General features: G+C 45.6%; 3 protein-coding genes across 7 annotated transcripts; 2 read left to right on the forward strand and 1 right to left on the reverse strand.

Moving 5' to 3' along the window:
- Window positions 1-12,700: 12,700 nt before the first annotated feature.
- Window positions 12,701-23,230, forward strand: LOC141056259 (C3a anaphylatoxin chemotactic receptor-like). 2 transcript variants are annotated; one of them, XR_012221601.1, is made up of 3 exons: window positions 12,701-12,866; window positions 16,736-16,849; window positions 20,134-20,198. XR_012221601.1 is itself a non-coding variant. In XM_073552997.1 (3 exons), exon 3 carries the CDS (start codon window positions 20,869-20,871, stop codon window positions 21,955-21,957), a length of 1,089 nt encoding a protein of 362 aa, XP_073409098.1. In that variant the 5' UTR covers window positions 12,704-12,866; window positions 16,736-16,849; window positions 20,860-20,868; the 3' UTR covers window positions 21,958-23,230. The 2 variants fall into 2 exon arrangements, 1 of the variants encoding a protein (XP_073409098.1); XM_073552997.1 differs by lacking the exon at window positions 20,134-20,198 and adding an exon at window positions 20,860-23,230 and having other exon boundaries at window positions 12,704-12,866.
- A 9,184-nt stretch (window positions 23,231-32,414) lies between these two features.
- Window positions 32,415-66,368, forward strand: LOC141056260 (uncharacterized). 3 transcript variants are annotated; one of them, XM_073553000.1, is made up of 18 exons: window positions 32,415-32,799; window positions 34,691-34,837; window positions 36,286-36,342; window positions 37,496-37,554; window positions 37,631-37,796; window positions 39,163-39,269; window positions 41,419-42,948; window positions 44,365-44,509; window positions 44,592-44,738; window positions 44,831-45,061; window positions 45,920-46,062; window positions 46,152-46,279; window positions 47,648-47,781; window positions 48,726-54,299; window positions 63,103-63,252; window positions 63,332-63,418; window positions 63,786-63,839; window positions 63,918-66,368. In XM_073553000.1, the coding sequence occupies exons 2-18, from the start codon at window positions 34,724-34,726 to the stop codon at window positions 64,134-64,136; spliced, it is 9,045 nt and encodes a 3,014-aa protein (XP_073409101.1). In that variant the 5' UTR covers window positions 32,415-32,799; window positions 34,691-34,723; the 3' UTR covers window positions 64,137-66,368. The 3 variants fall into 3 exon arrangements, with proteins under 3 accessions (XP_073409101.1, XP_073409099.1, XP_073409100.1); XM_073552998.1 differs by lacking the exon at window positions 32,415-32,799 and adding an exon at window positions 32,805-32,918; XM_073552999.1 differs by lacking the exon at window positions 32,415-32,799 and adding an exon at window positions 32,942-33,026.
- A 92-nt stretch (window positions 66,369-66,460) lies between these two features.
- Window positions 66,461-92,342, reverse strand: FOXJ2 (forkhead box J2). 2 transcript variants are annotated; one of them, XM_073553002.1, is made up of 11 exons: window positions 92,166-92,342; window positions 75,059-75,377; window positions 74,835-74,909; window positions 72,932-73,012; window positions 72,484-72,615; window positions 71,586-71,715; window positions 70,917-71,126; window positions 70,741-70,842; window positions 70,224-70,448; window positions 69,854-69,964; window positions 66,461-69,206 (listed from the first exon to the last, which is right to left on the reverse strand). In XM_073553002.1, the coding sequence occupies exons 2-11, from the start codon at window positions 75,371-75,373 to the stop codon at window positions 69,100-69,102; spliced, it is 1,488 nt and encodes a 495-aa protein (XP_073409103.1). In that variant the 5' UTR covers window positions 75,374-75,377; window positions 92,166-92,342; the 3' UTR covers window positions 66,461-69,099. The 2 variants fall into 2 exon arrangements, with proteins under 2 accessions (XP_073409103.1, XP_073409102.1); XM_073553001.1 differs by having other exon boundaries at window positions 71,577-71,715.
- Window positions 92,343-116,129: the final 23,787 nt, after the last annotated feature.

The following is a 116,129-nucleotide window of genomic DNA, read 5'->3' on the forward strand; positions in this document are numbered from 1 at the left end:
ACCGGGACGCCGACCATGACATGTAATTGAAAGAAGGAAAATGAGTTGGAAGACGTGAGAAAGACAGCCGTCCTAGGTCAGGTCCCCAACACCACGGACACCCCTGAAGAAGGAAAGGCGGGCGCCGGCAATGATCTGGTAGGTGAGTGGCCTCGATCATGGCGTACCGGATAGTGAAAGGTAACAGTAGGGGAGAGTAGGGGAAAGATACACGCCGTAGAGAGAATACGGGTGTACCTTGCCCAATTTGAAAGACGTTGTCATGTGGCGTGCGCGCTGGTGAGTAGCAGTAGGCTGCTCAGAGCATAGTGCTCCCAGTATGGTTCGGCCCCCGCAGATAGTGGGTTTGGCTCAACTTCTGGTCCGACAACAGAATGTAGGTGTAGATTCAGAACGACGAAGGCAGGGATGACGATTGTCGAGGACGACAATGGACAAAGGAAGGGGGAGTGTAGGGAAGGTGACCGGACGGACGGACTAGTCAGAGTGAAGAAAGATAGGTTTGCACAGTGTAGGTAGGAGTCAGTGATTACAGTGGGGAAACAACTAGGAAAGTGTAGTGGACGTGCAGTACCTTGGGATGACCATTAGATGGCAGGGTGGAGTGTGAGCAAAGGACTTTACAGCAGCTTAGGGCTTTAGAAACCGTTGGTCATGGGGGGCGTGGTGACAGTTAGAGTGACAGTTTCAAGGAACCGGGGGAGTTATAAATACTGAGGGAGGGTTCCAGAAAGTTCCAGTCCCCAGGGGGAGCTCAAGTGACAGGAGGACTACGACAGTCTGTGCACTCTGAGGAGAATCCAGACCAGGGGGACTGAGGAGAGAGGACGTCAGGGGGGTGGTCCTGAAGGGAAAGGACCGCAGTTGAGACGAGGTACTGGGTGTAAGACACCGTATGTGACACGACGACTGAGCAGTAGAAGCGCTGTTGGTTAATGGGCCTAAGGCGGCCACAGTGACGGAACTGTCAGGAGCGTCGACAGTAAAGGAGGGGACGGTGTGTGCAGACACGTCTCCAGTGTACGGTGTGAGAAGCGGCTCTGGAAACGGAGGGCCGCGAGGTGTGCCGTCAGTCGGACGGCAAGTGAAGAAATAAACTTGGACCTGTTGCACCCAGAATCTGCCTCCATCGTGTCTCTGTTGTCATCTCTGCGCGGTATAAAAGTAGGACTACCCCCCCAGCTCGGCACCCCACCACCGACACTACACAGCTGCACATTTTATTATTTAAATTTGCCCTACTGTAGGCGGTGTATCCAGGGTCACGCATGTCATGCGTTCGCCTTGCGGTACTCGCTGCGTCCAGACACACGTGACCGTGACATTATCACCAACCCTACATTTTTTTTCTTTCTGGTCAGCCTTGGCCATGTGGAGACCTGTGAGTAATTGCTGCTGGACCTCACTGAGGTGTGTGAGAAGCTGCATGGTGTGAAGCAGTTCCAGCAGCAGTTATCAGGGTCTGGGGCCTTTCCTTGGGCTCAACCAGAAACTCAAATGGCGGCTGCAGTCTGGCAAAAAGCCCCTAGAGTCGCTGCTGGGGAGCGGGACTTGTTCATACAGGCGGACGTACCCAGACAGGTGGGTGGAGTTGATGATCCCCATGGTGCTGTCTGGGGTTCCCCGAGGTGAAGGGGTACGTGAGCAGACTGGTGTTATAGTCCATGGGGCTGACGCCAAATCTTCTATACCACCGAAGAGGCTGCCCCCTCCTGGTCGTTTGGAGGAAGGCGACCAGCGAGTGTATATTTCCTCCATATTCCTGTCCCCTTCTCCTCCAGGTGTGAGCGGCAGGTGTGCTGCGGGGGAGTGGGGACAAATCTCACCCCTCGCCATTAACCAACCCTGGGAGGCGCAGACCTCATGGTGAAAGGGTTGGAGGGTGGTGTCCCTTGGTGAATAGCGGGGGTGTGAGTTGGGTGACAGCAGGGGGACGCCTCTGTTGTCGAGTCCAGAATGAGTTCACCAAAATATGACAAACGAATGTGTGGCAATAAACGTTCAGGCCCGAACCTGTGTGTGAATGAGCATGTATGGGTGGCCACCAAAAAACATCTTGTGGAAGTGTGTTGTGGAGTCTGATCAGCTCATAGCAAACATACACATACATAAACTCGTTCCCCATGTCGGCGCTGTGGAGATGAGTGGTGCCTCCAGAACATGTATTGCCAATACCAGCGGTGCGTTTGTCGTAAACCTGAAGTTTCAGGTGGTGGTGGGGTGAACCCAGGATCTGGTCATCCCCGCTGTAGGTGTTTCCCTTATGAGGAGTGGTCTTGAGGGTCCAGAGGCCCCTCATTAAGGAGGGGGCACTGTCATGATCCAAGGTGGATCTGACAAGTAAATAGACAAAGTGAACTTTTTTTCCTTTGGCTTGGTGCCAAAGTGGGTTGATTGCCCCCGGTGGCCATTAGAATTATTACACGTGGTGTCGTTTGTTCTCAGTTGCCCCAGTGGTGGTGAGTGGTATTACACGTTAGTTTTAAGGTGCACGTATTACAAATCAGGTGTGAGGCTCTATAAAAGAGTTTCAGGTGTGTTTGATGATCGTTGGTGATATTGATAGTTCGTCATTTGGGAAGCGAGCCTGGGTGATGAAGGAGCTGAATGAGAGTCCTGGGCAGCCCAGCCAGAGCGGTTGAGTCAGCTATGGAGTCTGCAAGGAGTGCTGGCATGAATTGGTGGAGTTCAACGTTGGTGTCTGCAGGAAGGGCTGGCATGGCGTGGTGGAGTCGCAGTTTATGGTGTCAGCAGGAAGTGCTTGCATGGCTTGGTGGAGTGGCGACTATGGTGAGAGTTGCACTCAGCATGCTGGACTTGGTTGCTGAAAGCTGGACTCAAGCATGCTTTACTTCTTGGCAGAAAAGTTGGACTCGAGCTTGCTGGACTTTTTGGCAGAAGCTGGACTCATCTTTGGGACTCTGTTTACTGGGCAGCTGCTACTGGTGGTGGACTCTGCTCCAAGGCTGCACTAGGGTGATGGATCCGGTTATGGTGATGAATCCGGCTGGAGGAGAAGATGCACGCAGGTGGTGGGCTCTGTTGCTAGGAGCATACGCAGCAGAGCAAAGCTAAGTGGTGTTCCCCCTGTATTGTCATTTTCCCTTATGTCTGTTTAGTGCAGTGCTGGGATTAGTTTCCGCACCGACCAATTCCCTAGTGAGGGTTTAGGTGCAGGGCGAGTCAGGGTTTGAGGTACGCGTGCGTCGCCCGGTGCGGAACCGGCAAAGGGAACGTTAGGAGTACAGGGACACTGGCTCAGGGGAGTACAGGAGGTCTCCACTTCCCTATTCGCTATCGCAGGGCCCACCATTGTTATTGTTACCCAGGTTTCCCTTATTATTTAAATTCGCCTTACTGGAGGCGGGGTTTCCAGACTACTGTATATATAACGTGCATTACCTAAATTCGCCAGTTAGAGGCGGTGTATCCGGCTGCACGTTTAATTGTTTAAATTCGCCCTACTGGAGGCGGTGTATCCAGGGTCACGCGTGTCATGGGTTCGCCTTGCGGTACTCGCTGCGTCCAGACACACGTGACCGTGACAGTTGCATTAAAGGGCATGACGTACTATTCCATCCTTGGGACTTAGGTCCCAGGTCACATGGACGGAATAGTATGTCCATTGTAGGAATGGGGTTAAATAAAACTTTCTAATTTTTCTGATCTTCTAAAAAGAATAATTAAGAAATTGCTGTAAAAGTCTGAACGTTTCCATTCACTGAGAGCAAGCAGAGATCCTGAAGATGAAGCATGGAGGCCAGATGTTTATTAGAGAGTCGCAGACCTCACTGATTGTGACAGACATGGCGGACAGGTTGTCGCTATGGAAACGGGATCTCACTGGATGTGGGGGTTATGGGATCTCACTGGATGTGGGGGTTATGAGATCTCACTGGATGTGGGAGTTATGGAATCTCACTGGATGTGGGGGTTATGGGATCTCTCTTGGGGTTATGGGATCTCGCTGGATGTGGGGGTTATGGGATGTCTGGATGTGGGAGTTATGGGATCTCTTGGTGTGGGGGTTATGGCATCTCACTGGATGTCGGAGTTATGGGATCTCACTGGATGTGGGGGTTATGAGATTGAAGGAGGATGGGAAAATGCCAGAGGAGAGGGAGATATTAAAGATTGTAGTTAGGTGAGTTGTGACAACTGGAGAGAGAGACTGGAGGAGATGAGAGGGAATGGGGTCAGTAGTGCATGTAGTCGGACGAGAAGACAAGGGGAGCCTGGAGACTTCTTCCTCTGTGATGGGATCAAATGTGGAGAATGAGCCAGGGGAAATGCAGGGAGGGATGTGAGTCACAGCACTTGGTGGCTGGGAGCAGATTTCCTGACGGACATTATCTATTTTCTCTATAAAGTGGGAGGCCAGGTCATCAGCACAAATGTCTGTGATAGGGGCTTGTGCTTTCGGACTGAGGAGGGAGTGGAAGGTGTCAAAAAGTTTTTTAGGGTTGTTGGCTAGTGAGGAGATCAGGGTGGTGAAGTAGGTCTGTTTGGCGAGGTGAAGGGCAGCATTATAGGTTCTTAACATGAATTTGAAGTGGATGAAGTCTTCTGGGAGGCGAGTTTTCCTCCATAAGCGTTCAGCACTCCTAAAGCATTGCTGGAGAAGTTAAGTTTGCGGTGTGAGCCAGGGCTGTTTTACTCTTTGTTTGGAGGTTCTAAGGGGAGCTACTTGGTCAAGGGTGCTTCTGTCGTTGTAGTGGTGAACAGCCAGATCAGGACAGGAAAAAGAGGAGATTGGGGACATTGATGAGTGTAGGGAGTCTGAAAGTGTCTGAGGGTTAATGGCTTGTAGATTTCTGAATGTGTGGTAGGTAGGAGTGTGCTGGGGTGGGCAGGATTTGTTAGCGTGAAGAAGAGAATGTTGTGGTCAGAGAGGGGAAGCGGTGAGTCATCTAGATAGGAGATTGAACAGAATCGGGCAAAGACCAGGTCAAGGGTGTTAGCGTCTTTATGACTCAGAGGTTGAGAACTGTGAGAGGCCAAGAGAAGTGGTTAGTGGTAGGAGCTGGGATGCAGATGTGGAATTGGGGCTGTTAATGGGGATGTTGAAGTCTCCCAGGATAAGGGTTGGTAGCTCTGAGGACATGAAGTGATGCAGCCAGGCAAAAATGGTCAAGGAAGTGAGTGGGTGAACCTGGGGGCCGGTATATGACCGCTACTCTGAGGGAGAGGGGAAGGAAGAGCCTCATGGTGTGGACCTCAAAAGAAGGGAATGAGAGTGATGGAGCTGGGGGGATGACCTGGAAAGTGCATTGTGAGGACAGGAGTATGCCGACTCCACCACCAGGTCTGTTTGCAGGTCTCAGGGAATGGGAGAAATGTTAGCCGCCATGGGAAATGGCAGCAGGGGAGACAGTGTCAGAATCCTGAATCCAGGTTTCAGTGAGGGTCAACAGGTTAAGAGAGTTGTTTATACAGTAGTTGTGCAGGTGTAGTAGGGGGTTGGATTAGGGGGTGGTCCACTGCTTACCGCAATCAGACGACACAGACACGAGACGGAGGCAACTTTCAATCTACCGCCAGCGCTTCACCTGCCCAAGGTCGTTGTTCAATCGGTACCCCCGGGGCCTCGTCTGTCCTGCGGTCCGTTGTGTCAGGGCCACCCCCCTGACTGTCTCTTCCTGTCAGTCCCCTGGTCGAGCTCTTCCACCGCTCTCAGTCTTCTGTCCTGAGTCTTCTCCTCCTGAGCTCCTCCCGGGACTAGCCTAGCCTGGAACCCTAACCTGTCCTATTTATCTCCTCTCTCACTGGGAATTTCCCTCCTGGGTTCCTATCTCCCCGCCCCCCATGACTAAGCAGTTTCTATAGCCGTAAGCTGATGTCAAGTCCTGAACTACACTCCCCCCTGCCATCTTATGGTCAAATCCCGGTACTGCACTCCCTTTTCTGTCTTTCCCTGCTGTTACCTTTCTGTCATTGCCAATCTCCGTCTGTAGTGCACAAATCGTCCCCTCCTACTTCCAGTCAAGTCTGTCCATCAAGTCACCTTCCCCACACTCCCCCTTCCTTTGTCTATTGTCGTCCCGACAATCGTACTCCCTACCTACGTCGTCCTAAAGTTTGTCCACAGTCTGTTGTCGGACCGGTCGTTGGGCCAAACCCGCCGCCCACGGGGGCCGAACCAAACCGGGAGCACCATGCTCTGAGCAGCCTACTGCTACTCGCCGGCGCGCACGCCACGTGACAACTTCTTTCAGGTTGGCGAGGTCCACCCGGACTACTCTACGGCGTGTACCTCCCACTACTCTCCCCTACTACTTCCTTCAACTATCCGGAACGCCATGACCGAGGCCTTTCGCCTACCAGGTCATTGTTGGCGCCTGCTCTTCCTTTTGGGGTGTCCGTGGTGTCGGGGACCTGACTGACGGACCACTGTCTGGTGCGATATCTCTCGTCTCTTCGTCCTTCACTTAAAAAGAGTCATGGTCGGGGTCTTCGTCACATCTACCTCGTACCCGGGACCTGTTACACTTTTTTTTTTTTGTTACACACACTACTCATTAAACCAACCTTTTAGCATACCATTACCTCTACTTTATTAACAATAGGAGTTACTCAACCAGAGTAACCCCTTTTTCTTTGTTTTTTCGTTTTTTTTTTTTCGTTTTTTTTCCTTTTCTTTCAACATAACATTTTAAAACAGAACATAAATACTCCCCCTCCCTTTAACATGAGTACTTCCTCTCCCATATCCCCGCTATGTCAGGAGCAAACAATCAACAATAAAACATGTCCCTTATCTTGCACGCCGAACTGTCCTCTTGGGGCCTGCACAACGGTGCAGCGAAATCCCGGAAGTCCGGGCCGTCTCCTGACAGCCGATGTCTCATCAGTAGGAAGGGGCTCCACAGCCGTGGAGCTCTCGGGATGCAGAGAGTGTCTCTAGGGGTTCTTTTTACGGGGGGCTCGTGACCTTTGGGTTCAGCGATTACGGCTACCGCGTAGTAGCCGCAGGGACAGTACTCCTTGTAGTATGACACCAAGTCCCCCTCCCGCAAAGCCCGGCCGTGACAGATGGAGGTCACGTTGATATATACCTTCTGGCCGGTTGCGAGGTCCCGAATAAACCCGTATCCTTTGTCCAGATTGGTATACACGAGCCGCCCCGTAGATCGGTAAGCCGCCATGCCAGCCTCCCCTCTCTCGTGGAGCAGGTTCCAGACCTCCCGCTCCCTGGCCTTTTACTTCTGTATGACCTTCGCGACCCAAACGGAGGGTTGGTGTAGGCCTCGAAGTCCGGTGGGTGGGACGCGGCCAGGGTTGAGAGCGGGGCAGAGGCGGACGCAGATTCCGGCGGTGGGGCCGGGCGACGGGCAGGGGCAGCCGTGGTTCCCGGCGGGTAGGCCGCAGAGCTCGACAAGCAGGCCACAGCCGACCCCGGGGGTGATGCAGATGCGGCCGCGGGGCAGGCCGCAACCGGAATCGCCGCTGGGACCGGAGAGGCGGCAGGCTGCGGTGAATAGGCCGCCGCCGTCAGATGGAACGTAGCAGGGATGGCCACAGGTGGGTTCCGCACCGGCGACACTGGACGTGGCGCCGCCGGGCGGGGTGGCTCGGGAATGTGTGCAGAGGCATCGCTCAGCCCGGCGGAGGCCGCAGAGCCCTGCGCAGCCGGGCCCACAGGAACGCAGGAGGCCGCGCGGGGAGGCCGGGTGGTGGGGGCTGGTAGCGGAGCCGCCGGCCGAGCCGGGGGGCCTCTCACCTTCCCCGGCGCCCCAGCCTCCGACAGGCCACCCCACGTCTCCTCCTGGAGCCTCCGATCTTCACCCCACCGTCTGGCAGGGCTAGCCGCCAGGCTCGTGGGTCCCGTGGGGAGGCTCCCAGGCGATGTCTTCAGCGGCTGCTCCCACAGGGCCCGCAGTCGCTCCTCCTGTCCGCCCGATGTCTGGGGGGCTGTCAGTGGCTCCAGAAAACAGGTCTCCCAGCGAGGTTCGACCTCTTGACGCCACCGCCATTCCAGGCGTCCGAGGCCACGGCAGCGGCAGCATCACATCCCGTCCGGTGTACAGCAGTCAAATGGTGCCAAACAGCCGCAGTCGGTCTTCCCCCCCGGGCCACTCCCGCCCTCGGGTGGGGCGATGGTCGTTTTCTCCACCCATCTTCCCGGGTCCAGTATGGGGGGGGCGGCGGTCTCCAGTTATACACCGCTTCCCCCAGAGGTGAATTCGAGACAGCCCCAGTCCATCCAGAGCAGCGGCAAACACCTGGGCCTCTTCCTGATGTTGAAGTATCACAGCCATGTTGTCCGGCTTCTGGTACCGCCCCGGATCTTCTGAAGACAGCCCATGATCCGGAACCGAGTCTCAAATTTGTAATCCACAGGCGGGTAAATTTGTAATCCACAGGTGAGCAAATTTGTAATCCACAGGTGGGTAACCCAAGTCCTTTTGAGTTCTCCTGGCGCAGGCCTGCCGCGGAAGATGTAGTATTAGCGGTGGCGATCCTGCCGACTACGCCACATGTAGTAGGGGGCCGGATTGGGGGGTGGTCCACCGCTTACCGCAATCAGACGACACAGACACGAGACGGAGGCAGCTTTTAGTTGTAACAGGTCTGAGTTTATTGACCGTCCTCCTGACGACCGTAGCCATATACCGCAGCACGTTTACAGCTCTCTGTTTCCAGGCCTGAGTACCTTCACCTCTCCTTCAGTCGTGATGACGTCCCTCGCGGATCTTTCGCTGGGGCTGTCCTAGACCAATCTACCGCCAGCGCTTCACCTGCCCAAGGTAGTCATTCAATCGGTACCCCCGGGGCCTCGTCTGTCCTGCGGTCCGTTGTGTCAGGGCCACCCCCCTGACTATCTCTTCCTGTCAGTCCCCTGGTCGAGCTCTTCCACCGTTCTCAGTCTTCTGTCCTGAGTCTTCTCCTCCTGAAACTCCTCCTGGGACTAGCCTAGCCTGGAACCCTAACCTGTCCTATTTATCCCCTCTCTCACTGGGAATTTCCCTCCTGGGTTCCTATCTCCCCGCCCCCATGACTAAGCAGTTTCTATAGCCGTAAGCTGATGTCAAGTCCTGAGCTACACTCCCCCCTGCCATCTTGTGGTCAAATCCCGGTACTGCACTCCCTTTTCTGTCTTTCTCTGCTGTTACCTTTCTGTCATTGCCAATCTCCGTCTGTAGTGCACAAATCGTCCCCTCCTACTTCAAGTCAAGTCTGTCCATCAAGTCACCTTCCCCACACAGGAAAGGAAGTTTATTGCATATGGACAGTGGATTCCAGAGTGCACAATTAAAAAAGGGAGATAAAGGAGTACAACTAATGTTAATCAGGTTAGTTAGGTTTCGATGTGAGGTGGGGGAGGGGTTGAGGTTGGGGGATGGTGGACCAAGGTTGGGGGAGATATCCCTTAAAATCATTAGCAGTAGAAAGAGAAAGATCAAGTAGTTTTTAGAATTGTGACAATTTTTTTGTGTGATGTGTTTGGGCAAGACGCACTGAGGGTTTTTTGATGAAGTTAAGAAGTGCATGGGAGCAGTACATGGGAGAGAGAAGGAGAGAGGGGCGAATGTGGATGAGTGGTGATGGTGATGGAGGGGGATGAGGCGGAGAATGTGGATGGCAAGGGCACACAGGAGGATAGAAATAAAGCTCATTGCTAAAAGGGAGTACATAATATGGGTTACCTGTCTTCTGCCCAGACTAACTGCCATTGAATTAATTGCTGCTTCTGGATACTTCGCTACAGGGATACTTTGCTGAAGGGACATGTGCATGCACCCCACACGCGTGCACCCCTTATAATGCTTCTAAAGGTATAGGGCTCACTGGAGGGTCAGGTGAGAGGGATTGTGGGAGCTGGTTTAGGATAAATTAGCAGCTGCTCAACACACCAGGGGGTGGATAGTTGATCAAAGACACAAGGCCTGGCTCCATCTCTATCCTATGACACCTTTCACCAGATAATATCTACAGTGAGCCAGCCATGGATATACAGCAGTGAGTATTGAGTACAATGGGGGGGTATGGTCTGGGATCTGTATTTGCAGAATCTGGGTATTTGTTTACTGGTTTTAGTTTGGGGTCTGTGTTTGGAGGGTTAGGGTTTGTATTTTTTAGGGGGTCTGGTCTGGGGCCTGTGTTTGAAGAGTCAAGGTTACTATTTGATTAGGGGGCGGTGGTTTGGGGTATGTATTTAGAGGGTAAGGATTAGTATTTGCAGGCTCTGGGTTAGTCTTTGTTTATAGGGGCTGGTCTGGGGTCTGTATTTGGAGGATCTGGGTTTGTATTTGTTTAAGGAGGGGCTGATTTATATCATATTCTCTGTGGAGCCTATTAAAAAAAAATAAAAAAGAAAGTAAAAATATTTTTTAAATAAATATAAGTTCATACTCCTGCACCACCTTTTTACAAGCACATTAATAGCATTAAAAAAAGGGAAAAAAAAACAAACCTATCAGTTATGGTGACTGCAAAATTCAGGTAAAAAGGGATCAGAAAGTTTTATGGATTCCAAAATGGTGACCACAAAAACTATGGCTTTACCAGAAAATGCAAGACAGGACACAACTCTGCGGACCGTAAAATAAAGAAGTGATCGCTCTGAGAAGGTGAGGAGGAAAAGAGGAAAGAGAAAAAGAGCTCATTGGCACTCTGCCTGGACCAGGGCCGCCCCACAGGCCAGAAGTCTCCAAGACTTTCCAAAATTTCCTAATACAGTTCTGCCATATACGGGCAATGCCGCAAGATGAAAAGGGACCAAAAATGTAAGAAGATTTGTGCTGAGATGAGACGTTTCTTCTCGTTTTTCCCCAGAGATTTATCTCTGAATCGGCAGTTTCTACATTTGCATTAAATGTATTTTTAGATTTTGTCCTAAAATGTCGAAGAAAAGCAGAAGTTTAATGCGAGTTCTGGTTTGTCACATGGCGCCCGCTTCCCAAACAACGGCTTTGAGCTGCTACAATGATGGATACGATCTCCCACTGCATGGAAAAGGCAGAGAGAAAGCGCGAGTCTGTGCAGGAAGCTGCCGCGATGCAAAGAAGCCAAACTGAAGATTCTCTGCTGATTAACCAGGATCTTAGGCTACCGACTCCATATTGTGTGCAGGATCCTCTCCAGACCCCTATAAACAAATGCAAACCCAGACCCTCCAAATATAGACCCCCACAACCACCCCCTATAAACAAATACAAAACCCAGACCCTCCAAATATAGACCCGCAACCAGCCCCTATAAACAAATACAAAACCCAGACCCTCCAAATATAGACCCCGTAACCAGCCCCTATAAACAAATGCAAACCCAGACCCTCCAAATATAGACCCACAACCAGCCCCTATAAACATATAAAACCCAGACCCTCCAAATATAGACCCGCAACCAGCCCCTATAAACAAATACAAAACCCAGACTCTCCAAATATAGACCCGCAACCAGCCCCTATAAACAAATGCAAACCCAGACCCTCCAAATATAGACCCACAACCAGCCCCTATAAACAAATGCTAACCCAGACCCTCCAAATATAGACTCACAACCAGCCCCTATAAACATATAAAACCCAGACCCTCCAAAAATAGACCCCGAAGCAACCAGCCCCTATAAACAAATACAAACCCAGACCCTCCAAATGTAAACCCCGCAACCAGCCCCTATAAACAAATACAAACCCAGACCCTCCAAAAATAGACCCGCAACCACCCCCTATAAACAAATGCAAACCCAGACCCTCCAAATATAGACCCGCAACCAGCCCCTATAAACAAATACAAAACCCAGACCCTCCAAATATAGACCCCACAACTAGCCTCTATAAACAAACACAAAATTCAGACCCTCCAAATATTGACCCCACAGCTAGCCTCTATAAAGAAATACAAACACAGGCCCTCCAAATGTAAACCCCGCAACCAGCCACTATAAACAAATACAAACCCAGACCCTTCAAAAATAGACCCGCAACCAGCCCCTATAAACAAATACAAACCCAGACCCTCCAAATATAGACCCCGTAACCAGCCCCTATAAACAAATACAAAACCCAGACCCTCCAAATATTGACCCCACAGCTAGCCTCTATAAACAAATACAAACCCAGACCCCAGACCAGACCCCTAAACAAAAACTAAACTCAGACCCTTTAAACAAATACAAACACACTCTACAAACACAGACTCCAGACCAGACCCCTTAAAAAATACAAACCCAGACCCTCCAAATACAGACCCCAGAACAGTCACCTAAACAAATACAAACCCAAATTCTTCTCCAAACATGGACTCTTTAAATATGTGACTTAGATCAACCCCCTTAGTAAATAAAAACCCAGACCCTTCAAAAAGAGACCCCAAACACCCTAAATAAAGATTGCAGAACAGACCCCTATACAAATAGCAACCCAGACCAAACCCTTCAAGGAATGAAATCCCAAACCAGCCCCCTTAATAAGTGAAAACCCAGACATTCAAAGAACAGACGTAGATCATATAGAAACACAGATGTGTGAATGTGTTATACGGCCATAAGGTCTTCTATCAAACAGGTGTCATCTAAGGAGGGCAGGATGGCAGAAAGCAGCCCCCCCCCCCCCGGGACACCGATACAATACTGGTGGTGACTGTGGCTTCATAGAGGACAAAACTAAATCTAATAACCAAATACATTAAAATAACTCATCCAAAAATATATTCCCCACGTGAGACATTCGGATCCACAGCTTATAACACGAAAATTGTCATAATCAAGAAATCACATAGGGAGGAAGTTATGACTCATGAAGAGAAAGGACGGCGACTTCTTCACCAGACAGCGGAGGACTCGTAGTCATCATCGTAAGCTAGGCGAGGGACGACTATTATTAGAGGGAGAGAATACACCAGCGCCACAGTATTCATCCTCAGGTAAGAATACACTGAATATAAGTATATAAATCACTTTCCATTAATTGTTCTATTATTATTATTTTCTACATTTTTTAAAACATTTTTATTTAATGTTTTTTTTTCCTGTGTTTTAAACTATGAATCCTAAGCGAAAATGAACTATTTCAATTGTGGAAACTTTTTTTTAGTATTTATTAGAATTTTTTTTTCATGATGTTTTAGTGATGATGGAATCAGAAAAGCCAGCTCAGGAAAAGCATTTTTTGTTTTTTGCACCCATTTTACAGTTGCACCTTTCACATATTTATGTTAGTTCAGGGCATCGGGAAGGGATATTCGTTCATAATATGAGTGAAAAAAAAAAAATAGAAAAGCAGAGATAATATATTACCAAGAACAGATCTTTAAAAAAAAAAAAAAAGGGGTCACTAAACCAGGAGTGGAGCTAGAGCGACGGGGATCTAACAGGTAAAGGCTCAGTTCCCACGATTAGTATTTGGTAGGTTTTTTAATGTTGCAGATTTTCTGCACTCTTAGATTACTTGCACTTTTTTGGAAAATATGCAGCGTAAAAAAAAAATCACCAAAACTCATCGTGGGAACTTAGCTCAAGGAGTCTTGGACAACTAGAAAACCTGCCCCTAGGACTTGCACTGGATTGACTTGTTCCCGGGACTTTTAGCAATCCAGTCCCGAGAGATAGCAAATAAAAAGAGGTCTTCATATGAAACCAAGCTTCCAAAATCGCACCCCGTTTTTTTATCCACTTCGGTATCAACCCTAGAGCCATATAGTCCACATCTCACTACATGCAGATGCATTTTTTCTGTACCCATTGACTCCATATGGCGGCTTCTGTCGTGCGTATAAATACACCTCTGAACACTAATATACTGGCATGTGGAAGCTGTTCTACATCCACTACATGAACAGTAAAGAAGCCTGCCTGATCAGAGCATGAAAGGATTCTTTACTGTAAGAGCTGGGATGGAACTCTCTTTCGGTTCCGAGGATATTTGGGATTGATAGTTAATTCAATTAATTCAAAATGATTTAATATAAGGTAATTCAGCTCATTAATCATTATTCTGTTATATTATGTGAAGGGGAATCAGGCAAGCGATTTTTCCGCAGCGCCACCACGGGAGGAAAATACAGCATTACACAATACCTACCATAGGCAAACGGTTTCACAAACATGCTGGGTCCTTCAATGCGCACCCTGAATCCATTCTCCAAGGAAAATGCATTTTGAGTTGAAATATTTTTTTTTTATTCTAAAAAGAAGGCGAAACGTTCGGCACACCAACTTGTATAAAAATGAAAAACTTTATTCGGCTTTCAAGCCATATTTAAAATGCACAGAAAACCTGACGCTTTTTCTGGTGCGCTGAAAGCACCCTTAGGGCTTGTTCACACGGTGCGGTTTCTGCAGCGGATCATCAGGCATTGTCCAGTACAATGCAAATCAATGGAATTTTAAAACTGCAGTGCACGTGCTGCGGATTTTTCCCGCGCGGATTTGCTGCGGCTTTAAATCCACTTCTTTGTGCGGATTCCGCAGCGGTTTGACATCTGTTCCATTGTCCAGGTGTCAAACCGCAGGGGGAAAACCGCAGGTCACTTTAGGCTATGTGCACACGGTGCGAAATCTGCTGAGGAATTTTCCGCGCAGATTTGACTAAATCCACAGGTAAAATGACCTGCATTTTTCCTGCGGATACTATATATATTGGATTCTACACGCAGTGCAACAAATGCAATATTCTGCATACTGAGTGTCACAGTTTATAAAAGAAGCGATATTCTGAGAAAAACCGCTATATGAGAAAATTGACTCAGTTCCATCCATTACGTATATGCATACATTAAACCTAGTGCCTGCACACAAAAAAAAACAGGAGTGGTTAACCAAGAACTTGTGCTAGAATTTTGTGTGAAGAGGCTTGGTGAGAAATAATTAGCTATACTAGTGTCTCTACGCGCTACATACCGACAACCTTTTTGAATAATATTTTTTCATTTTTCATCTTGGTTTACCACAGGTAAATATTTTTTTTTTCTTTACAATTTCTCTAATTTTATTAAACTGAGGACTAAAGGGCGTGGAGAAAGTAACCGCTGAACTGTCAGTCGTTAAAAATGGTTTTTTAGAACATGAAAGATTGTTTTTGGTTTTTTTTTTAAGCCTTATGGAACGCTTCATTAATAGTGCAGTAATTACACCTTCTGTCATGTAACCTTTTGCTAATAATTTTGCTCCCCTTGAAAAAAATAGATTTTGATTTGAACATATCCACGTTGCTCAATTAAATTCCCCATATGGGATGGCTTTTATAGTATGTTGCGGATGACATCGTGTGGATAGTAGCAAAGAATTACCTGTGGTTTCTTTCCTAAAAATAGACGTGTGGACTTTCCCCGACTCAAAATCTCGCATCAAAAAAAATGTCCAAAAAGGGAATATTAGGACCAATGTGGCTAGTAGTGAATGTCAGATTTAAATTATTAGAATTCAAATAAGAATGAAAGAGACGCAAATCCGATACGGTACCTTGCCAAACAAAAATTAAATCGTCCACATACCTGCAAAACCAAAAAAAGTCATTAAAAAAAGGGTTTAAATCATGAAAAATAAATTGTTCCTCCCACCACACCATGTATAATATTGCGAGCGAAGGTGAAAAATTTAGTCCCATAGGGGTCCCAAAATTTGTAAAAAAAAAATTGTTTATTAAAAATAAAAAAATTGTGGTTTAGCAGGTATGTGGTCGATCTGATTATAAAAGCCTTCAGGTCACGAGAATAATTACTGTAATTATCCATATGATGGATTATCGCACGTATGGCAAGGGAATGGGGATAGAGGCATACAGATTAGTCATGTCATAAGTAAAAAAAAAACTGAATTCCTTGCGCCAAATAAAATTTTCAAATGTATGTACAACTGAGAAAGAATCTTTAAGGTATGCAGGAACACGGGTAGTTAATGGATTTTAAAAATTGGTCAACCCATACACTCAAATTCTCATTCAATGATCCTATGCTGGATATAATTGGACGAAGAGGTGGGGACGGAAAGTTTCCTTATGAGTTTTGGGCAACCCATGAAAGATGGGAATCTGTTATGAATAGGTCACCGAGGAGGATGGCAGGAATAGCTAGGCCACCAGGAAATGAGAAAGGTTGGTAACTTAGTGGATTGCAGACCCCTAATCCTAACAACACAACTAGCAGTAGCCGTGGGGCGTACCTACGATGCCCTAGACGCCTCGGCACAGCCGGAGAACTAACTAAGCATAAAGCAAGAAAGGTGAAATCTAAACTGCCCGAGAGCAGAACCCCAAAGGAATAGATAGCCCCCAAACATATATTGTCGGTGAGACAAGATGAGGCACATACACAGGCAGAAAATAGAGTAAGCAAATGTTGGGGCCCAAACTGTCTAGACAGAAAAGGACAGGAAAGACACTGTCTGCAATCATGCAAAAACCCTAAAAAATCCAAAACATCTGATGTACAAAAACAATGAGGTCTCACAACCTCTCCCCCGCTATATCAGCATTCTGGTGTGAACTGGCAGCAAAGCAAAATAGACTAATATAACAGGGGACTGGACAAACTGACACAAGCTGTAACATATGGAGTGGGGTCCAGCACTGCCCCAGCAGGGAGCACGCTGAACCCTCACAGCAAAGCAGAAAAAGGCAAAACCAGATCAGATGCAAAGGATTAGCAAATGAACAACTTAACTGAAAAACGCAGGATCAGGCAGGAGACAGCAGACCTCAAAATGCACAGGAAGAATCACCAGCAGCAACTGAGGGAAGCCTGCTCACTTAAATACTCCCAGTCAGTAACCCCTGACTTCCAATCATTGTCATCAGGTGGCAGACTTCTATCAACCTGGCCAGCTCCACTACCCGCAGCAACCACCAGAGGGAGCCCCGACTCAGAAGTCAGATCAAGAGAGTTCACAACAGGAATCACTGGATGGTCAGGTAAAAGCCTTTTGGCTATTTTAGAACTTAAAACTCCTAGACATAAACCATCTTGTACCAAATTAGATAATTCACATTTAGACAAGGCAGAAGGATCAAGTAAGAGGTGCATAAGAGCATGAATCATTAAGGATGTTATACACAGACTGAGCATACAAATCTGAATCTAGGATGACTGTACAACCACCCTTATCCGATTGTCTTATCAATATAATAGAATTGTCTTGTAATTCCTCGATAGCATGAGATTGAGTGGAAGTCAGATTGTGAACAAAAATCAGAATTGTGGATATCATTATCCAAATTTCTCAAATCTCCTTCAACCAAGGATTGGAATAGATCAAGACAAGGGACTCTAGATTGTAATGGGTAGTAAGATGCATCTTGAGGAATGTAGGTACGTGTGCCGACCTGGGGGTGGGTCCCTTTGTCGCCGCTAACAGACTGGAGACAGAAACCGGTGTGCGTTCAACAGGTCCTCTTTATTGGCCGTCCTCCCGACGACCACAGCAACATGACAGCTTCCGTACACACAGGCCCGGGTACCTTTTACCTTCCTACTTTCCTTTACAGTGACGTCCTTTGCGGTTCTATCGCTGTGGCTGCCCTAGGCCTACCACCAAAGCGCTTCGCCTGTCCGAGTCCATCCATCTGGTACCCCGGGCATCCTCTGTCCTGCGGCTATCCTGTCAGGGCCACCCACCGACTGTCTCTCCTTCCAGTCCCTTCCGGAGCTTCTCCTTCTTTCGTCTTCTCCTGAGCTGCACCAACTCCTCCCGGACTGGATTCTCCCTGGGCTCTCTCTCTCCCTCTCTTTTATCCCCTTTCCTGGGAATTCCCCTCACGAGCCCCCGTAACTCCGCCCACCACGACTCTGCGGTTTCTTAAGCATTAGCTGCTGTTAAGTCCTTTCCCTACTTTCTCTTGTCTCCCTCTAGTGGCCAAACCTTAGTACTGCACCGTCTCCTTCTTCTGTGTTCTTTGTCTCCCCCCTAGTGGCCAAAACCTGGTCCTACACCATCTCTTCCTAACTCCAGCTGCTTCCCCACTTGTATATGCAAATTCATGTACTGTCCATCTTACATTCACTGTTCCTCTTCAGACAGGTCCATAGGTCAGGCCGCTTCACTACAGGAACAACAGCCATTATCACAAATAAATTCAGAATTATTATGCGGATCCTGTAAGGTCGATAATGTGGCAATTGCAAATTGTTCCTTAATTGATAAAGAGGCCATATGTTCATCAGGCGTGGAAAAATCTTCATTACAGATGGTGTAGAAATTCAAATCTGAAAAAAAGTGTCTTTTAACTATAAGGAGCCTGGTAAATTTGTTTACATCTTTTATAGTTTGGAAAAGGTCAAACCTTTTAGTCGGAACAAAGTTTAAACCTTTTTGTAGAACCTCCACTTGTGGTTGGGACAAAATGATAGGAGTCAACGCTACAGTATTAGAGATACAGTTAGGTCCATATATATTTGGACAGAGACAACATTTTTCTAATTTTGGTTCTAGACATTACCACAATGAATTTTAAACAAAACAATTCAGATGCAGTTGAAGTTCAGACTTTCAGCTTTCATTTGAGGGTATCCACATTAAAATTGGATGAAGGGTTTAGGAGTTTCAGCGCCTTAACATGTGTCACTCTGTTTTTAAAGGGACCAGAAGTAATTGGACAATTGACCCCAAGGCTATTTCATGGACAGGTGTGGGCAATCCCTTCATTATGTCATTCTCAATTAAGCAGATAAAAGATCTGGAGTTGATCTGAGGTGTGCTGCTTGCATTTGGAAGGTTTTGCTGTGAAGGAAACATGCGGTCAAAGGAGCTCTCCATGCAGGTGAAACAAGTCATCTTTAAGCTGCAAAAACAGAAAAAAAACCATCTGAGAAATTGCTACAACATTAGGAGTGGCAAAATCTACAGTTTGGTACATCTTGAGAAAGAAGGAAAGCACTGGTGAACTCATCAATGCAAAAAGACTTGGGCGTCCACGGAAGACAACAGTGGTGGATGATCGCAGAATAATCTCCATGGTGAAGAGAAACCGCTTCACAACAGCCAACCAAGTGACCAACACTCTCCAGGAGGTCGGCGTATCAATATCCAAATCTACCATAAAGAGAAGACTGCATGACAGTAAATACAGAGGGGTCACTGCACGGTGCAAGCCACTCATAAGCATCAAGAATAAAAAGGATAGACTGGACTTTGCTAAAAAAACATCTAAAAAAGCCAGCACAGTTCTGGAAGAACATTCTTTGGACAGATGAAGCCAAGATCAAACTCTACCAGAATGATGGAAAGAGAAAAGTATGGCAAAGGCGTGGTACAGCTCATGATCCAAAGCATACCACATCATCTGTAAAACACGGCGGAGGCAGTATGATGGCTTGGGCATGCATGGCTGCCAGTGGCACTGGGTCACTAGTGTTTATTGATGATGTGACACAGGACAGAAGCAGCCAAATGAATTCTGAGCTATTCAGAGCTATACTGTGTGCTCAGATCCAGCCAAATGCAGCCAAACTGATTGGTCGTCGTTTCATACTACAGATGGACAATGACCCAAAACATAAAGCCAAAGCAACCCAGGAGTTTATTAAAGCAAAGAAGTGGAATATTCTTGAATGGCCAAGTCAGTCACCTGATCTCCACCCAATTGAGCATGCATTTCACTTGTTAAAGACTAAACTTCAGACAGAAAGGCCCACAAACAAACAGCAACTGAAAACCACCGCAGTGAAGGCCTGGCAGAGCATCAAAAAGGAGGAGACACAGCGTCTGGTGATGTCCATGAGTTCAAGACTTCAGGCAGTCATTGCCAACAAAGGGTTTTCAACCAAGTACTAGAAATGAACATTTTATTTACAATTATTTAATCTGTCCAATTACTTTTGGTCCCTTTAAAAACAGGGTGGCACATGTTAAGGAGCTGAAACTCCTAAACTCTTCATCCAATTTTAATGTGGATACCCTCAAATGAAAGCTGAAAGTCTGAACTTCAACTGCATCTGAATTGTTTCGTTTAAAATTCATTGTGGTAATGTCTAGAATCAAAATTAGAAAAATGTTGTCTTTGTCCAAATATATATGGACCTAACTGTAGATTCTAGAACACAGTTCTCTTGTTCCTTGTCTGGTAGCGTTTCAAATGCGTTTTTCTCTTCCTCCTACCTCCTCTCCTGCACCTCCAGGTTTTTTTTGCTGGTATATTGGAGATGTGGCGAGATTAATTTTGAATAGTGGAAGAACCACATGTTGAATTGTCCATTTCAGGATCAGAAGTATTATAATGAGAAGAAGAAGACCACACGGATCTGTTCCTTCCATAGTCAGAGGTACTTAACTTGAGATTAGATTTTTTTTTTTATTCTACAGTATCTTAATTTAATAATGACAAAGCGCTCTGGATTTTTTTTTTTTTAGAAGACAGAGGAGGATTATTACCACTTCTGTCTTCTCTTTCATTAACTACATCGTGATCAGTGCAAGGAGGAGAAGCATCAGCATCACCAGTGCTTCCATAGGACTTGAGGATCTCATGATATTGGGGGTCTCCGCTGGCAGAAACCTACACATAATACACGTTAGGTATCTGCACAACTGTAATAACCTGGAGAATTCATTCAACAGCATTTTTTTGGGTGAAACATGAAAGAGTAAGGAATATAAAAAAAAATGCTTAAAAAAATAGATAAATGACAGTAATTTATATGTAGAAGAGTGGTAAAAATATTACAATTCAAGCCTCATACAGCCCTGAAGAAAAAAAAAATCATTAAGGGGTTTAGAATTTTCATGTAATTTTTTTATGTAAATATTACATTATAAGGCAGTTTTCATATTTACCAGTAGATGTCAGTATTCCTGTCCAGGAAATCATGAAGATCTTAATTTACAGCTGCTGCAAAGATTATTGATCATTGCCTCTTTGTAGCAGTGAAAAAACAAACAAACAGATAATTAAATTAACTAAACCACAGAACCTTTATGTTTTTACAGATAGCCAGGATGTTCAATGGAAGTGATGAGAATATTGATTTTCCATACTCTCACACCCAGGATGCTGCTTTCACCACGGTGGTTTTTGTGGTCACCTTTCTGTTGGGTGTCCCTGGTAATATCCTGGTGCTTTGGGTCACTGGTTGGAAGATGAAGAAGACTGTGAACACAGTTTGGTTCTTGAATCTCGCCGTGGCCGACATCGCGTGCTGCCTGTCCCTTCCGTTCTCCACTGTCCAGTTATATTACCAGGAATGGTTGTTTGGTGCTGCACTCTGCAAGATAATCCCGGCCATGGTCATTCTTAACATGTTCGCCAGCGTCTTCACCTTGGTGGCCATCAGCGTTGACCGTTGCATCCAGGTAGTCCTGCCAGTGTGGGCCCAGAATCATCGCAGCCTACGAATGGCTTGCCTCATCTGCCTGGTTATTTGGGCATTATCCTTCATGATGTCATTACCCGCCTTTATCTACAGACAGATCTCTACAGACCACAACGTCACCATATGTGAGCATCAGTTCGGTGGCCATGATGACGTCAGTGATTATGATGGTAGCTTTGATTTAGATTATAAGGAACTTTTTAGCTTTAATGATGCTGACACTCCAGTCATGGGTCTTGACTACCACCACTTGGGTATACAACAGCAAGTCTCCAACCGCGAAGTCACCATCACTGTCCTTCGAATGTTGTTTGGGTTCCTGTTCCCTCTCTTGATCATCGCTGCCTGTTACATTCGTCTCACCCTTAAAGTTCAAAGCAGCAGATTCCTCAAGGTGGGTAGAAAAACCACCAAGGTGGTGTACGGTATCATCATAGCCTTCTGCATGACCTGGGCTCCCTACCACATTATCGGCATGGTCATGCTGTACGTCCAAAACCAAATAGTCAATAAACTCAATCACGTCTCGGTGGCCTTGGCTTTCTCCAACAGCTGCATCAACCCAATACTCTACGTCTTCATGGGCAAAGACTTCAAGACCAAGATGAGTCAGTCCTTACGGCAGCTCATGGAAAGCGCTTTCAGTGAAGAAGTGACCAAAACCACTGAACGTAGCCAGACTAAAAGCTCTGTCCAAAACAGTGTGAATGTCTAAGATTACAGGGCAGGGAGACGTTCATAGGTGGAGTTTACCTAATGAGGTTCCATGTAAGACCTAGTTCATGAACCCTTCAAGGATAAGAGTGTTTCCTTGCTGTTCTTACCGACGAGAAGGATGGTGTGATTTTCGAGCTTGTTCCTCTCTAATTTTTGGTAAAGTCTCTGTTCTTTGGAGGCTTTTTCATGGTTCACATCACCTACAGAAAGAGGACAGGACTTATCTGAGCTAAGCCTTCTTCTCCAAGGGTTCCATATCTTCCCCACTTTGACCTTGGAAGGAGTCTCATCTGAAGATGTTGAAAAAAAGCAAAATGATGCTACCTCAGTCCAATGTGGCGGGCTAACTTCAAGTTCTGTGCAGGGTTTAACCCAACAGAGGAAGTGGCAACCTGATTTCCTATGCTTTAGTGATATCTTAAAGGGGTTGTCCAGAATTTATCATTTGAAGACCTATCCTTTGGATCAGTGAAGATCTAACACCCTCACTGATCAATTGTAAGCAGATGCCATGGTGGAACCGGAACCGGAAAAGTCTAGCTCAATACAATACAATGTGTAGAGGTCGTTCTTCAGTACTGCAGTTCAGCTTCCATTAAAACGAATGAGATTTGAGCTGAACTTTTTTGTTTGCTTCTGGTTGTTGTGGGGTGTGCAAATCGCTGATTAGTGTTGGACCTCCACTGATCTGATATTGTTGATTCATTAAAAAATTACATTATCAATATTCAAGTCCTGGACATCCCCTTTCATTTCATCTTAAGCTTACATATCCTGTTATGAAGTGCTACTGGTCCTACTAAAGGTCTAAATACCATTACATCTACAAACAAAATCAGACATTGCAGAGTAAAAAACTAATTGCTAGAACATAGAGATGGACTGAGGACTCACAAGAGCTAACAATCTAAAAAGAAAAAGGAAATAGAGGCGACATAAAAAGTAAAAAGTGCTTGTGTTGTACAGAACGTAAGGTAGTCCATGTAAGGCTGTATGTAGGTGCCGATCACCAGCATATATGTGAGTATGTAAAGATATGATAAGTCCATGAGGGTGGAAGCCGTATGGAGCGAAAGTATTAAATGAAGGCATGAAGTGCAGAGGAATAACTGTGATGAAAAGACACAAGTCACTTTATGAACAGTAAAGACCAATCTAAAAAAAATGGTGTTTTCAGGGCAAACCTGAGTGGGAAAAACTATATCATAATCTTGTAGTTATGATATATTTTAATGGTTGACAAAAATAAAATAAATGATGTTACAAAGCAAGCTTTCAACACGTTTTTAAGTCTGATCTTCAGGCATGGTATCCTAAAACTGTAGATTTTGGAAATTAAATGGATTTTCCTGGGTAATGCATTCTAGAAAACTGGTGCAACACAAAAGAAATATGGATACTGGTAGAATATTTGGATTATGGAGAATGTTTGTCTTAGGTCATTAATAAACTGGAAAGCTGGGGTAGGGTGGTATACAGAGATGAGGAAGAGATGTAGGTCAGTGCAGCACTGTAGAGGGGACTGGTAGGGTGGTAGATAGAGATGAAGAAAAAATGTAGGGTGGTGATGCGCTGTAGAGAGGGCCGGTAGGGTGATAGACAAGATGAGGAGGAGATGTAGGGCAGTGCAGCACTGTAGAGAAGACGGGTAGGGTGGAAGACATGAAGAGGCGATGTAGGGTGGTGCAGCACTGTGAAGAGGACAGGTAGGGTGGTAGATTTAGAGGAACAGGAGATGTAGGGCGGTGAAGCCCTGTGGAGGGGACGGGTAGGTTGGTAGAGAAATATGAGGAGGAGATGTAGAGTGGTGCAGCACTGTGAAGAGGACACGTAGGGTGGTAGATAGAGATGAGGAGGAGATGTAGAGTGGTGCAGCACTGTGGAGGGGATGGGTAGGTTGGTAGAGAAATATGAGGAGGAGATGTAGAGTGGTGCAGCACAGTGGAGAGAACAAGTAGGGTGGTAGACAGAGATGAGGAGGAGATGTAGAGCAGTGCAGCACAGTGGAGAGAACAAGTAGGGTGGTAGACAGAGATGAGGAGGAGATGTAGAGTGGTGCAGCACAGTGGAGAGAACAAGTAGGGTGGTAGACAGAGATGAGGAGGAGATGTAGAGCAGTGCAGCACAGTGGAGAGAACAAGTAGGGTGGTAGACAGAGATGAGGAGGAGATGTAGAGCAGTGCAGCACAGTGGAGAGAACAAGTAGGGTGGTAGACAGAGATGAGGAGGAGATGTAGAGTGGTGCAGCACTGTGAAGAGGACACGTAGGGTGGTAGACAGAGATGAGGAGGAGATGTAGGGCGGTGAAGCACTGTGGAGGGGATGGGTAGGTTGGTAGAGAAATATGAGGAGGAGATGTAGAGTGGTGCAGCACAGTGGAGAGAACAAGTAGGGTGGTAGACAGAGATGAGGAGGAGATGTAGAGCAGTGCAGCACAGTGGAGAGAACAAGTAGGGTGGTAGACAGAGATGAGGAGGAGATGTAGAGTGGTGCAGCACAGTGGAGAGAACAAGTAGGGTGGTAGAGATGAGGAGGAGATGTAGAGCAGTGCAGCACAGTGGAGAGAACAAGTAGGGTGGTAGACAGAGATGAGGAGGAGATGTAGAGTGGTGCAGCACAGTGGAGAGAACAAGTAGGGTGGTAGACAGAGATGAGGAGGAGATGTAGAGTGGTGCAGCACAGTGGAGAGAACAAGTAGGGTGGTAGACAGAGATGAGGAGGAGATGTAGAGTGGTGCAGCACAGTGGAGAGAACAAGTAGGGTGGTAGAGATGAGGAGGAGATGTAGAGCAGTGCAGCACAGTGGAGAGAACAAGTAGGGTGGTAGACAGAGATGAGGAGGAGATGTAGAGTGGTGCAGCACAGTGGAGAGAACAAGTAGGGTGGTAGACAGAGATGAGGAGGAGATGTAGAGTGGTGCAGCACAGTGGAGAGAACAAGTAGGGTGGTAGACAGAGATGAGGAGGAGATGTAGAGTGGTGCAGCACTGTGAAGAGGACACGTACCGTGGTAGATAGAGATGAGGAGGAGATGTAGAGCAGTGCAGCACTGTGGAGAGGACAGGTAGAGTGATAGACAGAGATGAGGAGATGTAGGGCGGTGCAGCACTGTGTAGAGGTGAGTAACGATGTACAACAGAGCCAAACAGCGCAGAAATAATACAATCACACAGAGCATCAATATGTTATAGTCCCATCCTGTGGACATGTTTGTATTAATACCACATATAGGAATCACATCAGCTCCCATGGGTCCTTACAGAAGCCAAAGAGGTTCGCACAGAAGTCACTTACTGATATACAGACCAAGGCATGCTGGGAGTTTAGTTTACAGCAGCAGCAGACCTACAGGTTGAAAACCTTTATTTAAAAACCATAAATAGGACTGACTACACAATGGTGCCTCGGATTCATCAATCAGTGCATTTAGTTCCGCATTTGTTTCCGATATTTGCCCATTAGGACAGAAAGAGTCAGGCGGCGGACCACCGGCCAGGACATGGGGCGGCAGCTTCCTCTTTTGCAATTTTGCTTAACTTTGAATAAATGACTTCTGGTTTTTCCTTTCTAATTTTCGAAGGCCTTTCCATTTCGAGTAAGTGTGTGAAAATTGATACAATCCTTATCGGCAATGACTTGGGTTCATAAATAGGATGAAGGGGTTAATTTGTGCCTATTTTGACATTAATGCTGCCACTATTTTATTCTTTTTTACAGATGCACACGAGGAGCATTAATTTTTAGAATTTTTATGCGCGGACCGGCCAAGCGTGCATGAGTTTTCAGGAAGGAGAGGAGAATAGGCCTCTGCCAGGCAGCGTTGGTGGTGGCTAATCTCCTCTGAGAACAAAACGATTGGCACTCTGAAACCCAAGAGTCAGGACATCCTCCACACATTAGGTGGTCCTGGTCCCCCCAAAATTCTATGGACAGTCTTAGTATTGTTGCCTTTGCTAGACACTTTGTAGGGAAACCAAAGTAGACACAAAAGATTCCCCCTTGCTCTGACAAACTGCTTAGGTGCTACGGCTGCTGTTGACCGCGACATCTAAGGGATTTTATACATTTAGAAAACTAGACTCTAACCCCCCCCAAAAAACAAACAAAACAAAACTAGTACTCGCCCTCTGTCAGTCCTGTGCCGGCTCTCTGCCGCTGCTACGGTCTCTGAGATTTGGCTCCAATGGTGACATGACTCCAGCATCCATCACCGCTGCAGCCGATCGCTGGGCTTAGCAACTCCTGTGGTCAACAACACAGAGACCGGAGCAGTGGCCCTGAGCTGGGGGTAGACGATTGGAGGGAGAGTTTTGTGAACTATCTGTGTTAGTTTTTTTTTAATCTCTGATTGGTTGGGGTCCATTTTTCTAAAAGTGGAAAACCCCTTTAAGCTGCAGGAACAGTTATCTACAATCCTGTTAGTTGTAGAGGGAACAGTGTGTGCCATGAACATTTTACCGAAGCTTGAGGTCAGCCCATGTCACCCATAGGAGGAGGCTATACAATGACCCAAATATATTCACTTGAGGACTAACAATGAGAAGCTCGATTTTTTTTTATTGCATTTTTTTTTTCTTTTTAGCAAAGTTATGAATTCCTGGTGGAGCTTCTGCTTTTTGCCCAGGAGCCAATCAGACAAAAATGAGCTTCAGCACATACTGTATTGTCACATTGAAAAATGGCAGATGGTTGAGGGTCACAGGAGTCAATCTTTTACAAGCTTTTAACAGGTAAAAACCTTTTTTGCTTTTACATTTACGACCTGTCATTTGGAATGAGAGGATTTGACCTCAAGGACCCTCAAATCTACAGATAACAAGAGGCTATGAGATCTCAGCCTATTGGTCTGGACTGTACCTTGGGTAACTGCCTGAGCATAATGGCTCGTCCATAGTGGTGCGTCAACTTGCTAAATGGGTCTGTGTTACAATCCTTCATTTTCAATACCTCTGCGTGCAGTCAGTGAATAGAAAGATTCTTGTTTTCAGCTTGAGGCTGAAAACCATGAAATAACACTTGACAACACAGGATGAGTGTACTCAGAATTAATGGCAGGCCGCAGCTCCAAGCGCAAAACCAAGGACACCTCTGAGCACCATTTATCGGCTGTTAACTGGGCTGGCCAACAAGAACGCACAGAAAGACCCCCAGGGCTGTCAGACCATGTGTCTTGGTTAAGTATGTCCTAACAATTGGTTATGTACCGACAATTAAAAAAAAAACAAAAAAACCCTATATAGGAGTTTATGTAAAAAAAAGACCAAAAGTAACAAAAAAAGGGAAAAAAAGGGAAAAAAACTACACAAAAAAACTCCAAAACAAAACTTTGACCCCAATGGAGGAAGCCAGATAGGAGAAACGGTGCTGTCGGGGTCGTGGCTGTGGTAAGTTGGCTGTCGGGGTCGTGGCTGTGGCAATGTTGGCTGTCGGGGTGGTGGCTGTGGTACGTTGGCTGTCGGGGTCGTGGCTGTGGTAAGTTGGCTGTCGGGGTCGTGGCTGTGGCATGTTGGCTGTCGGGGTGGTGGCTGTGGTACGTTGGCTGTTGGGGTGGTGGCTGTGGTTCGTTGGCTGTCGGGGTGGTGGCTGTGGTTTGTTGGCTGTCGGGGTGGTGGCTGTGGTAAGTTGGCTGTCGGGGTCGTGGCTGTGGTATGTTGGCTGTCGGGGTGGTGGCTGTGGTACGTTGGCTGTTGGGGTGGTGGCTGTGGTTCGTTGGCTGTCGGGTGGTGGCTGTGGTTTGTTGGCTGTCGGGGTGGTGGCTGTGGTAAGTTGGCTGTCGGGGTCGTGGCTGTGGTAAGTTGGTTGTCGGGGTGGTGGCTGTGGTATGTTGGCTGTCGGGGTCATGGCTGTGGTATGTTGGCTGTCGGGGTGGTGGCTGTGGTATGTTGGCTGTCGGGGTCATGGCTGTGGTAAGTTGGCTGTCGGGGTCGTGGCTGTGGTTCGTTGGCTGTCGGGGTGGTGGCTGTGGTATGTTGGCTGTCGGGGTGGTGGCTGTGGTATGTTGGCTGTCAGGGTGGTGGCTGTGGTATGTTGGCTGTCGGGGTGGTGGCTGTGGTAAGTTGGCTGTCGGGGTGGTGGCTGTGGTATGTTGGCTGTCGGGGTGGTGGCTGTGGTTCGTTGGCTGTCGGGGTGGTGGTTGTGGTAAGTTGGCTGTCGGGGTGGTGGCTGTGGTTCGTTGGCTGTCGGGGTGGTTCGTTGGCTGTTGGGGTGGTGGCTGTGATTCGTTGGCTGTCGGGGTGGTGGTTGTGGTAAGTTGGCTCGGGGTGGTGGCTGTGGTTCGTTGGCTGTCGGGGTGGTGGTTGTGGTAAGTTGGCTGTCGGGGTGTGGCTGTGGTTCGTTGGCTGTCGGGGTGGTGGCTGTGGTTCGTTGGCTGTCGGGGTGGTGGCTGTGGTTCGTTGGCTGTCGGGGTGGTGGCTGTGGTGCATTGGCTGTTGGGGTGGTGGCTGTGGTTCGTTGGCTGTCGGGGTGGTGGCTGTGGTAAGTTGGCTGTCGGGGTGGTGGCTGTGGTATGTTGGCTGTCGGGGTGGTGGCTGTGGTACGTTGGCTGTTGGGGATGGTGGCTGTGGTTCGTTGTTTGTCGGGGTGGTGGCTGTGGTTTGTTGGCTGTCGGGGTGGTGGCTGTGGTAAGTTGGCTGTCGGGGTCGTGGCTGTGGTAAGTTGGCTGTCGGGGTGGTGGCTGTGGTATGTTGGCTGTCGGGGTGGTGGCTGTGGTATGTTGGCTGTCAGGGTGGTGGCTGTGGTATGTTGGCTGTCGGGGTGGTGGCTGTGGTAAGTTGGCTGTCGGGGTGGTGGCTGTGGTATGTTGGCTGTCGGGGTGGTGGCTGTGGTTCGTTGGCTGTCGGGGTGGTGGTTGTGGTAAGTTGGCTGTCGGGGTGGTGGCTGTGGTTCGTTGGCTGTCGGGGTGGTTCGTTGGCTGTTGGGGTGGTGGCTGTGATTCGTTGGCTGTCGGGGTGGTGGTTGTGGTAAGTTGGCTCGGGGTGGTGGCTGTGGTTCGTTGGCTGTCGGGGTGGTGGTTGTGGTAAGTTGGCTGTCGGGGTGTGGCTGTGGTTCGTTGGCTGTCGGGGTGGTGGCTGTGGTTCGTTGGCTGTCGGGGTGGTGGCTGTGGTTCGTTGGCTGTCGGGGTGGTGGCTGTGGTGCATTGGCTGTTGGGGTGGTGGCTGTGGTTCGTTGGCTGTCGGGGTGGTGGCTGTGGTAAGTTGGCTGTCGGGGTGGTGGCTGTGGTATGTTGGCTGTCGGGGTGGTGGCTGTGGTACGTTGGCTGTTGGGGATGGTGGCTGTGGTTCGTTGTTTGTCGGGGTGGTGGCTGTGGTTTGTTGGCTGTCGGGGTGGTGGCTGTGGTAAGTTGGCTGTCGGGGTCGTGGCTGTGGTAAGTTGGCTGTCGGGGTGGTGGCTGTGGTATGTTGGCTGTCGGGGTCGTGGCTGTGGTATGTTGGCTGTCGGGGTGGTGGCTGTGGTATGTTGGCTGTCGGGGTCGTGGCTGTGGTAAGTTGGCTGTCGGGGTCGTGGCTGTGGTTCGTTGGCTGTCGGGGTGGTGGCTGTGGTATGTTGGCTGTCGGGGTGGTGGCTGTGGTACGTTGGATGTCGGGGTGGTGGTTGTGGTAAGTTGGCTGTCGGGGTGGTGGCTGTGGTTCGTTGGCTGTCGGGGTGGTGGTTGTGGTAAGTTGGCTGTCGGGGTGGTGGCTGTGGTTCGTTGGCTGTCGGGGTGGTGGCTGTGGTTCGTTGGCTGTCGGGGTCGTGGCTGTGGTTCGTTGGCTGTCGGGGTGGTGGCTGTGGTATGTTGGCTGTCGGGGTAGTGGCTGTGGTATGTTGGCTGTCGGGGTGGTGGCTGTGGTATGTTGGCTGTCGGGGTGGTGGCTGTGGTAAGTTGGCTGTCGGGGTGGTGGCTGTGCTAAGTTGGCTGTCGGGGTCGTGGCTGTGGTTCGTTGGCTGTCGGGGTGGTGGCTGTGGTTAGTTGGCTGTCGGGGTGGTGGCTGTGGTAAGTTGGCTGTCGGGGTGGTGGCTGTGGTATGTTGGCTGTCAGGGTGGTGGCTGTGGTTATTTGGCTGTCGGGGTGGTGGCTGTGGTATGTTGGCTGTCGGGGTGGTGGCTGTGGTATGTTGGCTGTCGGGGTCGTGGCTGTGGTAAGTTGGCTGTCGGGGTCGTGGCTGTGGTTCGTTGGCTGTCGGGGTGGTGGCTGTGGTATGTTGGCTGTCGGGGTGGTGGCTGTGGTATGTTGGCTGTCGGGGTGGTGGTTGTGGTAAGTTGGCTGTCGGGGTGGTGGCTGTGGTTCGTTGGCTGTCGGGGTGGTGGTTGTGGTAAGTTGGCTGTCGGGGTGGTGGCTGTGGTTCGTTGGCTGTCGGGGTGGTGGCTGTGGTATGTTGGCTGTCGGGGTGGTGGCTGTGGTATGTTGGATGTCGGGGTGGTGGTTGTGGTAAGTTGGCTGTCGGGGTGGTGGCTGTGGTTCGTTGGCTGTCGGGGTGGTGGTTGTGGTAAGTTGGCTGTCGGGGTGGTGGCTGTGGTTCGTTGGCTGTCGGGGTGGTGGCTGTGGTTCGTTGGCTGTCGGGGTCGTGGCTGTGGTTCGTTGGCTGTCGGGGTGGTGGCTGTGGTATGTTGGCTGTCGGGGTAGTGGCTGTGGTATGTTGGCTTTCGGGGTGGTGGCTGTGGTATGTTGGCTGTCGGGGTGGTGGCTGTGGTAAGTTGGCTGTCGGGGTGGTGGCTGTGCTAAGTTGGCTGTCGGGGTCGTGGCTGTGGTTCGTTGGCTGTCGGGGTGGTGGCTGTGGTTAGTTGGCTGTCGGGGTGGTGGCTGTGGTAAGTTGGCTGTCGGGGTGGTGGCTGTGGTTCGTTGGCTGTCGGGGTCGTGGCTGTGGTATGTTGGCTGTCGGGGTCGTGGCTGTGGTTCGTTGGCTGTCGGGGTGGTGGCTGTGGTTAGTTGGCTGTCGGGGTGGTGGCTGTGGTAAGTTGGCTGTCGGGGTGGTGGCTGTGGTATGTTGGCTGTCAGGGTGGTGGCTGTGGTAAGTTGGCTGTCGGGGTGGTGGCTGTGGTATGTTGGCTGTCGGGGTGGTGGCTGTGGTATGTTGGCTGTCGGGGTGGTGGCTGTGATTCGTTGGCTGTCGGGGTGGTGGTTGTGGTAAGTTGGCTATCGGGGTGGTGGCTGTGGTATGTTGGCTGTCGGGGTGGTGGCTGTGGTATGTTGGCTGTCGGGGTGGTGGCTGTGGTATGTTGGCTGTCGGGGTGGTGGCTGTGGTTAGTTGGCTGTCGGGGTGGTGGCTGTGGTATGTTGGCTGTCGGGGTGGTGGCTGTGGTATGTTGGCTGTCGGGGTGGTGGCTGTGGTTAGTTGGCTGTCGGGGTGGTGGCTGTGGTTAGTTGGCTGTCGGGGTGGTGGCTGTGGTTAGTTGGCTGTCGGGGTGGTGGCTGTGGTTAGTTGGCTGTCGGGGTGGTGGCTGTGGTTAGTTGGCTGTCGGGGTGGTGGCTGTGGTTAGTTGGCTGTCGGGGTGGTGGCTGTGGTTAGTTGGCTGTCGGGGTGGCGGCTGTGGTTAGTTGGCTGTCGGGGTGGCGGCTGTGGTAAGTTGGCTGTCGGGGTGGCGGCTGTGGTATGTTGGCTGTCGGGGTGGTGGCTGTGGTTCGTTGGCTGTCGGGGTGGTGGCTGTGGTATGTTGGCTGTCGGGGTCGTGGCTGTGGTATGTTGGCTGTCGGGGTGGTGGCTGTGGTATGTTGGCTGTCGGGGTCGTGGCTGTGGTTCGTTGGCTGTCGGGGTGGTGGCTGTGGTTCGTTGGCTGTCGGGGTGGTGGCTGTGGTTAGTTGGCTGTCGGGGTGGTGGCTGTGGTTAGTTGGCTGTCGGGGTGGTGGCTGTGGTATGTTGGCTGTCGGGGTGGTGGCTGTGGTATGTTGGCTGTCGGGGTGGTGGCTGTGGTATGTTGGCTGTCGGGGTGGTGGCTGTGGTTAGTTGGCTGTCGGGGTGGTGGCTGTGGTTAGTTGGCTGTCGGGGTGGTGGCTGTGGTAAGTTGGCTGTCGGGGTGGTGGCTGTGGTATGTTGGCTGTCGGGGTGGTGGCTGTGGTTAGTTGGCTGTCGGGGTGGTGGCTGTGGTTAGTTGGCTGTCGGGGTGGTGGCTGTGGTTAGTTGGCTGTCGGGGTGGTGGCTGTGGTTCGTTGGCTGTCGGGGTGGTGGCTGTGGTTCGTTGGCTGTCGGGGTGGTGGGTGTGGTTAGTTGGCTGCTTATTTCATGCTGTTGTAAGTTTACCTAAGAGCTTTCTCTTCATAGTTTTTTTTTCTGTTTTTTATCTTTTGTTTGTGCCCACAATGATGCACAAAACTACCCACACTGCAGTTCTTTGGGGTCATTTTTCTTCCCTTTTGCGTCCGTGGTGTTTTTTTAAACCTGCTATCGCTGATTTACGGACGCTTTAGCTCCGCCCTATTGTCATGCTGGAAACGCCCATTTGTCGGTCGTTTTAAATGTGCAAACCCCGCCTCCTTTCACCAGTCCTTGTGGGTTTGGGATGCTTGGCATACCCAGACATGGCTTTTTTAATGTATTTTCTCTATAGGAAAAAGAAAATGTATGAAAAACAAGCGCTGAAGCGTCAGGTCACTCAGGTGATAAACGTGGGCGGCTTTCTGTATGATATTGTCAGCCCTACATACAACCACATAAACCACAGTGACACAAGGACCGCGAGGAAAGGACACAAATCCCCAAAATCCACTGTATTTATCATTAAAAGTCGACCGCCCCCAGGATGCACTGCGAATTCACATGTATCACTATGGAACTACATTTCCCACAGTGCAGCGCGAAAGAGCCGGCAAAGGTGGGGGCGGAGCCTGACATATCCTCCAATGTTCGATGACAGGAGGAAATGATGAAGGTGAGCACGTGACCTCGGGGCAGCTAGTGATTGGTCGGCGGCTTTAGTGTCAGAGATCAGAGGTCAGGGGTCAGGACTGATCCAAAACGGGAGACACTGGAGGGAGATTCAAAATGGGGGTGAGAGATCGGGAACGGGGGGGGTGAGAGATCGGGAACGGGGGGGGGATAATGTAACTGATGGGGTCTGCAGCCTGCTGACACCCGGCTTTATCAGCGGTCTGACAGGTACAGGCTGCAGCAGTGTGCACAGATGTGTAACCGTGACAAGTGTTCTCAGGCCATAAAGGCTTGTGCGACAATTATGGAGCCAAATCACAGACTGACTGCAGCTGCACGGTTAGGTCGCGTTGCTAAGCGACGACGCCATCTTAATGTCGCCGTGCAGCCGCTGATGCGAAAAAGTTGTCAGAGTTTTTCCGAGATTCGTTGAGTTTCTCATCGAACGTGAGGAAAAATGCTCAACTTTACAAAAGCTTTTTTTTTTTTTAAAGGCAGTTTCCAGTATTTTTGACAGTGAGAACGTCCCAGAGGGCCAGAGTGGTCGGCCGTGACGCGGGGTGGTCGGCCGAGATGCGGGGTGGTCGGCTATGACGCGGGGTGGTCGGCCGTGACGCGGGGTGGTCGGCCGTGACGCGGGGTGGTCGGCAGTGACGCGGGGTGGTCGGCCGTGACGCGGGGTGGTCGGCCGTGACGCGGGGTGGTCGGCCGTGACGCGGGGTGGTCGGCCGTGACGCTGTGACACAGGGTGGTCGGCCGTGACGCGGGGTGGTCGGCCGTGACGCGGGGTGGTCGGCCGTGACGCGGGGTGGTCGGCCGTGACGCGGGGTGGTCGGCCGTGACGCTGTGACACAGGGTGGTCGGCCGTGACGCGGGGTGGTCGGCCGTGACGCGGGGTGGTCGGCAGTGACGCGGGGTGGTCGGCCGTGACGCGGGGTGGTCGGCCGTGACGCTGTGACACAGGGTGGTCGGCCGTGACGCGGGGTGGTCGGCCGTGACGCGGGGTGGTCGGCCGTGACGCGGGGTGGTCGGCCGTGACGCGGGGTGGTCGGCCGTGACGCTGTGACACAGGGTGGTCGGCCGTGACGCGGGGTGGTCGGCCGTGACGCGGGGTGGTCGGCCGTGACGCGGGGTGGTCGGCCGTGACGCGGGGTGGTCGGCCGTGACGCTGTGACACAGGGTGGTCGCCGTATTTAAAAAAACAAAAAAAACCTTTTCTGTCCTTATCACTGTATGAGGGCTTCTGTTTTAGCATTTCTAATCTTGCGGTTCATCTTACCCTGCCAGTTAATAGCGCTGTGAACCTGCCCGGTGTCTGCATGTAGACCCCGCTGCGGGGCCCGGTTTCAGTCACGGTGCCGGCGCAGAATCAGTCACCGCTCTGTGCCCCCCGCACTGACTGACGACAGCTCAGCATTAGGGTCGGCTGTCAGTCAGTGCCAGGCATTCACAGCCATCGCTCTCCAGACACAGAGTGGTGACTGAAAGCCAAACGCTGCTGGCGGAGAGAATACAGTTAATTTCCTCCCTGCAGCGGGGGTCTAAGTGCCAGCGCCGGGCATATTCAGAGCACTATTAACCCCATATCTGCAGGTTATTAGTGTTTCTTCACGTGATGGGTTCCCTTTAATTTTTTTAATTTTTTAGTCTTGGATCTACAATCATTTCATCTCTCCTAGATACAGCAGCACAATATTGTGGTAAAGGGCGACAGTAATGTCTTCTGATGATCACCGGGGGCTCCTGTGTTTTTTGTTAGCCAACACTTGTTGCATCATCATCATCATCATCATCATCATCGCAGCGGGTTTCATGAGCCCAGACACCGCTCCTGTGTATACTACGGCCGTGAGATGTTCCTGACGTTGGGTTCTGTCTGTGTCTTTGCCCAGGTGTAGAAGGAGGCAGATGACGCCCTCACAGCCATGACACAGGGGGTCGAGCTCGGCAGGGACTGGCTGACGCTGCAGAGGGAGCTACAGAACTCTCTAGAAGCTCAGAAGAGGCAGGCGGTTCTGGTGGAGAAATTACAGGCAAAGGTGACGTCCCTCCGTCTGTCCTGACACGAAATCCGGATCATCTCTCTCCTCTGAAGTCAGTGCACTGACGTTTCACCATTCTGCAGCCTTCAGAGCTGAAATCTTTCCCTGCTTGTTCTGTGTCTGCGCAGATTCCGCTTTTGTGATTTCTAAAAGAAGACAACAGCTGTTATATGTATAGCTTTTATATGCAACACTCTGGTCCTGGAGCAACAGCCTGCAACATGCGCATCGCCAGCCTGCAGCCTTCAGAGCCTGCTGGGAGCGATAGTTGCAGACTGCCATCTTGGAACGTCACCTGACCAACCACTTACTTTTTTTTCTTTTTTGTTGCGATTTGTTTGATACAGCTGACTCCTGTCTCTGCTTTCTTTTTGAGCGCCCATGGCCCTTTACCCCCCCCTCTAACCAATGTTATACCTTTGTGTGGTGCCGATGGGCTACCTGGGGCGTGCTGAAAGTTGCGGTCGCCGCCATCTTGGTGCTCCTCTGAAATTTTCAGTCTGAGCATGTTAAGTGATCGGTATTTTTACTGTATACTGCAGCACAAAAACATCGCAGTACGTAGACACACATTGGTTCAAGTCACCAGTAATAATGCAAGGAAAAAAAGAGAAAAAAATAAAAACGTTTTAGCAAAAAAAGAACAAAATAAACACCCCCCCCTTTTCACAGTTAAAAAAAAAAAAAACAACACAAAACACGTATGGCCATTACCGAATTCGTGAAACACCAACCTGCAAAAGCGTAAAATAAATATAAAAATTATTTAGCAATTTAAAAAAACAAGACATAAAAGTTCCATTACTCCCCTTTTCCTGAAGGCATGTTTGGTATCGCTGTATATTTGCAATGTGTGTGTGTGTGTGCGTATATATATATATATATATATATATATATATATATATATATATATATATATATATAAACTACAGTTCTGCACACAAGAAAAAAAGATGACAACACAATCGAAATCTTTTTTTTATACAGTTAAGAATTTTTTAAAATCGCTAAAATGAAAGATCAATCCAGTCAGAAGTCTTCAGAAAAGAAAAAAAACCTTCAACAAAGAAAGAAATTTTCCAAATTGTTTCTAAACTATTTCAGCAAAAGAAAAGATGTTTCTATAAGTGGTTCCAGTTTGAAAATCTCTTCTCGTATTTGAACACCTCAAAAAAAAACCAACAAAAAAAAAAAACCTGTGTGTGCACAGAGCCTAATAATACAGGGGAGCTTCTAGGGGAACCCCACCCTTACACGTCCCCGCTGCCCCCACTGCAGTCATGAAAGGTCTCATAGGTAAAATCCAGTGTGGGCTATATTGATTTCCCTGCAGGCTTGTACCACATGCTCGATGAGTGCATATTAGGGAATTGCTATTTATGCAGTTTCCTAGTTCTTTGGTTTTGGACATTGATACAATATCCTAATCGTTCTCTCTTTTGCAGGTTGTACAGTACAGGAATCGCTACCAGGAGCTGCAGCAGAGCAAGGACTTCAGTCTGGTAGGGGCTCAGTGCAAAGCAAGGACTGTACTCTGCTCCCGTAATCATTAACCCTTTCACCCTCGGGCTATTTTCTGTTTTGTTTTTTTTTTGTTTTTTTCTTCTCATCTTCCAAGAGCCATAACTTTTTTTTTTTTTTATTTCCCTTACACATAGCCGTATGGGGGCTGTTTTTTTTTTTTGTGCTGTACAGGTTGTACTTTTTGAATGACATAATTCATTTTATCATGTGATTTACTGGAAAGCGGGAAAAAAATCCCAAATGCTTTGAAATTGCAAATAAAGTGCAATTCCACAAATGTTTTTTGGGTTGTATATTTACATTGATATGGTAAATCTGACCTGGCAATATGATTCTCCAGGTCAGTACGAGTACACAAATACCAAACATGTATAATTGTTTTTTTTTTTTTGTGATGAAAAAAAAAAAAATATTTATCTTATGTCGCCATTTTCCGAGATTTGTACCGTTTTTTAAAATATTTTTTAATAGGGCAAAAGGGGGATGATTTGAACTTTTTTTTTTTTTTAAACTTTTCACTGTATTTTATAGCCCTCTTCGGGAACTTGAAACTGAGATCATCCGATCCCTTGTTTCTCCAGTGAACGCTGGGCACGGGCTGGCTTGCACAGGTGGATCATAATGACAGGCACAAGGGTCATCAGCAGACCCCCGGCTGTCATGACAACTCATCGGCACCCCACTATCTTTTCACAGGCGTGCCAATAGGAGCGTGGGACCGTGCCCCCCTTGTCGGCGCATGTTAAATGCCGCTGTCAGAGATTTGATAGCGGCATTTAACTGGTTATCAGCCGTGGGCAGACTGCTGCTCATCGACCGGATGTCGTATGGGTAACCACTATTTACAACTGGCATTATCTTTTCAGAGCTCTGAGTCGCCGCACTACACACAACCTGTGGACAGGGGCGCCGCTGTTTTTGGATGAAAGCAGCCATGCCTTTTCTAATCCTGTACCCTCCTGACACTAGTGATACACTTGGTTATGACTAGTGGATGAAGGTGCCTGATGAGACCGATGTCCATATGACGTCATCTGATAATTCCGCCCTCCTGCAGGTCTAGATTATTGGGTACGGGTCCTTTCATAGCCGGCGCCACCTCTTTACCGCTGTATTATGCTTCTGCCATAGAGCCGAGGGGAGCTGGAGTTGGAGAAAGCTCTTCGAAAGTTGGAAGAAGAACAGCAAAGGTGAGCGGAGGACTCCTCGATGTGATGATGGGGGTTGTGTTCTCTTATAAGTGACGATCGCGCTCCTCTGCTGCAGATGCGAGAGTCTGGCGGCGGTAAATGCTCTGCTCAGGGAGGATCTGGCGCGGACGCAGGAGGCCAATAAGCTGCTGGGGGAAGATATCCACAAGCTGACGGCCGACTGGTCCGGAGCCATACAGGAACTGGAGCGAAAGGAGAATGAATGGGAAGAAGAGAGGGAGGTGAGCGAATCCAGTGTTAACCCTTTAAGCACCAGTCCAGCTTTTTTTGTTTGTTTGTTGCAGCGCTGGAGTGCTGCGTCTAATCTAAGTTCCTTGACCCTAGTCTGATACTCGCCGGCCGCCACCTTCACTCTCTGTCATCGCCGCTCTTTCCGGGCTCCAGCACTTTGTGACCTGCCGGATCGCTCCGTTAGTAACCAGAGCGAGCCGGAGGTCACAACTCAACACAAGTCTTCGAGAGCCTTGTTGGGGCTTCCATAGACTTGCATTGAAAGTTTGTGACTTCTGAGTTTCTGACAGGCAGAAACTGCACCACGGGACCGGAGCGGCGCCAAAAAAAAGGTCCAAACGGCATCTGGTGAACATAAGACGGGGGGGGCGCAGGGACCTTGCATTAGAATAACCACCTCAGCATTAAAAAAAAAAAACCCCCAAAATGCTGGAATGGTGCTTTAAAAGCCATTCATGTCCTGTGAGCCCCAAATTTGGCACTGGTTCATTTCTTGATATGACTACAAAGGCCCAGGCTTCATTTTCCATCAGAGCTGAAAAAAATGACCCGTAGGCTGCATGTAGCTGCCACTAGGGGGCGCACACTGTACTTTGTGTTATTACTGACCCATTGTCGGTCCTGCAGTACCAATTCCGGACCGGCCGTGTAACTCTGAAGTCGCATGGACAGTGGTTCAGAAAAACCTGATCATAACCCCTTCTTGACCATTTCTATTTTTGCAGAGTTTTTTTTGCCTCTTCTTTTTCCAAAAGAGCTGGTAGCCATTTTTTTTTTTTTTTTTTTAACTTTGCAAAAAGTAAAAGTAAACATTTTTTCTTGCTGTGTGTTGTCATTATCTGAGATGTGCGTGCAGTTATTTTTTTATTTGTTATATTTCCATTGATGGAGCTGAGTGAGGATTTGTTTTTTTTGGGAGACAAGCTGTACTTTTTATTAATACTATTTTGGGGTACAATCAATATTTTGATTACTTTTTCTTTTACATTTCAGGGGAGGTGCAACAATAAAAAAATGACAACTGGTGTTTTGTTTTCGTTTATCTTTCCAGTGTTTACTGCGCAGATCAAATACTGTAATTTTATACTTTAATAAATCTGTATATTTACAGACACTGATATCAAATATATTTACTGAAAGACTTTTCAGCATTTCATGTATATCGTTTATTAATTAGTATTACTAAAACTTTTTTGTTTACAAATTTTTTTTTTAAATGTTGTTTTTTTTCCCCTTAAAGGATTTGATCCTACGATTGCTTGTTCTATATTCTGCAATACTACAATATTATGTAGTGAGAATTCGTCTCCCATGACCCCGAGCAGTGAAAAGTAACCAGATTGTTTTCTCTTTCAGGTTTACAAAAGTCGCATACAGGGCGAGAACGCCCGACTCCTGCGGTTATGGACGGAGGTGGTGACATTTCATCGTCATTTTAAGGAACTAAAGACTGCAACTGAAAGGTACGAAGGATGGGGGAAAAGTAAGGAAAGATCCCAAACTACACGGGACACATCCTCTATATACTACACCACACGGGACACATCCTCTATATACTGCACCACATGGGACACACCCTCTATATACTACACCACACGGGACACATCCTCTATATACTACATCAGACTGGACACATCCTCTATATACAACACCGCACAGGACACCTCCTCTATATACTACACCACACGGGACACCTCCTCTATATACTACACCACACGGGACACATCCTCTATATACTACACCACACGGGACACATCCTCTATATACTACACCACACGGGACACATCATCTATATCCTACACCACACGGGACTCACCCTCTATATACTACACCACACGGGACACACCCTCTATATACTACACCACACGGGACACCTCCTCTATATACTACACCACACGGGACACCTCCTCTATATACTACACCACACGGGACACATCCTCTATATACTACACCGCACGGGACACATCCTCTATATACAACACCGCACGGGACACCTCCTCTATATACTACACCGCACGGGACACCTCCTCTATATACTACACCGCACAGACACCTCCTCTATATACTACATCAGACTGGACACATCCTCTATATACAACACCGCACGGGACACCTCCTCTATATACTACACCACACGGGACACCTCCTCTATATACTGCACCACACGGGACACCTCCTCTATATACTACACCACACGGGACACATCCTCTATATACTACACCACACGGGACACATCCTCTATATACTACACCACACGGGACACATCCTCTATATACTGCACCACATGGGACACACCCTCTATATACTACATCAGACTGGACACATCCTCTATATACAACACCGCACGGGACACCTCCTCTATATACTACACCACACGGGACACATCCTCTATATACTGCACCACATGGGACACACCCTCTATATACTACACCACATGGGACACATCCTCTATATACTACATCAGACTGGACACATCCTCTATATACAACACCACACGGGACACCTCCTCTATATACTGCACCACACGGGACACCTCCTCTATATACTACACCACATGGGACACATCCTCTATATACTACACCACACGGGACACATCCTCTATATACTACACCACACGGGACACACCCTCTATATACTACACCACACGGAACACATCCTCTATATACTGCACCACACGGGACACCTCCTCTATATACTACACCACACGGGACACATCCTCTATATACTACACCACACGGGACACATCATCTATATCCTACACAACACGGGACACACCCTCTATATACTACACCACACGGGACACACCCTCTATATACTACACCACACGGGACACCTCCTCTATATACTACACCACACGGGACACCTCCTCTATATACTACACCGCACGGGACACCTCCTCTATATACTACACCCCACGGGACACCTCCTCTATATACTACACCCCACGGGACACATCCTCTATATACTACACCCCACGGGACACATCCTCTATATACTACACCGCACGGGACACCTCCTCTATATACTACACCGCACGGGACACCTCCTCTATATACTGCACCGCACGGGACACACCCTCTATATACTACACCGCACGGGACACCTCCTCTATATACTGCACCGCACGGGACACACCCTCTATATACTACACCGCACGGGACACCTCCTCTATATACTGCACCGCACGGGACACCTCCTCTATATACTACACCCCACGGGACACCTCCTCTATATACTACACCCCACGGGACACCTCCTCTATATACTACACCCCACGGGACACATCCTCTATATACTACACCGCACGGGACACCTCCTCTATATACTGCACCGCACGGGACACACCCTCTATATACTACACCGCACGGGACACATCCTCTATATACTACACCCCACGGGACACATCCTCTATATACTACACCGCACGGGACACACCCTCTATATACTACACCGCACGGGACACACCCTCTATATACTACACCGCACGGGACACATCCTCTATATACTACACCACACGGGACACCTCCTCTATATCCTGCACCACACGGGAGAGGTTATGCTTTCATTGTCAGTTTTGGTAATTTATTACATATGATGTATTCGTTTTCTTAGGGATCTCTCTGTGTTTCGTGCTGAATGGATTAGATGTATCCGTCTTCTCCAAACTTCATGTTGCTCCATTATTTCATGGAGACCTCAGGATGCAGGAAAAATAACCGAACCCCCAAAATACCTGTTGGTCACCTGGGGTGGAGGGATAGAGTCAATAGAGATGGCAGGACAGGAGGTCGGAGCGGCAGTGACAGAAGAGCGCTCTACGCCGGATACATGGGAGCAAAGGGAGGAATCATTACAATTACGAATTGAAGCCCTGCAGCTGGAAGTGGAAACTAAAAATTCATCTATGCAGATATTAGAAGGGGAACGGGAATCGCTTAGGTCTCGGTATGAGGCAGCAGAGCGAGAAGCCAACTTGCTGAAGCTTCAAATGGTGGCAGCAGAAAAAGGAGCAATCGCAACAAGGTTACATCTGGAAACAGCACAAGAAGAGGCGAGTTCGATGAGGACGCGGCTGGTAACGGCGGAGCAGGAATCAAGCATGCTTAGGGAACAGCTGGTGGCTACGGAGCAGGAAGCGAGCATCATGAGGATGCAGTTGGAAGCGAGCACAATGAGGACGTGGATGGTAACAGGGGAGCAGGAATCAAGCACGCTGAGGGAACAGCTGGCGGCTACAGAGCAGGAAGCGAGCACAATGAGGATGCGTCTGGTGACAGCTGGGCAGGAAACGAGCACTCTAAGGAAACAGCTGGCAGCTACAGAGCAAGAAACGAGCATGATGAGGACGCGGCTGGTGACAGCGGGGCATGAAGTGAGCGTGATATGGGCGCAGCTGGAGGCAACGGAGTTGGAAGCGAGCACAATGAGGACGCGGCTGCTGACAGCGGAGCAGGAAGCGAGCATTATGAAGTCAGAACTGGAGGTGAATTTTCAGCAGGGCATAACTACACGGCAGGGAAGCGTGATGACGTTGCGATCTGTGACACCACATCAGGGCGGTAATGTGAAGTTGCCTCTGGTGCCGGCTACACAGGAGTCAAGCGTGATGACATCACTACTGGAGACGACGCTTCCAGTCTCTGTGTCACCACCGCTAGAATCAACTCCGCTGATGACCTCACTGCTGGAGACCACTCCTCTGGAAACCAGCAAGATGACGTCACTTCTGCAGACAACGTGGCACGGAGCTGGGTCAGGAAAGGAAGTCGATTTAGTGGATATTTCACAATCACAATTTGTAACCACAAAACAAGACACATCAAGGTCAGGTCTGGAGTCGGAGGTAAAGTCACTGACGTCAAAGGTTCAAGAGTGCGAGAAGGAGATGGAGTCATTAATGGTACAACTGGAGGCCTCGCGGCAAGAAGTGCGATCGCTGGAGATAAAGGTGCAGTTCTCAGAACAGGACGCAGAGACACATCGAGGACGCACTGGAGCCTTGCAAGAAGAAGTCGGTTCTTTGAGGGCGGAGCTGCAGGCGCGTTCCGAGGAGGCGGAGCTTCTGAGGTCACGTCTGACCATGCATGAGCTGGAGGAAGAGTCGCGACTTCAGAGTACGGAGCGGGATCTTCAGGACGCTCAGTGAGTGCAGCTTCCAGTCTCTATAATCAGCCGTTTCCAGTCTATGTAATTATCCATGTAAACGTAATGGTCTTGTGCTATATTTCTGGTGCCCCCTACTCTTATCACCCGTTCTGTTGCTTTATTCCCAACGAGACATATAACAGCTGATTTAGTCAGCCATCATGTGCCTATAACAGCTGCGGGTGGAGCGGAGCTTCCCTGTGGCTGTTAACCTGTTAGATCAATCTCTGACAACGGGATTAAACACGTGTCTGTAGGGAGAGCCTCATTTGATGTTTCCATCAGCACACCAGTAACAAGATGGCGGGGAGCCGATGGCATGTCATGATGGTCGGGGGGGTCTGCTGGTTACCACCGTTCCTGTTGTGGTTCCCTTGGTCGGCGTTCATTGGAGATGGTGATTTTCACTATACATAGCAGTGATAAAGCCCTGCTGTGTGTAGCACAGGCGATCGGATGATCGCAACTTCAAGTCCCCTAAGGAATATTAAAGACAGTAAAATGTGAATATAAAAAAATTTAAAAAAAAAACCTAATCACACCCCATTTGCCTCAAGGAAAATAAAACAAACAAAAAAAAATACATATTTTGGTATGACTGCATTAAGAAATATCCATCTATCAAAATATAGAATAAATGAATCCAATCCGAAAACGGCATAATGGAAAAAAAATCAAAATGCCTGAATTTAGTTGTTTGTCCACAGCAACATTGCTATGAAAGGCGATCAAAACATCGTATCTTCCCCTAAATGGTAACAATAAAAATGTCAGGTCAGGGCATAAAAAGCCCTCACACAGTCCCAGATCTCGAAAAATGGAAAATGCTACGGGTCTCGGAAAATGGCAACTAAAGCAAAAATGTTTTTCTTACAAATTGCCAATTTTTTTTTCCCACCACCTAAATAAAAAACAAAACAAAATTGTACTTTTTTTTTTTTTTTTTTTTTTGCAATTTCAACACACTTGGAATTTTTTTTTCCTGTTTTCCAGTACACTATATGGTAAAATGAAGTGTTATCGAAAAGTACAACCCATCCCCCCCCAAAAAAAAAACCAATTCCTCATACGGTTATAGGGACCGAAAAATAAAAAAGTTTTGGCTCTTGGAAGAAGGGGAGGAAAAAAAACAAAATAGAAAAAAAAATGAAAATCATCGAAGGGTTTATTAAATGGTCCCCCATGGATTCATTAGAGAAGTTGGCCAGGTGTTTGGCTCTTAACATTTAATTTGGAGCACCAAAACTTTTGCATTGGACGGTGAAAATAAATGAAAACTTGCATCTTTGTTTTGTGCTGTGAGGGAAGGAAAATTGGTGATCACATAGTGCAGTGAGGGAGGAGGAGGTGACCTGTGACATCTCCCCCTAATATGAGACCACCCTTAACGTCTCTCTATTCCGCACCATTTAGTCAGCGGTCTCTTGATGCCGTGGAGTCCGAGCGCTCTGATCTACTCCATGATTTAGTGCTGCTGCGGGAGGAGCTGCTACGCTCTCGTTTAGAGGCCGACCTTTCTCGGGATGAAATGTCCGGCTTGCAGGACGCTCTCCACAAGGTAACCTCCATACATGGGGACTATTACCGGATAATGTCCAGAGTTTTACAATTTTTTTCCATGTTTTGCTACTTGTTTTTAGGTAGAAAAGCAGATGGCAGAGTTGCTGGTGGAGCAGAGCCGACACAAGGCCGAGGTGGACAACCTGCACGATGCAGCAGCCAAGATGGGAGACCTGAACAGAGCCTTGTCCTTGGATAAGGTGGGACTGAACAGTCTCCTGCAGCAGGTAAAGAAAATGCATCCAATGTAAAGCTGTGGTAGCAATTAATATTAAATGTCTAGACCAGGGAAGATTTACTCTTCGTTTTGGTCCCCCAGAAAGATAAAGAGCTGGAGACTGTACGAGAAATCCTCCACGAGTCTCAGAGGGAGTTGATGACGGCTCAGCAGCATTTGCTGCAATGTCAGGAGGAACGTTCCCAACAGACAGCGGAGCTCAACCAGGGACGACTACTCCTGCAGGACGGGGAAGTGGCGAGGGAGAGGCTGGAGAGCGAGCTGTCACGCGTCCGGGAGGAGAGGGAGACGCTGCAGGCTCAGCTTAAACTGGTGAATGGAGCCATCATTAATTCTTTTAAAACAAAGCTGGATCAAAATGAATAGCTGCAATGTTTTTCACATTTAAATTTTTAGCAGACGAGTTACTGCTTGACATGTACAGAGAAGGGGAGGAGGTCTGCTGTGACATAACATATTGTCTCGACGGGACAGGTCGTGTTAGTGGAAAAAAATAAAATAAAAAAACAAGAAGGAATTACATTGTTTAAACAATAGTTCCTTTTCAGTTTATACACTCCCTTTTACGTGACTTATTGATTTAAATTTACAATGGCCTATGAGACTTTTTTTTTTTATGGAAGGAGCAGGTATCATTTTCAGATGACCCAATTTCAAAGAAAATAGGTGAGAACGTGTGGATCGTTGGGGGGGGCATTACCAGCGTATCCTTAGAATAGGGCTCCCAAATGCCCAACTGCAGACAGTGCTGTACGACAACCACTCCGTCCTGATACTGTCTAATGGCTAAAGCTGGTGAATCTATAATGATGGTAAGGGTGCACTTACACAGCTTGATGGCGGCCATTAAACGATCATCAATTGTCTACATATAAGGCGATAAGTGGTTGTTTAATAGCTTCTCGTGCGCATAATTGATTTTTTTTAAACGATCGTGCTGTGCGCATAAGCCGTCATTGTTCTCAGCAGCACAGGACCTGTTTACACAGGACAATGTGCTGCCGAGTGATTATTTTTAAGCAAGCTCATTCATCTGCTGTTTGCGGCTTACATGAACGCTCGTTTTCCAGTTCAGCCCGTGTAACTGCGCCATAAAGCAAGTATGCAACCTCTTCTCATCCTTGATAATATCTCAAATCGGTTCTGTGTTGTAACTCATTTATTTGATAGGAAAGCGAGAACCTGCGGAAAGACCAGGACAGGGTCTCACAAGATGCAGAGGCCTTGAATCGAGAAAAGTCCACACTGAAAGTACAACTTGGAGTAACTGAAAGAGCGTGTCAGGAACTGCAAGAACAGCTCCGAGACCTCCAGTAAGACACGGACACATCATGCCATGATGCATTTCCCTCTTTTGTCACATCTTATCATATCCTCAGCATTTCATGTTTTTATTTCTTAGAAACGTGAAAGAATCTCTTGAAAGGTCATTTTTTTCATCTCAGGAGAGATCATCTGAGCTGGAAATTACTTACAGCCAACTGGAGCTGGAAGTGCAGACAATCAGTCAGTCTAAGAAAACGGTCCAAGGTAAGAGTCCTTGTCCTACTTGTTCAGAAAACGTCCGCCAATCTTAAATTCGGCACAAATGTTGCACATTTGGATTCATGTTCGAAGTCCTGAGCTTTTTCCCTAAACATCGTCAAAAATTGGCCAGATGATCGCGTTCGCTGAGGGCGCTTTCAGACGTCAATGTTTCCAGTAGCAAGACGGGCTGCAAAACGTCCCACATGTGCACACTCGTGACAAACGGATGACATAAGACATAGACAAGGTGTTTATAAGACACCTATCAATTACTAATCCTATAGATATATTGTAAATAAAGACACAGCCAGAATAAAGTTCTTTAATTGAAAGAATGACACAGACTCCTTTAATGAACCTAAATTAAACCATACTCATGTCGTTGCCCAGTCCTCAAAAGCCATGGTCTCCTGTAACAGAATTAAAATGATAAACAACAATATTCCTTACATGTCTACCGAGAAGATAATAGTCCATTTGGCCCACAACAGGTCTAGCACTGCTACATCAAGTTCATTGGCTGTGAACTCCCAGGACCTTTCTGACGGTACCGCAAGTGTGAGAACTTTCTCACTCTCGCTGGGCTGTCAGACAGGTAATAAGAGTTCACCGCGAGACACCGAGCAGTAGCAGATGCTAAATAAAATGCAAAAATAAATGAAAAAGAAAAAACTGAATGGGATCCCCCATATTTTTTATAAACAGCTCAGGGAAAGTCAACCACTTATAGATGCCTCTCAATTACTAAGTTGTGGGCTTGATGTCACCAGACAATACAAAGGTGACAACCCCCACAAATATGAAACCCACTTGCCACCGCCACAGGGCAAGTGGGAAGAGCCGGGTAAAGCACCAGAATTGGTGGCTGATGGCTGTTATATTTAGTCTGGGAGGGGGAAATATCCATGGCCCCATACCAGCCTGAGAATACCAACCCCCAGCTGCCAGCTTTAGCTTGGCTGGTTGTCAAATATGTGGGGACCACCCCATGCTGTTTTTTTTTAATTGTTTATTTAAATAATTAAAAATACAGCATGGATACCCCTCTATTATTGATAACCAGCCTTGCTAACACTGACAGCTGAGGGTTGCAGCCTGCAGCTGTCAGTTTTGCCTGGCTGATTATCAAAAATACAGAGGAACCCACATTAGTTTTTTTGTTTTAATTATAGCGCAATTGATGCCACTTTTCCTGATGTCTGCCCCTAATTTGAGCTGCTTTTGGGCCCCCCTGGAGGTGTTGTCTGTGCGTTTGGTTTTACCTCCCATTGACTTGAATGATGTTCGGCGAACATAACCGAACCTTGAAAGGTTCGCTCATCTCTAGTTGGGAGTCTGTTACTTATCGGGGGCTTTCTGAATTTGTTACAGATGAGCTCTCTCTCTTGTATACTGAGCAGGACATCTTACAGAAAAGATGTCTAGCTCTTTCTCAGAAGCTATCTGACTTGGAAGACGAGAACGAGGCAGAAACATTACGGAGAGGAGAACTGGAATTAAACTTGGTAAGGTACCACTTAAACTGGTATTGAATACCAATTGCAAAATCCCATGTGTGAAGAGAACTTGTCCACCGCTCAGTACACATTGTCTAAGAGTAGTCTCCTAGATAATGATTGGAGCAGAGTTTGTCTTTCTCGACACAGCTCTCAGGATTTGTGAGGGTCGCAGCAGTTGGATCCCCACTAGTTATCAAGTTATCTTCTATGCTATTGACAGAGGTTACTTTCTGTATACCTTTTCGCCAAAGTAAAGCCCGAAATAAATATGAAAAAGCAAAAAAAAAAAAAATCTTGCAGATCCCACAGGGTAATGTAATGTTTGATGTCAGCCTGACACATTGATGTCAGCCAGCCAAATGAATCAATTCATGGTTCGTAATATTTCTATAAAGGTATTATTCATCATAAATGAGTGAAATTGCAGTGTGCTGGGAAAACAAGCAATTTTGCAATTTACCTTTTATGAATAATCCAGTCAAGACAGGAGGGATTTTTTGTTTTATAGTTTATTAGGTCTCTGCAGCCTAGCTGCCGTGGTCGGTTTCCTGGAGAAGGAGCGTAATATGTATCAGCTCTTTGCTACAGAGCTTGTAAGCACTGCTCTGAATTTTGTCAGCTTAGTGATCTTCACTGTCCCTGTGCACCGCTGACTCCTCCGAGGCAAAGCCGTCTCTGGTGCAGTATGATTGTGCACACAGTATAGGCCAGCGGCTCAGTCTTGCCACTGGCATCAGCTGTCAATCTTCATGAGTGCAGATAAGCGGCGCAGTCCTGAAGATAGAAAATGAGAAAAACCCTTTAAGCATTTTGTCTGTCCACATATTAGTCTGATAATTATATAACTATTATCAATCATGTATATGACTTTGTTTACTTGGTTGTGTGGGATAAGAATGGAGCTTGGAGAAGCAGAGCATTTTATAATACTCCACTTTGATTTCTTTCAGGAAGAATTAAAAAACTGTCTGGAGCAAGAAAAGAGCCTTAGACAGATTGCTGACGAGCGGGTAGATGAGCTTGAGGAAGAGACGCAGGCTGAGGTGGATAAAGTAGTCAACTTACAGAAGCAATTGGAAAAAGAAGTTTCTGAGCTCAGGTGCCACCTAACAAATTGTCAATCGGAGAAAGAGGCAGTGATGGAAAACCTGGAGCGTCAAGTATTACAGAAAAGAGAACAGAATCGTGAGATGGAGATGATCAAAAAGACCTTAAAAGACTGTCAGGAAGAAAAAAAGAAAGCTCTTGTTGCGTTAGAGAACCAAGGGGATAATTTAGAAGCGATAGAGAGGCAGATTACAAAACTCCGAGAGAATATTGAAGAGTGTAACGAGGAGAAGGAGACGGCTTTGACTTCAGCCGCTCAACTCCAGTTGACTGTGCAAGAAAGAGAGCGTGAAATCAAGACTTCTAAAGAGAATATCATGAGACTCTTACAAGAGAAGGAGACTGTGGTCACAGAGTTACAACAGCAGATCCAGAGTTGTAAGGAAGCTGAGCGACAAATGTCAATCTTGGCAAAGCGTCTTGGAGAGTGTGAAGTTCAGAAAGCGCTTGCGCTGAAAGCAGAACAAGACAATCACTGGAGTATAGCGGAGAAGGAGCGGCAAGTTCATACTCTGAATGAAAAGTTGAGGGTTGTTCTAGAAGAAAAGGAAGTGGTATTTCAGCAGTTATCTGTGGAAACTTCCAAGGCAGAGAAGAAACAGTTGGCTCTAAAAGAGCTCTTCAGGCAATGTCAGAAAGAACAAGAAACCAAGGTGAATGCATTGTGGCAAAATGTAAGGGAGCTGGAACAGGAGTTGGAGAGCCTAAAGGCCGAGAAGGCCAGAACACTTGAAGAAGTAGCCCATCAAGTCATAATGTTAAAAGAGAGGGACTTTCTGATCGAATCTTTCCGATCTAGAATTTTGGAGTGCGAATTAGAGAAAGATCAGTTAGCTGAAAATTATAAGGAGTGTAAAGAAAACGTAGCTACATTAAAACAGACTCTTAAAGCGTATATAGAAGAGAAAGAGAAGTTGTCTAGTTTATTGCAATCTCAAACTGAAGAGGTTAAAGAAAGAGAGAAGGAGATGAGAGTTTTGAAGGAAGCTTTGTCTAATGCTCAAAAAGAAAAAGAAATTATGTGTAGTGACTTAGAATTTCACAAAAATACTTTGAAAGAAAGAGGTAAAGAATACGAAGAGCTGGAACGAAAACTGCAAGACAGCCAGCAAGAGAAGGAGCTTTATAGTCTAACTGAAGACCAGCAGAAGAAAAAGATTTTGAACTTGGAAGAGACGTTACGGAGGTGCCAACATGAGAAATCTCTGTTAGAAGCCAGAATAGAACAGTTGCAGTCTCGGAAAGACAACCTGGAGAAGCAAGCGAAAATTGAGGAAGAACTACTTAGGGGAAAAGTGATTGAATATTCTCAGTCCTTGAAGAAAAAAGAACTGGAGGTTGAAGTTTTGGAAGCGAAGTTGGAGCAAGAGCGAGAAACTTTGAATACGAGACTCGAAGCGCTTTCACGCTCTTTCAAAGAGAATGAAAAAGAATTGCAGGAACGGAAAAGACTTGAGAACGAGAATAGAGACCTGGAGTGTAAACTTTCTGAGATCATGCATGAGAGGCAACTGGTCGAAGAATTGAGGGAAAGAGACCGCAAATCTTTTAATGAAAAGTTACAAGATCTTTCCCGAACCCTGGTAGAGAAAGAGGCTGAGGCTGATGGGGAGAGGATGCAGTTAAGCAGGGTTAACATTAACTTGGATGCTAGAGCCAAAGATCTGTTACGCATCCTGGAAGAAAAAGACCTCCAAGAGCAAGAAAATAAGGCAAAAATACATGATCTGAAGCGAGAACTTGAACAAGTTCAGTATTTTCTGTTAGAAAAGCAACGAGAGGTAGAAGACTCGAAAATTCAGAGTGATCAAGAAATAATGACGCTGAAACAGCATGTTGAAGAACTGACTCGAGGGCTTGCCGACCGTGAGGTGCTGTTTGACGAGAGAGAGGGGCACTTAAAATCTTTGCAAATTAGAATAGACCAAATGGGTCAGGACTTAATGGAGAAAGCTATTGAATCTAAACGAGGAGAAGAAGAAAGAACAGAATTACAGAAATGGGTGGCAGACCTTTCCCAGGCTCTTATTGGAGAGATATCTCCAGTGCAAAGAGATTATAAAGCTTTAATCGATAGGATAAAATTACTTGGAAAAGTTCTGAAAGATAAAGAGCGACAGTGCGAAGACCAAAAAACTGATCAAAACAGTTTGAGAGTAAGAGTAGCAAAACTCTCTCAGGTTCTTATGGAGAGAGAACATGAATTAGAAGATGCAGAAGATAAGATGAAATCACTGAGAGAGAAAATAACCGAACTGCAAGAAGTTATCGTAAAAAAAGATGAGGTGAGAAATGAGGAACTGAAGAGTGAGGGCGAGAAGTCAATGTTGAGGCAGAGTGTATCTCAGCTATCTTACAAACTTTCGGAGAAGAAGTTGGATATAGAAGAGAAGGAAGTTGAAATAAAATTCCTGAAAGATAAGATCGAAGAATTAAGGCAAGTCATGTCGGACAAGGATCAGGAAATCCGAGAGAAAAAAAGCTTTATCGAGCTGGAAAATAAGTCTCAAAATAGGAGAATATCAGAACTGTCTCGAGCTTTAACAGAAAAGGAAGAGGAAGCAGATAATAAAGATCTAAAAATGATATCTCTGGGAGACAAGATAGCAGAGCTTAAAAGGGCTTTAATAAGTAAGCAGCATGAGGCCGAAGAGGCGCTAAGAAGGGGTGAACATGAAAAAAAGGAGCTTAAAGAAAAAATGGCAGAGCTTTCACAGACCTTAGCCGAGAGAAGCCAGGATGTGGATTTGGTAAGGGCAGAGAGAAAATTAATGCAAAGTAAGATGGAAGAACTCGAAGAGCAGTTGGTAGAAAAAGAAAGACAGATTGCTGAAGATAAGGAATCTCAGAAACAAAGATTTACGGAACTCACCAAGTCTTTAATAGAAAAAAACGGAGAGAATGACGATAAGGAAATGGAGATTAATCTTTTGAAAGAAAAGATTGAAGAACTGCGACAACTTTTATACGTAGAAGAAGAAAATAATAAAGATGAAGAACGTAAACACGAGATAGAGGTGCAAAATCTGAGGAGAAGAGTAGCAGAGCTTTCGTTATCTCTGACAGGAAAGGAAAGGGAAGCCGATAACAAAGATCTAAAAATTATATCTCTTGAAGACAAGCTGTCAGAACTTCAACATGTTTTAGTAAGTAAGGAACATGAGCTCGAAGAGGAGATTACAAGGGGTGAACATGAGATTAAAGATCTAAGACAAAAGACTGCAGAACTTTCAAAGGCTTTAATGGAGCGCAGCGAGGATGCAGAATTTGCTAGGGCTCAGACAAAATTATTGAAAAGTAAGATAGACGAACTCGAAGAACAGTTGACGGAAAAAGAAAGAGAAATCAATGATAAAGAAAGACAGATTGCACAATATGAGGAATCTCAAATACAGAGATTTGCAGAACTTTCTCAGTCTTTGGTAGAAAAGAGTGAAGATAATGCTAATATGGAGATACAAATGACGCTTCTGAAAGAAAAGATTGAAGAACTGCAACAACTTCTGTGTACAAAGGAAGAAAAAAATAAGGATGAAGAACGGCAACATGAAGAAGAGAAGCATGACTTGAGGAGGAGAGTTGCCGATCTTACTTCATCTCTCATTGAAATGAAGAGGGAAGCAGATGAGGTAAAAACTATGAAGGAAACCATAGAAGAATTTAAGCTTCTGCTTACAAATAAGGAGCTAGAGAGAAACTCTGAGAGAAGAAAGTGTGATGAAGAAAGGAACACTCTACAGCAGAGGATAAGGGAAGTTACCAAGGCTCTGGCTGAAAAGGATCAAGAATCTGATATGGCAAAACTTGAGGTGGCATCGCTGAAACAGAAGATGGAAGAGCTTAGACAAGTCATACTGGAGAAAGAAGGAAAGATTCAGGCAGAAACTAGAATTAGCGATGGAGAGAAGACATCCTTAACGCAAAGGATTAAAGAAATGTCCATAGTTTTACTGGAGAAGGAGCAAGAGGCTGCGAATATGAAATTAGAAATGAAATCTCTTAGAGACAGGCTTGAAGAAATTGGGCAAGTCTTAGTGAATAAGGAAGAAGAACTCAAGGTGCAAAGAAGACACAATGAAGAAGAAAAGAAAGTCATGAAGGAGAGAATTAAGAGTATATCTCAGTCTTTATTAGAGAGCGACCATGAAGCAGATCGGACCAAGATGGAGAGGAACTCTCTCAGAGTGAAGATAGAAGAACTGAGGAGCAAAGGAACCATGGTCCATGAACATATAATGGATGAACAAAAGACAATTATGAGTCAGAGAGTGGAAAAACTTTCCTTAAATGTAAAGGAAAAAGAACGAGAAGCCGATGCTCTTAAAGCAGAGTTGGCATTTCTGAGAGATAAGATAGGAGAAGTAAAACAAGCTCTGACTCGTAAGGAGCAGGAAATTCAAGAGAAGGAATTACAGGGTGAAACCGAAAAGAAAGATTTAACAGAAAGAGTGACCGATCTCACTCAAACTTTAGGAAATAAAGTAAGAGAAGTAGAAGAAATGGCAGGAAATATGGAGTCCTTAAAAGAAGAGAGAAAGCAAGTTGAACAGGCTCTGAAAGATCAAGAAAGGAAAATGATAAATGTGATAAGCTCACATGAGATGGAAAAGACAACCATGCAAAATAAAATAGATGAACTATCGCAAGCGTTGACAGAAAAGAAAGTAGAAGCCGAAGGCCTAGAAGGGCAGATGAAACATCTGAGGGAACAGATAGAGCAGCTAGGTCAAAGCTTGGCAGAAAAAGAGCGACAGTGTGAGATGCACGATGAAGAGAGAAATGTCCTAAGGAAGAAAGTATTACAGTTTGTTCAGGCCACAGAAGAAAGGAAAGTAGATGTTACGGATATTGAGAAGGATGCTTTGACTCTGGAGATTGAGGTATTTGGACAAGTCATAACAGATAAAGGCCAAGACATACGAGAGAAAACCGAAGAGAGAGAAACATCTCTGAGGGAGATTCTGGAGATGAAATATGAAGGTTTAAAGAAAACAGATACCGGATTTTATTTGGATGTGCAAGAAGACAGACAGAAACTTCTCAGTGACCCGACGGTTGAGGAAGAAAGAAGACGTCTGGAAGATAATTTACGAGACTCACAAAAATGTACACGTCACAAAATGGAGATGGGAGAAGAGTCCTTAGAAAATTCAGAATTGATGAAGAAGAGAAAGTTGCTAGGAAACAAATATGAGGAACCCCTATTTATGGAGATCAGTTACTTAAAGGAAGAGACGAAAATACAAGAGCTGTTAAGAGAAATGAAAGCACTTAGTCAAGAGAGAGATGAAGCTAAGAAGAGGGAAGATGATCTTAAGCGGAAGTTGAAGAAAGCCGAAATGGCGCTAAGACGCATGGAGGCTGAGGAGATTACATTGAGGCAGAAATCTCTGGAATTCAAGATGAGACTTCAAAAAGTAAGACGTCTTGCATATTAGTGGTGTGCAAAGTTACGGTTTTATACTTTGGTCAGAATAATGTAGCCTGTTGGCGTAAATCACACAGACCCAGTTTGAGGGGGGTAAAAAGCATCATGAAAAACAAAATAGATCAGGACTGATTCCTCAAGGGGATCACAACAGACCTGTTGTAAAAAAAAAAAGAAAAAAAAATGACCCCAACGTGACCAGACAAATCATTCTTGGTTATTGCAAAGATTGAAATTAATTACTCGATAAAAATTGCCTACTGAACAGGGATAGACCACTATAATAAAATACATTCTCTAGGCACAATTGAAAACCATCTTCACGGACTGTACCTCTTTAGGTGTCAGTGCTCGGCCAGAGAAAGGCAGCGTCCTCCCTATCAGTGCCAAGAAGGACAACAGAGCAAATATAGGCTCTGTACCATAGATGGACAGGGTTATCCTTTCTATTTCTTTCTCTTTAATTTGTTTCTTTTTATTTTCACTTTCCTTTTTCTTTCTCCCGTTCCCTTTCTCCCGTTCCCTTTCTCCCGTTCCCTTTCTCCCGTTCCCTTTCTCCCGTTCCCTTTCTCCCGTTCCCTTTCTCCCGTTCCCTTTCTCCCGTTCCCTTTCTCCCGTTCCCTTTCTCCCGTTCCCTTTCTCCCGTTCCCTTTCTCCCGTTCCCTTTCTCCCGTTCCCTTTCTCCCGTTCCCTTTCTCCCGTTCCCTTTCTCCCGTTCCCTTTCTCCCGTTCCCTTTCTCCCGTTCCCTTTCTCCCGTTCCCTTTCTCCCGTTCCTTTTCTCCCGTTCCCTTTCTCCCTTTCTCTTTCTATCTCTGGCATTCTGTTTTTCTCTCACTTTTTCTCTTATTCTGTTTTTCTTACTCTTTGTTTCTTACCTGTTTCTCTCACTTTCCCTTTCTCTTTTTTTTATTTCTCTTTCACTCTTTATATCTCCCTCTTTTTTGCTCTCCGTGTAAGAGGGAGGGACAGCAGCTATTTTCGGTTTATAGTAACATTCCAGGAGAACACAAATTTACCTAGTTGACTCCTCAACTGTTGGTCGATTAGCATCGGTTTTCTGTATGTAGTATTTTGTTTTGCATTTGAGAGTATATAAAGCGGACTCTCCTGACTTTTAGGAGGAATTGGCATCTTGTTCTCCAGCTAGTGCGCAACTGGCGTACAGGCGCGATGGTGCTGCTGCCTGACGGTCACAACGTCTGCCAAATAGAATATAGGAATATTACTTTTTGCACAACTGTGCGGCCATTCACTCCTTTCTGCTGTAACCAATGTTCTTGTGCTTCTCATTTATTCCTCCTCCTCTTTCAAAAGCTATAACTTTTTTTTTTTCTTTTGACATCACTGTACATTGGCTTTTTTAAAAATTTTTTGGAGGAAGAAGTTCTCGTTTTGAATGACATCATTCATTTTACCATAAAATACACTGATAAATGGGGGGGGGGGGAAGTCCAACTTAAATGAAATGGTGAAAAAAACGCATTTATTTAAGGGTTGAAAGTATTTAGAAATTGTTTTAAAAACTGGTTTGTGTTGCCATTTTCTGAGACATGTAACTTTTTATTTTTTTATTGATCAAGCTGTGTGAGGGCTTGGTTTTTTTTTGTGTGGAGAGGTTACCTTTTTTTTATTTATACCATTTTGGTGAACATATGACATTTTGATCTTCGGTTTTTTAGGGTGTTTGGGGCTTTTTTTTTTTTCACTTTTATATTTTGATATATTAGAGGCAGTAATAAAAAAATCTTTTTCATATAAACTAGAAAGTAGCTGAAGAGGAATTCAAATTTGTATAATTTTTTATTTTATTTGTTGATTATTTTTCTTTATTTTTAGTCTCTTTAGAGTTCTTGAACCTGAAATTATGTGATCACTTATTCTATATACTACAATACATTGTCGAAATGACATTCTCCTATGAAACCCAGCAACGGATGGACCTCTACAGGAGGACATGGCAACTATGGAGGCTGTTATGAATGGGTCACCGAGGAGAAAAAAACAAAACAAGCTAAGTCACAGAAAACCAGAGAGGTTGGTAACTATGCAGATTGCAGATCCCTGATCCTAACCACACAACTAGCAGCAGCCGTGGAGCGTACCTATGATGATCCTAGACACTTCGTCACAGCCGGAGAACTACATAAGCCTGAAGCAAGAAAAGGGGAAAACTAACTGCCCCAGAGCAGACCCTAAAGGAAAGACAGCCCCCACACATGTATTGATGTTGAAACAAGATGAAAGTACAAACACAGGCAGGAAAATAGGCTGAGCAAACAATGGGGCCCAAACTAACTAGAAAGGACAGGAAAGGAAAGACACTGTCTGCAATCTGCAAAAAACCCTACAAAAATAATGTCCAACACTTCTGATAAAATTAACCATGAAGTCACTAGACTTCTCCCACTATATCAGCACTCTGAAATATTCTGAGACAGCAAAAAGAGGCCAATCTAATAAGGGACAAAAAGCAAATTGGCAAATACAGGTAAATAAGAGTGGAAATTCAGCACAGCCCCAGACGGGGCTGGCTGACCACACAAAAAACTGAATATACCAACAAAATCAAGTGTGAACATTAGCAGAAAAACTTAGCTTTAGATGACTGGAACAGAGCTGAAAACCAAGACCTGACAAGCCAGAAGGAATCATCAGCACCAGAATAGGGAGTCGGCTGTCTTAAATCCAGTCTGAGATTCCTGAGGTCCAATCGTCATCCTCATTATCAGGTGGCAGATCTCTACTGATTAAATCAGCCTCACTGCCTCCTGTTACCACCAGAGGGAGCCTGGCAGGAGAACTCACAACTGGTGGACCAGAAAATGAACTCACAACAGTACCCCCCCCTTGAGGTAGGGTCACCGAACCCTCATCCACGCCACCAGGCCGATCAGGATGGGCCTGGTGAAAAGCACGAACCAATCTATTGGCATGAATATCAGAGGCAGAGACCCAAGAATTATCCTCCTGGCCATAACCCTTCCATTTGACCAAATACTGGAGTCTCCGTCTAACCAAACTTGAATCCAATATTTTCTCTACCTCATATTCCACATTGCCTTTAACCAACACATGGTCAGGAGGTGCTGCCATAGGCACCACTGGCTCAACAAACCTCTTCAACAGAGATTTGTGAAATACGTTATGGATCTTGAACGTAACTGGAAGAGCCAATCAAAAAGAAACAGGATTAAGAATCTCCAAAATCTTATAAGGTCCAATAAATCTTGGCTTAAATTTTGGAGATGCAACCTTCATAGGAATATTCTTAGACAACAACCAAACCATATCACCCACTTTAAGCCGGGGACCAATGGTCCTATGCCGGTTGGAAAATCGCTGGACCTTTTCCTGAGAGAGTGACAACTTATCCACCACTTGGTCCCATATCTGCTGCATTCTCTCAACCACAGTGTCCACACCTGGACAGGACGAAGATTCCACTTGCCCTGAAGAGAATCGAGGATGAAACCCAAAATTACAGAAAAAGGGTGACATCAAAGTGGCAGAACTAGCTCTATTGTTCAGTGCGAATTCGGCCAAGGGCAAAAATGAGACCCAATCATCCTGATCAGCAGATATAAAGCATCTCAAATAAGACTCCAAGGTCTGGTTTGTTCTCTGTCTGTCCATTGGTCTGGGGATGAAACGTGGAGGAGAAGGATAACTGAATTCCCAGATTGGAACAAAAGGCTTTCCAGAATCTGGAAACAAACTGGACTCCTCTGTCGGACACAATGTTCTCAGGAATCCCATGTAACCGAACCACCTGTTGTAAAAACAAGGGCACCAACTCAGCGGAAGATGGCAACTTTGGGAGTGGTACAAGATGGACCATCTAAGAAAATCTATCACAAATCACCTAGATAAAAGTCATCCTCTGAGAGACAGGAAGATCAGAAATAAAATCCATTGAGATATGGGTCCATGGCCTCTTGGGCACCGGCAGGGGCATCAGCAACCCACTAGAACGAGAACAGGGTTTAGACCGAGAACAAGTCCCACAGGACTGTACAAAATTCCTGGCGTCACGAGATAAGGCAGGCCATCAAAAAGACCGACTCACCAAATCTCTGGTACCAAAAATACCTGGATGACCAGCCAATGCGGAGCAATGAATTTCAGACATCACTCTCTTTCTCCACTGGTCAGGAACATACAATTTTCCCATAATGCAACGCTCAGGTTTATCCTCCTGAAATTACTCCAGGGCGCGTCTCAAATCGGGCGAAATGGCAGAAAGAACTACCCCCTCACCTAGGATGGTAGTAGGCTCGGTCACACTAAGGGAATCGGCAAAGAAACTCCTAGAAAGGGCGTCTGCCTTAACATTATTAGTGCCCGGAAGAAAAGAGACCACAAAATTAAAACGCGTGAAAAACAAGGCCCATCTAGCCTGTCTAGGATTCAAGCGTTTGGCCGACTCCAGATAAATCAAATTCTTGTGATCGGTGAGGACCACAACTTGATGTCTAGCTCCCTCCAACCAATGTCTCCACTCCTCAAATGCCCATTTCATGGCCAACAATTCCCGATTCCCCACGTCATAGTTGCGTTCAGATGGGGAGAACTTTTGAGAAAAGAAGGCACAGGGATTCATCTTAGAAGTCACAGGGTCTTTTTGGGACAAAACAGCTCCTGCACCAATCTCAGAAGCATCTACCTCCACCTGAAGTGGAAGTGAGACCTCAGGTTGCCGTAAAACTGGAGCTGAAGTAAATCTCTGCTTAAGCTCCTGAAATGCTGAGACAGCCTCAGGAGACCAGTTCAGCACATCAGCGCCCTTCTTGGTCAGATCAGTCAGTGGTTTGACAATACCAGAAAAATTACCTATAAATTTACGATAGAAATTAGCAAAACCTAAAAACTTCTGGAGGGCCTTCAAGGAAGTAGGCTGAGCCCAATCATAAATGGCCTGTACCTTGGTCGGGTCCATTTCAATAGTCGATGGAGACCAGATAAATCCCAAAAATGAAATCCTCTGTACACCAAAGAGGCACTTCGATCCCTTAACAAACAGGGAATTCTCCCTCAAAATCAGGAACACAGTCCGGACATGTTCCACATGAGAATCCCAATAACTAGAAAAGATCAAAATATCATCCAGATAGATGATCAAAAACTTATCCACAAAGTCACGGAAAATATCATTCATAAAGGACTGGAAGACAGAATGGTCATTAGTGAGCCCAAGAGGCATCACCAGGTACTCAAAATGTCCCTCCAGAGTATTAAACGCCGTCTTCCATTCATCCCCGTGCTTGATGCGAATATGATTATACGCCCCCTGAGGTCAAGCTTAGTAAACCAGCAGGCACTTTTAACTCTGGAGAATAAATCAGACATCAGAGGTAACGGGTACTGATATTTAACTGTCATCTTGTTAAGGGAATGATAATCAATACACGGTCTTAATGAACCATCTTTCTTGGCCACAAAAAAAAACCTAGCACCTAAAGGTGACGAGGATGGTCTAATATGACCCTTCTCCAATGACTCCTTCATATAGGATCGCATAGCATCATGTTCGGGTACTGATAAGTTGAAAAGCCGACCCTTGGGAAATTTACGCCCAGGCATCAACTCAATTGCACAGTCATAACTCCTATGAGTTGGCAAAGACGCAGACTTACTCTCACTAAATGCATCAGAAAAATCGGCCAGATAATCAGGAACATCATGAGACTGAGGAGAGGTGGAGAAAACAGGAGCATCCCTAAGAACACACTGACAACCCCAACTCACCACAGACCCAGATTTCCAATCCAAAACTGGATTATGAGTTTGCAACCAAGGAAAACCCAGAACAATAGTATCATGCAATTTATGCAGCACCAAAAATGTACAATTTTCTTGGTGGTCTGGGGCAACTTGCATTGTCACCTGGGTCCAAAACTGAGGTTTATTCTCCGCCAATGGAGTAGCATCAATACCTCTCAAAGGAATAGGTGTCCGCAGAGGTGTCATGGAAAAACCGCAACGTTTAGCAAAGTCCAAATCCATCAGATTCAACGCTGCTCCTGAATCCACAAAAGCCTTCGTGGAAAACGTGGATAAGGAGCAGATCAGTGTAATTGCCAAAAGAAACTTAGGTCGTATACTGCCCACAGCAAATGTGTGTGCAAAACGTTTCTCTCGTTTAGGGCAGACAGAAATAGTATGAGAGACGTCTCCACAGAAAAAACACAGCTTATTACGCCTTCTAAACTCCTGACGTTGCGCCCTAGACAAAACCCCATCACATTGCATAGTTTCAGACGTTTGTTCAAAAGGTGGCAGCGCCTCCAGTGTAGTTTTACATTCACGTAAACGCCGATCAACTTGAATGGCTAATGACATAGAATCATTCAGACCAGAGGGAACAGGAAATCCCACCATAACATCTTTTACGGTCTCTGATAAACCCTTCCGAAAGAGAGCTGCCAATGCACTATCATTCCATGTAGTAAGGACCGCCCACTTTCGGAATTTTTGACAGTATAACTCTGCAGAATCCTGACCCTGGTTTAATGCCAACAGGGTTCTCTCAGCTTGATCAACAGCATTAGGTTCATCATACAACAACCCCAAGGCTTGAAAAAATGCATCCACATTAGTCAGAATAGGATTTTCAGGTGTCAGAGAGAAAGCCCAATCCTGGGGATCGCCGCGCAGCAAGGAGATAACAATTTTAACCTGCTGCACAGAGCTCTCGATCAGTTAGGCTTCAAGGCAAGAAATAATTTACAATTATTCTTAAAACTCAGAAATTTAGACCGATCCCCAGAAAACACATCAGGAGTAGGGATCTTAGGTTCAGCAGCATGTGACTGAATGAGTTAGGTGGAAATTCCTGTACTTCAGCAGCGAGTTGCTCCACACAATCAGACAATTGCTTAATCTCCATTAGGAAAAAAAAAATCCTCCTACGGCCCTAGAGAAAAAGAGGAAAAAATATAAAAAAAAAAATTGACACTTTTTTTTTTTAACAACTTTTTCCTGCTTTTGAGTTCCCTAGAATCTGCGGTAGGGCTGGTGATTCTGTTATGAATGGGTCACCGAGGAGAAAAAAACTAAACAAGCTAAGTCACAGAAAACCAGAGAGGTTGGTAACTATGCAGATTGCAGATCCCTGATCCTAACCATACAACTAGCAGCAGCCGTGGAGCGTACCTACGATGATCCTAGATGCTTCATTACAGCCGGAGAACTACATAAGCCTGAAGCAAGAAAAGGGGAAAACTAACTGCCCCAGAGCAGACCCCAAAGGAAAGACAGCCCCCACACATGTATTGACGTTGAAACAAGATGAAAGCACAAACACAGGCAGGAAAATAGGCTGAGCATACGATGGGGCCCAAACTAACTAGAAAGGATAGGAAAGGAAAGACACTGTCTGCAATCTGCAAAAAACCCTGCAAAAATAATGTCCAACACTTCTGATAGCAAAATTAACCCTGAAGTCACTAGACTTCTCCCACTATATCAGCACTCTGAAATATTCTGAGACAGAGCAAAAAGAGGCCAATCTAATAAGGGACAAAAAGCAAATTGGCAAATACAGGTAAATAAGAGTGGAAATTCAGCACAGCCCCAGCCGGAGCTGGCTGACCACACAAAAAAACTGAATAGACCAACAAAATCAAGTGTGAACATTAGCAGAAAAACTTAGCTTTAGATGACTGGAACAGAGCTAAAAACCAAGACCTGACAAGCCAGAAGGAATCACCAGCACCAGAATAGGGAGTCGGCTGTCTTAAATCCAGTCTGAGATTCCTGAGGTCCAATCGTCATCCTCATTATCAGGTGGCAGATCTCTACTGATTAAATCAGCCTCACTACCTCCTGTTACCACCAGAGGGAGCCTGGCAGGAGAACTCACAACTGGTTGACCAGAAAATGAACTCACAACAGGAGGCCTTCAGATACCCCCAGGTGCCATGTCAGCCCATAGACTCCTTGCAATTGTGGAACCTGGTACAATCCCACCATGTAATTACTGCAGAGAGTGACTTAATCAGCAGTGATTAGCGCTAGCTCCGATTGCTGCTGTTAGACACGTGAATGCTGTATAACACAGCCAACATCGACCGGGTGTGGTGTAGGCTCAGCTCCTGAGCCTGTTAGATATATAGTAGGAGCTACTATTACGTCTTACGTCGGGGAAGAGGTAATTATTTCACACGCATTTCTCTATCCTCTATTATTTGACAGCCGCTTTGACTGTCGGAAAGCAGCTACACCTCGGTTTTGCTAGACTTTCCCCCTACTGAATCATCTTTTCCTGTTCTTGTTAATTCATCCTCACTCCTCATTACAGATTGGTCATTATTGTAGGGCGATGTACACCAGGTTGTGCCATGATGGGTGAATAGTAAGTATTAGGAGCAAGTACTGAGATAAGAAATGGTGTAAACATACAATAGTGTTGACCACTTTACAGTAATGTATGAATAGTGACAATCGGAGCATCATTTCAAGGTCCCCAGAAAGCAGGGATCCTAAGCCTTAATGGCCAGTGCTGTGGAGTCGGTAAGCCAAACCTCCAACTCCGACTCCTCAATTTCCATGACTCCAACTCCGACTCCCTCATACCAGGTCTGTGGAGTTAGTAAGCCAAACCTCTGACTCCAACTCCTCAATTTCCATGACTCCAACTCCGACTCCACCACAATGGGCTCTGACTCCACGACTCCGACTCCACAGCCCTGCTAATGGCAAAACCGGGGATCCTAGTGGTGTAGGAGTAGTCTAGATAACATGCATTTATTCGCTTTCCTAAAAACATGCATTTATTTGCTTTCCTAAACAGGACCCCAAACTTGTGGATGACCTAGTCATACAGAATGGTGATTCCCTGCAAAGGAGGCTGGAGGTCCTCCAGGAGGCTGTTGCAAGGTTGGAAAACGACAAATCTTTACTTGAAAACAAAACCCTACATCTGAGTTCGACATTACAAGAAGTAAGAGCCACTTTATGAGCAAGAGTCGTGGATGATCAACTAAGCCAAAGTTTTCTTATGTTTTATTTTATATTACCAGGTGGAGAGCGAGCGGAGAAACCTCCGTAGGGAGCTGCGTAAGCTCAATGCCGCAACGCTACAGGGCTCAATGGACAAAACGCAAGAGGTCGGTTGTCATAGAGGGTCATAAATAAAATACTTTTAGAATATGGATCTTTTGTTTTATCATCATCTTCAACTGATTCACACATTTAATGGATTTTTATATTTGACACGCAACTCATTGTAACACAGCGGTACCTTTTTAGTCTCAACGCATTGTGGCATCTCTCATTACAGGGGTTGTCCAATATCAGAAAATATGTTTGCCCTTTTCCAAAAACCAGTGGCGTGCATGTCTACAGATGTACAAATGTAATATCACACACAACCTGTTAACAGGGGTGGCTCTATTTTCGGAAGTAAGCCATGTTTCTATACCCCTTTAATTAGTCTATGATGGTTTTTCTTTTTTCTTTCCCTTTTACCTATAGGATACAGTTGATTCTTCTGCATCTCAGTCAAGTGTGACAGAATTACAGCAACAGGTATAAGACAGGACAGGTAGGATTCTGCGATTGTCAAGAGCCATAGCGCAAACAGTGATCTTGTCTCTCTTCCCACAGATCTCCTTTCTAAAGTCGCAGCTCGAGACAGAACGTGGACACCGTTCCCATTACATACAACGATGTTCCCGTACCACTGACGACCTTATAAGCCTTAGACACAATCTGACTCGTTCGCTCGCTGCAGTGACCTCTGATACTAGAATTCAGGTGCTAGAGCGGGAGACTCTCCATCTGGATGACACTTTAAACCGCAGCCTTGGCCTATCTGCAATCTGAATGTGGTTGTCAATATAAAAGGATGCCAGTCTATCTTGCTTTAAGAAACAGGATGGGTCCACACAGAGTGAAAATGGGCCAATTCCAGCCTGTGAAAGAGGTTCTTTCTCCTCCTTGTTTTATGGAGGTCCAGTTCAGATGCAATGGTACCAGCTTTAGAGACTGATCACCAACCATCAAAATCTGTTGACAATAGTAATATGTTGTGCTAGCTAGTGGTGATCAAAGGTCGAGTGAGGTTGAAGATGATGTCTGTTGAAGGATTGAGTTGTTTGTTATTTTGTTGGCGCTCTGTACGTGTGTTAATTCATGTGTGTCAAGGTCCTTTGGTGACTGAGCGTGCTTAAAATTATAAGTCCACACTGTAGTCATAAGTTGACCATACTATAACTTTCCAGTCCTTAAACACTTGGGTACCAGAATGGGGTCTGACCCTAACTCTTTTAAAACATTTTACTTAGTGAAGAATTTACATTTTTGTATTAGAATTTTCTGACAAAGTGGAAACTTTTTGTATATGAAATCCTATGCTGTGAATAATCAAAAATGTGTACCGTAATTATTACTTGGGAAATTTGACAATTATGGACATCTTTCTGGTAAGGTTGTTTTGTCCTTCCAAGAGTTCATGAATGGTGTCTGAACTATCACTTTGGGTATGGATCAGCAATTTTTGGCCCTCTAGCTGCAATGAAACCACAACTCCTAACATGACCTGACAGACTGTGACTATCTTAAGTGCTATAAATTATAATTTCCCAACAGCTGAAGTAACAAAGGTTGCTGACTTTTGTAATAGTCTGCATGAGTTCAACTTTGCTTCTGCTCAAAATAGCGGTTTAAAAAGTCAGAATTTGTGTTCAGTATGATTTTTATTATGCTACAGGAATGATATAGAATATGGGTACCGCGCAATGGGGTCTGATCCTAACCCTTTTGTAAAAAGCATTGCTGCTTCTCATCAGAAGCGCTCAGTATTTTAACATGCATGACTCAATTTAACCTTGAAAAAATTAGATTGTCTATTGGCAGTAGAACTTACCAGATGTGTAGGTGAACTTGGTAGTCAGATTGTCACATTACCTTGAATGAATAGGATTATTAAGGGCACGTTTGTAGGTCAATGCCTTCAGCACAAAACCAGGTTGAATGGCCATATTACTCCACTTTAATAAGTCAGCTTATAGTGTGTATTGTGGGTTATACAGTTAGTTTAAACTTTGATATTCGATCTGTGATGTATGTATGGTTCCCTGTATCAAGTAGCTGTGTAAATTTAATGTATGTCCACAATGTTGCATAAGTGCATTGCTTGGGGGTAAGGCAACGACAATCTAGATAATTTTTGCACAAGAAAAATACACTGGTAAGTTGCGTTTAAACAGGGTAAACGTTTTTTTTTTTTTAAATTTGGTCATTTAGGTAGGCAAAAAAAAACAAGCCTTAAACAATTAACCGGAACTTATATGTGAGGGAATTAAGTTGCTGTTCCCTATACTTGTCTCTGTATGGAATGATTACCTGCATTCTTAAAAGTAAAGTTGTGTGTTGTAGTCGGAATGCAGTCACATATCGATAAGCGCTCATGGTGAGACTGTGAGGACCGACCGGCTTATTGTGATGACAATCAGTTTGCGGAACAGGGTGACGGAATGATGTGTGATGTAGTTGTGATTGTTGTGGTGAGATGTGTAGTGTGTTATGCTGCAGTAACTATATGTGTGATTGTTGTATGCATGTGTAGCAAATTTTTCAACTTTTTTGACCACTGAAAAGGTAATTCCATCCAATTAACATTCACACTATACAGACTCAGACATCTTTTTTTTGTGGCGGCGAGGATAAAAGAATCCAACATCCATGACCACCCCAACTCGCAGATGGTCAGTGGAACGTGCCATGGACACGGCTTGATGCCACGTAAGGTGTGTCCAGACGGCACAAGCACTCTAATATATGGATGCCCATTGCTATGTATGAATCCCTCTTGGATGGGATTGCTCTTTCTAAAGTATTACTTGGTGACCAGCGTCCGATGTCTTTTGTCGCTGGATGAATTTTTATTTTATACAGTTATTTTTATACATTTTAATAACAAAACTGTAGTTTTATATTGTATTTAACAGGCAGCGTGCCGGTGACAGACTGCAACGTCATAACCTACCGTCCTTGCCCATATACGTGTCTGCATTTATTTATATAAATATTTATATAAATATCCATTTTGTATGATGTTTGTTGTCCTCTTTGTGCAATTCTTTTGCGTCAAGCGCATCTGTTACCAGTATCGTCATTGAAAACAAAGAAGAACATCAAGCAAAAGCCACTTTCGGCTGATATGTTTAATAAGCGTCCATTGAGCCTCATTTTGAACAGCAAAATAATTGGGAGTCACAAAGATGGCTTTCGAACGGAGAGGATGGCGGCTGAGATAAACGATCCCAGGGCAGCTCGTCGACTGTTGTCATTTCTCCACCACTCAACAGCCAAGATCGATGTAAACGAAATCCTACAATGGATATGAAGTTTTCGAGGGAAATTCAGGTCATGTGTTTGATTTGGACTGGACCGGGCGGGCGACAGGGCACCTTGCACATAGGAATGGCCAACATTTTTTGCTGTGATTTGGAACAATCTGGACAGTGTTTACGTAGACCTTACTGAAGAACACCAGACCTCTAAGGTCATAAAAAAACCATATCATTAGGAAGACGATCAATATGGAACCCTTCCAGCCACTGAGCAACGATGGACCGGCCATAAACGCAACTTTCGTCATCTATCGCTGTTTTACCCGCAGACCCCAGGACACTGAATGTACTGCCTGCATTGCTCAAATGAATGGTGAAAAGTCAATGGGTCATCAACTTTGCTCAAACTGATCCATTTAGGGGAAAACGTTCCCACAAGTCGTCACTAAATTTTCCGAGACTTTTGGAAACGGCGAGCTCGAGGCAATTGCCTTCGTAGTGGTTGTCTCAGAAATGTATAATCCGAAAATCACCAATTATGACTAGAACACCTGCCCCTTTTGAGGGTCTACCAAGCCAAAACGTCTATTGCCTTAAGGGGTACCGTGTTGAGCGAACTTGGATCTGAAGAATTGTGAAAGCTTCGACTGCTGTTGACGTTATACATTGTGTAACAAGCCCAACGAGCGGGCAAGTACAATTATTACTGTGTAGGACAAATCCATCATTTTATATCTACTGAGAAATTTAACGTTGGGACCCACGAGACATCAATAACCACAACCACGAATATCTCATAAAGGTCTGGTGGTTCTCCACTCCACCACCGAAATGCTCAAGGATAGAAATGATATCCCGTAACACCAGGGCACTGCCCGGCCTGCCACCATGAAGAATATGGGCACTATGAATATGGGGAATCCGCTGATTAGGACTGGAGAGGCTGCTCTCCAGGACACCTGTCATCTGGATCTTTCACCTGGCACAATATATTGGTGTAAGCTAAATACTAATCTACACCACTGTATTATGAGATTCGGGAGGTCAGCGTGATGGTGACCTGGATACAGCCTGCTTCATCATGGGGGGGTCAACACCCACATAATGGAAAGCTACTGGTTGGCCAAGACTCTACTGGCATAAGGTCTATTTGGCGGTCTATGCCCATCAAGGTATTGACTGGCTCCATCATTAGGTACAACAAGAATAGGTATTGATTAGTAGACTGTGCTAACATATGACCAGGATAGCCATTGACTAGAGTGTGCCCAAAACTGACCAGGATAGCCATTGACCAGTGGACTGTGCGCAATATAACCAGGATAGTCATCGACTAGAAGACTGGGCCAACATAACTAGGATAATCATTGATTAATGGACTGAGCCCGTATATGACCAGGATAGCCATTGATGAAAGGACTGTGCCCGCTTATGATTGGCATAGCCATAGATTGTACCCACATACCAATCAGTGACTAGAAGACAGTGCCCGTATACGACCAGGATAGCCATTGCCTAGTGGGATGGCAACCAATATTAACCATCGCCTAGAGTACTGTGCCTACAAGTGACCAGGATAACCATTGATTAGAGGGCTGCGTGCAAATACCACCAAGATAACCGTTACCCATGGGACGGCAAACCACAGCCTCTCCAACATCGCGCACGCTGCGGCGCTCTTCATTTTTCTATGTAGGATCCATATCCGGGACGCGCATGCCCAGGAGCCATGTTCACCAGTCCTGTAAAGATCCAAGATGGAAACCATCCCAGGAATCCAATCCAAAAGGTGAAGTGTCGGAGGAAGTTTTTTTTTCCACAAAAAAATCCTTATTTTTGTGATGTGCAAACCATGATGCCACGCTGGGCGTCGTTGGGTCCGCTCGTTCTATGTGCCACATACCACTACAGTAATGAACTTCACAACAAAACGGTAAAAGCATAAGAGACATCCAACGGGGGGGGAGCGATACAAAGAAGACGGACGATTGCGCTGGTTTGTAAATAGTTGTTTCTGGGATTTCGGGGGGGACGGGGGCCTGCGGAAAAAAAGTCATGAAAGTCTGTAGGAAATCTCGCCAACGTCTCAAGTCCAAGATGGCTGTAGACTCCTGGTTAACACTTTGTGCTGTGCAATATACGTACGCTTTATAAATAAGTTGGCCTTGGGGTAGACTGGCGACCGAGCCTTCCAATCCCCAGAGACACTGTGATTGCCTCCCCCCGTGGTAACACCGGTACAGCTTGGCACTAGGAAATACGAGGCGGGCAGAGGACGATCACCCTCCTCCTCGATCAGCAGTGTCAGCGGGAGAGAGAGAGCAACGTCTGTGTGCGGGAAGGGTCTTCATGAATTGTCTCCAGTGAGAGGGGCCCGTCGGCCCTGATTGTCGGGCGAAGATATACATTTATATATTTATATATATCTATACACGAGGAGCGAGGATTTAACCCTCTCCTATATTTCTTTTGCATCCACCTGTGCAGAGTCTTTAAGCGATAGAGTCCCAGTCAAAGTCGTCTTGTATTTCTTCGCTGCTGGGAGGATAACGGAGTACCTGGCGAGCCGGCGGGTACAGAGCACGTTGAGAATGGCGACCTATGGGCGGGAAAAAAGAAAAAGAAGCCGTAAACGACCACAAAACAAAAGACTTTTCTGCTTCATCCTGACCCCCAACATCGGGTGGATCTTTATTACTACATCTCGACCAGAACGTAAGAAATCGCAATGGTCTTCCAGAGCAGAGAACAGGGCAGTGCCGGTACCTGGCACATGACTGGCCGGTGCATGAGTATGAGCCGCCAATCAACACTAGCAGAGCTGCAGTGTAAAGCATGGATTTATGATGACATCAATAGACAATGCAGCTGAATCTGAAGCCATTTGGGATAATTTATCAAGACTGGCATTTTGTACACCGGTCTAGCTGGAGCAAGGTACGCCAAAGATTCACACATTTCTTAATTATTATGGCACGTCCGTGAACCAGAAGAAAAAACCTATGTCATCCCTGAACGGTCATAGTTTCCTGCCACACATTCTAGTAAATTTGTGGCTCCGCTGAAGGTTGCGCCTCGATTCCATAAGCCCCTTCCCATTTTTAAAAAAGTCGCAAAAAGTCAAAATACCACTTACGCCACATTTTTGTTTCATTTTGATGCCACTTTTCTAGATTTCCCCTTTAATTTTTGAGATTTTTCCAAAGTTCCCAGTTTTCCTAGGACTGTGTTTCCAGTGAACCTCACCTTGCTGGCTGTATGTTGGAGGGGCCTGGGTTTGGATAGGATACCCAGGGGGTGCAGTGAAATTATGACCACAGGATGCTGGAGGCTGCTGGTTCTGCCCATAGGGGGTGACTGGAAATAAGCAGTAAAAAAAAAAAAAAAATAAAAAAATAAATTATATTCGAAAAATCAGTAATTTCTCATATTATCAAGTGCACACAAAAAAATCTCCCTAGAAACAGCGCCACCATGGTCCACAGGTTGTGTCTAGTACTGCAACTAGGTTCCATAGAAGTGCATAGAGCTGAGCTGCAATTCCGCACACAACCTGTGGACTAGAGTGGCGCTGTTTTTGTTGAATGATGATGTTTAAGGAGTTCCCCATTCCTACCTGCCATGGTATGACCTGGCTTTGCTCCCTGGAGTGCACAGGCGCTGCTGGTGGTGGGGGGCATTAATTGGGCCTGGCAGGGGGCCGCTTGTCCATGTGAGGAGGTGGGAGGCAGGAGTCCGGTGTGACTTAGCAGATGACTTAAGGAGTCGCACAAGCTGGCGATGTGATGCTGATCCAGGCTCCAGTTCTTCAGTTCTGCCTGGCGTAGACTCTCCATGAGGTCTGGTGAGACGAGACATGCATTGAGAGAGTGCCCCTTTAATGAATAAACCCGCTTTGGAAAATCATTTTTGCCATTTGACTCTATAGAAAAATGTTGAGCGTCTGGCTCTGAATTCACAGCCAAAGCTGCATTCAGATTTCGTCTGGACTTTTGAGTGCAGCTTTGGATGCGACTGGAGGCAAAAAAAAGTATCAATGTGGGTTTTAGATCTTTTGGAACTTGCATAATTAGAACTGATCTTTTAGATGTAAATCCCTAACTGTCCACCAGGGGGAACCATCACACCCTTACCTGAGAACTGGGACAGATCCACGGTCGACCAGTCCAAATTGCTGACCATCTTGAAGCTTTCCTTTAAGGAGTCTATGTTGGAGCACCAGTCACTGGGAAGACCTAGGGAAAAGACGAGCGACTGTCAGCTCTGCTGCCGAGAAGAAGTAGAGGCGCGCGTCGGGGACAGAACGTACCCATGGGCATCCCAGGAGCGGGGGGTCGGGGCATCTGCTGGGAGGGGAGGTATGGCGGCTGCTGGTGCTGGCTCGGATGGTGAGACGAGGAGGGATTGTTCATGTTGGGGACGTTGTGGGGGTGCAGCGAGGAAGACTCCCCCGAAGTCTGCTGGTACATGCAGCAGCTCGACGATGGCGGCTGCACGTCGGTGGGGAGAGGCGAGAGCCCTGACGGGGAAAATGGAGAAAATCATCATTATCTTTACAAAGTTGTTATTCTCAAGATCTCCGCTTGCTGTCAGTGAATGGGAACAGTCATACTCGGTGCCTGAAAACAGACGATGGTCAAAACTCATCACCCGAGATGTGGTGGAACTGCAACTCCCAGCAGTCCGGGCATGCTGAGAGTTGTAGTTCCTCAGCAGCTGCAGGTTGCACTCAGTAGAACTGTAGAAAAATAAATCTTGGCTCTGTGCAGAATTCCAGCCTCTACTTGTAAAGAAGAACGTTACCATTCACTGACAGGAAGCCGAGAGCTAGAAAATGGCGCATTGTACAGAGATTAATTAGCAGAAATCTTATTCTCCGGCAATTCCTGGATGATATTCTGTCCGCTCCCCAATATCCCATTATCCGGATGCCTTCCATCTTCCTACAATCCCCCCCCTCCATTCTCACCCTGTTTACCCTGCAAAGTACGGTACAGGCTACGGAAGGAACAGCTGAGGTCGGGGATCTCCGAGAAGGAGAACTTGTAGCAATCGCTGTTGTTGTATGATGGAGTCCGCGAGTCTGTTGGCATATGAGCGGAGGCAGCCTGTAACACACCAGAGGGGCATCATTACATGACATGGGGGGGAAACAGGCCGACACATGCTACTAGACACAGCACGGGAGAGAACTAAAACATGCGGCAGTATTATAGCAGTTATAATCCTGTACATAGTGTCAGTATTATAGTAGTTATATTCTTGTACATAGGAGGCAGTATTATAGTAGTTATATTCTTGTACATTGGGGGCAGTATTATAGTAGTTATATTCTTGTACATAGAGAGCAGTATATTATAGTAGTTATATTCTTGTATATAGGGGGCAGTATTATAGTAGTTATACTCTTGTACATAGGGGCAGTATTATAGTAGTTATATTCTTGTACATAGGAGCAGTATTATAGTAGTTATATTTTTGTACATTGGGGGCAGTATTATAGTAGTTATATTCTTGTATATAGGGGCAGTATTATAGTAGTTATATTCTTGTACATTGGGGGCAGTATTATAGTAGTTATATTCTTGTACATAGGAGCAGTATTATAGTAGTTATATTCTTGTATATAGGGGCAGTATTATAGTAGTTATATTCTTGTACATAGGGGGCAGTATTATAGTAGTTATATTCTTGTATATAGGGGCAGTATTATAGTAGTTATATTCTTGTACATTGGGGGCAGTATTATAGTAGTTATATTCTTGTACATAGAGAGCAGTATTATAGTAGTTGTATTTGTGTACATAGGGGCAGTATTATATATAGGGGGACAGTGTTTCTGCTCTCACTTCTGGTACCACATACAGGCTTATTACCTGGCTGTAGCTTGGGAGAGCTGAGTTGTTCTCCATGTGATGACCTTGTGTGTTTTCGGTAGGTAAGGAGACGTCACTGGTGGAACTCAGGGGACTTTTATTGACCTCCGGTTCAGGGGAGTCTTGGGAGAGCTGTAAAGAGAAATCATGGCACCATAAAACTTCAAGGCTGAGGTACTTTCTGTAAAGTTGACCATAGACATAATGTAAATCATTAACAATCTGATCATATTATAGCGATCATCAACACTAGCCATGTCTACTATGACTGTACAGGCGCCATATACGCTCACGACACCTGCAGGGCAGAGCCAGGAATTAGTCTTCCTTCCAGTCCTTAAAGTTAGATTGTACAGTCAGCAATTCCTTTATTACTGTTATATTAGGAAATTGCTCCTAGTTCTTTATTGTGACGTTTATTACGCTGGTATGTCAAACATTCTATTACCTCATCGTCGGGGTGCGGACGTTTTCTGCGGGGAAGGGCTACATCTTCTTTGGGACAGCTGTCAATCATCCAGTACGATCCCTGGAAATTAGTTGCCAAAAATGAAATCTGTTACTTTACTTACTATCGCTCTCTCTCTTTCTGGAGACTGTTCAGATAGAGCTGTAATTCTGTGCATGAGGCATAACACTTTTTCTGCCTGTGATATGATTCTTATGTGCATTTTTCACCGTTTTCCCCATTGTAGTCTCAAACTCTAATTTTCAATTGTTTCTCAGCTACAAGATGGAGATTTGCTCAACCAGACATGAGACTCCTGCCCTCCTGTCACTGTGAAGCACATTATACAGCAGTGTAGCTGTCAATCCTGCTCTGTGGTAAGATAAAACACTTAGTAGAAAGTAGCAGCAGTACTGAGCAGTATAGCTATGAATGGTGTGAGACAAAAAAAAAACTGGACAGCAGTAGCAAGGAATTCATTACAGTGCAGTACTAAGTCGTGTTGCTGTGAATCCAGCACTGGGATGAAAGAAACCACTTAAACAGTAAGAAGCAACACCTTTTGTGTCTCTCTTTTCACTCTGTTCCTCTTCCATCTTCTTAAACTGTATTAGTAAATTGTAATCTGATTCCTCAGTGAACTGTCGGTCTGCCTTTTTTTTTTTACCAAAACCGATTTTAGCATTTTTCACAGTGGTGATTGGTAAGTTTAGGAGGTGGGGGAGGAGAAGTGGTTCAAAAGTGGAGAACGAAGTATATAAGATATATTACAAAGTTTCCCACATTGGCTTGTACTATTGATTTATGCGATGTTGGTTGACCTTTTAACCTTAGTAACCAGTGTCAGGCAGCTGTTGCTAAGCTGCAAAAAAAAAAAAAAAAGAGTAAGAGAAAGTTTTGCTTTAGCAGCAGCTTCCTGACACTGGTTATTTTGACTAGTCAGTCTATTCGTGAAATATTGGGTGCAGTTTTGGGCACTTTTGTGTAGGGTTAGGTGTTGTGAATTCTCTGGATCTGACTTCTGAGTCGGGGCTCCCTCTGGTGGTTACTGCTGGTAGTGGAGCTGGCCGAGCTGACTGAAGTCTGCCACCTGACGACGATGATTGGAAATCAGGGGGTACTGACTGGAAGGATATAAGTGAGCAGGCTTCCCTCAGTTGTTGCTGGAGATTAGTTCCTTCCTGTGCATCTTGAGGTCTGCTGTCTCCTGCCTGTTCCTGCATTTTTCAGTTAAGTTGTTCATTTGCTAATCCTTTGCATCTGATTTGGTTTTGCCTCTTTCTGCTTTGCTGTTAGGGTTCAGCGTGCTCCCTGCTGGGGATGTGCTGGACCCCGCTCCATATGTTACAGCTTGTGTCAGTTTGTTCAGTCCCCTGTTATATTAGTCTCTTTTGCTTTGCTGCCAGTTCACACCAGAATGCTGATATAGTGGGGGAGAGGTCGTGAGACCTCAGTGTTTTTGTACATCAGTCGTGTTGGATTTTTTAGGGTTTTTGCGTGATTGCAGACAGTGTCTTTCCTTTCCTGTCCTATGTAGACAGTTTGGGCCCCATCATTTGCTCAGTCTATTTTCTGGCTGCGTTTGTGCCTCCTCTTGTCTCACTGATAATATATGTTTGGGGGCTATCTATTTCTTTGGGGTTCTACTCTGGGGCAGTTTAGATTTCACCTTTCTTGCTTTAGGGTTAGTTAGTTAGTTCTCTGGCTGTGACGAAGCGTCTAGGGCATAGTAGGTACGCTCCATGGCTACTGTTAGTTGTGTTGTTAGGATTAGGGTTCTGCAGTCCGCTAAGTGACCAACCTTTCTGGTTTCCTGGTGGCCTAGCCTATTTCTGCCATCCTCCTCAGTGACCTATTCATAACAGTTAGGGCTACGGTTAGATGTTTATCTTTGTTAGCTCACCTTTCCGGGATCGTCTCTGGGACGCGGCACTTTTCTGAAACATTTATTTAGTGACAAGTTATGGCGGATTGAGTTCTGCAGGATAGAAAAAAAGAAAACAAGTTAATATACCTGTAAAAAAAAAAACAAAAAAAAAACAAGTGACCCCTTTCCCCTAGACAAAAAGTAATTTTTAATCAATTTCTTTTCTGATTAAACAGCCCTGCACAGAGTTATGTGGTTACCTTCCATCCTACACCGGCATTGCGGTAATACGGGAAGTTGTCACAGATCCAGCGATAGATCTCGCTGAGGGTCATACGCCGGGCAGGTGCGGAGTTTATCGCATACTGGATGAGATTGGCATAGCTGTAGGGGGGTTTTCCATCTCGATGTGCAGCTGCCTCCTCCTTAGTTAACATGGCGTTTGGGTCGGTGGGAGATCCGGGTCCCTTTCTGCCTCCGCTGTTCTGCTGAGACCCCTTCATTGCAGCCTGGATGGTCAGCTGCGGGAGCCAATCTATGGAGGTCAGGCTGCTGCCCAAGTCAGACGCCATCATGAGGCTGAGAAAGTAAAACGGCAGGTCAGTAAATCTGAAACATTAATGGAAAGATTTCTGAATGAGAATGACAAGCATTTGTATTAAACATTCAGCCTCATTTGTACAAGTGTATAATACTGCCCCTATGTACAAGAATATAACTACTATAATACTGCTCCCTATGTACAAGAATATAACTACTATAATACTGCTCCTATGTACAAGAATATAACTACTATAATACTGCTCCTATGTACAAGAATATAACTACTATAATACTGCTCCTATGTACAAGAATATAACTACTATAATACTGCTCCCTATGTACAAGAATATAGCTACTATAATACTGCCCCCTATGTACAAGAATATAACTACTATAATACTGCTCCTATATACAAGAATATAACTACTATAATACTGCCCCTATGTACAAGAATAAAACTGCTATAATACTGCCCCTATGTACAAGAATATAACTACTATAATACTGCTCCTATGTACAAGAATATAACTACTATAATACTCCTCCTATGTACAAGAATATAACTACTATAATACTGCCACCTATATACAAGAATATATCTACTATAATACTGCCCCCTATGTACAAGAATATAACTACTATAATACTGCTCCTATGTACAAGAATATAACTACTATAATACTGCTCCTATGTACAAGAATATAACTACTATAATACTGCCCCTATGTACAAGAATATAACTACTATAATACTGCCCCCTATGTACAAGAATATAACTACTATAATACTGCCCCTATGTACAAGAATATAACTACTATAATACTGCCCCTATGTACAAGAATATAACTACTATAATACTGCCCCTATGTACAAGAATATAACTACTATAATACTGCCCCCTATGCACAAGAATATAACTACTATAATACTGCCCCCTATGTACAAGAATATAACTATTATAATACTGCTCCTATATACAAGAATATAACTACTATAATACTGCCCCTATGTACAAGAATAAAACTGCTATAATACTGCCCCTATGTACAAGAATATAACTACTATAATACTCCTCCTATGTACAAGAATATAACTACTATAATACTGCCCCCTATGTACAAGAATATAACTACTATAATACTGCCCCCTATGTACAAGAATATAACTACTATAATACTGCTCCTATGTACAAGAATATAACTACAATAATCCTGTCCCCTATGTACAGGAATATAACTACTATAATACTGCCCCCTATGTAAAAGAATATAACTACTATAATACTGCCCCTATGTAAAAGAATATAACTACTATAATACTGCCCCTATGAACAAGAATATAACTACTATAATACTCCTCCTATGTACAAGAATATAACTACTATAATACTGCCCCCTATGTACAAGAATATAACTACTATAATACTGCCCCCTATGTACAAGAATATAACTACTATAATACTGCTCCTATGTACAAGAATATAACTACTATAATACTGCTCCTATATACAAGAATATAACTACTATAATACTGCTCCTATGTACAAGAATATAACTACTATAATACTGCTCCTATGTACAAGAATATAACTACTATAATACTGCTCCTATGTACAAGAATATAACTACTATAATACTGCCCCTATGTACAAGAATATAACTACTATAATACTGCCCCTATGTACAAGAATATAACTACTATAATACTGCCCCCTATGCACAAGAATATAACTACTATAATACTGCCCCCTATGTACAAGAATATAACTATTATAATACTGCTCCTATATACAAGAATATAACTACTATAATACTGCCCCTATGTACAAGAATAAAACTGCTATAATACTGCCCCTATGTACAAGAATATAACTACTATAATACTGCTCCTATGTACAAGAATATAACTACTATAATACTCCTATGTACAAGAATATAACTACTATAATACTCCTCCTATGTACAAGAATATAACTACTATAATACTGCCCCCTATGTACAAGAATATAACTACTATAATACTGCCCCCTATGTACAAGAATATAACTACTATAATACTGCTCCTATGTACAAGAATATAACTACAATAATCCTGTCCCCTATGTACAGGAATATAACTACTATAATACTGCCCCCTATGTAAAAGAATATAACTACTATAATACTGCCCCTATGTAAAAGAATATAACTACTATAATACTGCCCCTATGAACAAGAATATAACTACTATAATACTCCTCCTATGTACAAGAATATAACTACTATAATACTGCCCCCTATGTACAAGAATATAACTACTATAATACTGCCCCCTATGTACAAGAATATAACTACTATAATACTGCTCCTATGTACAAGAATATAACTACTATAATACTGCTCCTATATACAAGAATATAACTACTATAATACTGCTCCTATGTACAAGAATATAACTACTATAATACTGCTCCTATGTACAAGAATATAACTACTATAATACTGCCCCTATGAACAAGAATATAACTACTATAATACTGCTCCTATGTACAAGAATATAACTACTATAATACTGCTCCTATATACAAGAATATAACTACTATAATACTGCTCCTATGTACAAGAATATAACTACTATAATACTGCCCCTATGAACAAGAATATAACTACTATAATACTGCTCCTATGTACAAGAATATAACTACTATAATACTGCTCCTATGTACAAGAATATAACTACTATAATACTGCTCCTATGTACAAGAATATAACTACTATAATACTGCCCCTTTGTAAGAATATAAGTGAGGTTTCTGGAAGCAGAGCTGGCACCAGTATTTTATGCAGCGCCTGAATTCGGCTGGAATCTCAATGTATACAATGTTCAAGTTCACACATTGCACTGATATAAATACATACAGTACAGTGCCAAGGTTTCCTTTGTGAGCAGCAATCACACTAATGACTGTGCAGCCAGGGCTTCCATGGAATGTCTACTCTTCACCACCGCTGTCTAGATAACCAATTTAATGGCGATGCATTTCTTTTTACATTACATTTTTTTGATTCTGTGTTTTCCTGATACACAGCTCCAGATCCTCTCCTTACTGGTCTTCTGCCTTGAAGGAAGCTCATTTTTTCAATCACTATATACAGTATATAGTGCTCAGTGAGCTCCCTCTAGTGGCAGTTGCCTGCAGTCACCACTTCATCGTGTAGCTATGCAGGTTATTTAAAGTTCTGCATCAGAAAAATCATTTTAAGGACATGTTCCGAAGTACAAAATCGATCCTTTTACAGTTTAACTGCTGATGTCAAAATTAAAATATGCAATTGCAACTTGCTGTAATTGTTACTTTTTTGCTCCTATTTTTATTAGTTTTGTGAGTTTTTTTACGTTTTTGCTGTAGATGTGAAACAATTTTTTTTCTTTTTTAAATTGCAATAATGCTCTGATTTTGAAAATATACGGCCAGGAAAAAATATGCAGCTAATGAGTTCTTTTTGAAACCTGCTATTAGAAGTGGAAATAAAGAACAAAAACCACACCCTCCGGCCTCGTACAAGCTAAATTGTGCTCTACAGAGCATGGGAAACAAACAAGGAGAATTGGAACTACTAACACAGGAAGAGAGATATGATGTCAGCGACATCACTAAAACTTGGATGATACACATGATTGGAATACAAACCTTGAAGGCTACAATTTTTTTTTAATTAGAAATAGGATTAACAAGAGGGGAGGAGGTGTTGAAGTGTGTGTTAGGAAAACGTATATCTCCACAGAGATCCAAGCTTCAGAGGATGGTAGCTCTGCAGAAACTGCTTGGGTAAAAATACAAGGAGAGAAGAACAGAAAGAACACTATTGTAGGTGTTTCTATAGGCCGCCTGGTCGGACTGAAGATATGGACAAACTATTTTTACAACAGATGTCTCTGTTCTGAAAAAAGTACGACGGTGATCATGGGAGATTTTAACTATCCATATATTTGTTGAGAATCTCTCTCAGGCAAAATTACTAGGTCCAGAGAATTCTTATCTTCTCTCTCTGACAACTTTATATTTCAAAAGGTAGAAGAAAGAACAAGAGGATCTGCAATCTTGGACCTAATTCTTATTAACATGGAGGAGATGGTTGAGGAAGTAAAGGTGGCCAGGATTTTAGGAGTCAGCGATCGTGCTATCTTCAAATTTTGGATTGGAAGAGGAGGAAGACCAGCGAGGACTTGTACTTTAAAATTGGACTTCAGAAAGACAGATTTTAATGGACTTAGAAAGGGGGTAGGAAAGGTCCGATGGCTGGATGTTCTAAAGGACAGAAATGTCCAAGAAGGATGGGAGATTTTACTAAATGACATTCTCACTGCACAATCAGTAAGGAAGAACTGGAAGCATTTAAAGAGACCAGGGTGGATGAACACAGAACTTATCACTTGTTAACAACTAAAAGAGAAATGTATCAAATGGCAAGAGGGGGCATATCTAAAGATGAATATAATGCGGTCTGCACAGATTGCAGGGTAAGAGTTAGAAGACCTAAAGCCAGTAATGAAGTGAGGCTTGCAAGGGAGGTCAAAAGCAATAAATGGATTTTGGTGGTATGTCAAAAGCAAAAGAAAAGTCAAAAGATACTGTTAGGGTTGCAGATCGCACTAAATATAAAATATAAGGAAGTGCGATCGCAACCCGGGTCCACCGTGCAGAGATGGAAACTGCTGCTCAGTAATGGTGAAGCGCTAAACACCAGGAGTTAACCGCTGAACCGGTGTGTACAGGAGCGAACTGTCACCTCACAGAGCCCCTGGAACAAGTACCAGAGCCTGTTTATCATCACAGGACTCGGCAAGAGAGCGTTAGTGCTAAGACACAGGACTCTGCCCCAAGGACTCAGGGTTATATCCCCTCTAGCCCCACTAGCGCTCATCAACGCAAACGCGATGCGTGGACAGACACATAGGATGCTGTGCCCTTTTAGAAGTCACAGGGTGCAGGTGCACGTTGCTTACCGCACTATGTGTGTACAGCGCAGCTCTGGCGGACGCCATTAACCAGCCTAAACTCAGGCCTGGAAAGCGCATAGGATGCGCACGGCGCCGCACTAACGGATGCTGCAGTACCTGCAGTAGGGTAGTACCTTAGGTAGATTGGCGCACACAGGCGCTAGCGTGTGTGAGTAGCTGGGAGCACTGCGGCGCTAGGCAGTGCCACACAACTCGGCGCTGACTCTGAACTCTAAACCCTAATAACATGCATATCAAAGGGAAGGGGTTTCATAAAGAGTCATTCAGCGGTTCACAAGCATCCATCATCACACACATCTCTACCAATTACAGTGCATACTTGCGCATGGCCGTGAGGCCATGCGACTCTTTTATAGCAGCGTCCTTCTGGGACCTTCCTAGTGGTCCAATGGGAGCAGCAATAGGACCTGAGCATGTGACCTCAGATCTACAATGAGAGGACGTCCCACGGGCATGCTCAGTGGACCGAAAGAAGGACTTAGTCCCAAGAGCTACTCGCTGCTGGCTATTGCAGATTACTATAGCTGAACCCTGATTGGCAGCATTAACCAAGCCAACAGTAGCAGACTGAGCAAGACGCCAGGAACGACGTCTCTGCTGAGCAGGCTCCTCTGCAGCCAGAGAGGAATGGCAGACCGCAGAATGCAAGGATCAGGATTCCTCCTGTGCAGAGGCAGGAACCCGACGCCTAACAGCTGCTACAGGATTTTTACAGGATGAAAAGAGTGAAGTGGTCAAAAATTATGTTGGGAAGACGAACTTTTACATTCCTATTTTGCATCTGTGTTCTATAAGAAAACAACTGTACCATCAACTGATCTTCATGCTGCCATTGAAGGAATAAAATAATCCACACTATTTGTGAACAGATATGGTGAGGGAACAATTAGCTAATTTACATGAATTTAAATTTCTTGTTCTAAATGAACTACATCCTAGGGTACTGAAAGAGTTAGCAGAGGAAATTAGAGAACCACTAGTCAGAATCTTTGAAAAATCCTGGAGAACGGTAGAAGTTCCAGAAGGTTGGAGAAGGGCAAATGTTGTCCCTATCTTTAAAAAAGGAAAGAAGATGGAGCCAGGAAATTACAAGCCAGTGACCATATTAATAAACAGCATGTATGTAAGTACTTGGATAAGAATACACTAACTAACCAAAACCAGCATGGGTTTGTAGCTATGCCAGACTAATCTAAATTCCTTCTATGATGGAATCACTGACTGGGTGGATCTAAGAAATGCAGTAGATATAGTATATCTTGATTCAGAAAAACATTTCATAAAATATCTCATACTATCCTTATTGAAAAAATGACCAAGTATGGGATTGACAAGGCTATGGTTAGCTGGATTCATAACTGGCTCGGTGATTGTACTCAAAGAGTGATAATAAATGGTTGATACAGGAAAGATGTATATCTTTGCACCGTGTTAGCCAGTAGATAGAAAAATATTCAGAATTGAGTGTCCTCAGTGGTTGATACCTTTTAATGGCTAACTGAAAAGATGGTAATGAATTGCAAGCTTTCGAGACTACTCAGGTCTCTTCATCAGGCATTGACTAGTACAACATCTGAAGAATCACATATTTATGCACAACACAGCACAGAAAAAAAATGCAATAGATAAGACAAGTGACGTGAAGCAGAATTATCATTATGAGAGAGGGATAAACATATATATTGGAACAGTTCATAGATAAGGAGTCTGGATGTTTTATTGTTCTCTGATTGCGGTCTGGTTCTGTGTTGTGTGATGCCCCCACAAGGTCTTAGGAGCAAATTCCTTAATGTAAAAAGACATAAATCCATGCGACTCATTCATTCCAGCACTGAGAGTGTCAAAGTTCCTCATGAATTTGTACTCATAGACTCTTCTGTGTCTCTGAGATTTGAAGTTACCTTTCAATACCAGTAATTTCATGTTGATGTTGCTGTGATCAGGCATACAAAAATGTTTGGCCGCAGGTAGATCCATTCTTTTTTCTCTTATTGTGTGACGATGAGAATTCATCCTTGTTCTCAGTTTTTGCCCTGTCTCCCCCACATACAGACCCCCAGTTGGACATTGAGTACAAATAATTAGGTACACCACATTAGATGTGATGCAGCTGAAAGTGCCTGGGATCTTGTAGTCCTGATGTGAGTTGGGGATCTTTATCTTGTCCGTGGTCATTATAAATGGACAGGTTTTACATTTTTTTCTGGTTGCAAGGAAATGTTCCTGCAGCTGTAGGAGAGGACAGGGAGCTTCTGACAATGATGCTTCTTAGATTTGGAGGCTGCCTGAAGCACAGTAGTGGGGGGTCTGGAAACATGGATTGTATTCGGGCATCTTTTTGTAGTAAAGGTTGTAATTTCCATGCAGCTCCCCTTAGCACGTCCAGATTTGGATTGTAGGTGACTACTAGAGGCACCCGGTTATTTTCTTCTTTAGCTTTGTAATTTAGCAGGTGATTCCTTGACATTTTGGTGGCGCTTGTAATTTGGTTTTGAATTGTTCTTGGATGGTAGCCCTGATTCAACAAGGTCATTTTGATGCGAACAAGGTGTGATTCTTCAGATTTTGTATTAGTCAATGCCTGATGAAGAGACCTGAGTAGTCTCGAAAGCTTGTAATGTATTACCATCTTTTCTGTTAGCCATTAAAAGGTATCAACCACTGAGGACACTCAATTCTAAATAGTTTAATAAATGGTTGCACATCCAATTGGAAAAATGTTTCAAGTGGGGTACCACAAGGCTCTGTCCTGGCCCCAGTATTGTTCAACATTTTTATAAATGATCTAGATAAGGGAACTGAAGGTAAACTACGGTAATCAAATTTGCAGAGGATGCAAATCTAGGAGGGATAGCTAACATTAGAGAAGACAGAGAATGAATTCAGAAGGATCTAGATAAGCTTGAACAATGGGCAGTGACTAATAGAATGGTATCTAACAGGGAGAAATGCAAGATTCTACGTCTGGCAAGAAAAACAGAAATTACATCTATAGAATGGGAGGAATAGAACTAAGCAACAGCAAGTGTGAAAAAGACTTGGGTATACTAATAGATCACAGACTGCACATGAGTCAACAGTGTGAAGCACCAGCAAAAAAGGCAAACACAGTACTGGGATGTTTTAAGAGAAGCAAAGAGTCTAGATCACGTGAAGTCATTATCCCCCTCTACTCCTCTTTGGTCAGACCTCATCTGGAATACTATGTCCAGTTCTGGGCACCACATTTAAAAAAGACATTGAAAAATTGGAGCAAGTTCAGAGAAAAGCTACCAGGATGGTGAGCGAACTGCAGAATATGTCCTTCGGGGAATGTTTAGCTTGCAAAAAAAAAGGCTAAGAGGAGACTTAATAGCTGTCTACAAATATCTGAAGGGCTGTCACAGTGTAGAGGGATCATCATTATTCTCATTTGCACATGGAAACACGAGAAGCAATGGAATGAAACTGAAAGGGAGAAGATACAGATTAGATATTAGAAAAAAACTTTTTGACTGTGAGAGTGATCAATGAGTGGAACAGGCGGCCATGAGAGGTGGTGAGTTCTCCTTCAATGGAAGTCTTCAAACAGAGGCTGGACAGACATCTGTCTGGGAAGATTTAGTGAATCCTGCACTGAGCAGGAGGTTGGACCAGATGGCATAGGAGGTCCCTTCCAACTCTCACATTCTATGATTCTATGATCTATATGTAAAAATACACTAAAAATGCACAAAGCAACAGCATCTTCAGACCCCCCCCCCCTCCGCAGGGGAGACGTTTTGTGAATTTATATCCACTTTCATTTATGGTACATAGATACACGGCCGAACAATTCAAGCAAAGTGGATGTGATTTCATGACAGGTCCTGCCCCCCTGTGCATTTAACGCTGCTGAACTGTGAGTTTTTTGCTGCACCTATTCATTATAAACTCTTATAAGGAGCCAGAAAAAAAAACTAATGTAAAAAATACCATTGCGTTAAGTGCAGCATTCCAGCATTTCTGCACTGAAAAAAAAAATGCATTAAAATCCTTGCCTCAAATCTGCACCAAAAACGTATCCAAAAAGGGGAAAGTGGAATAACAATACGATAATCAGAGCGGATTGTTATTGCATATCTTGGTGCGGACACCTGCAGAAAAAACCCCACAGTGGAAAAGAAGCAGCATATTTGCACTGGGAATATTAGTTCTAATACTTGACATGATGGCAAAAGGTGGAGAATCTCTCTAAACTATCATTACATTATTTTCACAAACCCTACAAAATAGCGGCCTGTCGAGAAGTCGCCAATCTACCCACACCTGTAGGAAGAGGCCGGTGAGACAAATACCGGGGGTAACAGTCTACAGAGGAAGAATGAGCACAGCAGAGTAAATACAATGTCTGTCCTGTCTCTGCCTGTCGGTCACTATGAAGGTGTTGGCTGTAAATGCTACATTGTATCCAGGCATCTGTCTGTAGCTACACGTGTCCGTGTGTTCTTACATTGTATCCAGGCATCTGTCTGTAGCTACACGTGTCCGTGTGTTCTTACATTGTATCTATGTGTCTGTCTGTAGCTACACGTGTCCGTGTGTTCTTACATTGTATCTATGCATCTGTCTGTAGCTAAACATGTCCGTGTGTTCTTACATTGTATCCAGGCGTCTGTCTGTAGCTACACGTGTCCGTGTGTCCTTACATTGTATCTATGTGTCTGTCTGTAGCTAAACATGTCCGTGTGTTCTTACATTGTATCCAGGCGTCTGTCTGTAGCTAAACATGTCCGTGTGTTCTTACATTGTGTCTATGCGTCTGTCTGTAGCTACACGTGTCCGTGTGTTCTTACATTGTGTCTATGCGTCTGTCTGTAGCTACACGTGTCCGTGTGTTCTTACATTGTGTCTATGCGTCTGTAGCTACATGTGTCCGTGTGTTCTTACATTGTAGCTATGCGTCTGTCTGTAGCTACACGTGTCCGTGTGTTCTTACATTGTGTCTATGCGTCTGTAGCTACATGTGTCCGTGTGTTCTTACATTGTAGCTATGCGTCTGTCTGTAGCTACACGTGTCCGTGTGTTCTTACATTGTGTCTATGCGTCTGTAGCTACAAGTGTCCGTGTGTTCTTACATTGTAGCTATGCGTCTGTCTGTAGCTACACGTGTCCGTTTGTTCTTACATTGTAACTATGCGTCTGTAGCTACATGTGTCCGTGTGTTCTTACATTGTAGCTATGCGTCTGTCTGTAGCTACACGTGTCCGTTTGTTCTTACATTGTAACTATGCGTCTGTAGCTACAAGTGTCCGTGTGTTCTTACATTGTAGCTATGCGTCTGTCTGTAGCTACACGTGTCCGTTTGTTCTTACATTGTAACTATGCGTCTGTAGCTACATGTGTCCGTGTTCTTACATTGTATCTATGCGTCTGTAGCTACACGTGTCCATGTGTTCTTACATTGTAGCTATGCGTCTGTCTGTAGCTACATATGTCCGTGTGTTCTTACATTGTAGCTATGCGTCTGTCTGTAGCTACACGTGTCCGCGTGTTCTTACATTGTAGCTATGCGTCTGTCTGTAGCTACACGTGTCCGTGTGTTCTTACATTGTAGCTATGCGTCTGTCGCTACACGTGTCCGTGTGTTCTTACATTGTATCTATGCGTCTGTCTGTAGCTACACGTGTCCGTGTGTTGTTACATTGTAGCTATGCGTCTGTCTGTGTTACATTGTCTCTAGACTTGTGTGTAGTCGTGTGGTCTGTCCGTCTGTGGGATGTCACGTTGTATACAGCCGTCTGTGTGATGTCTCTGGCATCTTTCAGTGTGTTGTCACATTGTATCTTAGATGTCTGTTCCTCTTCCATTTTTCAGATATTTTCTCTGCCTCCATCATCGTGTGATTGCTGCCTTGTTCTGTCTTCTCTACAACACCCGCACTGCCTGCAGTGTCCCCCTCCCTCCCACGCACAACACCTACCAGCATTTCTGTACCTGATCGCTGCATTGCTTGCCTTTTTACCTGCCTTGCTCTGGCCTCCCAGAATTTTTTTACCCACTGAACTGACCCAACAGTTGCTTACCTGTCTTTGCCATATAACCAGTGTTTAATTTTTGTTGTCGCCATCCCAGCACTTCCTTGCTCACCTTCCCCATATAGCTGACAGTTGCCCTCCTGCCCGTTCTCGTGCACACACTACATTGCCAGCACCCGCTTGCCTTTTGAACTTGCTACAAGCAACGCATTTTTGCCTGTTCTAGTAAACCGATAACGGTCTACCCAACTACCTACCGACAACATCCTGCATGCCTCCCACGGTTCACCAGCAATTACTTTACCAGCTGCTGCTTATCGCTTGCATTCCCACCTCCTGTTTCTCTGCTTCCCCCACATTATTTCCTCTTGCTGCCCCACTATACTTGCTTGCCCTTCATACCCAGATCCTGCACTCATGCCTACCCTTCATGCTCAGCCCATGCCGGCCTTTCCCACTACCCACCCCTCTAATACATGATCGGACCTTTCCGGCCTTTCCTGCCTTCAAACTACCCGACTACTCGCCCCTCTAATACATGCAACCACTGTCCTACATGACCGTCCCTTTCCCGGAATGACACAACCCGACTACTCGTCCCTCTAATACATGCAACCACTGGCCTACATGATCAGCCCTTTCTGGCCTTTCCCGCCTTCACACAACCCAACTACTCGTCCCTCTAATACATGCAACCACTGGCCTACATGATCAGCCCTTTCCGGCCTTTCCCGCATTCACACAACCTGACTACTCGTCCCTCTAATACATGCAACCACTGGCCTACATGATCAGCCCTTTCTGGCCTTTCCCGCCTTCACACAACCCGACTACTCGTCCCTCTAATACATGCAACCACTGGCCTACATGATCGGCCCTTTCTGGCCTTTCCCGCATTCACACAACCCATCTACTCGCCCCCCCTAATACATGCAACCACTGGCCTACATGATCAGCCCTTTCCGGCCTTTCCCGCATTCACACAACCTGACTACTCGTCCCTCTAATACATGCAACCACTGGCCTACATGATCAGCCCTTTCCGGCCTTTCCCGCCTTCACACAACCCGACTACTCGTCCCTCTAATACATGCAACCACTGGCCTACATGATCAGCCCTTTCCGGCCTTTCCCGCCTTCACACAACCCAACTACTCGCCCCTCTAATACATGCAACCACTGTCCTACATGATCAGCCCTTTCTGGCCTTTCCCGCATTCACACAACCTGACTACTCGCTCCTCTAATACATGCAACCACTGGCCTACATGATCAGCCCTTTCTGGCCTTTCCCGCCTTCACACAACCCAACTACTCGTCCCTCTAATACATGCAACCACTGGCCTACATGATCAGCCCTTTCCGGCCTTTCCCGCCTTCACACAACCCGACTACTCGTCCCTCTAATACATGCAACCACTGGCCTACATGATCGGCCCTTTCCGGCCTTTCCCGTCTTCACACAACCCAACTACTCGTCCCTCTAATACATGCAACCACTGGCCTACATGATCGGCCCTTTCTGGCCTTTCCCGCATTCACACAACCCATCTACTCGCCCCCCCTAATACATGCAACCACTGGCCTACATGATCAGCCCTTTCTGGCCTTTCCCACATTCACACAACCCGACTACTCGCCCCCCCCTAATACATGCAACCACTGGCCTACATGATCGGCCCTTTCTGGCCTTTCCCACATTCACACAACCCGACTACTCGCCCCTCCCTAATACATGCAACCACTGGCCTACATGATCAGCCCTTTCCGGCCTTTCCCACATTCACACAACCCGACTACTCGTCCCTCTAATACATGATCGGCCCTTTTTGGCCTTTCCCGCCATCACACAACCCGACTACTCGTCCCTCTAATACATGCAACCACTGGCCTACATGATCGGCCCTTTCCTGCCTTCACACAACCCATCTACTCGCCCCTCTAATACATGCAACCACTGGCCTACATGATCGGCCCTTTCTGGCCTTTCCCACATTCACACAACCCGACTACTCGCCCCCCCTAATACATGCAACCACTGGCCTACATGATCAGCCCTTTCTGGCCTTTCCCACATTCACACAACCCGACTACTCGCCCCCCCCTAATACATGCAACCACTGGCCTACATGATCGGCCCTTTCTGGCCTTTCCCACATTCACACAACCCGACTACTCGCCCCCCCCTAATACATGCAACCACTGGCCTACATGATCGGCCCTTTCCGGCCTTTCCCGCCTTCACACAACCCGACTACTCGTCCCTCTAATACATGATCGGCCCTTTTTGGCCTTTCCTGCCATCACACAACCCGACTACTCGTCCCTCTAATACATGCAACCACTGGCCTACATGATCGGCCCTTTCCTGCCTTCACACAACCCATCTACTCGCCCCTCTAATACATGCAACCACTGGCCTACATGATCAGCCCTTTCCTGCCATCACACAACCCGACTACTCGTCCCTCTAATACATGCAACCACTGGCCTACATGATCGGCCCTTTCCTGCCTTCACACAACCCATCTACTCGCCCCTCTAATACATGCAACCACTGGCCTACATGATCGGCCCTTTCCTGCCATCACACAACCCGACTACTCGTCCCTCTAATACATGCAACCACTGGCCTACATGATCAGCCCTTTCCGGCCTTTCCCGCCTTCACACAACCCATCTACTCGTCCCTCTAATACATGCAACCACTGGCCTACATGATCGGCCCTTTCTGGCCTTTCCCGCCTTCACACAACCCATCTACTCGCCCCTCTAATACATGCAACCACTGGCCTACATGATCGGCCCTTTCTGGCCTTTCCCGCCTTCACACAACCCGACTACTCGTCCCTCTAATACATGCAACCACTGGCCTACATGATCAGCCCTTTCCGGCCTTTCCCGCCTTCACACAACCCATCTACTCGTCCCTCTAATACATGCAACCACTGGCCTACATGATCGGCCCTTTCCGGCCTTTCCCGCCTTCACACAACCCATCTACTCGCCCCTCTAATACATGCAACCACTGTCCTACATGATCGGCCCTTTCTGGCCTTTCCCGCCTTCACACAACCCATCTACTCGCCCCTCTAATACATGCAACCACTGGCCTACATGATCAGCCCTTTCCGGCCTTTCCCGCCTTCACACAACCCATCTACTCGCCCCTCTAATACATGCAACCACTGGCCTACATGATCAGCCCTTACCGGCCTTTCCCACATTCACACAACCCGACTACTCGCCCCCCTAATACATGCAACCACTGGCCTACATGATCAGCCCTTACCGGCCTTTCCCGCCTTCACACAACCCATCTACTCGCCCCCCTAATACATGCAACCACTGGCCTACATGATCAGCCCTTACCGGCCTTTCCCGCCTTCACACAACCCATCTACTCGCCCCTCTAATACATGCAACCACTGGCCTACATGATCAGCCCTTTCCGGCCTTTCCCGCCTTCACACAACCCATCTACTCGCCCCCCTAATACATGCAACCACTGGCCTACATGATCAGCCCTTACCGGCCTTTCCCACATTCACACAACCCGACTACTCGTCCCTCTAATACATGCAACCACTGGCCTACATGATCAGCCCTTTCCGGCCTTTCCCGCCTTCACACAACCCATCTACTCGCCCCCCTAATACATGCAACCACTGGCCTACATGATCAGCCCTTACCGGCCTTTCCCGCCTTCACACAACCCATCTACTCGCCCCTCTAATACATGCAACCACTGGCCTACATGATCAGCCCTTTCCGGCCTTTCCCACATTCACACAACCCATCTACTCGCCCCTCTAATACATGCAACCACTGGCCTACATGATCAGCCCTTACCGGCCTTTCCCACATTCACACAACCCATCTACTCGCCCCTCTAATACATGCAACCACTGGCCTACATGATCAGCCCTTTCCGGCCTTTCCCGCCTTCACACAACCCATCTACTCGCCCCCCTAATACATGCAACCACTGGCCTACATGATCAGCCCTTACCGGCCTTTCCCACATTCACACAACCCGACTACTCGCCCCCCTAATACATGCAACCACTGGCCTACATGATCGGCCCTTACCGGCCTTTCCCGCCTTCCAACTGCCCACCTACTTGCCCCTCTAATACATGCACCCACTGGCCTACATGATCGGCCCTTTCTGGCCTTTCCCGCCTTCACACAACCCATCTACTCGCCCCCCCTAATACATGCAACCACTGGCCTACATGATCAGCCCTTTCCGGCCTTTCCCACATTCACACAACCCGACTACTCGCCCCCCTAATACATGCACCCACTGGCCTACATGATCGGCCCTTTCTGGCCTTTCCCGCCTTCACACAACCCATCTACTCGCCCCCCCTAATACATGCAACCACTGGCCTACATGATCAGCCCTTTCCGGCCTTTCCCACATTCACACAACCCGACTACTCGCCCCCCTAATACATGCAACCACTGGCCTACATGATCAGCCCTTACCGGCCTTTCCCACATTCACACAACCCGACTACTCGTCCCTCTAATACATGCAACCACTGGCCTACATGATCAGCCCTTTCCGGCCTTTCCCGCCTTCACACAACCCATCTACTCGCCCCCCTAATACATGCAACCACTGGCCTACATGATCAGCCCTTACCGGCCTTTCCCGCCTTCACACAACCCATCTACTCGCCCCTCTAATACATGCAACCACTGGCCTACATGATCAGCCCTTTCCGGCCTTTCCCACATTCACACAACCCATCTACTCGCCCCTCTAATACATGCAACCACTGGCCTACATGATCAGCCCTTACCGGCCTTTCCCACATTCACACAACCCATCTACTCGCCCCTCTAATACATGCAACCACTGGCCTACATGATCAGCCCTTTCCGGCCTTTCCCGCCTTCACACAACCCATCTACTCGCCCCCCTAATACATGCAACCACTGGCCTACATGATCAGCCCTTACCGGCCTTTCCCACATTCACACAACCCGACTACTCGCCCCCCTAATACATGCAACCACTGGCCTACATGATCGGCCCTTACCGGCCTTTCCCGCCTTCCAACTGCCCACCTACTTGCCCCTCTAATACATGCACCCACTGGCCTACATGATCGGCCCTTTCTGGCCTTTCCCGCCTTCACACAACCCATCTACTCGCCCCTCTAATACATGCACCCACTGGCCTACATGATCAGCCCTTGCCGGCCTTTCCTGCCTTCCAACTGCCCACCTACTTGCCCCTCTAATACATGCAACTTCTCCCCTGCGTGTCCCAGTACACCCGTAGCCGCTTTTTCGCCTACCCCACATAACCAGCACCCACTTGCCTTCTTCGCAAGCATCACATTATCCGTATCGCCCACACATTTCAATGCCATCTATGCCCACCCCTGCCGTCGCCCCCTTTCCAGGTCTACCGCTTCGTCTAGCACTCTCGCTGGCTGTCGTCGGCCCCTATACGCCTGCTCCCCAGTCTCATTGTCTGGCAGTGCCACACTGTCAGTGCCCGCCATCACGTTTCCAGTCCGCTTGTGCTAGACAGTATATGTCTGCTGGCCTCCGTCTCCACAGTCTCTCTGGCAGACACATCAGCTGCCCCTCGGCAGTCGTCCGTCTACCTGTCGTGCTATTTGTTTGCTGTCACTGAGCGCTGTCACAGGCGGGCGTGTGTGTTTGGAGCTGTCACTGTGCAGCGTGTACCTGGCGTGCTGCAGCTGCTGCTATGTGTCCGTGTGTCTATAATTATCTGCATGTGAGCACATCTGTCTGGAGCTGTCACTTCTGTCTCTGCGTCTCCCCTTTGCTCCCTCCTCACCCTGGTTCCCTCCTGTTGTCTCTCTCAGTCTGCGCCTCCTCTCTTGGTCTCTTCTTGGGGGGTCGCCCCCTCTCCTCTGCACAGGCTGGGGAGGGGGTGAGGCAGATTTCTGATGGAGGGGGTGGGGGGATCCAGACAGATAGAGGAGGACTTTCTGCTTCCTGCAGGGTTGGGTTTTCTTCCGGGCCATAAGTCTGAAAAAGGAGGGGAAGACATGAGGGGAAGGAGGGAGGAAGAGAGCAGGGAGGGGAGGAGAGCAGGAGGAAGCAGAGAGCACAGGCCATGCATGGCGGACAGACTGGGCCAGAAGATGTAGCAGAGCTGGGACTGTGAAATATTCAGAATTGAGAGTCCTCAGTGGTTGATACCTTTTAATGGCTAACTGAAAAGATGGTAACACAGAATATAATGCACGGGGCCTGCAATCCCATGATATTGTGATAGGATAGGGGGTTGTGCCAAATGGCAAACCCAGCTCTACTACATATCCGATGCCACACCTAAAATGACAAATTCAGCTCTGCTGCATGTCATATGCCGTGCCGGAAAAAGGCACACAACATTGCTACAGCTTTCTATGGTCCGCAATGATTGGGTGACCGGCAAACTCGGCTCTGCTGCATCTGACAAAAGGATGATTTGTTTCAAATTACAAACTCGGCACAGCTGCTTCATAAATTGTGCTAAAGGGCAAACTCAACCCGTCTGCTCGTCCTCTTGCTCCATTCAGAGCAGGGTTGTGCTCACGGCTTTGAGATTTTTAATTTTGGAGCAATTTATGAATATGTCAGATGCAGCAGAGTTGAGTTTGTAATTTGACACATTAAATTGGTTTGTCAGACGCAGTAGATCCAAGTTTGTTTTTGGAAGAATTTATGGTGTTAGATGCAGTAGAGCTGAGTTTGCTATTTGAACCAATTCATGCTTTTTTTCAGATGCACAGAGTTGAGTTTGTTGTCTGGAACAATTTAGATTTTTTTTTTTCTGATGCAGCAGAGCCGAGTCTGTGATTTAGAATAGATTATGCGCATGTGAAGCAACAAAGTTGCATTTGCAACTACACAATTTATGGGTTTGTCAGGTGCAATAGAGCTGATTTGAAAGTTGGAACAAGTATATGTGTAGGTCAGATGTAGCAGGGCTGAGTTTGCCATTTGGAACAAGTTACTCGCATGACAGATGCAGCAGACCCGAGTTTGTAAGAATTTATTGCTGTTTTTTTTTTGTTTGTTTTTTTAGATGCAGCAGAGCTGAGTTTGTAATCTGGAAAATTGTATGGGTTTCTCAGATGCAGCAGAGCTGAGTTTGTCATTTGACCCAAATTTGTAATGAGTTTGTCAGATGTTGCACTGCTGAGTTTGTCACTTAGCACAATTCATAGAGACTTTGTTATATATTTCTATTTATTGGGAGTTTTGTCAGATGTAGCAGAGTGGAGTTTGGTATTTTGCACAACTTATATTAGGTTTGTCGAATGCAGCAGAGCTGACTTAGCTATTAATTTTAAATTGTGTGACAGAGGCAGCAGAGCTTAGTTTGTGATTTGCGACGTTTAAGGGTTTGTCAGATTCTGCAGAGCGGAGTTTGTCATTTGGTAATGTCATTGTTGTCGTTAGCAATGTTAATAAGATTTATGAATTGCAACTTTTTACAATGTTATAAACCCCCTCCAGTAAGGGGAAGAACAACTCTAGACAAGTGTTGTCTAAAAATGTGCCAACTTGATAAAATTTTAATAAATTTGGCGCAAATGACAACACAACCACAAGTGAGCTGACTTCAAAAAATTCTCATATTCCCTCTTTGAATAAACAATGCACCAAATTTAACAAAGAAAATAATTCACTTTGACAACTTTTACGCGTGTTCTGACTCCAAGACCGAGATCAGATTGGCGCAAGAGCTGGCACAAGAGGTAAAATCAGATCGATGGAGCAAAACTGATTTGATGTCGCCCTCAAGTGGCCACATGTATGAATTACATAGCAAGATATGCAAATCGCCTCTTCAGAGAGGACGGAGACTTGAACTCTAGTGACACCTACTGGAAGCAGCGATCCTAACAGTTAATATCGTCCCTTGTTACAAACCAGAATCACTATTTGTAAACACATGTTTCAGGGTGTTTGCCCCTCCTCTGTGCAAAGCAAGAGATATGATTTATATGAGAGGCCTCTGACTTGGGTTTAAGACATAACATCTTTCCTTGTGGAGAGAGACATGCCGGTGTAAGGAGACCTATAGGCCATGCATGCTCCTCTGGGAAATTAACTCCTTACCAACAACAGGCGTATATTTACGCCGATGTCGGTATCCCTCCCTTTGATGTGAGCCCATGTCTTTCCCGGGACATGTCAGCTATTTTCAACAGCTGACATGTGCCCGCAATAGCGGCGGGTGGAATCGTGATCCACCCGCAGCTATTAACTAGTTAAATGACGCTGTCAAATGGCATTTAAATGGCGCTTCCAGCCATCGGGCCGGAAATACGCTGGTGATCGCGGGTCACACCGGTGTGTCGGCATAGAGGTGATCTGATATGCGATCTATGTAGCAGAGCCGATCGAGTTGTGCCAGCTTCTAGTCTCCTATGGAGGCTATTAAAGCATGCGAAAAGTAAAAAAAAATGTTTTTAAAAATGTAAAAAAATTTAATAGTTCAAATCTCCCCATTAAAAATAAAATGAAACATACACATATTTGGTATCGCTGCATTCAGAATTGCCCGATCTATCAATTAGAAAAAAATTAACCTGATCGCTAAACGGCATAGAGAGAATAAAAGTCAAAACGCCAAAATTACGTTTTTTTTTGTTCGCTGTGACTCTGCATTAAAATGCAATAACGGGCGATCAAAAGATCGTATGTGCACCAACATGGTATCAATAAAAACGTCAGCTCGGCTCACAAAAAATAAGCCCTCACCCGACCTCAGATGATGAAAAATGGAGACGCTACGGGTATCGGAAAATGGTGCAATTTTTTTATTTTTTTTTTTATTATAGCAAAGTTTGGAATTTTTTTTTCACCACTTAGATACAAAAAAGAACCTAGACATGTTAGGTGTCGATGAACTCGCAATTTAAAAAAGCTGACCGTTACATCCAAGCATAAACTAAATATGAACAGGTGCTTAACCTAGAGTCACCAACTCATAAACACTCAAACAAAAAAGGAAGCACACTGTAGCGCCATAGCATGCAAATATGAAATATGAAAAATGAATTGCATTACTGCATTAGAGATATGAAAAATTGAGAAAGTTTAGCGCATAAAATGGCCAATTTATGTGTACCTTGAAGCCACGGTAAGGCGTTTCTCGTTTGCCAGGACCCTAACCTAATGCCAATCCTCACTTAGACTAAAGTCTTCATCTGTATGGGAACCTGTGTAAATCCCCTCCTGAGAGTATGTGCACACTTTGTGGATTTGCCTCTGCGGATCCGCTGCAGATCAGTAAGTGATGTACAGTACAATGTTAGGCGATGGGAGATAAAAACCGCTGTGCACATGCTGCGGAAAATTTAGCGCAGAAACGCAACGGTTTATTTTTCGCAGCATGTCAATTGTTTGTGCGGATTCCGCCGCATTTTTACACCCATTCCATTATAGGAATCCGCAAGTGTAAAAACGCAGGCGAAATCCGCTAGAAATCTGCAGGTAAAACGCAGGCATTTGGACCTGCGGATTCTGCAGATTCCATGCTGAAAAATCTGCACACAAATCCGCAACGTGTGCACATTCCCTTAGACTGAAATCTATATCTCTGTGGAGCGGTGGTGGCCCTGCTGTGATTAATGTAGTAATGCAATTCATTTTTTATATTTCATGTTTGCATGCTATATGGCGCTACAGAGTGCTTCCTTTTATGAACTCGTAATGACCTGGAGAATCATAATGACAGGTCAGTTTTAGCATTTAGTGAACCTAGCAAAAAAGCCAAACCAAAAAAAAAGTGTGGGATTGCACTTTTTTTTTTTTTGCAATTTTGCCGCACTTGTAATTTTTTTCCCCCCATTTTCTAGTACACGACATGGTAAAACCAATGGTGTCGTTCAAAAGTACAACTCGCCACGCAAAAAAACATGCCCTAACATGGCCATATTGAGGGAAAAATAAAAAAGTTATGGCTCTGGAAAGAAGGGGAGCGGAAAAAGCTCCAGGGGTTAAGGGGTTAAATATGCAAATTGTGTCTTCAGGAGAGAACCATACAGTTGGAAGGGACCTCCTGGGCCATCTGGTCCAACTCCCTGCTCAAAGCAGGATTCGCTGAATCATCCCAGTCAGATAATAATAATAATCTTATATAGCGCCAACATATTCCGCAGCGCTTTACAGTTCAACAGTTTCAAACACAACAGTCATAAGTAACAACGTTAACAATACAATAATTAAAGCGAAATAAGCCGCCCCTGCTCGTGAGAGCTTACAATCTACAATGAGGTGGGGGCGATACAAAGCATAGGTTTGTATTTACAATGATGTATCTACAATGATGGTCCAGCCATCTTCAGGGGGTGGGGGATTGATGGAGATAGTGAATGGGCTACACACACACAAACATAAAATGACTGTGATTAGTGAACATGATAGGCCACTCTGAACAAATGTGTTTTGAGCGAGCGCCTAAAACTATGCAAATTGTGGATGGTCCTAATATCTTGGGGTAGAGCATTCCAGAGGATAGGAGCAGCACGGGAGAAGTCTTGGAGTCGGGAGTGGGAGGTAAGGATTAGGGCAGAGGTTAGTCGAAAGTCATTTGCAGAGCGCAGCGATCGGCTAGGCCCATAGACAGAAATGAGGGAGGAGATGTAAGGGGGTGCCGCACTGTGGAGAGCTTTGTGGGTGAGAACAAGTACTTTGAATTGTATCCTGTAATGAATGGGCAGCCAGTGTAACGACTGGCGAAGAGCGGACGCTCTGTCCAGCCTCTGTTTGAAGACTTCCGTTGAAGGAGAACTCGTCACCTCTCATGGCAGCCTGTTCCACTCATTGATCACTCTAACTGTCAAAAAGTTTTTTCTAATATCTAATCTGTGTCTCCTCCCATTCAGTTTCATCCCATTGCTTCTAGTCTTTCCCGGTGCAAATGAGAATAAAGTTGATCCTTCTACAATGTGACAGCCCTTTAGATATTTGTAGACAGCTATTAAGTCTCCTCTCAGTCTTCTCTTTTGCAAGCTAAACATTCCCAAATCCTGCAACATTTTCTCATAAGTGAACCTACATAGAAGACGGAGTATAACGCCATGGAGTCAATGACAATAATTGGTTATGAAGTCAAAAATTATTTGCTATTTATTAGTACAGGTGCATAAAAAGTGTACATTATAAAATACAATTATATGATCAGATGTCGGATATGACACTACAAAAAGAAGGGGATGGATGCACCACACATGTATGGTAAATGCAATAATACAAAGAGTTTTCAAAGCCCCAAAAAGATGCATGAAAAATAGTACCCATGCAAAAAAGTCTCACACTTAAACATCTAGTGTTACTGTCAGAATAAAGTGCATAGCACAAAGCATGGGGAATTCATGCAAATACTTAGCAATAAAGTGCTGTGTGCAGAAAAAACATGGGGAATTTTCCAAAAAGGTGATCATGCTTACCCATGAAAACAGTGCATGTGCTTAGCGTCCAGCCCCAAAGCCCCTACGCACGTTTCGCGCTAGGCTTCATCGGGGGGCATGTGTGGTACTGCTATAGGTGCGGGGTATAAATAACTAAAGACCAGGTGTCCAAAATTAGCATCACTGCGGGAGGAAGTGAGCGCATGAGAGGCGGGCCCCGATCGCGGCGCGTCACATCCGGCCGTCATTGCCTGTGGGAGGGACAGGGAGAGATGCAGCTCTCCTGACGTCATTGTCGCGCCCCAGGCAGAGCTGACGCGTTCAGAGACGCCCACTAAACATGGGACCAGCCGCGCATGCGCAACCACGCAGCGGCCATTTTAGGTACTGGCCAGAAGAAAGGGCAAGTGGAAATAAAAGCGCGGAACAAGTGCAATATAGAAAAAAGAAATCACAAAGATATCTAAGCGAATCTTTTGTATAGATAATGTCTGATAGTGATTATAGCACCCTCTTATTCATTCAATATAATATCATCATTAAGCTGGGACACAGCCCACTTAAGATTAAACATAATAGTCAGTCTATCATAGATCATAGTATCTAAGGGGTGCAATATATCCTACTATCAAAAAATCTCACTTAGTGTATTATAAAACTAAACTGAGGATTACAACACTGAGATACCTTGTAAAATCAGAATATTGAAATATAATTACAGAATTTATATAAAGAGCAAGGAAAATAACAAAGACATATCCTTCTGCGCAGTAAATGATGTTCCACGTAATTAAATGTCCACAATTTCCTCCAACATTCCAGATAAGCTTGATGAGGACATATGGTCAAGAGTAACCCCGCATAAAGCATCCAATAGCTCAAATTGACTGTACACTGAGGAAGGATGAATAAAAACAATTAAAAACAAGAACAAAAGCAATTTATACACGAAGTGTATATAGCAGCCAGAAGGGCATGAATGATACTAAAGAAAGGGGGCAAAAGATAGCTTTTCATTGAGTCCATGAGGTGTCATGGAACCCAAAGTGACTATCCATCGGCACTCAAGCTGGGCTAAGATCTTCTTGTAATCGCCACCCCTAGTCCCCAAGTGTACTCGATCGATCCCCTTGACTTTAAATGACCGTGGGTCGCAATTATGGACTTGCCTGAAGTGCCGAGGGATAGTCTTCAATGTTGTAACATCCAAAGTCTCCTTAGCCACCCTTATATCCCTAACATGCTCCCTAACTCTAGTACGGAGCTCCCTAGAGGTGAGGCCCACGTAGATCAGGTTACATCCACATACAGCATAGTACACCACATATGTGGTGCTGCAGGAAATATAATTTGTAATGTGGTATTCCATACTACCATCAGCCGCCTTAAAGGTGGTTGCCCTAATGATATTTTGGCAAGCCACACATGAGCCACATGGGTAACACCCCCACCTCTGGGGCCTAGCACCGAAAGGGTTAGTGGGTTTAGCCACATAATGACTTCTCACAAGAAAGTCTTTCAAATTTCTGCCCCTTCTAGCAGTCAAAAGGGGTCTATCAGGTAGAATTCCCTTTAATGTTATGTCTGTTTGTAAGACAGACCAATGTTTACCCATGATCTCTCTAATCCTGTGCCACTGATTATTGTAAGTCATCATGCACCTCAATGGTTGTTCTCTAGATGTATTGGCACGCTGTTTAGAATCAAGGAGTTGTTGGCGGGGGGTCCTCCTGGCACGAGAATAGCCCGACTTAATGTTTCTCATACTATATCCACGATCTCTAAACCGCTGGGCAAGGTCCCGAGCCTGATCCTCAAAGATCCCATCAGTGGAGCATATTCGCTTCATTCTCAAAAACTGACCCACAGGAATGGCTCGAATGGTTGAAATATCATGGGCAGATGATGCATGTAGTAAGGAGTTGACAGACGTGTCCTTCCGAAATACATCAGTTTGGATTGCACCATCCCCACATAATTTGATCTTAACATCCAAAAAATCAATCTCACCCGCCGCCACCCTGTGGGTCAGTTTAATGTTACGACAATTTTGGTTTAAACCACCGATGAAATCGAGGAGGCCAGACTCGGTTCCCTGCCAAATAATAAAGACATCGTCAATGTAGCGATACCAGCACTGCACATGGGACGCGGCACATGCACCATCCCCGAAAACCTCCCGCTCCCAGTGTCCCAGGAAGAGGTTAGCGTAAGATGGCGCACAGGCCGCGCCCATTGCAGTGCCGCGTCGCTGTAGATAGAATTTGTCTTTAAAGGTGAAGTAATTATGAGTTAAAATAAACTCAAGCAGTTCTAGGATCAATGATCGTAGGGCCAGGTCTAAATTACTCATGCCAAGGAAGAACCCCACAGCTTCCAATCCATCTTTATGTCCAATACATGTATACAGAGATTCTACATCAATCGTAGCAAACAGCATATCTGATTCAAGATGGAGACCATCTAATTTCTTCAGGACGTCCGTAGTGTCCCTGACATAGGAGGGCAGCGTCTCCACTAAAGGATGAAGATAATATTCAATAAACTTGCAAATGGGATCGCAAAGCCCTCCCATGCCAGAGACAATCGGACGTCCAGGGGGATCCACTGGATCCTTATGTATCTTCGGCAGAAGATAGAAGGTGGGGACCACCGGATTCTTGACTGACAATCCGTCAAAAATTTTTTTAGGAATGATACCCTGTTGGAATGCAAGATCCAAAATATCATAAATGGCTGCACTGAAGGAATCATTGATCACTCTAACTGTCAAAAAGTTTTTTCTAATATCTAATCTATGTCTCCTCCCATTCAGTTTCATCCCATTGCTTCTAGTCTTTCCTTGTGCAAATGAGAATAAAGTTGATCCTTCTACAATGTGACAGCCCTTTAGATATTTGTAGACAGCTATTAAGTCTCCTCTCAGTCTTCTCTTTTGCAAGCTAAACATTCCCAGATCCTGCAACCTTTTCTCATAAGTCAGGGTTTGCAGACCGGTCACCATTCTGGTCACTGTTTTCTGAACTTGCTCCAGTTTGCTGATGTCTTTTAATGTGGCGCCCAAAACTGGACACAGTATTCCAGACAGGGCTGCCACTAGGAATTTCGGGGCCCCATACTGGTAAAATTTTCGGGGCCCCCTTGAGACTCCGCCCAGGCTCCACCCCAGCCCCACCTCCACCCCTCGAACTGTCCAAAGTCCCACCGCTCTCTCTTGGAAAAACTCCACTTCTCACCAATCACACATTAACAGTTCCCATCACCAGATCACACATATAGCCGGCAGCTTTTGTTTTGGCCAAAAGATTTTTTAAGCCGCCTCCATAACAGGGTAGACTCTTTTGGCCGAGCTCTAATCTACTGTAACCTATTAAATATTTGTTAAAATATGTGATACAATTTAGGTTTTCTTCTATTTTTCAATTTTTAAAATGACCAATAATATCACATACAAGGGAAAAATACCACCGCACCATGTCCAGACCACATAGTGACCTATAATACCACACACAAGGAACAAATATCGCCAGACCATGACCAGACCACATATAACCACCACAGTGACTGAATACTACAATACTGATCAGTAATAAAAAAAAAAAACCACGATACTATCACCATAAGTGCGATTATACACAGGAGATCTGTACTTAGTATGCAGTGTCTGTGTACAGGTAATACAGTGATCAATGACATTATACACAGGGCCTCTATACAGTGTATAGTGTCGGTGTATAGGTAACACACTAACTCACCAGTGACGTCTCTAGGTGAAGTCCTTCATCTTTGCTTTTCATCTTTCATCCAGCACAGACCGCCATCACGTTTTCCAGCCAGGGCTCGTCTCTGCAGGAAATAACACAGTTACCCTGAGCTCCACTTGCAGAACATATTACTTAATTTTCCCAACTTCTACATTACATCACATGAAGAAAAAAAGGCAACATAGTGTCACTCTACACAGTAACAGGACCGCCCTCCCCCCATTTAAAACAGTATACTAAAAAAATAAAATAAATACATCACTGCAGTAATAATATCCCTTAATTAAACCCTGTGGAAATAATATCCCTCATCCTAGCCCCTGTGTGTCTCATTCCTGGCTTCAGCCATCCGTTCTCCCATCCCGCCCTCATAAGTATCCATTCTGCCCCATATGATCTCCCCATCATGCCCCATCTGTCTCCACCGTATCCATCCTGCCCCATGATTCTGCATGATGTGTCTCCAATCCTGCCCCCAGTGTCTCCAGTCATGCCCCCATGTCTTTGATCCTGCCTCCTGTGTCTCCAATCATGCCCCATATCTCCAATCATGCCCCGTATCTCATTCTGCCCCCTCCTGTGTCTCACTGTCACATTCTGCCCCTGTGCCTCACATTCAGCCCCCTCCTGTGTCTCACTGTCACATTCTGCCCCGTGTCCATTCAGCCCCCTCCTGTGTCTCACTGTCACATTCTGCCCCTATTGTGTCCAGCATTCTGCCCCATCGTGCCCAGCATTCTGCCCCATGACCAGCAATCTGCCCCAGTGTTCATCATTCTGCCCCATGTCCAGCAATCTGCCCCGGCGTTCAGCATTCTGCCCCCATGTCTCAGTCTCCCCCGGTCCTCCCGGATTGCCGCTCTTAAAAATTAAAAAAAAATAAAAAAAAGTTCTTCTTACCTGGCCGCGGTCCAGCGGCGGGCGACGCTCGCGCTTCCTCCACGCTGCAGCGCGTCCCAGCCGGTGACTGACAGTGACGTCAGACGCCGGCGAGGTGCGCGCTGCGGCTGACGTCAGCTGCCAGCCTCCTATTGGCAGGCGGCTGTTAACTATTGACGTGCGGGCCAGCGGGCCCGCATTGTCAATAGCTTTTAGCTGCGGCAGCGCCGAGGGCCCGGTTTACCTACTGGTAGGGGCCCGGTGCCCAGAGGAGACCGGGCCCGATGCGGGCCCCCTCTGCCCACCGGGCCCCATACGCCAGTCAGGGCAGTAATGCCCTGATGGAGGCCCTGATTCCAGATGAGGTCTGACCAAAGAGGAGTAGAGGGCAATAATGACTTCATGTGATCTAGACTGTATGCTTCTGTTAATACATCCTAGAATTGCATTTGCCTTTTTTGCTGCTGCATCACACTATTGACTCATATTCAGTCTGTGATCTATTAGTATACCCAAGTCTTTTTCACATGTGCTGTTGCTTAGCCCTATTCCTCCCATTCTGTATATGCTTTTTTCATTTTTACTGCCCAGATGTAGTACTTTGCATTTTTCCCTGTTAAAAACCATTCTGTTAGTTGCTGCCCACTTCTCCAGTTTATTTATATCTTTTTGAATCCTCTCTCTCTCTTCTCTAGTATTAGCTATCCCTCCTAGCTTTGTGTCATCAGCAAATTTAATCAGTTTACCCTCAATTCCTTCATCTAAATCGTTGATAAAGATGTTGAACAATACAGGGCCCAGGACAGAGCCCTGTGGTACCCCACTTGAGACATTCTTCCAACTGGATGTGCAGCCATTTACGACCACTCTTTGGGTCCGATCACTAAGCCAGTTATGAATCCACCTAACAGTTGCCTTGTCCATTCCATACTTAGTCATTTTTTCAATAAGGATTGTATGAGATACTTTGTCAAATGCTTTGCTAAAGTCAAGATATACTATATATACAGCATTTCCCTCATCCACCCAATCAGTGATTCCGTCATAGAAGGAAATTAAGTTAGTCTGACATGACTTATTAGTTACAAACCCATGCTGACTCTGTTTAATCACTTCATTCTTATCCAGGTACTGACATACATGTTGTTTAATAATTTGTTCAAAGATCTTTCCTGGTATAGAAGTCAGACTCACCGGCCTATAGTTGCCTGGGTCCACCTTCTTCCCCTTTTTGAAGATGGGATCAACATTTGCTCTTCTCCAGTCTTCTGGGACTTCTCCTGTTCTCCAAGATTATGGAGAGAGGTTCAAAAGAGAGGAAGAAGATAAGAACTCTAGAACCATTTACAAAACAAGAGACTCTGCAAAGCCTAACCCCAAATGGCACAAGTCATAATCTCCTTCACTATGACCCTGCACGTGTCGCTGCTGCTCTCGGTGACCCTGCACGTGTCGCTGCTGCTCTCGGTGACCCTGCACGTGTCGCTGCTGCTCTCGGTGACCCTGCTCGTGTTGCTGCTGCTCTCGGTGACCCTGCTCGTGTCGCTGCTGCTCTGGGTGACCCTGCACGTGTCGCTGCTGCTCTGGGTGACCCTGCACGTGTCGCTGCTGCTCTGGGTGACCCTGCACGTGTCGCTGCTGCTCTGGGTGACCCTGCACGTGTCGCTGCTGCTCTGGGTGACCCTACACGTGTCGCTGCTGCTCTGGGTGAACCTGCACGTGTCGCTGCTGCTCTGGGTGAACCTGCACGTGTCGCTGCTGCTCTGGGTGACCCTGCACGTGTCGCTGCTGCTCTGGGTGACCCTGCACGTGTCGCTGCTGCTCTGGGTGACCCTGCACGTGTCGCTGCTGCTCTGGGTGACCCTGCACGTGTCGCTGCTGCTCTGGGTGACCCTGCACGTGTCGCTGCTGCTCTCGGTGACCCTGCACGTGTCGCTGCTGCTCTGGGTGACCCTGCACGTGTCGCTGCTGCTCTGGGTGACCCTGCACGTGTCGCTGCTGCTCTGGGTGACCCTGCACGTGTCGCTGCTGCTCTGGGTGACCCTGCTCGTGTCGCTGCTGCTCTCGGTGACCCTGCACGTGTCGCTGCTGCTCTGGGTGACCCTGCACGTGTCGCTGCTGCTCTGGGTGACCCTGCACGTGTCGCTGCTGCTCTGGGTGACCCTGCACGTGTCGCTGCTGCTCTGGGTGACCCTGCACGTGTCGCTGCTGCTCTGGGTGACCCTGCACGTGTCGCTGCTGCTCTGGGTGACCCTGCACGTGTCGCTGCTGCTCTGGGTGACCCTGCACGTGCCGCTGCTGCTCTCTGTGACCCTGCACGTGCCGCTGCTGCTCTGGGTGGCCCTGCACGTGTCGCTGCTGCTCTCGGTGGCCCTGCACGTGTCGCCGCTGCTCTGGGTGATCCTGCACGTGTCGTTGCTTCTCTGTGACCCTGCATGTGTCACTGTTGTTGCTTTCGGTGACCCTGTGTAGGGGGTGGACTGACCCATAAACCTGTCTGATAAAGAGGGGAATGTGAAAGGGATGATGTATACAATGCTTTATTTTGACTTGTATGTAGATGTGTGGGATAACAGCTAGAATTAGTGAAAGATGGTGTAGTACCGGGTTTTGGCCACAAGATGGGGACATAGAGTAATGAGAGAAGGACTAAACAGCAAGCCTTAGGCTGTGTGCACACGCTGCGGAATCTGCTGCGGATTGATCCGTGCGGATTTTCAAAATCCGCAGATAAATCCGCAGATCAAAAGACCTCCGGTTTATCTGCGGATTATCCTGCGGTTTTGCCCTGCGGTTTTACCATCTCCACAATGGAGGAGATAGGAAACCGCTGCGGAATCCACAGAAAGAATTGACATGTCAATTCTTTCTGCGGTTTAGAAACAGCAGAAAATCTGCGCGGAAAATTCCGCAGCATCTGCACTGCGGTTTCCATTTCCCATAGGGAATAATGGTACTGTACACCGCAGCAGAATCCGCAGCGTGTGCACACACCCTTAGGCTAGGGAAACCGTATAGTCAAGGTGGGCGGAGTTACGGGACTGAGAAGGGGATTTCCAGAAAGAGGAGATATAAGGAAGGAGAGTCCCAGGGGAAGGGCAGACACCCAGGTGGAAGAGAGAAGCAGGAAGAGCTCAGGAGAAGACGGAGGAAGGAGAAGCACAGGAACGACAGAAGAGAAAGAGACGGTGACTAGTAGAAGGGGGTGGCCCTGAGAGGAGAGCTGCAGTATGGGACGGCAGTGACTAACGGAGGTCTGGGGTACCGGATGGCTGGACACCGAAGAGTAGATGTTGCAGCAGGCAGACTCAGACAGGGGAAGGGCTGTGGCTGTGGGCCTAATGGCAGCCACAGTGAAGGAACCCAGGGGTCTTCTCAAACAGAAGCTGAAGGAAGGTGACAGGAACCCAGGCCAGGGAGCAGAAGCTGTTGTGTCTGCTGTGGATGTCAAGAGGACACCCAGTAAAGATTGGACCTGACTGAACGGATTTCTGCTTCTGTCTCCCTTCTGTTCAAAAGGGATCACCCCCCCCAGTTGGCACACGTACTACACCTACACATGCCGCTGCTGTTCTTGGTGACCCTGCACGTGTCGCGGCTGCTGCTGTCCGTGACCCTGCACGTGTCACGGCTGCTGCTCTCTGTGTACCTACACATGTTGAGGCTGCTGATTTCTATGGCCCTGCATGTGTAGTTGCTTCTCTCTGTGGCCCTGCATGTGTCGCTGCTGCTACTTTTGGTGACCTTGCACGTGTCGCAGCTGCACTCCGTGACCCTGCATGTGTCGTGGCTGCTGCTCTCCGTGACCCTTCACGTGTCACGGCTGCTGCTCTCTATGACCCTGCACATGTCACCGCTCCTGCTGTCCGTGACCCTGCACGTGTTGCAGCTGCTGCTGTTGCTTCTCTCTGTGGCCCTGCACGTATAGCTGCTGTGTTATGATGAGTCACCGAAGGAGGAAAAAACAAAATACTAGCTAAGTCCAAAAAAACCAGAGAGGTTGGCAGCTATCGGATTGCAGACCCCTGAACCTATCCACAACAACTAGCAGTAGCCGTGGGGGGTTCCTACGGTGCCCTAGACCCCTCGATCACAGCCGGAGAACAATATAGCCTAAAGACAGAAAGGGGAAAAACTAAACTGCCCCAGAGCAGACCCCAAAGCAATAGGCAGCCCCCAACATAATGACGGTGAAGCAAGATGAAAACACTAACACAGATAGAAAGATAGGTTGAGCAAATGATGGGGCCCAAGCTAACTAAATAGGACAGGATAGGAAAGCTGCTGTCTGCCATCCGCAAAAACCCTATCAAAATGAGCCAACCGACTGATAGGAAAAACAGGCCCTGAAGTCGCTAGGCTTCAAAAGACTATATCAGCACTCAGGTATATTCTGAAGACAGAGCAAAAGATCAACAGATCAGAGACAAAAATGGAATACAGCTCACCCCCTGCCGGGGATGGCAGAACTCCCAAAAAACAAGGCAAAACAAAAACAAAACTGAAGAGTACAAAGCAGAGCAGAAAAACTTAGCTTTGAGACGCAGGAATCAGACTGGTCTCCAAGAATCCAGCAGGATCACCAGCAAGACAGAAGGGCGTCGGCTGCCTTATATCCAGTCCTCAATTCCAGCCACCCAGTCATCATCTAGCTGCCCAGGTGTTTGGTAATCAGCCTCACTACCTTCCTTCACCAGAGGAGGGAGTTCATCAGACCTCAATGGTGAAGGGAAAAATGAACTCACAACACTGCTGCTCTCTGTGGCCCTGCACGTGTAGCTGCTGCTCTCTGTGGCCCTGCACGTGTAGCTGCTGCTCTCTGTGGCCCTGCACGTGTAGCTGCTGCTCTCTGTGGCCCTGCACGTGTAGCTGCTGCTCTCTGTGGCCCTGCATGCTGGATAGTTCTTTCCCTATTCTATTTTATTTTTCTGCAGACTGAGCACCTGCAGCTGTTTTCTTTCTGAACACCCTTCCCCCTCTTCATATCAGCAAGAAACTGCACAGTTCTGCCCCCTGCTGAGCTGCTACAAATATGTACACACACAGTACGGTGGAAAAGTTTTAAGGGCATGTCACACTAAGAGATATCGCTAGCAATATCGCTATAACTTGTGACGTTATAGTGATATTGCTAGCGATATCGCTATGTGTGATGCTTACCTCCGACCGGCTCCCCCTCTGCTTATCGCTGATTGCGCGAGAACATCCAGGACTGGAGCCGGGCGGGAGGACGCAGGATCACCTGATGTGACAGGTAAGTAGCGACCCCCGTCCCCAGCGATTTCGCTGGTGAGATCTGCCTGTGTCACATCGCTGGTCGGGATCGCTGGTACATCGCTAAGTGTGACAGTACCTTTAGGCTGATGTTAAAAGATACTGTTTAGTAAGAATTATTTAAAAATGAATAGTTTTATTTTGATCAAAATACAACATTAATGAGCAAAATAGAAATGTAAATCTCATCAACATTTAATGACCGCCCATCACCTTCATCACTACTTCCGCCCATCACCTTCATCACTACTTCTAGGTCACTTGTCACTTACATATAGTCCAGGATTTTGTAGGATTATAGTCAGGTGTATGAGTGACCAATTAGGTAAAACAGCTTACAATGATCATCATTTTTTCTACGTAGGTTGAAACACAATCATTAAATGAAACAGAAACAGCCATGGAGGAGGCTTAAATCTAGGTGAGGAACAGTCAAACTCTGCTACAAAGTTGTGGTTGTGGAAGATCGATTCGTGTCACCGGTCATACACCATGGTGAGACTGAGCACAGCAACAAGACACAAGGTAGTTATACTGCATCAGTAAGGTTTCTTTAAAGAATAAAGCAAAAACAACCGCCTGGGGTTTCGAGATAAGCTATTAAAGTTCTTTTGAAAAATTGCCAATAAATGGGAATTGTTGAGAACTTTGGACACAGGGGTTGGCCAAGGAAATTTAGTGTGGCAGATAAAAGACACATGGGCGGACATACTGCCTGTGCAGGTGCACCGGGGCCCAGAGGCTCCAGGGGGTCCTTGTAGGGCAGCTAATGATGAGGGCAATCTGGCCTGTTTCTCCGGGGGGCCCCTGGGATGGGAGGAAGGGGGACTTATAATGGCCTTAGGAACAGGGGGAGGTGGAGGGAGATATTATCGCTTATTATGTCTAACACAGTCCCTTACCATATAGTGTGCGTACTTATTATATATAACACAGTCCCTTAGTATATAGTGTACTCACTAATTCTGTATAACACCATCCTTAGTTACATAGTTTCTTCTTTTATCATGTATAACGCTATCCCTTATTACATACCATCCTCTCTAGTTATACAGTATATGGTGCCGTCCCTTATTATATAGCTTCCTCTGCTGTTATGTACAGTGCTTTCTCTTACATAGTGTATTCTTGTAAATTTTGTTACTCACAGCGCCCTCTTTTATTACATAGTCCGCTCTCTTTTTAGATCTAAAATGACTGTTGAAGGAGCAGCCGGTGACCAGACGACCAGTCCATCAGCTCCTCCATTAGAAAGGAAGCTTTCCCATGCTCCTTCAGCCACCATTGCATTATACAGCTAACAAGACAGGACGGTATGTAATAAAAGACAGGGCTCTGTATAATCCAATTTGTAAGGGACGGTGCTGTACATAAAAGAGGGAGCTGTGTAAGGGACAGCAGTATACATAATAAAGGAGACTATGTAATATATACATGTATGTGTGTGTGTGGCTATATATACAGTGGGGCAAAAAAGTATTTAGTCAGTCAGCAATAGTGCAAGTTCCACCACTTAAAAAGATGAGAGGCGTCTGTAATTTACATCATAGGTAGACCTCAACTATGGTAGACAAACTGAGAAAAAAAAATCCAGAAAATCACATTGTCTGTTTTTTTTTTCATTTTATTTGCATATTATGGTGGAAAATAAGTATTTGGTCAGAAACAAGCAATCAAGATTTCTGGCTCTCACAGACCTGTAACTTCTTCTTTAAGAGTCTCCTCTTTCCTCCACTCATTACCTGCAGTAATGGCACCTGTTTAAACTTGTTATCAGTATAAAAAGACACCTGTGCACACCCTCAAACAGTCTGACTCCAAACTCCACTATGGTGAAGACCAAAGAGCTGTCAAAGGACACCAGAAACAAAATTGTAGCCCTGCACCAGGCTGGGAAGACTGAATCTGCAATAGCCAACCAGCTTGGAGTGAAGAAATCAACTGTGGGAGCAATAATTAGAAAATGGAAGACATACAAGACCACTGATAATCTCCCTCGATCTGGTGCTCCACGCAAAATCCCACCCCGTGGGGTCAGAATGATCACAAGAACGGTGAGCAAAAATCCCAGAACCACGCGGGGGGACCTAGTGAATGAACCGCAGATAGCTGGGACCAATGTAACAAGGCCTACCATAAGTAACACACTACGCCACCATGGACTCAGATCCTGCAGTGCCAGATGTGTCCCACTGCTTAAGCCTGTACATGTCCGGGCCCGTCTGAAGTTTGCTAGAGAGCATTTGGATGATCCAGAGGAGTTTTGGGAGAATGTCCTATGGTCTGATGAAACCAAACTGGAACTGTTTGGTAGAAACACAACTTGTCGTGTTTGGAGGAAAAAGAATACTGAGTTGCATCCATCAAACACCATACCTACTGTAAAGCATGGTGGTGGAAACATCATGCTTTGGGGCTGTTTCTCTGCAAAGGGGCCAGGACGACTGATCCGGGTACATGAAAGAATGAATGGGGCCATGTATCGTGAGATTTTGAGTGCAAACCTCCTTCCATCAGCAAGGGCATTGAAGATGAAACGTGGCTGGGTCTTTCAACATGACAATGATCCAAAGCACACCGCCAGGGCAATGAAGGAGTGGCTTCGTAAGAAGCATTTCAAGGTCCTGGAGTGGCCTAGCCAGTCTCCAGATCTCAACCCTATAGAAAACCTTTGGAGGGAGTTGAAAGTCCGTGTTGCCAAGCGAAAAGCCAAAAACATCACTGCTCTAGAGGAGATCTGCATGGAGGAATGGGCCAACATACCAACAACAGTGTGTGGCAACCTTGTGAAGACTTACAGAAAACGTTTGACCTCTGTCATTGCCAACAAAGGATATATCACAAAGTATTGAGATGAAATTTTGTTTCTGACCAAATACTTATTTTCCACCATAATATGCAAATAAAATGAAAAAAAAACAGACAATGTGATTTTCTGGATTTTTTTTTCTCAGTTTGTCTCCCATAGTTGAGGTCTACCTATGATGTAAATTACAGACGCCTCTCATCTTTTTAAGTGGTGGAACTTGCACTATTGCTGACTGACTAAATACTTTTTTGCCCCACTGTGTATATATATATATATAAACATATGGGAAAATTGAGTTATGATAAACCTATTTCACTCAAAGGGTTACTCTAAAAAATGTAATAGAGAGCATATAAAGAGATGGAGAGCTTTTCAAACCCCATTAACTTCCATGTAACAAGATTTGTTCTTATATATAGAAAAATGTCAAAGACAACTTTAGGTAAGAAATTATTAATTGTCTTTTATTAAATTTAACACACACAAAATAGCAGAGTACAAAGATAGTGCTCATACACCAATAGCATACAATGGAACCAGCGGGCAGCTATATAACCAAGCACTTGAGGGTATAGTAAAAAGTATGTAGGTACTCAGGTATATATGTATTTTTTATAAATTTTTAATAATAATAAAGTGCATAGTGCAATCATTAGCAGCCTACATAACCCGAGACCCCATCACTGTATGCAGGGAAGGATACAAAAAAGGACTACAAAACTCTATCCATATGTATATATATATATATATATATATATATATATATATATGACATGTAACACCAAAAAGGTGGAAAAAGAGTATAGTCCAATAGTGGACAATGGCAAACAAGTCAATCATAAATATCTAATACCACCACAATGTTTACCCCAATTGCTCTTTACCCATGCCAGGACCCACTCCAGAGTGCGTTTCGCTGTGGCTTCCTCGGGCGGCTGTAGCTTTGTCGCCATAAAAGGAAGGGGGCCCAAACACATTACTTGCACAGGGGCCCCAAGCTTTCAGTGTCCACCCCTGAAAAGACACATTATGTTACTTCCCTTTTAAATCAGAAGATGTCCAGCAGTGGCAGCAGCTCAGAAGTGGCATCAACCAGTGGGGCCCAACTACACCCATTCACTGTTCGGAGGCGTCTAATCAGAATTGGTCTTCATTGAAAGATTGCGGGCAAAAAACAAATCTTCGACATAGAAACAAGACCAAGAGACTCAATTATGCTCGATATGATAAGATTGGGTTGGAGAAAAACTGCAGCAGGTCTCTGGTCTGATGAGTCAAAAAATTAAATATTTGACTGTGTTCCCCGGAGGCTAACTGATAGCGAGGGTCTGCAGGAGCAGTGATGCATGGTGGAGGGCCCTGCAATTTGGGACTGCGTTTCAGCAGATGGAGTTGGGGATTTGGTTAGAATTAATGGTGTCCTCAATATTGAGAAATCCAGGCAGATATTTATCCATCATGTAATACGATCATGAAGGCCTCGTAGAGCCCTGACCTCACATCATTCAGTCAGCCTGGGATCACATCAAGAGACACAAGGATCTGCACAAGATTCATCCACAGAAGATTTGGGATCAGTTCTCCAAGATGATTGGAACATTCTCCTTCCGAGTTCCTCCAGAAACTGTGTGCAAGTGACAAGTACCTAGAAAAACTGATGAAGATAACAGGCAGTCACCAAACCAAATATGGATGGGATTCAGATTTCTATTTTATTCATTGACTTAACAGTTTATTGTTTGTACACTACTACTAATGGGAAATAGTTATATTTTTCCATTCTGATTTATATAATTTGAACATCACAATTTTTTAAGGGGTGATGAAGGTACCCATGTCAGTACCCTGACAAAGTTGAACTCTGTAGACAGGGGAGAACCTAGCCTCTCTGCTGCCTGAGGCGAACAACAAAATGCCCCCCCCACCCCCACACACACACACAAAGTAAATTCTCATATCTATCCTGTAAAACTGAGTACAGTAGTGGACATTTTAATTTAAATAGAAAAAAAAAAGGTGTCCAAACACAAGGATGTCAGCGGCATCACACGCACATACAAGAACAACACGTAAGTATCCAGAACAAGGGTCAATAATGGCAATGGTAGGCCTGGCACAGGGCCGGACTGGGACAAAAATGCAGTCCTGCCACACAAACCCCACCAGCCCACAAACTATAGCACTCATCACCCGGATCAGTGAATTTTTGCTATACTTTGTTGTCCCCTCATCGCTCTCAGGAGTTATTTGAAGAGCCACATGTGAACGGCACCACAGTGCGTATGACTGACCACAGCTCCATTTACATGGTGCTCTTCAAAGCTATGTTTCCCAGGATCATGGGGGTCCCAGCGGTCAGATCCACAACAAACAGTAAGTCATCCCCTATCCCCACATAATGCTCCATACAGTATTATGTGCCCCATATATTACTTCGTACAGTATAATGGGCCCCATATAATGCTCCATACAGCATAACTGGCCCCATATATTACTTCGTACAGTATAATGGGCCCCATATAATGCTCCATACAGTATAATGGGCCCCATATAATGCTCCATACAGCATAACTGGCCCCATATATTACTTCATGCAGTATAATGGGCCCCATATAATGCTCCATACAGTATAATGGGCCCCATATATTACTTCGTACAGTATAATGGGCCCCATATAATGCTCCATACAGTATAATGGGCCCCATATAATGCTCCATACAGTATAATGGGCACCATATAATGCTCCATACAGTATAATGGGCACCATATAATGCTCCATACAGTATAATGGGCACCATATAATGCTCCGTACAGTATAATGGGCCCCATATAATGCTCCATACAGTATAATGGGCCCCCATATATTACTTCGTACAGTATAATGGGCCCCATATAATGCTCCATACAGTATAATGGGCCCCATAAATTACTTCATACAGTATATTGGGGCCCCATATAATGCTCCATAAAGTATAATGGGCCCCATATATTACTTCGTACAGTATAATGTGCCCCATATAATGCTCCATACAGTATAATGGGCCCCATATATTACTTTATACAGTATAATCGGCCCCATATAATGCTCCATACAGTATAATGGGCACCATATAATGCTCCGTACAGTATAATGGGCCCCATATAATGCTCCATACAGTATAATGGGCCCCATATATTACTTCGTACCGTAAAATGGGCCCCATATAATGCTCCATACAGTATAATGGGCCCCATATATTACTTCGTACAGTATAATGGGCCCCATATAATGCTCCATACAGTATAATGAGCCCCATAAATTACTTCATACAGTATATTGGGGCCCCATATAATGCTCCATAAAGTATAATGGGCCCCATATATTACTTCGTACAGTAAAATGGGCCCCATATAATGCTCCATACAGTATAATGGGCCCCATATATTACTTCGTACAGTATAATGGGCCCCATATAATGCTCCATACAGTATAATGGGCCCCATAAATTACTTCATACAGTATATTGGGGCCCCATATAATGCTCCATAAAGTATAATGGGCCCCATATATTACTTCGTACAGTAAAATGGCCCCCATATAATGCTCCATACAGTATAAAGGGCCCCATATATTACTTCATACAGCATATTGGGCCCCATATAGTACTTCATACAGTACTGTATAATGGGCACCATATAATACTTTGTACAGTACAATGGGCACCATATATTACTTCATACAGCATAATGTGCACCATATATTACTGCCTACAGTATAATGGGCCCAATATATTACTTCATACAGTATAATGGGCACCATATATTACTGCATACAGTATAATGGGCACCATATATTCATACAGTATAATGGTCCCCATATATTACCTCATACAGCATAATGGGCACCATATATTACTTCATACAGTATAATGGGCCCCATATAATTCTTCTCCCCAAACCCCGCTGCTCTGGTCTCCTCCATGTATTCTGATCCTCCGCACTGCTTGGCACGGGGACGTCATTAACTTTACGTATATAATTGTCCACTTGGATTGATATTGATTTGTTTGTACTCTGTTGTCTGGGGCTGGCCCACTTTATGGGGGTGCGCAGGGCATATAATTATACACCAGTAAAAAGTATGAGAGGCTCAATATGACCAGTGCCACCTAGTTTCCTACCCCTCTTATTCTACTGGTACTGTGGGAACACTGAAACATTCCCTGAAGTGCCTCCATGGTTCCGTCACAATTTCCTCCCGAAATTACCTAATTTTCATTCAGCTTCTAGCACATCACTTCCGGTAGAACGTCACGTGCGAATTTTAAAGTACTCCGCGGGGGTCTGCCGTGTACTCCTGTGTCTGCGGGAAAAGTAAGCTCCCAGGCGGGGCAGTGGGACAGAATCTCTCTCAAAATCGGGACTGTCCCGCTGGGAGGTATGAATGCTCCCCACCATACACCTTGTACACGTATGGCTCTGCACACATCATAAACACACTGTTCTGCTTTTTATGCCTCGCACACACACAGCTCCGCTCTGTACACCTCGCACACACACGGCTCCACTCAGTACACACATGGCACCACTCCGTAAACCTCGTACACATGCGGCTCTGCTCTGTACACCTTGTACACACGTGGCCACGCTCTGTAAACCTTGTACACAAATGGCTCCATCGAGATATATGCAAAAAGAAGTAAATCTGGATTTACCTCATTGTAAGATCTTCTAAGGATCAATCTCAGATGAACACATGACAAACTATACATCTTATTATGTACAGTATTTACCAAAAACTATACAAAAATACAGATGCAGTTTGTGAAAAATTAAGTACAGCTTACAGATAAAAAAGGAGAGTAATAAGCAGCCGGGTGCTGATAATCTAATGGCCTTGATTAATTGTCCTTCAACAAGTGTGACCACTAGAGTTGAGCGACTTTGGTCGGATCGGGTTTCGTGAAACCCGAATGAAACAAAATAAGTTTCAGATGAAACTCGTCCGACTAGAGCAAAACAAAGTCGAAGTTTCGTCCGAAACCCGACCCCAATGCAAGTCAATGGGAAAATCCGACTTTTTTTGCTCTAGTCGGACGAGTTTCATCTGAAACTTATTTTGTTTCATTCGGGTTTCACGAAACCCGATCCGACCAAAGTCGCTCAACTCTAGTGACCACCTCTATAAAAGTAGATGTTTTGGTAGGTCTGCAGTATCCACTGCCAAGGAGTAAAAACAGCAGAACTGATGTTAGAAAAACAAATGTTGTCCATTTATCGGTGTAAGGGGGGATGGAGGTGGGTTTGGAAAAAATAAGTGCATTTCCAAATAATTATGGTGTTCATCATTCTACAGGTAGATTATTTACAAGTTGACAATCTTCCCAGGAGTGGACATGCCAACAAATTCACCTAAAGGTCAGACCATGAACTGCACACAGAAATTGCAAAAAACCCCAAGAGCTAAAGCTCAGACTCTAAAGGCCTCAGTTAACATGTTCTATATTCAAGCTCTTGAAAATACAATTAGAAAACAACTGAATTAGTACAATTTGTTTGGAAGGCTTGTTAGAAGAGAGTCTCTTCTTTCTAAAAATATGGCAGTAGGGCTAAAGTTTGGAAAGTTTCATTTGAACAAAGCACAAGACTTCTGGAATAATGAGATATGGACAGAAGAGACC

This window comes from Dendrobates tinctorius, unplaced genomic scaffold (assembly GCF_039654945.1).
Source record: "Dendrobates tinctorius isolate UK_male_01 unplaced genomic scaffold, ASM3965494v1 ptg000196l, whole genome shotgun sequence".
NCBI classification, from domain to species: domain Eukaryota; kingdom Metazoa; phylum Chordata; class Amphibia; order Anura; family Dendrobatidae; genus Dendrobates; species Dendrobates tinctorius.

Excerpts from the sequence above, each read along its gene's own strand:
- LOC141056259 (XM_073552997.1), top strand. The coding sequence starts at position 20,869 with ATGTTCAATGGAAGTGATGAGAATATTGATTTTCCATACTCTCACACC.
- LOC141056260 (XM_073553000.1), top strand. The coding sequence starts at position 34,724 with ATGACACAGGGGGTCGAGCTCGGCAGGGACTGGCTGACGCTGCAGAGG. Across the intron at positions 47,782-48,725 it reads GAGAACTGGAATTAAACTTG|GAAGAATTAAAAAACTGTCT; the intron begins GTAAGGTACCAC and ends GATTTCTTTCAG. Across the intron at positions 63,253-63,331 it reads TGAGTTCGACATTACAAGAA|GTGGAGAGCGAGCGGAGAAA; the intron begins GTAAGAGCCACT and ends TTATATTACCAG.
- FOXJ2 (XM_073553001.1), bottom strand. The coding sequence starts at position 75,373 with ATGATGGCGTCTGACTTGGGCAGCAGCCTGACCTCCATAGATTGGCTC. Across the intron at positions 72,616-72,931 it reads GTCCGCACCCCGACGATGAG|CTCTCCCAAGACTCCCCTGA; the intron begins GTAATAGAATGT and ends TTCTCTTTACAG. Across the intron at positions 69,965-70,223 it reads GCCAGGTCATACCATGGCAG|TCACCCCCTATGGGCAGAAC; the intron begins GTAGGAATGGGG and ends GCTTATTTCCAG.